Raw genomic sequence first — 144,179 nt, forward strand, 5'->3', positions numbered from 1 at the left:
AGGGGTTGCAAGTGGAAAAAGTGAAAGAAGCCCTTGGCTAAAGGATTCTGGAAGATGTGGCAATATTTCCGATTTCTGAGCATCATCCATCTGTACCTACCTAGCTTGTGGTGAAATGAAAATTATGCGTAGTTCACTTTTGACCAGTCCACACACTGTCTTGCCAGATAAAAGATATGCCATGCTGCCTTGCCAGAGAAAAGGTATGCCAGGTGATCAATAAAGAACAAGGGGTTTACTCTTTGTAATGCAGAGCAACATATGTACAGTTATGTGAACACTTCCATGGACTCACACAACGTCCTTTGAGAGAGAATTCAAATGGTCCTTAAGTGTCCATGTGGAAGACCTTCTTTCAGCAGCCCAGAAGCAAATCTGTCTCTACAAGTTCCTACACAGCTAAAGCCTGAATATGTAACTGTTGCCAAAAGTCCCAGGCTCAGCTAGCTTCTTGGGGAAGGCTCAATCAATCAGCTTTTTGCTTTGAATTTTCAGTTAAAACACACTAATTGATTTTTACATGCTCCAGCATAAGGTAATCCTCTGACATTAAGTGTAGCCGTGTCTGACTCTGGGGGGGTGGTCCTCATCTCCATTTCTAAGCCAAAGAGCCAGCGTTGTCCGTAGACACCTCCAAGGTCATGTGGCCAGCATGACTGCATGGAGTGCCGTTACCTTCTTGCAGAAGTGATACCTATTAATCTACTCATATTTGCATGTTTTTGAACTGCTAGGATGACAGAAGCTGGAGCTAACGGCTGGAGCTCACCTCGCTCCCTAGATTCGAACTGCCAACCTTTTGGTCAGCACGTTTAGCAGCTTAGCAGTTTAACCCGCTGCACCACTAGGGATATGAATTATTTATTTGTATGTAATTTTCTGAGTGCCACTCATTGTTTATTTTGTTATTCATTTTAAACCCTATCTTGTCAGGAAGAGGTTCCTGTCAGTGGAATATCTGCCATTATTGCCCTTAGCTTTACAACAACTGTTTTTATCCAAAAGCCTTCTAGAACGGAAAGGTTTAAGGAAAGTTCTGTTTTTAACTGCATTTTAAAATGGCTTTTAATCCTTTTTCAGCTTACACTATAAACACATGCTAATTTCAGTGTTCCCAAAGCGCTCTAATTTTGATACAGCCACTATTTTAGAATCCCAAATGCGTATCTCGAGAGAGCTAGCTAATTGAAACAAAATTATCAACCCAACTCATTTACGATCCCATCCTCATTTGGAACTGTATCTCAAGCAGAAAACAGAATATCGTGTGCCATATGGTTTTCCCTGAACCATCTAAACAGTCTTCTTGCACTTAGGTGTAGTTTGCTGTTGCTGTTATGTGCCTCTAAATAAACTCTGACTTATAAAGACCTTATCTGAGGGTTTATTTATTCAACCCCACTTTCCTAGTTTCCAACAGACCTCACTACCTCTGAGGATGCCTGCCATAGGTGCAGGCGAAACGTCAGGAGAGAATGCTTCTAGAATATGGCCAACAACCCACTATTCTGAGAAGGTTTGCCATTGTTTTCCTTGGAGGCTGAGGGAGGGGGGCTTCTCAAAGGTCACCCTGTGGGTTTCTATTGCAGAGAGCTGAGTGTTAAGTCCAACATTCAAACCACAACACCACACATCATTTAGAATATGAAACTCTCTTTGTCTTGATTTTTCTGATTTTCTTTTCACCTATATTTTTCTTATTCTTGTTCATTTTGGGTTGCATGACTCCTTCGTTTCCCCACACTGCCATGCATGCACATTTTTTAAATAGTTTTCTTAAGTCGCATGTTTATGGAATGGGTTAATTCCCCCATTGACTAAGGTATGTTTGGGGAACTACCTCCCCCACTTCGTGCCTTTTAGCCGTCCACATTTAAAACTGTGTGCATTGTGTGTGAGAGAGTGTGTATAGCATGACCCCCATATGCACAGAACCTAAACCTGAGATTTCATTTATCTATATCTATCTATCTATCTATCTATCTATCTATCTATCTATCTATCTATTTATTTATTTATTTATACCCTGCTCTTCTCACCCCAAAGGGGACTCAGAGCAGCTTACAAATTATGGCAAAAAATTTCATGCTGCATCATACACACAGCAATAACTATAAGATATCAAATTACAATGCTGTTGTTTGTAGATGTCTCCTAGGTCATGTGACCGGCATGACTGCATGGAGCGCCGTTATCTTCCTGCAGAAGTGGTACCTATTGATCTACTCATATTTGTACATTTTCGAACTGCTAGGTTGCCATAAGCTGGGGTGTGGTGAATCTTACCTGGTAGACCAGAAAGGGAGCCTGGATAACAGTAAGGCAGGCCTCCATTTTAGAAGGGAATGCCAGGGAGGCAGCCATCTTGAGTGAGGATGGTTGGAAGAGGGGAGGAATTTGAAGACTCCTAGGATTGGCCAGAGCAGTTGGGAGGAGCCAAGTCTGAGGAGGGAAAAAAGGTAGCTTCAGTGAGAGTTGAGAGCTGGGAGCTGGTGTGTGAAGGTGTAGAGTTGGAAACAGGGTGTGAGGGAGAGAGAGGGAGAGTGCCTGTGTTAGACAGTGCTGTGAGCTGACAGGAGAAAGGGCAGACAGCAGTCAGATCTCTTGTGAGAGTTAGCACAAGAGATTGGCTCTCTAGGCTGGGTTAGTTAACAGGAAGAACTCTAGGGTAGAGTTAGTTAATAACCCAGGGGCTACCTAGATAGGTTAGTCAGACTCATCACTATTCTCTGAAAGAGAGCGAGGGTTTTGTTACCAACAGTTCTGTTTGGTTAGCTCTGTTTGGAACAAAGTGAAGAGAACTGTTCAAGCAACCAATCAAGTTGAAGTACTTTTGTAACAAGTCACGCTTTTTGTACCTCTCAGGAGTGGTTAGTTGTCTGTTTTAAAAATAAAACTTATTCTATTTGACTTTCAACAAAGTCTCTACTGTACATCATTCCATCGTCAAGCCTTTGTGATAGTTCCAGCATTTTTAACACCCTGTTACTACAGAAAAGCCTCTCAACAAACAGTTGTTTGAGAGCCAGGGATAAAGGCAGGGTTGGCAGGAATGAGTAAAGTTCACCTCAAATAGTTTTTTTTTAAAAAAAAATCCTAGAACACCTTAGGTTGGTGGCAGCTTTAATTCAAAAGAAAGTTTAAAGATGAACAGTGTTCACTTCATCATAACACATATCCATCGTCTCGCTATCATATTGGAGGCACAGGGGTGGGATTTTTTTTTTATTTTTTTTTTTTAGGAAAGGAAAACCTCTGGGAAGATCCATCCTGCCCGGGCATAATATTAATAAGCCACCGGCCTTGCGTCTTTTGTTATATGGGGCTAACAGCGGGAGCTCACCCGGCTCCCCGGATTTGAACTACTGACCTTTCAGTCAGTGGTTTAACCTGTTTCACTACCAGGGGCTCCATGTAATTACTATTAAATGACAAATAGTCCTAGCTCTGTTTATCCTTAGAAGTTTATTTGAGATTCCTCAACTTTCAAATAAGTAAAATGTCAGATAAGGTACCCTTTGAATTCTGTTTGCTGATAATTCCCATGTTTTCTTCAAATATTTGATGGACAATATGGAATTTATCACATGAAGGAGGAAAACTGACGCTGAAGCTGTGTGCTTCTCATTGCTTATTTGCCTCTTCTCCATGATTGACTTGTCCCCCACTATTGATGGGAAAAACTTGTCAATAGCTGCAAATTGTGCCATGTTTCCATCATCTACCTGGTGTGTTGGGGCCATTTCATTTCTGTGCCAGAATGCTAAAGGTTATTTCTATGTACATAGGCACACATCTGTGTGCCAAAGAAGAAAGGCAAATCAAAAGAGCAAGTATCCTATTAGCAGACGCAAAAATATGTTAACGAATTGCTTTGCTGGTTCATCCACAGATGCTGCAGGTGTGCTTTGAACTGCTGTTTTGGATAATGTTGACATTAACATGTCTTTCTGAATCACTTTCTCCTCTAGCAAGCAGGTAGGCATCATCACAGGTGGTATACAGGTTAGAAAGAAATACTGGGTGAGCAGCAATTAATGTGATGCCCAACTTACAGAAGTTGCTGTTTAGGGTGGGAGAGGAACTATGGTTGGCACCCTGCCTGGGCTGTAGCTGCCTCTTATTCCCCGGGGTCTATGCAGCCCAGAAAATAACATTTAGTTGCCAGAAGCCAGTCAATTAGTTTAAACCTGATGTGAGTTCATTGGCTGGTGGGTTCCCACCTTGCACTGAGTGACCCGAATGGGAAGTTGTCATTCTGATCTAGGGGTCTGGGATTTATTTGGAAGTTTCTGCAGGGGGCATGGGTTATGGATCCAGGTTTGAGTGACCAGTGTCTATCAGCCATTGGAATTGTATGGGGACACCCTTAGAGGATATGAGTTATGTGACATGGAAACTTTGCTTACATTCCCGAAGTCAGCTAGTTCACAATGAATATCCACCGAACAGGACCATCTTGTGATATCTCAAGGGATCTGGCATCAGGTCAGTTCTGTGGACTTGTTGCTCATTGTTTGGGCTGATCACAAACTGGATCTACAGTGTTCCCTCGCTACTTCACGGTTTGCTTTTCGCATACTCACTGTTTCACGGAGGAGGAGGAGGAAGAGGGTTTGCTTCGCTTTCTTTCCTTCCTTCTTTTCTTCTCTGACAGCGTGCATGAGTGGGGGAGGAGGAGGGGAAGAGGAGGAGAGGAAGGGGAGCCAGGTGCACGAGGAGTCAGCGGGAAGTGTGGTGTGCAAGGAGAGGGGGGAAGGAGGGAGGATAGGGGAAAAAAAGAGGAGAATCCCTACTTCATGGATTTTCACTTATCCCAGGTGATCCTGGAACGTTAACACCCACAATAAGTGAGGGAACACTGTAGATCTATGTGTATGCCAACCCTATCTAAAGCTGTAGTTATTTCTTTTCATTTAATTGTGTCTGCCTGGTCTGTGATTTTCCAAGCAGAGTAAATCTCCCCCCTGAACATGTAAACAGGTTGTGGGTGCCTCATCTCCTAATCAAATAAACAGGGGCAATTCTTAAAGGGAGACACCACAATCCTAATGGCTGAAGTGAAGAACAAGATGACACATTCTTCTCATGTCATGTACCATAGGGATAATTAGGCTGGCAGTTGAATCTTCCATCAGCAGTGGTGGTGAGATCGCATCCTTTCAGGGTAACTTGCCAATATAGGGGAGCAGGAGCAGCAGTATGCTACACTAGCTCTGCCTTTCAACAGAGGAGATTAGCTGGGAGACTCAGAAGAAACAGTTAGGTAACTGCCATTGTTGTCCTCCAGCATCTGCCACCTGAGTCAATTTTTCACACTGCCTAATGATAAAATCAGTCGTGGCGCATGGTTCATTTTACTTTGCCTTTTTAAAGCTAGTCTTCCAACCGTGTCTATTTTTTGTATTAATCACAGAGAGATTTGAACAGTTTTTTTACCCCTTCTCTTGAAGCTGCACCAAGAAAGAGTTGGATGCCAGGTTGGTGTTTTAATCGGTTGCCACTTTTAGGACACTTGAAGTAGATCTATTGACACATCATTTGTTTCTGGCGAGTTATTTCGCCCAAGTGATCTGTGTGTGGTTTTCACTTCCATTTTCTACAGTTGGAGGTTTATCTTCATACGTCACATACCCACAATCCATCCACACTCCACACCAGGTTTTTGAAAGGAGGAGGAAACAATGGCCCATGATTCCACTCCCAAAGAGATGGTATGTTCTCTCTATTTGTCTGCATACATCTCCCTCTATGTAACTTGTGCATGTTTATGTCCTGCCCCATTTGTTTGTGGGGTTGGTCTGAGGCAGTGGTTCTCAACCTTCCTAATGCTGTAACCCCTTAATACTGTTCCTCATGTTGTGGTGAACCGCAACCATAACATTATTTTCATTGCTACTTCATAATTACTACAAAATTACTACAACTGTAATTTTGCTACTGTTACGAGGCATCATGTAAATATCTGATATGCAGAATATATTTTCATTCACTGGGCCAAATTTGGCACAAATACCCAATACGCCCAAATTTGAATACTGGTGGGGTTAGAGAGGTATTGATTTGGTCATTTGGGAGTTGTAGTTGCTGGGATTTATAGTTAACCTACAATCAGAGAGCATTCTGAACTCTACCAATGATGGAATTCAACCAAACTTGGCACACAAAACTCCCATTACCAACAGAAAATACTGGAAGGGTTTGGTGGGCATCGACCTTGAATTTTGGAGTTTTAATTCACCTACATCCGGAGAGCACTGTGGACTCAAATAGTAATGGATCTGGACCAAACTTGGCATGGATACTCAATATACCCAAATATGAACACTGATGGAGTCTGGGGAAAATAGACATTTGGGAATTGTAGTTATTGAGATTTATAGTTCACCTACAATCAAAGAGCATTCTGGACCTCACCAATGATAGAATTTGGTCAAACTTCCCACACAGAACCCTGATGACCAACAGAAAATACTCAGTTTTCTGATGGTCTTTGGTGTCCCCTCTGACACCTCCTTGTGACCCCCCCCCCAGGGGTCTCAACCCCCAGGTTGAGAAACGCTGGTCTGAGGATTCCAGTGGTTGGTGCTTCCAAATAATGGGAGATGCCTGAAAAGAACCGTAAAACTATATTGTTGCTAAGACCATCTGTATGCTATATGAACTTTTGAATTACCCAGAATTCAAATGATGTTACAAATGTAATGGGGGAAAGACTTATTTGCAGAAGAAAATATGGAGAAGGTAGATCTGCCTGCTTTTGACATTTTAATGTTTCTAGGCGAAAGCGTGGCCAAATCTCCCATTTTAGAGAGTGGAGAGTGAGCAAGGGTGAGGGGTTTGAAGGATGAATTTGCATAATCGGATTAACCGGGGATTATCCAATGGCTGCTAAACAGCCTCCATGTGCTTGAGCTAAAAATCTTTACTATTCATAGCTCTCACCATGCTGGAGAGAGACTGCACCTGCAGTGATGCCAGGCCCTTCAAGAAGGGATGGGGGGCAAAGCCAAAAGGAAGAGAAGGTGGCCATCGGGAGTCAGGCTATTTTGTGTGTACACAACATCAATTAATGGACGAGTTTGGATTATCCTTAAGGATAGCACAATAAAAGCTTGGGCAAGTTTAAATGATTGGGGAGAACACACCACGTTGTGATACCCTTGAGAGTCAGGCCTGGTTCAGACATTCATCCAGCTGGTGACTGGTTTAGCTCTCATCCCTTACCACTCACATAAAATAATACATGACATAGGGATTTCATTGGGAGTCTACTATGGCTAAATACATGTCCAACATTTTCTTTCTTCCTCTTTTTCTGGGGATGGCAAAACTGCAAATCAGGGATGAGTTTACAATGGCTCTGCATGACTTAGACTTAGGTGATCCTCATTGTCCGAGTAAGATTGTCCTCCAAGTGTAGTGTCCTGGCAGTGGGTACGTGACTGTGGAGCTCTATTCTTGACCTGTAGTGAGGGCATTGACTTCCAGGTGAAAGTCGGTCCCAGTTGGGGTTGGCTTGACGCGCCTTCCTCTTGGCACATTTCTCCCTTTCACCCTCCATTCGTGCTTCTTCGAATTCTACATCACTGCTGGTCACAGCTGACCTCCAGCTAGAGCACTCAAGGGCCAGGACTTCCCAGTTCTCAGTGTCTATGCCACGGTTTTTAAGGTTAACTTTGAGCCCATCTTTAAATCTCTTTTCCTGTCCTCCAACATTCCATTTTCCGTTCTTGAGTTCGGAGTAGAACAACTGCTTTGGGAGATGGTGATCAGGCATTCGGACAACATGGCCAGTCCAGCGGAGTTAATGGCGGAGGACCATCGCTTCAATGCAGGTGGTCTTTGCGTCTTCCAGCATGCTGACATTTGTCTGCCTGTCTTCCCAAGAAATTCACCAATGATGGCAACCAGACACACCTAGCCAAACCTGCTGTTTGGCATCAACACTGAGACTACATCAGCCCAGCTGGACCTTGTCATCTGTGTTGGTGCCATTATTCTCCTCCAGCCAATGAACTCCATGAAAGCACCTGGATCATTACCTATTACATTTGTGATGTCATAACAGACCACTGAGTCCAGCAAGAAAGGGGTAACTCGAGCCTCTTCTTCTTGCTGTTCATGTGGGTGCCCCATTCTGACATCACAGAACATGACAGTGACAGCCATGTGACCACATGGAGCTTCATGGCCCATGGGGAGCAGCAACAGTGACATGGAGACGATCTGTCCACTTCCCTTGCAGCGAAAGGGTGACGGTTCAGTGTACACCTGGACAGGGAAGTGGGCTGAATTGGACCTAGTCCAGCTATCTAGGCTGCCACAAATCCCTGGAATCCAGAATTTCCAGCCTAAAGGAAGGCAAAGTTAGGTTAAAGCAAGAAAACCCATAATACTCAGTGAAAGTTGTTGTACATCAAGCTGACAGTGAGTGCTGGATTTAACGTTAATTCTTCTTTTTTCTTGTTCATGTAGACCAGGCATGGGCAAACTTGGGCTGGCATGTGGCTCCCTTTTTTTAAAAGTTTGCCCATGCCTGATGTAGGCTCATCCCAAACAGCCATTTTTCTAGGCGACTAGCAGGTAAGTGTCGATCAAGGAAAGATTTGTGCCTAATTCACCACACAGTCTTTGTTATTGCCAGACATGAGCCAAAGTTTTGAGTTGGGTCTTCATTTTTTGGACATCCTGAGGCAAATACTAATTTCCCATTCCTGTAAGATGTGATTATGTTCATCTGCATAACTCTCAACTGTCTCAGTTTGCCAGGGCAACCCTAATTAATTCTCTGTTGTCCCACTTTTTCAGCCTCTTTGACAATAACAGCACTAGCAAACCAACCTTGATAGCTGAAGCCTTAAATATATGTCTAACTGAATTGTAGGAAATTACTTAACAAAAGGCACCCAGTTTCTCTGCAGTCCTACATGTACATGCAGGGAAGGAGAGAAAAAATGAATAAAAGTGTGTGAGTGTGGAGGAATTAATTGGAAATATGTAATATTCCAATTGCTTCCCTTGTTATCACTACTTTGACAGCTCACAAAAGAGAAAGAAATCTACGGAAGGAAGGGAGAAATAGTAGTACAATTGGGTTGTTGTAGGTTTTTCGAGCTGTATGACCATGTTCTAGAAGTTTCACCTGCATCTGTAGCAAGCATCCTCAGAGACTGTGAGGATGCTTGCCACAGATGCAGGCAAAACGTCAGGAGAGAATGCTTCTAGAACATTGCCATACAACCCAAAAAACCTACAACAACCCAGTGATTCCAGCCATGAAAGCCTTCGACGGTAGTACAATTGCCCTATCACATTTGCAATTTTGACATTTGCTGTATTGATAATTCACAGTAGTGACTAAAATATTATTTGTAGGGCTCTCTAGGTTCTCCAGTGTGACTATGGTCAACTTCCACCAGTCATTCTGGAGGACTGACAGAGAACACCTTTCTAGGAATCTCCAGGTCCTCCAGTCCAATCTATGATCAGGTCTTCCAGTCCTTCTATGATCAGGTCCTCCAGTCCTTCTATGATCAGGTCCTCCAGTCCTTCTATGATCTGGTCCTCCAGTCCTTCTATGATCAGGTCCTCCAGGTCCTCCTATGATCAGGTCCTCCAGTCCTTCTATGATCTGGTCCTCCAGTCCTTCTATGATCAGGTCCTCCAGGTCCTCCTATGATCAGGTCCTCCAGTTCTTCTATGATCAGGTCCTCCAGGTCCTCCTATGATCAGGTCCTCCAGGTCCTTCTATGATCAGGTCCTCCAGTCCTTCTATGATCAGGTCCTCCAGTCCTCCTATGATCAGGTCCTCCAGTTCTTCTATGATCAGGTCCTTCGGGTCCTTCTATGATCAAGTCATCCAGGTCCTTCTATGATCAATTCATCCAGGTCCTTCTATGATCAGGTCCTCCAAGTCCTTCTATGATCAGCATCCAGGAGAACTCAATCATAAGACCTGATTCCATATAAGTTTCTCTCCGTTTTATCTCCATTTTCACACGCTGGCAAAACAGAGTCCCATGGAGGCCATCCCATAACGCACAACCACTTCTGGTGGTAGCTTGTGGAAATCTGTCAATAGCTTGCGAAAATGGAGAGAAGACTTTCTTTTCAATAAAGAGGGGGAAGTGGAGAGAAAATGGGGAAAGGATGTGGAATGGCTGGCCATCCCTGGAAACAGACCTTGCTGGGGTCCAAACACTTTCCCCTACTTCTCTCTAGCTCATGGTACAACATCCATAGAGTCATGCTGGCTGTTATTAGTCATGCAATACTTGTATGTCCTTCTTTTTCTCTCCTCATTCCTTTCCTAACTTCCAGGATGAAGAAAATTATTATATTTGGTTATAATTTGGTTGTGAGGTTACATGCTTCTGTAAAATGTTATGCATTGCTACTGGTAGGGTTTCCCATGTCAGACAGGCTTTTGCTGAAGAGCCAGACTAAATATGCCAAACAGCCACAGGGCAGCAACAGTAGAGTGAGATGTGTGACACTGATGGAGGATCTCTCAGAGAAAACGGCAATAGCACCATAGCTAATTCTTGTTAGTACTGCTCAGAAGGAGGCATGGCAAACCTCATTTGAAGAGATTTTTGCACCAAATCGCCATGAGGAGATGCTCCAAAACGAAACAAGAGACAGTGCCAGAAGATGAAACTCCCAGATTGGAATGCACTCGTTAAGCTACTTGGGAAGAACTACAAATATCACTATGGCTAATGACACAACTGGATACAAACTGAAAAGAAATTCAGCTGTTGATATACTCAGAGGAGAAGGGAAAGTCCAAAGTACCATATGCATATTATATGAAAGATGGAATTGAAGAAGCATGAATCAGGGAAAGCTGTGGTTGCTGTTGTATGTCTTCAAGTTTTTTCCGATTCATAATAAGCCTAAGACAAAAATATAATCAGGGGTCTGGGTCACAGGGGAATTGCAAAGCTAATATCAAGAAGACTCTATGTAAAACCCATCAATTTACGACACGATAAAAATCTCCAGCAAGCATGCAAAGAACAAGGAAGTACTTCATCAGTGTCACAAATGGATGGTGAAACAACAGCTCCCCCGGTGGCCGGAATACTCTCATGAAAAAAGCTGGAATGTTAAATAGCCTCTGTGTGTCTGTCTATATATGTTGTGTGTCTATGGCATTGAATGTTTGCCAAGTATATATACATTGCAATCTGCCCTGAGTCCCCTGTGGGGTGAGAAGGGTGGAATATAAATACTGTTAATGATAAATAATAAATAAATAATCAAAGTTTATGCTCCAACTACAGAGATTGAGGTAGAATAAATTGAAAGATTCTGTGCTGGAGTCCAGGAGGAAGTTGATCACAACCAAAACAGGGTTTCTTGTTCATCATAGGTTATTAGACTGTCAAAGTAGGAATTGGAACAGAATTAAAGATAGTTGGAAAATTTGTCCTGATTCTGCAAGTGTTTGTCTTGCCCAGGCAAACATACTGGGCAAAACATGTGCCATGACGAGCTTCCAATTAGTATCACAATGTAACAACAATATAAAACCATAAATACACAATAGATTAAAAATAATAACATTAGTTATACAATCATATAGCCGTTTCCATTATTATAACAATCACATGGTCCAGTTCAATGTCCAAAGTGCCGTTATACCTGCTAGCCAAAGGCCTGGTTCCACAACCACAATTTCAGCTCTTTCCTAAAGGAAAGGAGGGAGGACGCCGATGTAATCTCGCTGGGGAATGAATTCCACAAATGGAGGGCCACCACAGAGAAGGCCCTGTCCCTCATCCCCACCAGACGTATTTGCGGGGCTGGTGGGACCAAGAGCAGGGCCTTCCCAGTGGATCTTAAACTACGAGGCGGAACATAGAGGGAGATATGTTCAGACAAGTAAGCTGGGCCGGAGCTGTATAGGGCTTTATAGGCCAGGACCAGCACTTTGAATTGTGCTTGGAAATGGACCAGCAGCCAGTGGAGTTGATATAGCAGGGGCATGGTGTGGTCCCTTTATGGTGCTCCGGTGAGCAATCTGGCAGAAGAAGAGATGGATGTGCTATATAAATTCAGAGGAAGACCATGTGCATGACTTTGCACTCTTGGGAAGAAAGGCAAGATTGATGACATGATGATGATATAATGTAATAATGGTAATAATAAAAGTAATCATAGTAATAGTAACAACAGCAAGGAGAAGAAGACATATCCAAAGAGTGGTTGGTACCCCTTCCTTTTTCTCCTTTCTCTCCTCTCTGTATAAGACCCCTGAGCAAATCCTCTCTCCCATATTAGATATTCCTGGCTAGAATATCTCTCTGTTTCAGGCTGGTGGATAAATAATGATCTGGAGGAGGTGACGCGGTGGAGGTGATTTTGGCAACCTTCCAATGTAAATTATATGGAAATGAGGCTTCTGCAGAGGCCAAAGGCCCCATTCGAATAGGGTGGGGAGGATTTAGTTAACATAACACTTGTGCTAAATGAAGCAGTTGACACGGTTTTCAGAGGGGAAGGGCCGGCTGCATTAATTTACCATGAGAAAGGGACCAGTCTCCAATTTAGTCTTGCAGGGAAAGGAACTTGCAATTACAAGAATGTGTGTGTGTTTTTCTCAAGCCAATGCAATTTTGAGTGTTGACATTCTAAGCTGTCTTTAAAAATTACACAAGATCGGTTCAATAGTCTAGGTAAATTAGATTTCCAAGTTTCCTACTATATATATTTTTTATTTGGGGGCAGGAAGACTGTCATGGGGGTCCCAATTTAAGATGAACAAACCAGAAAGAAGTATCCATAGGAGTTTTAAAGGGGTATTCTTATTAATGGAGGTAAAACTGATTTAATATTTGTTTTTATAACTCTCCTTCCTTTTGCAATTTCTCCAGAGAAACACAGTCCTTCTTAATTTGACCAGAAAAGAAAAAAAAATGGTTTCTGTTGAACAAGTTGTATAAGGAAGATCTTTTTAAGAAGAGACGAGGAAGCTTGAAATTTTGTTGTTGTTTATGCGTTCAGTCGCTTCCGACTCTTCGTGACCTCATGGACCAGCCCACACAAGAGCTCCCAGTCCACCGTGGCCACCCCTAGCTCCTTCAAGGTCAAGCCAGTCAATTCAAGGATAACATCCATCCATCTTGCCTTTGGTCACCCCCTTCTTCCTTTTTCCTTCCATTTTCCCCAGCATCATTATCTTCTCCAAATTTTCCTGTCTTCTCATGATGTGGCCAAAGTACTTCATCTTTGCCTCTAATATCCTTCTCTCCAGTAAGCAGTCAGGCTTTATTTCCTGGAGTATGGACTGGTTGGATCTTCTGGCGGTCCAAGGCACTCTCAGAACTTTCCTCCAACACCACAGTTCAAAAGCATCTATTTTCCTTCGCTCAGCCTTCCTGATGGTCCAGCTCTCACATCCATAGGTGACTGCGGGGAATACCATTGCTTTAACTATGTGGATCTTTGTTGCCAGTGTGATGACTCTATTCTTTACTATTTTATCAAGATTGGTCATTGCTCTCCACCTAACAAGTAAACGTCTTCAGATTTCCTGGCTGCAGTCTGCATCTGCAGTAAGCTTTGTGCCTAAAAATACAAAGTCTGTCACTGCCTCCACATTTTCTCCCTCTATTTGCCAGTCATCAATCAGTCTAGTTGTCATAATCTTGTTTTTTTTTTTAAATGTTTAACTGCAACCCAGCTTTTGAACTTTCTTCCTTCATCTTGGTTACAAGGCTTCTCAGCTCCTCCTCCCTTTCAGCCATCAAAGTCATATCATCTGCGTATCTAAGGTTGTTAATGTTTCTTCCAGCAATTTTAACTCCAGCTTTGGATTCGTCAAGCCCCACACATCAATTGATGTGTTCTGCATACAAGTTGAATAGGTTGGGTGAAAGTATACAGCCCTGCCGTACACCTTTCCCAATCTTAAACCAGTCTGTGGTTCCAAGGTCTAATCTTACTGTTGCTGCTTGGTCATCATAGATTCCCCAGGAGACAGACAAGGTGACTTGGTATCCCTATACCACCAAGAACTTGCCACAATTTATTATTATTCACACAGTCAAAGGCTTTAGAATAGTCAGTAAAACAGAAATATATGTTTTTCTGAAACTCCCTGCCTTTCTCCATTATCCAGTGGATAAAAGCTTGAAATGTCTTGGGCTATTTCCAAGAACATACAAAAAATCTCTGTTGTTGGTCCACGTGTGCAGTGGCATATTTTGAAATGTTTGAGCCCATGATGACAGTTCTTGTGGTTGCAACTGTAAGGCAAGTCGAAAAATGCCACCAGCTGATTTTAAGCATTCTATTTATTCCAAAGAATAGCAATACACAACACAATATTCAAATGATTAGGATTGTTTAACATTCATAGTGTGATCCAGTATGGTGTAGGACAGAGCTTTCCAAACATTTCATGTTGGTGACACACTTTTTAGACATGCCTCAATTTGCAACACAGTAATTCAGCTTTAACTAGCAAACTGGAGGTTAAACTAACTCCTTATTAAGGGGTAGAAGCATATAGATACATTGTAATAACAAAATGTATGGGGACACAACATGTCCCTTTAAAACCTTTCATTTATATGTTTTGGGATATATGATTTATTGCTTATGTCACGTAAGACCTCATTCCATGAGCGGGGGCAAAGCAGAGGAAAGCAGAGGGAACTGTCTTAATCCGTTCTCTCCCACTGAGACCTGTCTTCTGGGATGGCCAACTCTTTCCCTGTTGAGGTCTATGTTTTTTCTCTCTTCCATTTTCTCCCGCTTTCCTCCGTTTGGAGTCAAGTAACACCCAACTCCTCAAAATACATTCTGGGTTCCATTGATATGTGCTGTGATTGTCTTACATCATGTGATGTGCATGGGATGCAGTTCATAAACTGTGAGTTTTCTTGTTACATTCATGCAACACACTGTATGGGCAAAGTCTGAAGATCTTTTGTTATTTTGAGCAGATAGTGGCCTAAGGCGTAGTTATTCCTCCATATTGTCTCTGTTCCCCTGAGCTGTTTAGAGATTATGTGTGATTTTGCAAACTCATGTACTTTGTCTAGTTGCTAACTATGTACGATAACACAGGTGGTACATCGCAAGGAAGCACTAATAACCTTGAAGGGTATGGGAGGTTAACCTTGAAGAGACTGCAAGATAATAATGGCGAGATAGCCAAGTGTGGTATGATGTTCAGAATATCTCAAAATATAAACAAACTATATAAATAAAAATGTAATGCTTGTTTGTGGGATTAACATAACTCAAAAACCACTGGATAAATTGACACCAAATTTGGATACAAGACACCTATCAGGCCAACGAGTGACCATCACTCAAAAATTGATTTTGTCAATGATTAGTTGGGGGAGGGGGGGCAAAATACTGTTTGCTTACCATTCAAAATTACCTAGGGCCGCCTCTGGCCATGAGGTTCACTGGCAGAACATGGGCCTGCCACTATCTGAACCAAGCTTTCCTACCAATAGGATCATGTGCCAGGTGAGATCTTTCCTCCTGACTTACAACACTGTTGAATTCCTCTCCAGGCAATGAGGCCATCATTCCTGCTGTGGAAATAGTACTGGAATAGCAGTCCATCACAGTTCTGGTCTAATGCGCAACCGCCATTGACACATCTCTCCTGTTTCATCATGCCTAATTGAAGAAGTCCTTAATCTTTTGCATACCTCCGTTTTGAAACTCATAGGATTCACCTATCTAATGAAAAACACATCTCTTAAGCCTGCCTCCCTTTTCCTCCCCATTGTGACTCACTCAGTATATATAATCTCATTGACATTGTGTGCAGGAAAACACCATACTCAGAAGATGCAGTTAGATAACTGTCCCTCTAAATAAAATTATTGAAAATAAAGCTCACAGGGAGAAAGGGCATATACATAATAAACTAGGAAAATGCAGACTAAACTAGCAGGACTGGTCTACCTAAAATCTGTCCTGAGAAAACTGGGAGAGCAGCTGAACTTTGGTCCCTTCCTGGAGCTCTGTGGAGCTGGTCAAGATGGATGGGTGGAGAAGAAGAAAGACTCTGTGGAGCTGGTCAAGATGGATGGGTGGAGAAGAAAAATGACTCAAAACAAGCAGTATGCCACATTTATTTATTAATTTATGAAAACAGGGCCTTGACTGACAGCTGCCACAGTAAATGGGAGATTCACATGTACAAACACCTTGCTGGGTCAATGAGCCCTAGCACCACCTATGGATAGATGTTCAGGTTTAAAGTCCCCATTGTCATTCCCTTGCTTTACTTTTGTTTATTGTAATTCGCCAACCATGTGTACTAATCATGATGTGTAATGTATATGTATGTATTTTCCATTACCCTTTTCATGTATATAAGGCTCTGGGCCATATTAGTTTTTCATATATACTGTATTTTGGTGATTACTTTTCGAAAACAAGTAAATGTCAGTTGTCAAACATGTTCACAAGCTGCATCAACAAGCTATTTCCATTCTAACTCCCAAATATTTGAGCCTGGACTGAAATTATCTAGCGGTCAGCAACACTCTGTGTGTGGTCAGAGGGACTTCTCATGCTATTCTGACTTGTACCTTGGCTCTAAATCAGTGGTTCTCAACCTGTGGGTCCCCAAGTGTTTTTGCCTACAACTCCCATAAATCCCAGTTAGTTTACCAGTTGTTAGGATTTCTGGGAGTTGAAGGCCAAAACATCTGGGGACCCACAGGTTGAGAACCACTGCTCTAAATGCTCCAAACTTGAGCTAAGCTGGGATTGTCATATAAAAGAGGGGGCGAGCTTGGGCTGCTTCCTTCCACACAGCTGAATAAAATCCCACATTGTCTGCTTTGAACTGGGATATATGGCAGTGTGGACTTAGACAACACAGTTCAAAGCAGGTATTGTGGGATTTTCTGTCTTGATGTTCTGAGTTATATGACTTGTGTGGAAGGACCCTTGCTTGCTGCTGCTCTGGAGATTTAGGGCATGGAGCAATGGGTTCAAATTGCCAAAAAAAGAGTCCTGATGGTATTTGACAGTGGAATATGCTGCCTCGGAGGGTGACGGAATCTTCTTTTCTGGAGGTTTTTAAGCAGAAGCTGGATGGCCATCTTTTGGGTGCCTTGATTCTATATTCCTATATGTCAGGGGGTTGGACTGGATGGCCCTTGGGGTCTTTTCCAATTTTATGGTTCTATGAACTTTTCTGAGTTCTTTAGTAGTAAAACAGCTTTTCCAGTCTCCCACCCACACACCGTGGGTCTACAATAACACTTGGCATTTCAGAACAAAGCTCGGAACTGCCATTTCCACCTATTCCAGCCCAGACTAGGATTCGGGTAGGGAGGAAGATGGAGCATGAAACAAATCTCCCTGGAGATGCCGAATAAGCTTCCCGGATCGCTAACACTAGTGGTGACACGCGCCAGACAAAGGAGCTGGCATTCTATAAATGAGGCAGCAGGCAGGGATCAGCAATTGGCTGGATTGTCAGGAGAGAGGAGCGCCTGCATTTCGGAGCAGTCTGTGAGAGCAAAGTGCTCAGAGGGTCACAGCCTCACTTCTGCCGCATGCGAACACTTCTGCAGCGTCCACTTGCACCATCTTTGGAGAAAAGGTAGGTCGCAAGCCTTGCTCGATCCTTTTCTTTGAGCAGGTTCATCTTTCTGATAACTTTCCTTCAATGTGTGTGCATACATGTTCAGATTTGAAAAGCATGGTTGATGGCACTGCAGGGAATTTTATGGGCATCTGTTTCCCCAACACTGGGTTGTATGTGCAGGTGAAAAAGAAAATCAAGCTCTTTGGCATTCTGATTTTTGAGACCAAACTCCGACTTGTGTCAAAATGCCACTACTTGACAGGTAGCTAAATTCAGGAATGAAGTCGGACTCCATACCTTTTGCTGTTGCTTTTGACAGTCTGTAAGCACTGCAGTTGGAATCTGACTGTGGTATGATCCATTTTTTTTAATTTTTATTGGTCTGAGTGGCATTTCTTAGATGAATTTTACATGCTGTAAAATAAAATGAAATCTCAACGAGCCAATGCTTAAGCTTTGTAATAGTAAAGAAAACCTTTTTTAAAGCATTTGTTAACATTTAATGTCATGGAGAATTTCTGTGTTGTTATTATTCTTCCATCTCAAAATTAATGGAAAGAAAATTGTATTCATAGGATTTAAAGCATGTCACTATGTGAATACGATTGTCTTTTTCACACTCTACATGCCACTGCATGATTGATTACTATGCCACCTAAAAGCTTCACTCTCTTAAACCAGTTTTATAATTTGAATTTCGTATACACATGTTTTTCACGTCTTTAATAATAATAAAAACCCTCAAATGCACAGAATGTATTCCTTTGAATATTTCCCCAGGTTTTAAAATAATAGTTTTCCTATGTTACTACAAGAGGCATAGTTATAGATTTCTCACTTTGTATACCTGTAATTACTGTAAAGACACCCTCATCTCAGCTGAACACATTATATGAAAACAGCTATTGAGATCAGTGGGTGTATTTTCATATAAAGTATTTCAATGATTTTCATATAAAGTATTTCAATGAATGTTTCCAGATAATATATCTGGAAATAAAGGAAATTTAATTTATTCTTTGAACTACATGACAGTCGCAGTCCTGTATTCCCTTGTATACACTACAAGGTGCATAAACATTTCTGATTCATTTTCAGACAATGAAGTTTTGTTTTATTTTATTTTGTCCATTTTCCTATGTAATATTAAAAAGATAACAATAACAAAACAAGAGTATAGTCATTGGGTGGAAGATCACCAATGAATATTTATTTATTTATTTATTTAAAACATTTATATACTGCCGTCTCACCCCGCAGGGGACTCAGGGCAGAGCACAACATATATACGGTAAACATTCAATGCCTGGACATAAAACCATAAATATATACAAATATTTAAATCACTTATATTCACATTAAAAGTTGCTTATAAACCATCTCTCGACACCATTTTGCCTACTAGAGACTGTAGTCCAGAGAAAGCAGCTGGCAAAGCCACCTTTATGTTTTCTTTGCCAAGACAGTGGTTCCCAACCTGTGGTCCGTTGACCACCAGTGGTCCACAAGATTTAAAATGTGGTCCGCAGCCTCACCGTTACTACACTTGCAACAGTGTAGTACACCGTTACTACACTGTTGCAACGGGATTGATTTTGCAAAACCCTCTTATAGTGCCAAGGCTTATTAAATATGGTTTTCTGTGGGTGAGCAGATGGCGACTACTGGGTGGCATATGTTCTGTATCAGAAACTAGAGCTGATGTGGCCAATCCAATGCAATTTTCTGAATCAGCACCCCAAACAACCAAACCGAATCTAAAGTTGACCAAAAGCTGATTCATAACCCTTTTGGTACTAATGTTGGAGAGTAGTCCCTGGTCAAAGTAGTCCCTGGTCAAGTGGTTCCTGGTCAAAGTGGTCCCTGATCAAAGTGGTCCCTGGCCAATATTGTCCCTGGTCAAAGTGATCCCTAGCCAAGTGGTCCCTGGTCAAAGTGGTCTCTGGTCAAAAAAAGGTTGGGAACCAGTGACCTGAGAGAAGCTTATGAAACTCATAAGGTTACCATAACTTAACAAGAAACTTGAAGTAACATACAGATATAGGTAAGGAATAACCTACAGGCACCAGATCCCATCTGATCTTGGAAGCTAAGCAGAGTCAGTTTGGGTTAGTTCTTGATGGGAAAACAGCTAATGATATCAGATAGGCCAGTGGTTCTCAACCTGGATGTAAATATTTTGCAGGAAGCAACAGCACTGGAGTCCCTAGGCTGAACTGGGACTTGGGCATTTGGGGAGGAATCATTTAAGTCTTCCCATTTGTTTTATTTCTAATGAAAAATTCCCTCCCACAGCTGCTATTTCTCTTGCCAAGAAAACTCGCATTTTCCTAATACAACAAACTAGATAAAGAGCAGCAGCCATTTTTATGGGAGAGTGGCAAGGGGGGGGGGGTGAAGGAGAGAATAAAACTGACCCATGTCACCATCTCTGGATATGCTCTTTCACTGGTGATTTTTCTGCAATAGTTCAGAGGACAGAGGAGCTATTTCTTGAACCTCCATTGCTATATCATATTTGACCCTAAAAAAGGATGAAGCTTAATATAATGTGGACAGACCCTTTGGGAGCAGGAAAATTCAGTGCAACTCCCTGCAATTGAGATTGCATTTTCCAGAGCTTCTATTTCCTTTGGACCATTGTTTGTCTCATCCAAACCAAAGGGTGTGTCATAAAGAACAGGTTGGGTTGTTGTAAGTTTTTTCGGGCTATACGGCCATGTTCTAGAGGCATTCTCTCCTGACATTTCGCCTGCATCTATGGCAAGCATCCTCAGAGGTAGTGAGGAGAGAATGCCTCTAGAACATGGCCATATAGCCCGAAAAAAACTACAACAACCCAGTGATTCCGGCCATGAAAGCCTTCGACAATACAAAGAACAGGTTGTTTCAGGGGACCTGATTTGGGCATTTGGGGACCCCATAGAGACCCTTTTTTCCCATTCCAGAAGATTAAATCCCAAATCCAATCCCTCTTCTTATCTTCACTAGCTTCCTTCTTTCTTTCTTACTTGCACTCCCTCGTTTATCTATATTGTATGCTAATTTTGTCCCCATCCTTTATCTGGAATCGACATCACAATATTTTTTGAAAAACCTACTCGAATCAGCAGATAACTCTTCTTTGGATAAGAGGATTTCGACAGCAGTTCTTCCTTCCAGTCCTTTAAATAACAGCCTCGATAATTGGGGCGCTAATCTTAGGTTGTTTGTTTAATTCCATTTCTAATTGCTATGTAATTCTGACATAAAAGCGGGCTTCATTAGGAGACCTAAGTATTATTTAGGATGCAGCCCCATTAATTTCGGCGGCACTTAATTGCAGCCTAATCACCCTAATCCAAAATTCCACAAGGGTCCTTGCCTGCAACAGTCGGCAGCAAATGAAGGAAGTAATGCCGTTGTCATCACTGGGGTCTTTTTTGCCTCAAGCCCCGAAGCCTCTAGGTTGGGAGCCATGACTTTATATTCAGTCTTACTTAAAAATGTGCACCCAAACACACACATTTTCTCCTTTCAAATTAAAAGGAAAACCAGAGTAGGCCTATGTTGTTCTTTAGAAACATTTCCTGTAAAGCTTATTCTTACTTTTAAAACACATAAAACACATGAGTCTCCTTGTGGAGAGAAAAAGCAGGGTATAAATAAATATAATAAACATAACAAATATAATAATAATAATATCACACAGTCCTCGACGCTTGGGAAGTATTCGACTTGTGATTTTGTGATACAAAATTCAGCATATAGATCTCATTTGCTGTGACATACCGTGTTTTTGTATCAGTATAATAATAATAATTTTTGTGTCAGGAGAGACTTGAAAAACGGCAAGTCTCTTCTGGTGTGAGAAAACTGGCTGTCTGCAAGGACGTTGTCCAGGGGATGGCCGAATGTTTTACCATCCTGTGGGAGGCATCTCTCATGTACCCACACGGGAAGCTGGAGCTGACAGACAGGAGCTCACCTTGCTCCCCGGATTCGAACTGCTGACCTTTCAGTCAGCAGTCCTGCCAGCACAAGGGTTTAACCTATTGTGCTACTGGGGATTCCATAATAATAATAATAATAATAATAATAATAATAATAATAATATGCCCAAATCCCCATCTTCTTCATTGACACTAATAATTATATTGTAACATCATTGGGTTGCATTTGTTTCTTTGGCTTTCCAGGACAAATATTTGATCTCTTTGAAACGATATTACTAATTATATATATTTTTTCTTGCAAATATACACGGTACTTATTATAGATTTGTCATTGGAATACATTATAAGATAAATCTTTTTGGAAGAAGGGAGATGCTTTGGGTCTTCAGTCTGAGAAAAAGTGGAATAATAATAATAATAATAGGAAACAGTATTCCATTTCCTTAATAAGCTCCATTTTGCCAAATTATCGAAACTGGCATTCTAAGCATACATTATGTTGAGCTCCACTGCTCTCTTCTATTTTAACACACCTCTCTGCCTGTTAATTTTTCCATCTGATTGAAACAGTAGTGCTTATGGCACCGAGAAATTGCAAGTAGGTCTTAAACTGTGACAAGGTTCAGAATGAGGTATTTCCCCCATATAAATATATGATAGCATAACCCATAAACATATATTTGAACATGCTTAGGCTGCCTTAATTTCACACTTGGAAAATTACAGCCGGTTTACAAACCCCTGGAATTAGGACCTCTTTCACACAACTGAATAAAATCCCACATTATCTGCTGGAATATATGGCAGTGCCTCGGATAACCCAGTTCAAACAGATATTGTGGAATTTTCTGCCTTGGTATGCTGGGTTTTATGTCTGTGTGGAAGGTCCTGGAGGCAGGGTTTCCAAATCAGAAAGGGTGGTTCTATTTGAGTCCACAAGATATTGTAAGCCGTTTAATTTATCTGTGCCGACTCAAATTAATATTGGATCCATTGTTTGTGAGATCACAGAGCAGGGAATAACAGATTGGAGGCCTATGTTTGATTTCATTGTTTTACGTCGTAAAGTCCGTTCATCCTTTTTGTGTTGCCTGTCAACCTATGGTGAGCATATTAATTTTAGAGGGTTTTCTTAAGCAAGGAAAACTCAGGGTCAGGTTGCCAGTTCCTTCCTCTAAAATGTAGCCTACAGCGTATGGTGTCCATTGTGGTCTTCTATTTAAGTACTAACCAGGACAGACCCTGCTTGGCTTCCAAGATGAGATGGGATTTTTTAAGCGAGATAATAGATTGCAAATTATCAATGTTGAATGATTGGTGATTATAATGCAAAATGAACAGTATAATACATATATATGAAATACATAATATAGGTGTATCCCAGCTATATATCTGGATACCTCCAAGCAAATTTATATGTCATATACTAAGAGTGAATGAGCAGAAATCATTTTCTGCTTGGGTTCAATTCATGTCAGTAGGGTTGGTTTGAGTACCTAGAACAAAAGAAACAAGGCAGAACCCTTACAGGCTGCATAATGCAAAAACTTTGACGAAGAACCTTTGGCTAAGATTGAACCTTGATAACCATTACAATTGTATGCCACCTTGAGTGTACTGATGTTTTTTAGATCTAGATTCAGGGTGTTGGTCTTTCACAAAGTCTAGTGGGGAAACCCATAGCATACATTTGTTGAGTCCCTTCCACACTGAATAAAACCCCTGAATTAGGAAAAATATGGCAATGTGGACTTAGCTAACCCAGTTCAAAGCAGATATTGTGGGATTTTCTGCTTTGATTTTCTGGTTTATATGGCTGTGTGAAAGGCCCCTTGGGCCCCTTCCACACAGCTGAATAAAATCCCACATTATCTGATTTGATATATAGAAGTGTGGACTCAGATAACCCAGTTCAAAGCAGATATTGTGGGTTATTCTGCCTTGATGTTCTGGGTCATATGGTTGTATGGAAGGGCTCTTGGTCAGGGGACCAACCAACCTATTCTCCCCTATAAACCATCAAGGGCTTGAAGATCTTCTGGAGAGACCCTGCTCTCAGTCCCGCCACCTTCGCAGATGTGCTTGGTGAGGACGAGAGACAGGGCCTTCTCTGTGGTGACCCCCCCCCGGCTATGGAACTCTCTCCCAAATGAGGTTAGGTCTACCCCCTTCCTTTTGACCTTCAGGAAGCAAATGAAATCCTGGCTTTGGAATCAAGCATTTGCAGAGTGATGGTTGGTACCGGTAAAGACTAAGAGCTATTGGACCACAATGTGCATATTGAGTTGGATGATGTTTTTAATTTGAGATGGCAAATTGTTTTTATATGTATTTTAACTTATATGCATTTTGAACTTATTGTATTATGTGTGTTGTTTTAAATAGTTAATTATTGTCTAGCATTGAATTTTTGCTGTTAGCTGTTCTGAGTCTCTCCACGGAGGTAGAGAAGATTGGGATATAAAAGTCCTAAATACATAAATAAATAAATAAATAAATAACCTACAACCATGAGGGAACATCCACATCGTGCTTTCAATAAATCTCCAACCCAAGAATTTAATAATATTAAATAAAATAAATAAAACAAAATCTGTTGACAGTTGCAGGACTCTTAAAAATTATTTGCTGCTGTTGTTCTTTGTCCAGGCATCTCACTCAGTCCACACTCAGATAATGTGGGATTTTCTGCCTTGCTATGCTGGGATATAGGGCTGTGTGGAAGGGCCCTCAGATAACCCAGTTCAAAGCATATATTGCAGGATTTTCTCCCCTGATAATCTGGGATATAGGGTTGTGTGGAAGGGGCCTGGGTGGTCAAAACTGAAGCTGGCAGCACAGCTGCCTTGATTCCTTCTTATGAAAACACAAGCAAGCACATTTTAAGGCAGAGATGAGGTAGCTGGCTGGGAACAGATGGGATTACAGATGTTCATTCTGTTATTTTAATTTTCAAAACAAATTGACTGTGCTTCTACATGAAGCTGATGAAGTGTAAAGTCCTACTAGGGAACTCAGAGGTTTGGGAAAGTAAAGATGGCCAGCTTAATGGCTGTGTAAGAGTGTTCTCTGATCATGTTCTGATGAACAATCTAGTAGTCATTGGGACTGGTAGACAGAGACCCCTTCTACACTGCCATTTCATCCAGATTATCAAAGCAGATGATTCACATAACTGCTTTGCACTGGATTATATGAGTTTACACTGCCATATAATCCAGTTCAAAGCAGATAATCTGGATTTTATATGGCAGTGTAGAAGGGGCCATAGCTGCATCCAGGGGCTGTCTGGCAGAAATTGCCCAGCCTAGCAAACAGAAATACTACATATCTCATCAAAAAAGGAATTCCTCTAGCATACATCCCCAAAATATGCTTTCCCCTTTCTTTTATCAAAGATGATGATGATGATTCCTCCTCCTCCTCCTCCTCCTCTTCCTACTACTACTACTACTACTACTACTACTACAATATTGGTAAACAGACATAAGGATCTTGTTTGTTTGTTGAACATATCAGGAACATTTGAGTATCAAAGCTATTGCTAAGGATGGGATGGCAGTGGCCAATTGGGAGAAGTAAACATAGAGGTTGGCTGTATGCTTCACAGTTCAAATAATAAAATATGATCATCCAGAATTTTGAGTGGGTACGGCATAAAACCATTAAGTCAGTGATTCTCAACCTTCGTAATACTGTGACCCCTTAATAAAGTTCCTCATGTTGTGGTGACCCCCAGCCATAATATTATTTTTGTTGCTACTTCATAACTGTAATTTTGCTACTGTTATGAATTATAATGTAAATATCTGATATGAGGATTATTTCCATTCACTGGACCAAATTTGGCACAAATATCCAATATGCTCACATTTGAATACTGGTGGAGTTTGGGGAAAATAGACCTTGATATTTGGGAGTTGTAGTTGCTGGGATTTATAGTTCATCTAAAATCAAAGAGCATTCTGAACCCCACAAACATTAGAATTAGGCCAAATATCCCACATAGAACCCCCATAACCAAAAGAAAATACTGTTTTCCAATGGTCTTTGATGACCCCTCTGACATCTCCTCGTGACCACCCCCCAGGGGTCTCAGCCCTCAGGTTGAGAAACATTGCATTAAGTCCATAGTCTGAAATTACCCAATGCACAATTGCAAATTGATTCTTTCACTTGAAGCTGAAGGATGAAGAAGGGACTTATCACATGATGTCATTCCTGCTGCTCTCCCAGTAGCAGACCACTGAAAGATGTTTATGAAAGGAAGTTATTAATGAATTATTTGCATTTGTAAAATATATCTTTCTGGGTTGTTTCCCTCCGGGAGACCACCAGGAACGGATCATCATGTGAAAAGTCCAAGGATAACATGCTGTTGTTCTGCTGTAATTGCGGTTTGCTTGCCTCGTATAACATATTCCTAAGATTGGAGAAAGGTGGCCTAGGCCCTAGAGGAAGGTTGTCTTCCAGTACTGTCCCCTATGAAGCTTTAAAGTATAAAGTGGGTCTCTTTTTTCATGCTTAAAGAAGGGGGCCTTTAACTCCAACAAAGCCATCAAGTTCTTTACAGGTTGTCCAGCTGATGAAGGCATGATGGAAATACATAATACACATATTGGAAAATATATATTGGATGCAACCATATTAGAAATAGGAGTTAGAAAATATGAAATCACAAAGGGATATGTATGCATGAATATTCTCTTGGAAAGAGATGCTCTTCCTAAAAGCTGCAAATTAGATGCCACAAAGAGGCCAGAAAGAGGCCAGGGTCTATGGAAAGGATGTCTAAGGTTTCTGGTAAATATCAAGAGACCCTTCCATCTCGTAGCAAGCAGGGCTTATTGTAAGATTAATGATGTTTCCTTGTACCAGGAAAGGACTTATCTTAAGATGGATGGAAGTTCTTGCTATCAGTAGCCAGGGACACTCTGGTGCTATGAGGTACAGGATGGTCCACTAATAGCAGCTCTTTAGATAAACGTGCTTAATGGAAGATTACAGGTCAAAGTTAAAAATATGCTATTGAAAACAATGTAAAAGTGGAATTTTGTGACGCACATTGTGACTCTTGTATGATGTATGCATATTATTATAAAGGGTATATAAACCAAGGCAATTCCTTTGTTCATCACCCTGTTTCCTGGAATACCAGCAGGGTTTATATCCGGTTGGCGCCAACCGAGAATAAACTCGGTTTGACTCTCTTTTGTCTCTTTTCCTCAAACCTTCTCCCTGCCATTTCACAGCCAACTCAAGATCGAAGCTTATGTGATGCCGGCATCATGCTGGAGAGCAGGCATGTCCAACCTTCACCTCCTGCTAGATAGTATTTTGCCTCTGGTAAATGAGGCAATCATTCCAACCCACAGTGTTTGGAAAGTGATCCCAGTGTTTCGTTTTATGGGTGTGTTACATTATTGTGTTCATTGTTGTTCATCATATATTTTTTGTAACAAAAAAAATCTCCATATTTCTAATAATGTTTTTTCTGGTGAAATCCTCTTCATCCATTGCCACATATAATGCTATTGCATACAATTATAAACTGGTAAGGTCATGATTCATAATGGCCTTGTGCTGTTCCCTCTGTTTGGATGATAATGTGTACATCACTCACTTAAAAGAGTCTTATGCAATCTCTCTTGATGGCGGTGTCTTACTTCAAAATGCCCTACAGCATTAGGAAATCCACCATTCATTCTCTGGGTCCATTCTCGTTCCACAAAATTCTATCCTGATGAAACTACCATATTAGGGCTCGTATCATCTCTTAACTCTCATAGAAGATTAACAATAGAGGGAAGGCCAATATGCATACATACCTCCTTATTATAGTACAAGTGTACTATACATGTGTGTGTGTGTGTGTGTGTGCATCAATATTTGCAGTTTACTGGCATATCCAGGGGTTGACAAAGACATTTGAAGGGATCTACATCATACAATTATAGCACTCTGACATTACTTTAATGATCTTGGTTCCATCCTGGCATTTGCAGTATGGTGAGGTATGTAGTATTATCAGCTGGGGAGGCAAGGAGCCCCCAGTGGTGCAATGGGTTAAACTCTTGTGCCAGCAGGACTGCTGACCAAAAGGTTGGGGGTTCAAATCTGGGGAGCAAGGTGAGCTCCCATCTGTCAGCTCCAGCTTCCCATGTAGGCACATGAGAGAAGCCTTCCACAGGATGGTAACACATCCAGGCATCCCCTAGGCAACATCCTTGCAGACAGCCAATGCTCTCACACCAGAAGCGACTTGCAGTTTCTCAAGTTGCTCCTTACATGAAAAAAAAAAAGCTGGAGAGGTCTAACCTATTCCCTTAAATGCCACAAGATTTCCCTTAAAAAGAATTACAAGTTGGTCACAGAAATACAAATTCCAAGATTTCACAGATTGAGGGCATGATAAAATAGCTTATGGGACACATGGTAGGCTCTCTTTGGCGCGTATGGGGCCCTATTGTTACAACCCTTTCTCTACATTGTGTTGCCTCATGGCAGTCAACTGTAGCAGAAACTGTGACTCCATGTACGCATATCTGTGATGGGATTCCACATCTAATGTGTAATCTATGATGGCCGATTCGTATAAGTACAATTAAATACTATTGCCATAAAAACAGTTATTGAGCTGTTTATATATCCTCAAGATCTGAGGGCCCTTCCATACAGCCCTATATCCCAGAATATTATGGCAGAAAATTCCACAATGTCTGCTTTGAGCTGGGTTGTCTGAGTCCACACTCAGATAATATGGGATTTTCTGCCTTGATATTCTGGGATACAGGGATGTGCGGAAGGGCCCCTATTTTATTTTATTTGTAATTTTTTTACAACTCTTTGTTCCCACCAGGTGATGCAGAACTTCTTTGCAAGCCTATGAGTATTAATGTTGCTAGAACGGCCATTTACTGTGATATGCCCAGCAGAAATGTAGCTTTGAGCGAGGAACTGTTAGGGAAACTCTCTTTTTAAAACAGGCAGAATAGATTTCACCTACAGTTCCTGCTGCAGCCCCGGCCAGTTGAAAAAGAGAGAATCATAATCAAGCTTTCCTTGCATTGGGCAATCTTACCTTTTATAGGATGTATATATAGCTCCCTCCCCACTCTTTATCATATTGAGAAATGTGGGTTTGGAGGAACACTTGTTTCTGAGTTGTAGTTTTTAAGAGTTGAAGGTAGTAAGATGGAAATATTTCACAATGTGCAGACAGACATCATGTTGCTTTGCACAAAGAGGTTTTATAGGTTTTTTAAAAATGAAATAATGTGAGCAACTCATGTTTTGGCAATGGGCAATAGAAGGTATGTGTGTACACAAAGCAATGCCTTCACCATTTTCAGTTTTTGCAGAAGCGGGGAGAATTTTTGTTCTCTAGATTTTAACTCCTTTGTACTACAAGCCCTGTTGGTTGAGGGTGTAACTGTATTGTATACAGTCGGATCTCTACAACAAAGAGATTCTATCTCTGCAAGCTCATACTGGGCCAGTTTTGTGACACAGGCTATGGAGTCGCAGTGACGCAATAGGTTAAACCCTTGTGCCGCTGAACTGCTGACCTGAAGGTTAGCGGTTCAAATCTGCAAGACGCAGTGAGCTCCCGTCTGTCAGGCCCAGCTTCTCATGTGGGGACATGAGAGAAGCCTCCCACAGGATGGTAACACATTCAGGCATCTCTGGACAACGTCCCTGCAGACAGCCAATTCTCTCACCCCAGAAGCGATTTGCAGTATATTCTCAATTAGCTTCTGATTTAAAAAATGGCACAGGTTTATGTTCTCAGAAAGGCTTTGTCCTGGAGCAATTCTTTCGTACAAAAGCGTAACGTGCAAAAATGTAGCCTAAAACTCCACATTTTCATGTAGTTTGGTGATTTAAAAGAGAGTGGTGTAAAGTGCTAGTATGCCTCACCATCAGATACAGATAAGCAAACATTTTTGAACATGGGATGTAATTCAAGATTTATTGCACCACTGTGAAATATTCACTCAAGTGATTTCTGTTCGGAAGGCAGAATTAGGCAGTGGGAACTTAAATAACACAGATGGCAAACATCCTGATTGTAAGTAGTAAAAATATATTTTAAAAGGAAGCAAATGGACTCCTGTGGCACTTATATGTAAATAAACCCAGCTAGACACAGTGTGTTTTAGGGGAAAACATGCTAAGGGCTGAACTCCATGTTGCATTGCTATGAACGTTGTCCCTCCCACCCCATGAAACTGGAGACATCATCCCTTTCAAAAAGGTTTCCTAGGATATATAGGGTACCACTGTTTACCGATCTTGTACAAATGTCAGGACACAAAGATACACTTTTTAAACATAGCCCTACTCACAAAGCCTGCTATTTGCTTACAGGGCTTCTGTTGACAAAAGGAGAGAGCCGAAGAAAGACAGCTCTGGCTGTCCTTTCATAAATAATGTAGTCATACTGTTTAAAGACACCAGATCCAGTCTGGTCTTGGAAGCCAAGCAGGACCAACCCTGGTTAATACTTGGATGAGAGACTGCCAATGAATACTAGGTGCTGTAGGCTATATTTCAGAGGAAGGAATTGGCAGAACCATCTCTGAGTGTCCCTTGCTTAAGAAAACTTGATGACATTTATCAGGTCACCATAAGATGACAGATGACTTAAAAGCACATACACAGATCCATACTGAAGAAAACTGTTCATGAAAGTCCAGTGACCTTCCATCTAATGAAATATTTCATCTAATTCTGAAACTGATGCTTTCCATATAAGGTTCAGGCTCTTGGTTGCATTTTAAAAGAGCTCTCCAAGGTGCAGAACCACGACAAATTGCTCATTTAAAGTTCGGACTCTGGGCCCTTCCACACAACCCTATATCCCAGAATATCAAGGCAGGACATCCCAGTTCAAAGCAGATATTGTGGGATTTTCTGCCTTGATATTCTGGGATATAGGGATGTGTGGAAGGGTCCTCAAACAGGTATGGGCAAACCCAGGTCCGGGGCCCGGATGCGGCCCCCTGGGCTCTGTTATCTTCCCTCTTCTCTCTCACTATCCTATCCTTCCTTCCTTCTCTCTTCCCTTCCTCCTTCCCTCCCTCTTCCTCCTTCCCTTCCACCCTTTCATCCTTGCTTCATTCCTTCTTTCTTCCCTCATTCCCTCTTTCTCCCTCCTCCTTCCCTTCCATTCTTTCATCCTTCCTTCTCTCTGTCCTCCTTTCTCCTTCTCTTCTACCCTTCCTTCCTTACTTCTTCCCACCCTTCCTCCCTCTTTCTTCCTCCCTCCTTCCCTTCCACCCTTTTGCCCTTCCTTCTTTCCTTCCTTCTCTCCCTCTTTCTACTTCCTTCCTTTTCATCTTTCCTTCCCTCACTCTTCCCCTCCCTCCATTCCCTTCCACCCTTTTCTTCCCTTCTCTTCTTCCTTCCTTTCATTCCTTCTATTCTTTCCTCCCTTTTATTTCTTTCCTCCTTACCTCCCTCTTTCTCCTTTCAGTGGTCCCATCCATCTTTTCTTCCTTCCCTCTCTCCCTTTCTCCTTCCTTCCCTTGTGTCATTCCTTCCTTCTCTCTTTCCTTTATCCTTCCCTTCATTCTATCCATCCTTCTCTTCCTTCCCTTTCATCCTTCCTTCCTTCCCTTTCATCTTTCATTCCTTTTCTCTTTCCTTTTTCCTTCTATCCCTGGGCAGCCAGTCCGCCTAGCAGGTAGTGCTAGCATGTGGCCCCAAGTTAGAAAGGTTGCCCATGCCTGGACTAGAACCTAGAAAAGGTTATTACCTCAATGATATAGAAACCAGCAACTGCTATTGGGTGCATTTTTGTAATTTTTTGTTGTTCCTTTATTTGAGTGCTTTTTTTAGATTGTACACAAAGAGCGCATTAAGAAAAAAAAATATAGAGCTTGGAAAGGTGAATGGCCATACTGACTGAGGGATCCTGGGACTTGTGGCCCCAAAAGGACCTTTTCCAAGCTCTTAATAAATATATGGGATCTTTGTTGAGAAGTCCTGGGAAAATAATCAGAATTACTACTTCCCCAAAGGTACCATATGGCTACCATTTATCTTGGCATACAATGCTTTTCAGTGAATGTTTACATGTCCAGCTGCAAGTTTTGAATGAATAGATGAAACTTTATTTAATAAACATTTTCCATGTTTTTATAATAAAATCAATTAGGAAATTGCATTTATAACCCAGGAACAAAAATTGTGTTACATCGTGTAAGTATTTGGTTCTTCTATTTTTGTCAAAACCACCAGCATTCAGAACTATAAAGAGAACTTATCAGGGTGTGTGAAAAGAGTTATTCTGTAACTTTGATCCAATTCATCCTTTCTCTGGGTTCTTTATCATTTTCTCTTTGTCGTCTTCTTCTTCTCCCTCCAGTTCTGCTGCCAGTCTTCAGAATGACCAGAAAGATCTTCACCAACAGCAGGGAGAGATGGAGGCAGCAGAACGTCAACAGTGCATTTGCTAAGCTTCGAAAGCTTATTCCCACCCACCCACCAGACAAAAAACTCAGCAAAAACGAGACCCTCCGTTTGGCCATGAGGTACATCAACTTCCTTGTCAAGGTCCTTGGAGAGCAAGGCCTGCAGCAGACAGGGATGCCTCCGCGAGGAAGGATACTTGGGCTTTTCCAGCAGAATCCAAGTTTGGAAAGCATGGATGAACTGACTCTCATGGAAGACTCTGAGGTCCCTTCTCCAAGCACAAGCAGCAACATCCCAGAGTGCTGGTCAGAAACATCTTCTCCGTGATGAGCCACCAAATTGGGCCGGTCATCTTGGTGGTAGTCATATGATAGTCCCCCCTTTGTATAAGTCGTGGGTTGTTTGCCTATGTAAAATATTTATTTATTTATTTATTTATTTGCTTTTTTTCTCAAGTGCATTCGGTGTAATGTTCCCCCCTCCCCCAGAGAAGATAGTCATTTTCAGTAATTAGAAGAGAAATATTCCATTTCTGGAAGATAAGTAGCACTCCAAAGCTGCAACTTGCCTCCATATCTTTGATATGTGTCACAGAAAACCGTTGGTGGCAAGAACCCTATTGCCCACTGCTTGCCTTTATCACAAGGATAAAGAAAATGTGGGCCGGATGTATTCTTTCAAAAACTACCCAAAGCGACTACAATTCTCTCCAATTTATTTTTTTTCAAGTATTTTCCCCTGAAAATGCATCCACAAATGTAACAGTTTCACTTGCCTACTTCTCCCAATCCACCCCGCACCAACAATGCTGAAAAAATAAGCCAAATTTGGCCCAAATTGTATTTGGAAATGGCATTGTGTTGCTTCCAAGTTGACCAAATGGTAACTTGTAGACTCCAGTCATACATTTTTTGTGCTGGTCAGACCTTTCATGTAGACCAGTGGTTCTCAACCTGTGGGTCCCCAGATGTTTTGGCTTTCAACTCCTAGAAATCCTAACAGTTGGTAAACTAGCTGGGATTTCTGGGAGTTGTAGGCCAAAATACCTGGGGACCCACAGATTGAGAATCACTGATGTAGACGAATGAATCCATCCCTCCTGTAATATATGACATCTTAAATGATCCTCCCTTTTCTGATAAAGAAGAAACACACTAATTAGATCATCTGTTCTAGAAAGTAGCTATAGGAATTAGGCCCTCACATTCCATCTGTGAGGACCCATGTAATAGAAGAAAGGGCTGTGTACTCCCCCCATTAGTAACCAGTCATGTATTAACTGGACCATGGGAGAGGGGAACCACAGTATGTGGGTGAGATGAGCAACACAAATAAAGAACCCTTAAGGAGCACTGGTAAGTTTGTGTTCTGGATGCAAACATCAGTCTAGAGTAGAGCTACAATAGCATTCAGTGGACAGCTCCTGGCTTCTATGTCAGGGATCTGGAGAATCCACTCTGGCGTTTAGTCTAACCTTTAAAAGAGCTATTTAGTACAGACTATTGAAATAGGTTTCATGATTTCAACTCCTCCTTTAAAACTCAGAAACCCAACAAAGACCTCACTGATGCAGGACTTTTTTCACACCAAACAATGATGACCATGGAGTTCTGGGGTTTGAAATGTACTGAGGTATTAGAACCTCAGTTTTGGACTTCAACTCCCATAATTCCTAACAGCCTACAATCTGTTAGGAATCATGGGACTTGAACTCCATAACACCCGGAGAGCCAGTTTGCTCATGCCTGCTTTAGTGTGTGCCTCCTTTGAGAAGAATCCATTCCCACCCACAGCATGGCCACAATGGGATATAATGCCCCTAGAGAAGGTTGTTTTCTCAGTTCCTCACAGCATATTTATGTGTGCTCTAAAATATAATTTTGAAACTACTGACCTAAAGCAGTGGTGGGCAATCTGTGTGCAACTTTCATGGTCCACTGTGTTGTCTAGAGTTAGTGGAATTGGTAATCCAGTAATATGGAGGGGCAGATTTATTTTACATTTAAGGCATTAAACATCAGTTGACGTCAGCAAGGGATTGGTTTAGCATTTTGAATCATTTATTTCACTTTTAAAATATGAAGGACTTGATCTTTGACTCCTCAATCAGGAGTTGCAACGTGAAATAGAAAAATACCCCCTCATATTATATTATCAATTTTTAAAGAAATGTGTTTTGTTGACGCTAACTCTGTGGCCTGGATATTTCTAGATGTGTTAATGATTCAGTATACCCCCCCCCCCTTTCTTTCACTGGCTCCTATAACTCCTAGATTATTATTACCTGTGTTGTTGACATTTGTTGTATACCTCATGTAATTTTAAAAGCTCTTTGCACCTTGCAAAGTGATGTAGAGAATACTGACGATAAATGTGGTTGTAGTCAAGCATTTTTGTTTCACCTATGTATATGTATATGTATATTTGCTCAGCTTTGGGGGACAATTTGTAGATTAAAGGTTAAAAGCTTATTGGGATGAAAAACCTGAATGGCATCATAACAACATCATGTATATAGCTGAGCCATTTGAAGAAGCTTTCAGCTAGGCTTGTGCATTTCGAGTGAATCGCTATCCATTTCTGATTGCCAGATACCTGAAGCCTTCCATATTCATAGGTCCCCAATTCCCAGCCAGGCCCACTAAATAAAAAGATTCATAGAGGATGTTTATGAAAATAAAGGAAAATAAAAAAAGATTCAACTGTGATGCAGAGTAGGGAGGAGGAGCCAAGATTGGCTTCCTCTTGCTTTCATGTTGGGTGGGTTTTTGTACCGGGAGGGCCCTTATCATTACGAACTCCCGAAGTATCGAAGGAAACAAGGGAAACCAAATCTACGCACAACCCTACTTTCAGCCTCATTTCATTGCACCTACACAGAGAGGTTGGACATTGTGTTAAGGGTTCAATGGGATATCTATAACTTTAATTAACAAAAACAAATCAGATACATCACATACATTTTGCAGGCTTATATGTAGCCCTGCCAAGATCCTAGGAAGTCCTTTGAATTTAGAAATCCCGCAAGACGTTGCATGGGATCCAGCCCATGAACCTTGTTAGATCTTGCTCCAAAGTCCTGGTTTGGTATCACCATCAGAAGGCTCAAGGTCTATTCCGATCATGCATCGAGGGCGCACTTTCTTCAAGATAACAAATAAGTGACAGCATCCAATAATCTTTTGGTCATCTGAATGTTGAGAAATCATTGAGTCCTATCATACACAAGTTTTCTTGAACCTTAGAAGTAAGTCTTGTTGAATTCATTGGAGTTAGATCTTAAAATGTGTACCTAGCGAGTAAAAATTGGACCCTTGGGGAATGAATTGTGCCATGCTTGAAAAAGTCACTGTATTGTGAGAGATGGCACAGTACTTTAGTCATATTTTCATATTATGATTATAAACGTTATATATGAAAATATTCCATGAGATTTCCATATCTTCAGCGAAAATCTACTTGAGATATGAAGAATTTCAAAGTACTTCTAAGCACTTGATAAATCTGCCCTTGGTACAACTTCACTGGTATTTCTTTTTTCAAAAATTAGGTACTAAAGTCCCTACCCACTTTCGTTTTGGGTTTATATGTTCTTTGTTTCTTATGGTTTAAAGCTATTGCAAATACACCAAACTAATAAAAATTGATTCACTTTTCAAATACAATGTTGTTCTAATGAAAAAAATGGGGCAGGTACTATTTACTATTTTTGTGGAGAAAGTAATCCTTCACTTAACAATTTGTGTCAAATGTCTTGCTAAGTTTTACAGGAAAAGGGGAAAATAATTGCAGCTTTCTACTGTTAATGTACAACTTGCATTTTTAACTAGACTACTCTACCAAAGATTTATTTTGTCAGCACTTTTTTATGTTTGTGATTCCTCTCTATAGCTATGAACAAATACCGTGTAACTGATATCTTTTCCTGTATGCAATAGTATTTAATGCCTAATATATTAAGAAATAAATTATTTACAAAGACATGCTATTTCAGTTCTTCTTTTAATAATGCCAAACCTGGGTTGAGATTTGTCATTTTGTGCAATTCAACAAATGTATTCATCTTCTTAACTCTCTTGGTACGAGAAGTAATAAGAACAGGAATTACACAGAAAATGCTGTTTAATTAAAAGTCTACTTTTTTGTGTCAGGAGCCACTTGAGAAACTGCATGTTGCTTCTGGTGTGAGAGAATTGGCTGTCTGCAAGGACGTTGCCCAGGGGATGCCCAGATGTTTGATGTTTTACCAACCTTATAGAAGGCTTCTCTCATGGGGAGCTGCTGAGTATTCATGCCCAGTGTGGAACACATCTCACCACGCTAAAACAGTAGATGTGGCTCTTAATGAGACATGCCACATTATCACAGGGTGTCTGCGCCCTACACCACTGGAGAAATTACACTGCTTAGCCGGTATTGCACCACCTGACATCCACTGGGAAGTAGCAGCCAATAGTAAAAGGACCAAGGCAGAGACATCTCCAGCTCATCCCCTGTTTGGGTATCAGCCAGCATGTCAACGACTTAAATCTAGAAATAGTTTTCTAAGATCTACAGAGACACTCGCTCGAACACCTCAGCAAGTGAGAGTCCAAAAGTGGAAGGCTCAAACCCAGAACCTCAACCAATGGCTGATACCAAATGAGAGACTCCCCCCTGGGCCAACAGAAGACTGGGCGATTTGGAAGGCGCTGAACAGACTGTGCTCTGGCACCACGAGATGCAGAGCCAACCTCAAGAAATGGGGCTACAAAGTGGAATCCACGACATGTGAGTGTGGAGAAGAGCAAACTACAGACCACCTGCTGTAATGCACCCTGAGCCCTGCCACATGAACAATGGAGGATCTCCTTGCAGCAACACCAGAAACACTCCAAGTGGCCAGATACTGGTCAAAGGACAGTTAATCAACTACCAAACTCACAAATTTTGTATTTTGTCTGTTTGTTTGTTCTGTTGTGTTAGAAATGTAATACAATTGACTGGTTGCCCTGACATGACAAATAACTAAAATGGGGAGCCAAAGCTGACAGAGGATGCTCATCATGCTCTCCCCAGATTCAAACCTCTGACAAGTCAATCACCAGTCTTGGTGGCACAAGGGTTTAACCCACTGTGCCATCGGGGGCTCCTAAAAGTCTAGTAAATCAAGCACACAGACATGTATTTCTAGATAGCACTCTCATCCTGAATTTCTTCCTGGAAAAGTAGGATCAAGCTCTGAAACTCAGGGCAAAACTGTAGGAATGTTTGTAGCACACACAATTTACAAATGTACAGAATGTTGGGAATGGGATGTTAATTCAACAGCAGTATCAGCGCTGCACCCCAATTTCTAAGGAGTTGCTTCCACAAGCCAAAAACAAACAAACAAAAAACCAAGAAAAGATAGGACCTATGTAATTTAGCTTTCTTAATCTCAGCCCAATGAAAGACATGTAAAATTGTTCCTCTCTGTTTTACCTCGGGCTATAAATAAGAACATAATTAAAGAAGGCAAATAAACATAATGGTCTCTCAGTAGGCAGCAGCTATTCAAGTCCATTAATATGGCCATATGAGGAAGATGGAGAGAGAGCAAATTTGCATCACCATAGAGGATGTTTATGAAAAATTATTCGGATGATCAATGCTTAAATTTCTGACTTTGTACTCAACTGTATTTCCCAGTAATTCAAATAAATTGTAGGACATAGAAAGGAATCGCTGAGTCTGATGGAGTGTGCCAACGTGTGGTCAAAGCAATCCAACCACACAAACAAAAAACTATATTGGCTTGTGAGCATCCTTTAATATGCAAGAACACAGAAAGGGAGTGGGAATCTCTGAATGAAAATCAAAATCCTGCCCAAACAGCTAAAAGAAAATTCTGCATTCCTGCACTGCATGCCTGGCCTAACCTACATGAAGCTAAAATGCAACTTAATCCCAGTTCTAACTCTTACATTCCCCAGTGTGTATCTATACTGTAGAATAATGCAATTTGACGCCACTGTGATTCCTCGATCCACACACACAGAGGATGAATATCCCTTATCCAAACTGTTTGGTACCAGAAGTATTTGGGAGCTTGAATTTTTTCAGATTTTGGAATACCTGTATTAGCGTCTAGATACATAATGAGATATCTTGGCAATAGGATCCACGTATAAACATGACATTCTTTTACATTTTTTACATTTTCTACACATACCCTGAAGGCAAGTTTATACACAATATTTTTTTCAAAAAATTGTTCATGAAACAAAGTTTGTGTAACTGAACCATCAAAAAGCAAAGGTGTCCCTATCTCAGCCATTTTTTGTGTATTTTGGAAATCAAGATAAAGGATGCTCTCTCGCTCTGTATTTGTTATAATTTTAGAATGGAAGAGGTTAGAATGTAAGTAGCCAATTTCAACCATGTGTACAACTAGTATAAGTAAGCCAATGTCTGATGTTGCTTAAGAAAAATCTGCAAAACCAAAATATCTTTAGACAATTGTAAAAAAAAAAATCACATCCTCAGAAGAAACCAAATGCAAGACTCTCTGAACAAATCTTTCCAACCAAACCCTGTGATAGGATTACGATAAGTCAAAAACGACCTGAAGGCACACAACACCAACAAAAATACAGTTCTACAGACACCTGCTTGCTGTCAACTAGGAAAGCATTCTAGAAGTCAGCTGAAAAATCTGACTTGTTGTGGAAACAAGGATGGTTGACAAAGCTTCAATGGAGACCCCCTTTCCTCGTGGTAACTCTTCCAGGAGTGAATTTTCCTTCCAAGGGGTCGATTTCTCTCACTTCCTGTTGTCTCACCCCCGTTCTTAACTAGGCGTCGTTTGTAAGTCAGATGTTTGTAACCCGGAGACTGCCTGTACTCTTCCACCGATTTCATTTTTGCGAGAAAGGAATTGTCTGCTTTGACCAAGTGAAGATGGGGTAGCCATCTGACATCTGACAAGTGCTTTCATGCTTTAAGCGAAAAAAGGGGAATGAGAGAATGGGCAGCTTAACTGTTGACCTGTGAGGCCAGAGGTCATTTCAGAGTCACGTCGTTCAGTCCAAAAATCCAGAGAGATAAAATGAATCTAAAGCCATCCTTTTTTCATAGCCACGATTGTACTTTTAAAACAGCAGGTGCTAAAAAGGAAACTAAAAGAGAGAAAGGTAAGGAAAAATAAAAGGGACTTACAAGGGACACAAATGCATGTTGATGCACTGGGCACATCCACAGTTTTCTGATGGGGGTCCAACTTTTTCACATTGCTTCATGGCAAGAAACGGCTAGAATTCACATTTTCTGAACTATGAAAGGAAATAATGATTGAAGGGATTAAAGGGATATCTTCCTTTACAATTTAAGATTCACAAAGGTTAGCAATTCAAGGTTTGAGAAAACTGTTTGTGCCTAACATACTATTATATTAGTTGGATTTGTGCCTCACCAGGCAAGTTGATGGAGAGCAACAAGCCTAAGACCACCAAGTAAGTTTCAGGGACATGAACCTGGATTTCCCAAATCTGCCCTAGACCAACATTTTGGCTGCTAAGACCCATTGCCTCCTCTTTTTGCCCATGATTGCAGTGCAGGGAGAGGTCATGGCCTGCGACCTTCACAGTACTGAATATGTATTTTGTCATTGTCATCCATCAGCCTTTTCTACAGTTTATGCCAGAATTAGTGAATAATTGTTCTGCCAGATGTTTTGGACTTCAATTTCTAAAGCCAGAGCTTGCTGAACATTTTATGTTGGTGACACACCTTTTTAGACATGCATAATTTCATGACACAGTAATTCAGTTTACTAGAAAACCAGAAGTTATACCAACCCTTTATGAGAGCTACAGACACATGCATAAATTGTAATGACCAAATGTATGGGGACACAACAGATCTCATAAAACTTTTCCTTTTTATTTTTTCTCATAGACTCAAGAGGTTTCGGTTTCATTCACACGACACGTCTACAAACTGCAGCCAACACATTACCATGATGTGATACTGTTTGGAAAGCTCTGCCCATGTCATAATCAATATGGTCAATCAAAGAAGATTGTGAGTATTGTAGGGTTTGTCTACACTGGCCACCCCCCCTCCAAAAAAACCCCTAGGCTCACCTTCAGCTAGCATTTATCCAGTTACAAAGCCATGCTAAAGCTGAAGAGAGATTCTAAGCACTCAAAGCTTATCCATCCAAAATACTCCTCATGATCTTGACCCACTGAGCATCTTCCTGTGGAATCGGTTTAAGGACAGTGTTCTCTTCCTTGATGGTCGGTGGTTTTGATGAGAAATTTCAAACCAGAGTCTTTGGGGAGGGCTTTCCATTACTCTCCCACTCTATAGAACAGGGGTCCCAAACTAAGGCCCATGGACTAGAAGTGGCCCTCTGAGGTCATTTACCCAGTCCCTGCCCTATCATTAGACCTAGGGTTGTCCTAAGTCTGGAACGATTTGACAGCACATAACAACAACAATCCTAATTAACTTGACCATCTCATCTGCCAAAACAACAACAATCCTAATTAACTTGACTATCTCATCATTATAGTTAAAGTTCCTGTGCCTCAGGCTACTGAGGGTGTCCTAACAAGTTGAAACATTAAACTAACTGACTCAGAGCTCCAAGGCGTTGGCTATGTGAGTCTTAGCTGGCTGAGATGGCTGTTATTGTGTTGTCAGAGAAGGCTTGCTTCCATAAAAAAGGTCTTCACTTGGGAGCGGAAGGCCAATAGCGAGGGGGTCAAATGTACCTCTTTGAGGAAGGACTCCCAGAGCCACGGGGCCATCATTGAAAAGGCCCTCTCTCACTCCCATCAATTGTACTTGTGGTGGTGGTGGGACCGAGAGGAAGGACTCTCCTGATGATCTCAGGGCTCGTGCAGGCTGGTAGGAGGAGATGCGGTCTCTCAAATAGGCTGGGCCTGAACCATAAAGGTTTGAGGACCCCTGCTATAGAAGAATGAAAGAAAAGGGAAGTTAACCTGCAAAATCTTATAATAGTCGTGCAGATCAGCTTTTCAGTACCAGCCAAAACCAGAAAATCTCACAAGTGAATGAAGCAAAATTATTGTAAATCAAATTCCCCACACAAGCCTTTCTTAAAAAGATTTGAACCTGACCTTTTGTGGTACAGGTTGAGAGCATTCCTTATCTGGAATTCTGAAAACTGAAACACTCCATGTTGAAATATGGAATATTTCTTATCCCATGCATTTTGGAAAAGGTTTACTTAAACTGTATATACTTACTCATGTATAAGTCAACCTCACATATAAACTGATGGCAGGTTTGGGGGCCAAAATTAGGGCTGGGGCTCAGCATGAGCTCCACACGTCCAACCTACTCATAAAAAGGGATGGTTTTTTATTTTATAAGAGTTACAGCGCTTACTGGCACCTCAGTGGTGCAGCAGATTAAAGCGCTGAGCTGCTGAACTTTCTGACTGAAAGACTGGCAGTTTGAATCCAGGGAGCGGGGTGAGCTCCTGCTGTTAACTCCAGATCCTGCCAACCTAGCAGTTCGAAAACATGCAAATGTGAACGGATCAACAGGTACCGCCATGGCGGGAAGGAAATGGCGTTCCATGCAGTCATGCTAGCCACATGACTTTGAAGGAGTCTATGGACAACGCCAGCTCTTCAGCTTCAAAATGGAGATGAGCACCACCTCCCAGAATCGGACACGACTAGACTTAAAATCACGCGGAAACCTTTATCTTACAGGGTTTACAGGACTCATAAGTCGACCCTGGTTTATGGGTAAAATGTTACTAAAATTTCTAGATTTATACATAAGTATATATAGCATGCATTTACTTTCAAAAAAGTCAGTCTGTCCTTATGAGCCACTAACTATTCCTCTTCTTCAGATGAGGCCCAAGTCATTTTGGCACCTGAGGCAGAAAAAACAAAACATACAAACATACAAGCAAACAAATAAACAAACAGATAGATAAAACTAAATAATTAGAATTTTCCTGCTCTTCCATGGCATCCTAAAATTTGCTGCCTAAAGCAGGGCAAATTACCCTGAAGGTCTGCCTCCCCCGCTTAATTCTTTCTATTCTATTTTTTGGATTTTAAATTTACAAAAGAAAAGAAAAGGCAAAGAAAGAAAGCTGCATATTTGGAAATGTAATTTAACGCTCTTCCTTCCCGCCCCCCTGCTAGAATTCCAGCAGGATTTGAAAAGCAAAGCCAAAAACACAACCCAAGCCACCAATGGGATTTGGGCATTTCTTATCACTCTCTTGCAGAGGGTCTAAAACTCTTTATCTCGATAGACCAGATTACTTGGCTGATCTCCTCCTCTCCATGCTGAGTAGAAATCAAACGGCCGTTTTACCCGCTGTCAGCAATTTGCACATTCCCTATCCCGATAAATCAATTAATGGGATGCAGGCTGGTTCATTCAGCCCCTCTTTCATTCAGTCGGCCATTCTTCTTCCCTCCCTCCCATGTTTTAATACCATCTAAGAGTCCTTAGTGAGAAGAGGACTTGTCCGCCATGCAGGTGCAAAGCCTTCAGCTCCATGGCCCAACAGCAATAAACCCTTTCTGCCCTCCTCAGGGCGCCCCTTTGTTGGGAAACTTCTTCCTTTTTCTTCCTTCTCCCCCTCCTTCCCACGTCCTTTTCAAATGTACAGCCCCATGCAGTTAATCTGATTATGCTAATTTGTACTTCATGATCCCAAACACTGCGAAGGGAGCTGCGGAGGGTGCCCCACACCTAGGGCTGATGGGGGGTGGGAACATGGGTAGGGTGGTGGCGATGGAGAACAATGCGGATGCGAGTCACAATAAAACATCTCCTGTCTCCTAAGACAAAGCTCCCTCTGGGAAGCCCACGGCGCTCTTGAAAATGGAGAGTGTTGCAAATGGGCTGGTGCGGAATTGGGTAAGAAAGGCACTAATGCACAATCCTGGTGCAAACATTGCATGTTGTTGCAAGCTCCCTTCCTTCCTTAAAAAAATGGGAAAGGGTCTCGTATTTGCCAGGATACATAGTGCTAGGGACTCAACTGTTAGTTTTCTAAGTGCCCACTGGGGAAATGGGCCAACGCACCACGTTTCATTGATTCTCAGATGCCACCCATTGCACTATGTAACAAAATTTGAAAAATGTTCCACTCCTGGTTTGAAAGTGTTAGTTCCTGTTTAATAGTGCAGTATGCATTTTGAAAGTAGTTGTTCTCCTCCAGAAACTTCATTTTTGTGGCTGCCACAAACTATGATGAATTGGTGGAGACTCTACGAGATACTTATTAAAAAACTACAGCAAAATGTGCAACAGGATGTCCTTTTTCTACATTTTTATGGTAGAACCAATTAGGAAATGACATTTATATCCCAGGAACAAAAACTGTGTTACATAGTACATGAATTATTGTGTTACACGATAATTTCAAAATGCTCCTATATGCTGATGACATCTTCTGTACGCATTCAGAAGACCTACAAGCCACTCAGGGGCGGCTCAACCCGTTACGCAAAGTAAGCATTTGCAGTATAGTTGATTTTGCCCAGGGGCGTTCTTGAGGCACTCTTGGGGGAAAATAGACCTTGACATATGCGAGTTGTACTTACTGGGATGTATAGTTCACCTACAATCAAAGAGCATTCTGAACACCAGTGATGGAATTGAACCAAATATGGCACACAAACTCCCACGACGAACAGAAAATATATACCAGTGATTGGTTGGAGGGTGGGGGTGGGGGCACCAAAATACTGTTTGCTTACGTTGAAAATTACCTAGGGCCGCCTCTGAAGCGACTCTAAACACCTTCATAGAAGCATATGTGAAGCTCGGCCTGTCATTGAACATTGAGAAAACCAAAGTGCTCTTCCAGCAGTCACCAGCCAATCCCTTTCCAATGCCAGAAATACAGCTTAATGGTGTAACATTAGAAAATGTTGACCATTTCCGCTACCTTGGCAGCCACCTCTCCCCCAAAGTCAACATTGACACTGAAATACAACACCGCCTGAGCTCTACGAGTGCAGCATTTTTCCGAATGAAGCACAGAGTGTCTGAGGACTGGGACATCCGAAGGGATACCAAGGTGCTTGTTTATAAAGCTATTGTCCTCCCAACCCTGCTATATGCCTGCGAAACTTGGACTATCTACAGATGTCACATGCAACTCCTGGAACGATTCCATCAGTATTACCTCTGAAAAATCCTGCAAATCTCTTGGGAAGACAGGCCGGGTGTAAATCTGCACCATATTCACCAGGTTGGTGCTCAAAAGCAGGAGGACATCTCCCCTTTTTCTTGTTCAAGTGCCCTGTCCTGAAATCTACAGAGCACTGTATTGAAAAATGTGTGTTGAAATATATATTTACCTAACTTGTTGGATTTGGAGGTTTTTATTTAAATAGCACATCTTGTGGAACGGCAATAAACACCTTAAGCTTAGTAGCATCATCAGGAGTTGCCTCTTGTAAGGCCACTCTTTAAGCATCACCAGAGCCTGCTTCTTGTGACATCACAAAGACAAGTCCCTAGGTCTCAGATTTTAAGCCTAAAAAGCAAAGGCTTGGGATAATAATATGATATTATACAGTAATTTTACATTTATACCACATGTAATATTACTAATAATATTTATTTATTTATTTGCTACATTTTTATACTGCCCTTCTCAGCCCGCAGGTGACTCGAGGCGGTTCACAAGGCAACAATTCAATGCCAACAATATCATAAAAACATTTAAAACATTTAAAAGCATTTACATATCAATTAAGACCATGACACATTAATAAAAGCAATTCATTTCGTCTCCAAGATAAAAACATAATCCGATCTCATAGTCTGATTGTTCCATATTCCTATGTCCGTTACATTGCTTTTTCAAACACCTGCTGAGTTTTTTTTTCCAGAAAGTCAAAATGGAGGGAGCTGATCTAATGTCCCTAGGAAGGGCGTTCCATAGCCAAGGGGCCACTACTGAGAAGGCCCTGTCTCTCATCCCCGCCAAACGTATTTGTGATGCAGACGGAGTCGAGAGCAGGGCCTCCCCAGACAATCTTAACATCCTAGATGGTTCATAAGTGGAGATGCGTTCGGACAGGTAAGTTGGGCCAAAACCAAAATAATATTACAATATAATGTTATAGTACAACCTACGGACCGACCGCCAGTACACTGATCTTGGAAGACAATCCTACTTGGACAATGAGGGCTCACCTAATTGAATATAGTATTTTTTAATACTGATATTGTACTATGCTAATAATATAATATATGGTATGTATGTATATCTTGTAAGCTACTCTGAGTCCCCTTTGGGGTGAGAAGGGTGGCATATAAATGTTGTAAAGAAATACATAAATTAATAATTAATTAATAGATAATTTTTATCTGTTTGGGCAATGCATAGCATGAAAGTTGCATTGTATTTCACTCCAGGTCCCTTCTACACTGCCATGTAAAATCCAGGGCCCTTCCACACAGCCATATAACCCTGAATATCCAGGCAGATAATTCACAATATTTGCTTTGAACTTTTGTGTATCTTGCTAAATACTGTATTATCAGATAAATTATCTTATAGGAGATGCAAACCATCAAAGTAATTTTTGAAAGTATTGTCGAAGGCTTTCATGGCCGGAATCACTCAGTTCTTGTGGGTTTTTTCGGGCTATATGGCCATGTTTTAGAGGCATTTCTCCTGACGTTTCGCCTGCATCTATGGCAAGCTTCCTCAGAGGTGAGGTCTCTGAGGAAGCTTGCCATAGATGCAGGCGAAACGTCAGGAGAAATGCCTCTAGAACATGGCCATATAGCCCGAAAAAACCCACAAGAACTGAATTTTTGAAAGCTTTGCTTTAGAGTCCAAAGAACTTGTGTTTTATGGTTTCTATTGTTCTACTGTTTTTAATATGATGTATATTATATCTTAAAGTTTTAAACTACATTTTATGTTGTGGAGGGGCATTGATTCCCGACTGTAAACCACCTCGAGTCACCTTCGGGTTGAGAGAGGCGGTATATAAATATGGTAAATAAATAAATGAATAAATAAATATTGCTTCAGCTTCCTCACCATTGTTTTCCCCTGATTTGTCCCCCTCTGCTGTCCAAATCAGACTGAATTTCCTAGCTGTTTCCTTGGCATGGGCCTGATGCCACTCAGTGGCTGAAAAGCAGTATTGCAAAGGAAAGAGTGATGTGCTTCTAAACCAGCCATGGGCAAACTTGAGCCTTCCAGGTGTTTTGGACTTCAACTCCCACAATTCCTAACAGTCTCAGGCCCCTTCCTCCCCCCCCCCAGCTTCTTTTGAAGTCCAAAACACCTGGAGGGCCAAAGTTTGCTTAAGCAGCTGAGGGGGAAATGGAAAGGGCCTGAGGCTGTTAGGAATAGTGGGAGTTGAAGTCCAAAACACCTGGAGGGCCCAAGCTGGCCCATGCATGAGCGATCTCCTCCTACTAATTTGCATATGGGTTCTGATTGGCCAGCCCCAACATTCTAACCTTCTTAAGTGGCTGAGAGCCTGAGGCTGTTAGGAATGGTGGGAGTTGAAGTCCAAAACACATGGAGGGCCCAAGTTGGCCTATGCCTGCTCTTAACCTGTTCCACTCATGATCTCTTTCTACTTGAAATTTTTTAAGTGACCTTAGGTATATAAATAGATATAAAAATCCAAACATTTACTGGCAATAAATCAGCATTAGTGTGGTATGCTTAAGCAGGCGATTTTCCCTTTTTATGAAGCACAGTTGAAGCATTTTCTGCAGAGTCCACTGCACACACTGCATGTGTTACTCACAGGTTTGTGTACATGGGTGGCTTTCAGAAACATTTTAGTATTGCTAAATTTACTGCGATCTCAACACTGAACTAAGGCCCCTTCTACACTGCCATATAAAATCCAGATTATCTGCTTTGAACTGGATTATATGACAGTGTAGAAGGGGCGTAAGATAAAAAAAATATTAATGGTCCCATACAACTGGAAACAATTTAATTGATTATATAACAGACATGTTGCAAGTTGCTTTTGGTGTGAGAGAATCAGCTGTCTAAAAAGACATTGCCCAGGGGACGCCCCGATGTGTTACGATCCTGTGGGGAGGCTTCTCTCATGTCCTCATTTGTGTTTTTAAATACATGTTAACTGTACTCTCAACTTGCTTCTGACACGATAAAACATAAAATATACATACATGAAGAAGGAAGGATTTTTTGGGTTAGAATAAGGGTTAGGATTAGGGTTACGGTTCGGGTATGGTTTAGGGTTAGAGTAAGGTTTAGGGTTTGGATTAGTGTAAGGGTTAGAGTGAGGGTAAGGTTTAGGGCTTGGGTTTTGGTTAGAGTTACAGTTAGGGTAAGGTTTAGGGCTTATGGTTAGGGTACAGTTCAGAGTTGGGCTAAAGTTTAGGGTTGGGGTTAGGGGTTACGGATAGGGTACGGTTTAGGATTAGGGTAAGGTTTAGGGTTTGGATAGGGGGTTAGGGTACAGTTCAGGTTAGGGTTTCACTGTTAAAGAACTCTTATATTCCTCCTATATTATCTCTCTCCAGGAGCCCCTGGTGGTGGCGCAGTGGGTTCGAATCCGGGGAGAGTGGGATGAGCTCCCTCTATCAGCTCCAGCTCCTCATGCCGGGACATGAGAGAAGCCTCCCACAAGGATGATAAAACATAAAAAAAATCATCCGGGCGTCCCCTGGGCAACGTCCTTGCAGACGGCCAATTCTCTCACACCAGAAGCGACTTGCAGTTTCTCAAATCGCTCCTGACACAAAAAAAAATCTCTCTCTCCGGCCTGGCTTACATTATCTAAGCCTCTCTTGCGCAAACAGTGCTCCCGAAGGAGCGATGCGGCATATCCGTAAGGCTCGAAGCTTCCGGACCCAGCTGTCAAACACCGGAAGCGCTGCCAACCTGCCTGCATCCTACAAGACATTCACAACAAAGTCTTCCCTCTGGCCCCGCCCCCAATGGCAAAAGCCCAGCCAATCAGCTTCGGCCCCATGTGACGCAAGAGATGGGCGGAGCCACCGCCGCGCGTAACGCCAGAACTCCCGGCGCGCCCTGCCTGTGCCTACTAACGGGAGAAGAACAGCCGGCGGGGAGATGTTTAACCCCTTGTTTGCCTCAGACGATGGCCTGAAGAGAAGGGGGCGGGGACTCCCCTGAGGCCCCGCCCTCTTCCTACTCGGCTCGGCTCGAGAAGGGGGCGGGGACTCCCTTGAGGTAGGCCCCGCCTTCTTCAGGCTCGGCTCGCTCTCTGGCTTCGAGCGCTCATCCGCGGCCGGGCGCATGCGCGCCAGGTCCGTCCGCGATGGAGTCCCTCCTGGGGCAGGTGCCGCTGCGCTTCTCCCGGGTGCCCATGTTCCCCTTCTTCGACCTGGCACACTATGCCGCCTCCGTCATGTCGCTGAAGGAGCAGCGCGGTGAGTCAAGCGAGAGAGCCAGAGAGCAGTCCTGGATACCTATAGAGCCCATAGGTCCAGTTCTGGGGATTGAAAGGAGCAGCACAGCAGCCCCCGAGCATGTGCAGAGTGCTTTTCTGCATTCCTGCCACTTTGAATCAGATTCCTGGCCTGTCAGCCTGTTTCCCGCCACCTAGATTGTTTTAGAGTGCATCTACACCAGGCATGGGCAAACCTGGGCCCTCCAGGTGTTTTGGACTTCAACTCCCACAATTCCTAACAGCCGGTAGGCTGTTAGGAATTGTGGGAGTTGAAGTCCAAAACACCTGGAGGGCCCAAGTTTGCCTATGCCTGGTCTACACTCTTCAGAAACTAAACACCTTACACAATGCTACTCAGAATGGGGAAGCATTGCCCACTGGCAAGTTTTCAGGAACTATAAAGATTATATTTATTTACTATTTATTTATTTACAGTATTTATATTCTGCCTTTCTCACCCCGCAGGGGACTCAGGGAGGATTACTATGCACATATACATGGCAAACATTCAATGCCAATTAGACATACAACATATATAGACAGACACAGGAGCGATTTATCATTAATAATAATAATAATACTAATAATAAAAACTTTATTTATACCCCGCCACCATCTCCCCAAGGGACTCGGAGCGGCTTACATGAGGCCAAGCCCAACAGCACATCAAAAGCAACAAGCAATAATAAAATAACAAGCAATAAACAAAATAACTTGGGACTATGTCTGTTCTTGTTTTATTGTATTTTAAAGTTAATTGTATTGTTTTAATCTACTGCTGTAAACCGCTCCGAGCCAAATTGGGAGTAGCAGTATACAAATAAAATAAATAAAATAATAAAATAAAAATAAACAATACAGTTAATATAACTCATAAGTAGACAAAAACACGCAAGAGTTTAAAAACCTATGGCTGGGCCAAATGTAATAGTTAAAACTTTAAAATTAAATGCTAGACATGAGCAGAGGATGCTTTTCCGGCTTCATGAGGGTATGCTCGATTCCGGTCACAGGGGGAGTTGCCACTTCACTTGTGACACCGAGTCCTATGGTGGAGTACTTCCTCGTTCTTCTGCACATAAATTAGTTAAATTAGCCTCCCTGCATAAAGCGGTACCTAAATTTCCTACTTGACAGAGGCAACTGTCTTTCAGGCTGCATAGGTCAACAGCAAGCTGGACTATTAATGGTTGGGAACTTACTCCAACCCAGGCTGGCTTCGAAATCATGATTTAATAATAATAATAAAAGAAAAAAAAAACTTTATTTATACCCTGCCACCATCTCCCCAGAGGGGACTCAGAGCGGCTTACATGAGGCCAAGCCCGGTGATACATTACAGCAAAATAAATACAGAAGAGCAAAAAATAACATCACAATAAAATAAGTAAAACATACAGATAAAATAAAACAGCGCAAAATAACAAAGTGAAAAATCAAACACAGTGGGAGGGCTAAATGTACAGCTGGCTGCTAACTAGCTGCGCCACGGCCCGGGATTATTATTATGATAATAATATAGCACAAATATAGTAACACCCCTTGGTTAGTCTACCACCCTAGTTACCTTGGGAGGCATTCTCTACCATAGAGCATGCCACATGAATGCTGATCTTCTCCTTACCCCAGTGGTTCTCAACCTGTGGGTCCCCAGATGTTTTGGCCTTCAACTACCAGGAATCCTAACAGCTGGTAAACTGGCTGGGATTTCTAGGAGTTGTAGGCCAAAACACCTGGGGACCCACAGGTTGGGAACCACTGCTTAGCCCAATACCGCTAGACCTCTCTGCCTTACACTGTTATTTTGGACTTGCATAGCTCTCCTGTCTTATGGGCTTTTCCTAGACATCCGATTGGCCATTGTGTAAACATGATGCAAATTAGGTCTTTGGTCTGACATACTAATGTTTTAAAAGGCTAGAAAGAGGCATCTAAAAGTGGCTCTCTTTTGCAGCATGGTATTTTTTTTTTTAAAATATGTGTGATCCATGTATGACACTTATCACCTCGTTTTTATTATTTTTTGTTTGGTGACTTCAAAAGCAGGAAAACTAAAGTACCACCAACTTTTGGAGACTTTTGGCGTTGACAATATGGACAGTGAATTTATGATGCTCTCGCTTGATTTTTATTTTTATTATTTTTATTATTTTGTTTGCTTGGTGCTTTTAAAGGCAAAGAGGAGCTTGAAATCAACCTCTCTCTCTCTCTCTTTCTCTCTCTCTCTATAGAGAGAGGTTGATTTCAATTATATATAAAGAGAGAGTTGAGGCAAAGTGCGTCTGTCTGTCTTTTTGTTTGTTTACTTAAATCCTTTCTCTACTTCAAGGGGGACTCAGGTGGCTTTACAAATAGCAACTATTTGACACCTTTAGACTACAAACAATTAAATACCTTAAGTTAAAATTTAAAATTAGAGTTGCCTTCGGGCTGAGAAAGGCGGGATATAAATACCGTAAATAAATAAATAAAAACACCCATTAAAACGTATAAACATTATAATCACTATTAAAATCACGTCAGTGATTCCCAAACTTAGGTGCTTAGTCCAGATGTTTGGACTTTATCTACCAGAGTTCCTGGCCATAGTAGAAGCTGGCAGGGGCTTCTGGGAATTGAAGTCCAAAACACCTGGAGGGCCAACATTTGGGAACCACTGTCAGGTGCAAGTGCTATTTGTTTCCATTTGAAGGGCTTGTGGGAAATAGGGTCAGGAACTGGGTTGTTGTAGGTTTTTTTGGGCTATGTGGCCATGGTCTAGAGGCATTCTCTCCTGACGTTTCACCTGCATTTATGGCAAGCATCCTCGGAGGTAGTGAGGTCTGTTGGAACTAGGAAAAGGGGTTTATATATCTGTGGAATGACCAGGGTGGGACAAAGGACTCTTGTCTGCTGGAGCTAGGTGTGAATGTTTCAACTGACCACCTTGATTAGCATTTGATGGCCTGACAGTGCCTGGAGCAATCTTATGTTGGGGGGTGATTATATGTCCTTGTTTGTTTCCTCTCTGTTGTGCTGTTGTAATTTTAGAGTTTTTAAATACTGGTAGCCAGATTTTGTTCATTTTCCTGGTTTCCTCCTTTCTGTTGAAATTGTCCACATGCTTGTGGATTTCAATGGCTTCTCTGTGTAGTCTGACATGGTGGTTGTGGGAGTGGTCCAGCATTTCTGTGTTCTCAAATAAAATGCTGTGTCAGGAACTATAGCACTGTCCCATACAGTGCTATACACATTTTGGGTGCCTAAAATGTTAGCCCTGTCTGGGTATATTTAACCAGTTGATTCCCAAAAACGGCACCAATTTTCCCCATCATTTCTAGTTTTTGAGATACAGAACATATGCCATATATCAGTCTGTATCTGCTTGCCCATAGAAAACCATGGTAACCATAAGAAACTAGCTGATATGGTCTAGCCAATGCAATGTAAATAACACCGGGAACACGCCTAAAAAGCAAGGCACCAAGATAAAAATGTGGTTTTCTTTGTTGGGATGTTTAATTTATTTGCTTTCTAATGGGTTCCCATGCTGGCTTAGAAACATACACGTAAATATATTCTGATAGGAATCCAAACTCCATAATAGAAAAGCAGGTGGCAGAATTAAAGCGAACACCAAGGGTATGCAGAAATTTTAAGTGGAGTCACAGTATCATGAAGTTCAAAGAGGCTTTATAGGACATCTTGTCCAACTTCTTGCTCAGTGCAAGATCTCCAGCTAAAAGATCTTTAGCAGCCTATTATCTTTCTAAAGACGTCAAGAGAAGGAGACCCCACCACTTTGCAGGGTACTTTGTTCCAATGCTGAACCACTCTCACTGTCAAGAAGTTCCTTCTGATGTTCGACCAAAATCTGCTCTCCTGACATTCAAAGCCACGAGAGCTGGCCCTACTCGCTGTGGTAGGGCTTTGAGGTGTTTAAAGAGTGCAGTCATGTCACCCCATAATCTTCTCTTCACCAAGCTGAACATGCCCAGCTCCTTCCATCTCTTCATATGTTTGTTCTTCATGTCCCTTATCACCCCCAATGCCCTTCTCTGAACTTGCTCCATCTTTTCTGTATGCTTCTTAAAATGAGGTGTCCCAGAGTTGAATGCAATACTCCAGATGAGGCATGACTAATGCAGAATATAATGGGACTATTACTTCCTTGAACTGCTTCTATTAATGCAAACTAGAGCCCCTTCCACACAGCTGTAGAAAATCCATATTGAACCGGATTATATGGCAGTATGGACTCAGATAATCCAGTTCAGAGCAGATATTGTGGATTGATATTCTGGGTTATATGGCTCTGTGGAAGGACCCTAAAAGGGCATTTGCATTTTTTGCTGTAGCGTGACACTGTGCTTCTTATGTTCAGTTCATGATCAATACTAATCTCAGTTCCTGTTCTCATGTATCCCCTATCCTATATCTGCGTGCTTGGTTTTTCTGGCTTAAATATAGAATTTTGCATTTGTTTCTATTGAATTTCATTTTACTTATATTTGCCCAATGTTCTTGTTTATTTAGCCCCTTTTTGCCACATGTGTTCTTTTTATTGTTATTATTTATTTATTTTAATCCCACTTTTCTCCCACGGGTGAGTCTCTGGGCCCTTCCACACAGCCCTATATCCCAGGATATCAAGGCAGAAAATCCCACAATATCTGCTTTGAACTGGGTTATCTGTGTCCACACTCAGATAATGTGAGATTTTCTGCCTTGGTATTCTGGGATATAGGGCTGTGTGGAAGGACCCTCAAAGCTGCATACAAATCATTACAGAAATGTCATAATACAGAAACACAACATCACACACACCCCCAACCCAAGCAAATAAACAATAAACTGACACATTGTATAAACACATTACATAAACCATATCAAATAGCATAATAAATAACAATTAACATTAAAAAATCCCTGAGTCTTAGGCCACTGAGGTAATCCTTAAAGCATTATATTGAAAATCTCATAGCTCCAACTATTTGGCTGTATGAGCCTTGCCAGATCAAAAAAGCCTGCTTTTTAAGGGTTGTCTGGGAAGGCCTGCTTCGAAAGAAAGGTTTTAACCTGGGAGCAAAAGGCCAGTAATGAGGGGGGGGGGGGGGGTGAATGCACTTCTTAGAGGAAGGAGTTCCTGAGCCACTGAGCTACCACCGAGAAGACCCTCTCTTTCATTTCCACCAGCTGTGCTTGTGACAGTGGTGGGGCCGAGAGAAGGGTCTCTCCTGATTATCTCAGGGCTCGTGTGGGCTGATAGGAGGAGATGTGGTCCCTCAAGTAGGCTAGGTGTATACTCTTTAATTGTGATATTCCAACTGTGGGAAATTGAAAGACTTTTGCCTGGTGCTGAAATAATGTTGATAATAACTATTTGGATTAATGGGGCACCTTATCCATCAATGGACAAGAGTGGAAGTCTCTTATTTCATTACATCATGTTTTCTTCATTGATGGGACCCCAAGCTTAAGATCGTCTGGGACCCAGTTTTTGAGCATATTCAGAACTACTTAGTTTGTAGCATCAGGTGGATTGTGGCACATACAAGTTGTGAAATCTCATAGTGATTGAAATCTAGAACTAAACTCCTTATACAATACTACTCAGAATGGGAAAGCATTGATCGGTGCTGGTTCACTGATGATCTAGAACAAGTTTTCAGGAACGATGAAGATGATAATAAAATAACACAAATATAGTATCAACCTCCGGCTAATCTACCACGCCAGTTACCTTGAGAGGCATGCTTTATGATAGGGTATGCCACATGAATGCTCCTTAGCCCAATACTTCTGGACCTCTCTGTCTTACGCTGATATTTTGGACTTGCATAGCTCTTGGCCTATGGGCATTTCCTAGACATCTGATTGGCTGCTGTGTAAACATAATGTAAAATAGGTCTTTGGTTTGATCCAGTAGTGTTCCTGTGTTCCTTAAGTGTTGTCTTTGCTTCACCATAGTACTTTGAAGGAACCATAGTTCCAAGACTGGTTTTTTGATTTGCCTCATTGGGCAAATGACACTTTTACTCAGAAAGTGACAATTGACCCCCAGACTCAATCACATAACTGAACCCCAATGGCCAGTTGCTAGTATTTATTTATTTATTTACCGTATTTATATACTGCCTTACTCAGCCTGAAGGCCACTCAAGGCGGTTTACATCTATGATATGGACATCTAGTAGCATTTTGCTAAATGTGATTCGTGTTTAACTGAAATCCATATTAGATAACTGACATAGGTGGCAAAAAAGGAGGTCCTAATTCTTCGCCATCACTTTGCTTGTTGCTAAATTATTGACGGCTGCTAATTTGAACAATTTTTCTGAAAGGTTGAAAAGAAAGGAGAGGCTTACAGCTATGTCCATGATCGCTAACAAACCCTTTCCGTGCTCTGTATGGGCTTTTTTGCAGAGTTTCCAAAGGTATTCATGCTGCAACTATTGGATGCTGAACAGTGGATGAGATTCAAGCCAGTTGGATCTTTGAATGGCATCTGCCAGGAAACCTTCTCATGGGATATGTGCTCATGCTTATTTATTCTCCATACTTCTTTTTGTCCTAGACAAAGTGCCTTGGTTGAGGGATTGAGCGGAAACATAAACAATAGAATCTATTTGATTTCTCTAATGGCATAACTATAGGTGAATTGGAGAATGAGCCAATTCTCCCCATGAATCAAGGCATGACTTTTATATCCTGTTTTTCTCCCATCACTGGAATCAAGGCCACGCTCAACTGAAAACATTGCATTCAAAGAACACAATTGAAGCAAACCTCTTCTGGACCTCTCTGTCTTACGCTGGACAAGTTTAAACAAAAGAGTTAAATGCAGTTTATATAATGTAGAATTCTTCTTACTGTTTCACATTAGAGGAGCCCTGGATTGTTAGAGAAGGAAAGCAAACCAAAGAAGGGCAAAATGTCACCATAAAGTATTCAATTAAAAACAAAAACTCATCCTACTCTTTCAGTATGTATGGAATGAACAGGTTGGATATTTGGTCGTTCCCGGATGCCATTCAAATCCAGTTTTGCTGCTCTTAGGACCCTTCCAGACAGGCCCTATATCCCAGGATCTGATCCCAGGTTTTCTGCTTTGACCTGGACTGTATGAGTCCCCACTACCAGATAATTTGGGATAAACAGAAAACCTGGGATCCTATCCTGAGATATGGGGCTTGTCTGGAAGGGCTCTTAGTTGCTGGATGTGCTTATATATCTATCTGATCTCATCTCCTGCCACTGCCACCCCACACACTTGTCAGGAAAACTCTGAACTTTAATGACCCACTGTTCCTGTGCCATAATGGACTGGAGCCCGAGAGCAAGCTGTACAAATCAGGTTATGAGAGTATTTTGGGATTTGGGTGTCCTGCCACACCCTGCTGTTTCTGTAAGGGTGGCAATGACAGGGGGATGCTTGCAAGTGGGAAAAGCTGTATACATTTAGAGTCATGTCTCAAGGAAAAGGCTAACACTGCCGCCTACTGGATAGGCAGTCCCCAAGTTACAAACATCTGACTTACAAATGATTCATAGTTAAGAACAGGAGTGAGACAAGAAGTGAGAGAAATTGACCTCTTGAAAGGGAAATTCACTCCTGGAAGAGTTATCATGTGGGAAAGATGTCTCCACTGAAACTTTCTCACCAATCCTTGTTTCTATAACAAGCCACATTTTTCAAAATCCAATTATAACAAGGATAGACAGTGAGGTGAAATCTTTTGAACATGGGCACAGAGAAGCAAAGCAAACACCACAGTTAACTCTTCCCTATGCTATCCAAAGCTGAAAAAAGAGTTGCTTCTTAACTGCCCTGGAGTTTTTGACTTAGTGAGATTTTTGAATCAGAACAGCAGATTGCCATGCCTATCAGAAAGTCCTCTGGGAGAGCACACTATTTCAAGAGTGGTTTTCCATATGGCCGGGCAGGCAGAAGCAGGAAGCTCTTTTGAGGAACTCGAGATCAAAGGAGTCCTGGACATGGAATTACACCATTTTTGGGTCCCATGCTTTCATCCTGCTAGGAGTAATTTTTATACAGTGGGACTTCGCTATCCACTGGGGTTTGGTTCCAGGACCCCTTGTGGATGCCAGAATCCATGGATGCTCAAGCTCCTTTATATACAGTGCTGTAGTAAAATATTGTCTCTTTTACAAAATGGAAGTATCATATTATAAATATAAAATGGTTGATTCTGTGGATACAGAATCTGGAAATTGAGGACTCACTGTACAATGGCTGCAGCTGTTATACCTAAGCTTTTATTCTGTGCTTTTAGGAGCGTGTATATTTCTGCGTGCATGCATGTGTGCATGCATGTTTTAATTCACCGTAATCTGTCCTGAAATTGAGAAATAAAGGGTGGCATATATTTAGAGTACCGGAGCTTCACTCTTTTGCCTTAAGCCATTAGGAGATAATTATGATACTCTTATAGTCTCATGTGAGTTTTCTGTATTTAATCCTAATACATTAAGTAATAAACATTTGTGATAATTTGAAGCAATTATGTACACACTTTAAAAAAACAATTTATGTGTTTTCCCCCCCTAAACTTTTTGAAAACGTCTTTACATTGCACTTTGTATGTGACTTTGTTATTGCAATTTTTATGAAATCATAGGAGTCATACAAACATACATACAGTAGAGCAGGGGTCTTAAAACTTTTTAAACATAGGGCCAGGTCACAATCCCTCAAACTGTTGGGGGGCCGGATTATAATTTGAAAAAAAAAATGAATTAATTCCTATGCACACTGCACATATCTTATTTGTAGTGCAAAAACACTTAAAACAATACAGTAATAAAAACGAAGAACAATTTTAGCAAATATAAACTTATTAGTATTTCATTGGGGAGTGTGGGCCTGCTTTTGGCTGATGAGATAGAATTGTTGTTGTTGTGTGCTTTCAAGTCGTTTCAGACTTAGGTTGACTCTGAGTGAGGGCTGGGTAAATGACCTTGGAGGGCCGTATCCGGCCCCTGGGCCTTAGTTTGAGGACTCCTGCAGTAGAGTCTTCCTTATCTGACATAAATGGGCTGACAGAATGTCGGATAAATGAAAATGTTGGATAATATGGAGTCTTCTACTGTTATCTGTCTGACGTGATGCTAGACACCTAGAATACTAACAACAGGGACTCAAAGGGTTAAGGCAAGGCAACGCCTCGGGGCTGGAGCGGCCCAGCAGGAAATACCCGGATGCAAAAGAGGAGTGTGGAAATCACAGAGGGAAGGAGGGAGGGTGCTTCTACTTCTGGTCCTGCCTCTTTTCCCCCTTTCTTCCCTCCTCCTCCTCCTCCTTGTCTTGTCTTTTTGATTAATTGGGAATGGGAGAGAGAGTTGGTGAGCACTCCTTTAATTGAAGGGGAAATGCTCGAGGAAAAGTGGGGCGTCGGATAAGAGTGTCGGATAAGACGGAATGTTGGATAAGCGAAGGTCAGATAAGCGAGACTCTACTATACTTTATTTTATAGTGCCTGTACTCAGGAGTGAACTGCATCTTAATATGTGTTTTTATATAATAATTATATATGATGTCTTTAAATAGGAAAAAAAGAACTGAGATGCATGTTTGAGAGGAAAAGTTTTGGTGTGTGGACAGTTCATTCTCTGTCTGGTACTTCTTCACTTCTTTCACCGTAGAAGCAAAGAAGAACTGGAAATGCAAACTTCTCTGAAGTTTGCAAAAGAGGAGCCACTGTGGGAAGTTTGAAGTGGAAGAATCGTGGGAAAGGGAGTACTTCTTATTCCCTCCTTTTTAAAATTCCAAGAACTTCATTGCCTGTATCCTTTTGTATTATGTAATTAGGCCCTTTTAGCACTCTTGTCATTGCCGCTTATCCAGTATATGGGAAGATAACTTTACAGTGATCCCATGCTGTGTGCTTTCATGATGCCTGCTCATTATTAAGTCTTGCAGAGTAAACATACCTGAAAAGACAGGGCTCAAACTGGTGAAATATTAAACTTTGAATTAAGGTCTTCTAGCCCACGCTATAGCTATCAACATCACGTTAAATGGGGACAAGTTGAAGCCACAGACTTTAGTCCCATCTTAGCAAAGGATCAAAAGCCTGTGTTCTAATTATTAACTTGTTTTTTGGATCCAACTGTATCTGTTGTGTCACTTTCTTCCATAGAGGAACAAACACATAGTTGGGTTCCTGTGAGTTTTCTGGGCTGTATGGCCATGTTCCCGAAGCATTCTATCCTGATGTTTCACCCACATGTATGGCAGGCATCCTCAGAGGTTGTGAGGTCTGTTGGAAACAAGGCAAGTGAGGTTTATATATCTGTGGAATGTCCAGGGTGGGAGAAAGAACTCTTGTCTGCTTGAGGCAAGTGGGAATGTTGCAGTTGGCCAGCTTGATGGAGTATTTAATGGCCTTGCAGCTTCAAAGCTGCACCCTGGACATTCCACAGATATATAAACCTCATTTGCCTGGTTTCCAACAGACCTCACAACCTCTAAGGATGCCTGCCATAGATGTGGGCGAAATGTCAGGAGAAAATGCTTCTGGAACATGGCCACACAGCCCGGAAAACTCACAGCAACCCAATGATTTCAGCCATGCAAGCCTTCGACAACACAAACTACATAGTTGCAGCTACTGCAGAAGACAATAAGGATAGAGGAATGCTCACTAGATTGGAAAAATACTGAAGTTTATATATCTATGTAAGTATATTGGGAAGGTTTAGCCTAGGTAGGGACGTGAAATGTGTGTGAATGTTTAAGGATGTATATATGTGGTAAGTGTAATTTTCAGAAACAAGTCTCAGAATACACAGTCCTTAGTTTCATGTTTTGAAATGGAAATTATTACTATTATTCCCTTTTGAAATTGGGATAATAGATGTTTCCATATCGACTGCCTACAAACCGTAAAGAGCATTGCCAATTTAAATGTAATAATGTATATTTGTTATAGATAAGACCTGGGTCAATATGTTATAAGGTGTGTGGCAGTTTGCAAACAGCTGGGGTGTGGGCCATATGTTACAAATTTTCCACTCTATTCCTTTCTTCCCTTTGTGAAATTTCTGATTTCCCCCCTCCCACCATTCGTTTTTCTATTTCTTAGTTCTTTGAAGCTAGTTTTAAGGATCTCTTGTCCTTGTGAATTTTTCCTAACTTTTTCTTTACTTCCACAAATTAATTTTCTCCTGTCTGTGGGAGTGGTGCTATTTTTATTCCATGAGCAATGGCATTCAAATACCGAACATGCTGGAAATAGAAGCATTGGAAGAAACTGGGAATGACTCACAAGAGCAAGGGGTGTGAATCAGGTATGATGTTGGACTGAGAGTCCCAGAAGCCCAACATGTCTGCCTGTCTTCATTTTCTAATCCCTTGTTATTGTCCCCCGTTGCATAAATAAATAAACGTTATTTATATCCAGCCACCATTTCCACAAAGGGACTCAGGGCAGCTTTAAAGGCGCTCCAGAGTGCACATATAACATACAACAGGTAAAAACGGTACAAAAGTATAAAAATTATAACAACTTCTATTAACACATGTAGCATAAAATCAAAATAATACAATTTTAAAACAACAGTAGATAAAACTAACTGATGTCAATTCACAAGGTGTCAAGTGTCAGCTTCATCTGGGCCCATTCAGCCTACTCAAGGTCAAAGGCCTGTCTGAACATCCATGTTTTCAGGTTGGAATAGAAGGATTGAAGGGTGGGGTCTAATCAAATCTCTTTTGGGAGGGTTTTACAGAGCGGGGGGGGGGGGGGCACCACAGAGAAGGCCCTCTCTCTCATCCCCTCCAACTGTGCTTGAGATGGTGGTGGGACTGAGAGAAAGGCCTCCCCTGTCGATCTCGAAAGCCTGCACCGATTCATAGAAAGAGATGCAGTTGGACCCAAAGCAGCCCCGAATAATTCCACACGTCTCCTGTTTTTCGAGTGGAAATGGAAGAAGTGTACCCTGGGATATGACCCATGTTTCCGAAGCCCTACCCTAACATTTATAAACTACCCAAACAATTAGATTTCTTAAGAAAGGGAAAGGAGGACACAGGGGGAATAGATAGAGAAATAATAATAATAATAATAATCATCATCATCATCTTTATTTATACCCCACCACCATCCCCAAAGGGCACTCGGGGAGGCTAACATGTGGTCAAGCCCAAAATTACAGCAAAATAAAATACAAAGAAGCAATAATACCATCAAAATAAATACATAAAACAACAAAATAAAATAATTTCAAAATGATATGATAGAGAAATGGAACAAAGTTTGACAATGCCAAAATAAACTGGTTAGCAGCATACAGTCAAGTGGATCATTTCGTTACTGTTTTTTTCACTAGGGGTGAAGTTTTTCATCTACCTGGTAGGCCTTCTTCCTTTCCCTGGAGGGATCAGTCACAGTATCCTTTCCTTGAATAGACAAGAATATATTTTGGTTACATTTTATAATACAAATCAAATGTATGAAAAGAGTGTTTGCTTGTCTCTTGACCTTCTCGCAAATATATGGATATATATTTCATGAGAAATATGTGCATATATACACTTGCGATACAAGGTGCCTGGATTTAGCGCCACTCTTGTGCTCCTTACCTGCCACTTGGTAAACCTGATACTTCATCTAGATAATTACCTCCCTTGTTAACCTTGTCAAACACACAATTACGCTTAATTAATGGCACTGTATATGCTAGAAGAAATATTGATGAGCTTCACGTGAACAGAGCAGTGATCCTGTAATCCTGAATGTGAACCATCAGAAGTGACGTGCAATTCATATATTAATGCTTGAGAATATATATTTTGTGCTTGCTGAGACGTAGACAATGGTTAATTTAGCCCTTGCAAAAGGGTTTCCATAGAATTGAGGTTGTGCGAATGCCTAAAGATATAAGTGGATCCTGTTTTGCAGATTATACTTGACTTTCATCTGTCTTCCTTGATATGGATAAAAAGCAGCTTAGAGGAAATCAAGGCTCATTAATGGCTACTTCTAATGTCTTATGAATTACTAAAAGCAAATTACTAGAAATAATTGCTGTTTCTCTATTAAACATGTCAGATAGAGGCGAGAAACGTGTGACCTCTGGATGATGTTGAACTGCAGCTTTATCAGTCTTACCTACATAGTCAAGGATGAGGCGTATGGGATATGCAGTCCAGCATCTGTCCTGGTGCTGGTGGTTCTTGCCATAGGGAATTGGTTGTAGTAGTTCTTTCTGACTTGTTGTTGTTCATTTGTTCAGTCGCTTCCAACTCTTTGTGACCTCATGGAGCAGCCCATGCCAGAGCCAGCCCATGCCACCCCCAGCTCCTTCAAGCCAGTCACTTCAAGGATACCAACCATTCATCTTGCCCTTGGTCGGCCCCTCTTCCTTTTTTCCTTCCATTTTCCCCAGCATCATTGTCTTCTCTAAGCTTTTCTGTCTGCTCATGATGTGGCCAAAGTACTTCATCTTTGTCTCTAATATCCTTCCCTCCAATGAGCAGTCGGGCTTTATTTCCTGAAGTATGGACTGGTTCTCACAGTCCAAGGCACTCCCAGAACTTTCCTCCAACACCACAGTTCAAAAGCATCTATCTTCCTTCGCCCTATGGTCCAGCTCTCACATCCGTAGCTGACTACAGGGAATGCCATTGCTTTAACTATGTGGATCTTTGTTGCCAGTTTGATGTCTCTACTCTTCACTATTTTATTGAGATTGGTAATTGTTCTCCTCCTTTCCAACTTACAGCAACCCTAAGTCAAAGGTTTTGTGACATGATTTGTTTTAAGGGGTTCAGCTACAGCTGGTGGCACCCTAATGTGGTCACACATGGTGCCACCAGGCAAGCAGCACCCCTCAGCACTAGTGAATGGGAGCTCCTGGTGGAATGAGTGATCTAGTTTGGGTTGTTGTCCCCATTTGACCAAAGATTGTGCCTGCCTCTCTCCCCCCCCCCCCCCCCCACTATTCCAACCTGGCAGTCTGGAACACTACTTCTTTCGTTGTCCTTCCTTTCTTCTGCTACTTGCCCTGTGCTTCCTTCTGGAGACGCAGAGGAGCCCCACAGACAACACTGCCTCCAGCTTTCTCAGCCTGGTCCTCAGTCCTGCCAGACTTGGAAGAGGCCATTGAGTGGTAGTAGCAACCAGCACTACCAGTGACCACAGCAGATTATACCCTGATTGGTAGAGGAGGGTAGCTGGGAGCTCTTGAGATGGACAGTGCGCTATGCCCCCACCACAAATCATTTCCTTCTAACGGTGTCACCCAGTGTGGTCTGCACCCAAAGCTCCCCCAGCCCCATTGCTTCTATCTCAGGCTGACGTAGTGTGCCTTACCCAAAATCACCCATCATCCATCGTGAGCAGGGATTTGAACCCTCTTCTTCTTGTCCTGATCCGACATCAAACACGACACCACTCTGACTTTTACACAAGGGTGTATTTATACTCCTGACATACAGCCCTACACATAGCACAGTTAAGGGAAAATGTTAAATGAAATAAGTTGGGTTGATAGTTCATTTTTGGATAAAACAGAGAAGAAACTTAAAATCCTAGGAATTGTATCCTCTCACACCAGTTCTTGAGAAATAAAATGGTTTTGGATGGCTCCAGTTCATGATGAATGTCTTTTTTCCAGACATTCTTATGCTTAAATAGGTCCTTTGACATTGAGTAAACTTATATTTTGATAAGGTTTTTTTTTTCATGTGAGGGGCGACTTGAAAAACTGCAAGTCACTTCTGGTATGAGAAAATTGGCCATCTGCAAGGATGTTGCCCAGGGGATGCCGGGATGTTTTGATGTTTTACCATCCTTGTGGAAGGCTTCTGTCATGTCCCCGCATGGGGAGCTGGAGCTGACAGAGGGAGCTCATTTGCGCTCTCCCCAGATTTGAACCTCTGACCTGACGGTCTTTAGTCCTGCCGGCACAAGGGTTTAACCCATTGCGCCACCGGCGGCTCCGATTTTGATAGGTGGGGTCTAAGATTGTAGCCTGGGTCAGTTTGTTCTGTATGCTCTAGAGGACATGTGTCAAACACAAGACCTGCGGGCTGGATCTGGCCCACCACGGGATTTTATGTGACTCACAAGACTTTCAATGCCAGGGTATTGAAATAGTTACATTTATACAGTCTTATAATTACAAATGGCTCTTTGAAGGCTGATGTGGCCCTTGGTGAAAATAAATTTGACACCCCTGTTCTAGATTCAGCAGGACTGTAGATTTGTTATATTTTAATTTGTATCCTATCTTTTCCATGGGAAAATCCACAAGACGGGTGAATTTTTCCTAATTGCCAGAGCGGTTTGGTGGGCATAGTAGCAGTGATGTGAGAGAATTTTTCTCAAGTTATTTAAAGAACGCTTTTGTAGTTTGGAATGTGACATTTAAGAACATATATGATCAGACCAAAGGTTTATCTTGACCAGTGTTTTGTTCTCACAATGGCTAGCCGGATGTGTTTATTATCATCTTCCTACTTGTTTTTCCTGTGGCTGGTTATCACAGGCATGCTTCCTTTGGCATTTGTACAATTTAACTATAACAGCCTGCCCTCTATACATTTGTTTAAATTTCCTTTTAGAGTGATCCTAATTATATACAGCAATCATATATATCATGTGGCAAATTTTATTGTGCTGTATGAAGAGCTACTTCCATTTCTTTGTTCACCATAACTCTGGGATTAGATAAAGGAAATGGAAACTTTTTCTTATTTTCTCTACATAATGTTAAATTTTATGCACTTAATATGCAAAGGCTCTGGCATAAACCAGTACAGGTGGTCCCAGGGGTAATCGGCACACTGGGTGCCATGCCAAAAGATCTCAGCCGACATTTGGAAACAATAAATATTGACAAAATCACGATCTGTCAGCTGCAAAAGGCCATCTTACTTGGATCTGCACGCATCATTCAAAAATACATCACACAGCCCTAGACACTTGGGAAGTGTTTGACTTGTGATTTTGTATGATACGAAATCCAGCATATATCTCTCGTTTATTGTGTCAGTAAAATAATAATAATAATAATAATAATAATAATAATAACAACAACAACTGTATTTTGTACTCTGCCTTCATCTCCCCGAAGGGACTCTGGGTGGCTTACATATGGCACAAAGTGACGAGACAAAGCATAAAATAAACACACAGTAGAATACAAAATAAGAACTGTAGCATATAAAAACAGTAATTTAAAACTCAGAACAATGCCCAATGACCTATGGTGACAATTACCATAAGACATGGCCAAACTGTAAACAAGAAAAGGGAATAGGATTGTGCAAATTGTAGCTAAGGATCAGGGCATGGGATGAAAGTGCAGTGCTATGTCGTTGATTGGGGACCATTAGGGCTAGACATTCTCAAAGACTTGTTTAAACATCCAAGTCTTCAGATCCCTATAGAAGGAGGACTGTGTAGGGGCCTGCCTAATCTCCCTGGAGAGAGCATTCCAAAGCCGGGGGGTCACCACCAAGGGGGCCCTCTCCCTCATCCCCACCAACCGCGCTTATGATGGTGGTGGGACTGAGAGGAGGCCCTCCTCGCAGATCTCAACGCAGGTTCATGGGGGGAGGGGGGGTGGTGGTCATGAAAATAGGCAGGGCCCGAACTGTTCAAGGCTTTGTAGGTGATGACCTGCACTTTGAATTGAGACCAGAAACTTATCAGCAGCCAATGGAGCTGCTTTAATAGGGACATTGTAATCTTTCCTCATGGATATCCCAGTCCCCTGATCATTTGATTTGTCCTATTTTTACCCCTTCTCCGGCTCTATAGCATTACTTTTGAAGTATGATGGACTAGAGTTGTACAGAGAATTTCAGTCTTAGTTGTACTGTTTTTTGGTTGTGGGGTCATTAGACTTTGTAGATATTTATTTGCATTATTGATATGTCATCTTCTAGTGCACAGATTCTTCCAAAGTTGCTGCTAAGAAGGAACCATATAATAATATAATATTTAATTGTAAATGAAAACATTAAGAATTAAATAGTAATCAGAATCGTATCCACATAGTAGTTGTTGATAGATGATCTTTGAGAGGAGAGGAGGAGAGACTCCAGATGAAACCTGGTCCTGGTGCTATACTTATCTACCTCCCACTCGTTCCTGGAATTATTTTGTAAGGGGAAGGCAATGCTGATAGAAAGCCATGCAATTGAGTGTGCATCATGTTGAGTCTAAAAAGAGCAGGTCTTATTAAGGTGTCCTTTCTCTTTTTTAGCCTTCTTCACTTACCCTCTCTCCTTGCATCCAGTTATGGTTCTCACTCCACTATTTTTTTTAATAGCAATAACTAGTAAATATATATTCTATATATTAATATATATTCTATGTATTAAGATATTCTTAAGATAAAATACCAGAAGAAACCAGAATTTTACTTATTAGGCATAACAGATTCTGACATAACATTAGATCCCAATGACAACATTTTATTCACATATTTGACTACAGCTGTCAGGATTGGCTATGCTAAACATTGGAAGTAAAAGGAAGTACCAGACTTAGATGAATGGATACAAAAAGGAAGAGAAATCAGGGACATGGATAAACTAACTTTTTTATTAAAGAAAAATTTAGGAAACCCGATTAGACACACAGACTGGTCCAAGCTTGAAGAATATGAAAAAAGGACAATAAACAAAATATTAAAAGGCATTATTTCTATTCTTTCTTTCTCATTTTGCTGAACATTTAATTCACTTATTTTTACTTTTTTACCCTCAACTTAGAACATTTTTGCACAAACCTAACCTCAAATGACTACATGGAAGTCACCAAGATTTAATTAATTAATTAATTAAATATTGATAAATCTTGAATCTTTTTTTCTTTTCTTTTTCTTTTTCTATCTTATTATCTTACTTTTCTATCATATCGTTGTTCTCCCTCTTTACTTGTAGAAGATAACCTCCCCCCTCTTATCCCCATATCCCCACATCCTCTTATTTTCCCCTTTCTATCCCTAATTAAAATAAAATATATATACAAAAAAAGATATTCCATACATAAATAAACAGTGAGCAGTGTTATGAGTTTAGTCGACATCCGGAGTGCTGATGCAGTATAAGATACTCTTTGACTTAAATATCACCTACTTGCACAGAGAATTTTTTAAAGTTCAGATGAGTGGAAAAAAATTCTCCTGCTACTTTTCTTGAAGTGATCTTTGACCTTATTTGAAAAGCTGCTGTGAAATTCTGTACATGATGGCATTTCTACTTCCTTCCTATAATGTTTTCCAGTGTGATAATAGCTGCCAAGCTTTCCCCCTTGAAATCAGGGAATGAATCAAAGAGATGTACGACATACACTGACCTATGGTGGCCACCAGGGTTGTTTTGTCCTTTCGAATGAGATTAAAGTTGAGAAGTGGATAGCACGATTCTTTATAAATTTGTTTTCATTTTGTACTGTTTTCAGGAGTTGTGGACGTAGCATACCGCAGCCCAATTGCGTGTTGGTTTAGCGCTATGCTCTACTGCTTCGGTGGATCCATTTTATCTTCACTGATGTTAGCAGAACCACCAGTTGCATTTCTTGCCAATACCACAAGTGTCCTCTTAGCCTCATCCGTCTGGTAAGCACTTTCTAAAATACGTTGCCTAAAGCTAAAGCTGTCCTCAGTATTCCATGGAGTTCGTACTACAGTGTAGATCAGTGGTTCTCAACTTTCCTAATGCCGCGACCCCTTAATACAGTTCATCATGTTGTGGTGACACCCAATCATAATATTATTTTTGTTGCTTCTTCATAATTGTAATTTTGCTACTGTTACAAGTTGTAATGTAAATATCTGATATGCAGGATATATTTTCATCCACTGGACCAAATTTGGGAGTTGTACTTTGTTTTTGTCATTTGGGAGTTGTAGTTGCTGGGATTTATAGTTCACCTACAACCAAAGAGCATTCTGAACTCCACCAGTGACGGAATTGAAACAATCTTAGCACACTCCCATGACTAACAGAAAATACTAGAAGAGTTTGGTGGGCATTGACCTTGAGTTTTAGAGTTGTAGTTCACCTACATCCAGAGAGCAGTGTAGATTCAATGATCTGGACCAAACTTGGCACGAATACTCAATATGCCTAATTGTGAACACTGGTGGAGTTTGGGGAAAATAGACCTTGACATTTGGGCATTGTAGTTGCTGGGATTTATAGTTCACCTACAATCAAAGAACATTCTGAACCTCATCAACAATAGTAGTGGGCCAAACTTCCCACACAGAACCCCCATGACCAACAGAAAATACTGTGTTTTCTGATGGTCTTTGGTGACCCCTCTGACACTCCCTCACAACCCCTCCAGGGGTCCCAACCCCCAGGTTGAGAAATGCTGGTGTAGATGTGTACAAAAGCTCATGCTTGTTCTCTCAGTTGTTATCTAAGGTGCTAAAAGTTCCCCTTGCTTTCTTGATATATTTGTTTACAAAATCCGATTTTTCTAGAAAAAGTCACATAATATCTGTTAAATTGAATAAAAAAAGTAGCTGCAGTGCTTAAAAATCAGTACGCACCAGACCTCCCCAGCATATGAACCAGGAAGACTGACTAATCAGTGTTTATATAACTGTTTTGGTGTTGTTGTTGTTCATTCGTTCAGTCGTCTCCGACTCTTCGTGACCTCATGGACCAGCCCACGCCAGAGCTCCCTGTCGGCCGTCACCACCCCCAGCTCCTTCAAGGTCAGTCCAGTCACTTCAAGGATGCCATCCATCCATCTTGCCCTTGGTCGGCCAATCTTCCTTTTACCTTCCACTTTCCCCAGCATAATTGTCTTCTCTAGGCTTTGCTGTCTCCTCATGATGTGGCCAAAGTTTTGGTGTAGGTGAGATGAAAAGGATATTGCCCTGTAATGGAAGAAAAATACCATCTTGACTCCTTTTTAAAGGTTTATTTTGTTCATCAATGCCTTCACTCTCAGGCTGCAGAACTGCACACAATTACACCGGAGTAAATCCTGATTAAATCTGTTGAGGAACAGAGGAGCTGTAGTTCACATTAGTTCTTAAAATGTAAATGGAAGCCAGCACCATTGCCCCCCCCCCCCCCCCATCTTCACAGGTTCTGCACCCACAGATTGCACCAGCAATGGCTTGGAGATATTAACAGAAAATTCAAAAAGCAAATAATTGATTTTGCCATTTTATATAAGAGATACCATGTTACCATGCTATTGAATATAATGAGACTTGAGCATCCATGGGTTTTGGAGATCCTGGAATCAAAGCCTAATGGATACCAGTTTTGGAAATAGCAACCTTCTCAAGCCTCCACTAGTTATTTGTTATGCATATAATTCGGATTTCTTACTGTATTGTATATGTGTGTATTAGTATGCAATTTTATCTTAACTCCTTGTTGTGGGAGGAGCTGCAGACCATGTGATCAGGTCTGGGCTTGTTCAGGACTCAGACTCAATTGCAGATAATAATAATAATAATAATAATAATAATAATAATAATAATAATAATAATATAATAATAATAATAATAATATTTATCTGTACCCCACCACCACCTCCCTGAAGGGACTCAGGTTGGCTAACAAAGCACGCAAGGTGCCACACATAAAATGTAATTACATATCATCCAAACAATACATAGTTTGACTGAATACAAATAATGGACGTCAATCAATAAAATAAAAAAATAAAAATTCTAAAACACAGTCATATCTGTGGGTCATTGAATTTCTTGAAACACGAACTAAAGTTCCAAATAACAATGGTCGACGTCATCATATGACCATAGTACGTTACTCCAGGTCAAAGGTCTGTGTAAATAGCCATGTTTTTAGGCTCGAACTGAAGGTTTGGAGATTTGGGGCTAATCTGAGATTTGGGGCTAATCTGAGAGAAGGACCTCCCCAGCAGATCTCAAGGCCTGTACCGGAGATGCAGCCTCGAAGATACTCAAAGATTTATTTATTTATTTATTTATTATTTCATATACTTGTACCCCGCCCTTCTCACCCCCGAGGGGGAAACTCAGGGCGGCTCACAGCAAACACCCTTCAGTACCATCATGATAAAAACAATAAAAAAGTCACTAAAACAAAACATTAAAGAAACAGTTGTTAAAACATGCCCTATAAGACTTCAGCTTATAGACTTCCACTGAAACCGTATGCTTTAGACTTCACTAGGAACAGTATGCTTAAAGACTCCATTGAACTTTCAGACTAGACAAAGACTCTGTTAGACTCTCAGAACAGAAAGATGCTTTGGACTGTTGATTATAAGAAATGATGCCCTGTGTTACCTACACAGAGAAACTACTTCAAATCTATTTGTTTTGATTGATAAGTAAAGTACCTATATGCTGAATACATGAAGTTTGTGAGTAAACCAACAATCTTACTTTTAAAGAAGTCTACTTATTTTTGGTCTCTTGAGAACATGATTTAAAGGCAAATATATTTTAAGGGAGAGTAGATGTTTTTGAGCAACTAAAAAGAACACTTCTGAAACTCTGTTGAACACACACACACATATATGTTTGCGCATTGGCATATCTTTGTCCTTAACAGTTCAAAGGCATATCTAGGTACATCACTTTAACAGCTGAGAAACCTAATTGCCTTGCAAGAATGCCATTTTCCCTAAAGCTTATGACTCTAACAGGTCATACTTTTACCAAGAGGTTATGGCATCATTTTTCAAAAGGTTATGACTTCTAACAAGGTCATGCCTTTCCAAAGGTCATATAATCTCCAAAAGGTTCTGGAGATTTCTATTTTCCAAAAACTAGGGGCCCACTGTAATCTCATTACTTTATAAAGAATGTCCTATCTCTGGTGGCTTTTATGTCAACTTATGGAAAATATGAAAATATATTCTCAGACAAGCAAGTGATCACTGTGAGCAATGCTATTCTCAGACAAGCAAGTGATAACTGTGAGCTATGCTATATACTCAAGTATAAGTCTAGAACGTTTTAGCCAAAAAATAAACTTAAAAAAACTGGGTCAACTTACTTAGGGGTCAGTACCAAAACTCTTATCAAAGTAATAGTAATAATAAAACTTTATTTATATCCTGCCACCATCTCCCCAATGGGGACCTGGGGCGGCTAACATGAGGCCAATCCCGAACAAATACAACAAATCAAAATAAAATACCTACAGCAAATAATAACATTAAATGACATGTAAACAAAACAAGTTAATGCAAAATCAAATACAAGAAATGAAATGAAAAAACAAAAATGATCCATCCACATCACTAACTAGAGCGGGGAGGGGAAAATGCATAGTCCATCCTGGGAGAACTTTTTAAAAAGACTGATCCTCTCTAATCTGTCCATCATGATGCTGTTTCTGGCCTTTTTGAATGCCTATGTTGGAAAATGGTGGTATTGAACAGAAGCGATATGCCCCCTGAGTTAACATTGGTGCTTTGCCCTCTCCATGGCACAATCCTCAACTTTTCCATGTGTCATATCAAAATGCATCATTTTGGCCCCAAAACCTGTCCTTGACTTTTACATGAGTAGATACTGTAAGTTTGTAAGCCCTCCATGCGAATTTTCCACAGGCTGGAAGACTCTGCTAATGAGACTTAGATCTAGCACAAAAGAGCCCTTTTATTCCGTCCCAAAAGTGCACATTGTTCCCTTTCAGGGCATCTCACTAATTAGTGAAGCTCATTAACAAACAGTTTTGAATGAGGCTGGAACTGCTGAAGCTGGGCTCTTTGTTGAGAGCCCTTGTGACGAGAGCTGCGGAATTAACCTCTCGCTCTCTGTAACTCGCATTTGCCATCCTTTACTTAGTCCTTCAGATTGAGGGACACGATGAATCTGTTGTTATTGTTCCAAGATGCTCTATCTTCGTTACAGCAGCTTCTCCGTCCAAGCATTACTAACATCATCTCATTGGTATTTCACGGATGAAATAATACACTTCAGTTTAAATCATTCTACTCATTGCCTGAAGAACAGGGCCTGCAGATTTGGTAAACTGTGGCTTTGGTCTTTCTTCCCTAACTGTAAACAGTCAGTGTTCAATACAAATAGGTTTCTCTGGCTCTCCCTTCCCCTCACAATCCATTGCACCCTTGATCAGTCTGTTTCTTTGGGATTTTTGTGCAAAGAGTGTGAGAAATAGGCATGGGATGCAGATAGAAGAGAGCTGCCAAAATCCCCCCCCCCCTTTACATGAATTGAGGATCAACTTAAAATCTTAACCCTATTGCTCCTATTTTGACAAAATTGTGTGAGAATGCACAGAGCTCAAAACTACAGGATTGGTTGCAACTCATTGCTCAATGTGGAAAGAAATCACAGGCTGAGTATTATTATATATTCAAGGAGACATACATGGTGTCTCCTCATTGCAAACATTCACAGTGCATAATCTCGTCACTCAGGAAAATTAAAAATAATCGAAATATAAACTCGCTGTCTTCTTTCCTGCTAGGAAGCATGAGAATAATACCCATAGAGTATCATACTTTACAATTTCCTAGAGTGAGATATATCTGTGATGCAAATATATTTTTCTTAGTAATGCAAAGCAGCTGTTTTGGCTACCTGATTGATGTACATGGGTTTTAAAGAAACCTGATTCTGTACTGTACTCATCATGGGAAATTTGCATGTGACTGAGAACCTGTGCCCCCATGTTAATTCCACTCAACCCCATAATTGGGAATGGAAACTGTACTCAGTGTTTGGAGGGAAGTATGTTCTCAATCTAATAAATATTCTTTGACTGTAGAAAAGTTGCATTTCTACATGTAGACTGTGAGACTGCCCCAGTTTGCATTTATGTAGTATTTTAAGCTACTCTGAGTGATTCCGTTTTTGGAGAAGGAAAGGAAAGCACAATAATAATACACTTTATTTATATTCCACCTTTCTCCCCTAGGGAGAGCAGATGACAGTATTTACATATGTAGGCAAACATTCAATGCCTTTACAACAGGTAAGGGCAAACTTCCTAACTTGGGGGCCGCATGGCGGGTCAGAGTAGGGAGGGTGGGCCTGGAGGGAGGGGGTTCTCCCCAAGTCCCCGACCTGCCCTTTCCTCCCCTTCCTCTTCTCTTTCGAAGGCATAAAGTGAAGGAAAGACGGGAAACCTTTGGATCCTGAAAAGATTGGTCTTGGTCAGGATGAGATGGTGGATGGGAGAGAAGTAGTGTATCCATGAGACCTTGTATTGCCAACTCCTGATATAGAATCCTAGAGTTGGAAGAGACCTCCAAAGACCATCCAGACCAACCCTCTGCCATGCAGGAAGGCACAGTCAAAGCACTCCTGATAGACAGCCTCTGGAAAAGCCTCCAGAGAAGGGGACGCCACCATACTTGGAGACAGCCTATGCCATTCTCTAGGAAGTTCTTCCTAATCTTTTCAGTTGAATCTCTTTCCCTGCCATTTGAAACCACTGTTCCCTTGTACCTTGGTCTCAAGAGCAGCAGAAAAACAGTTTCCCCCCCTCCTCTTCCTCAATGGGATACCCTTTTAAATCCAGAAACATGGTTCTCATGTTCCTTCTCAACCTTCTCTTCTCTCAGCTAAATATCACCCAGGAGGAAAGGAGCAAGGAAAAAGAGAAGGAAGGAAGGAAGGAAGGAAGGAAGGAAGGAAGGAAGGAAGGAAGGGAAGGATGGATGGAAGGAAGAAAGGGTGGAAGGGAATGGAGGGAGGGAGGAAAGAGAGAAGAAGGAAAGACAAAAGGGAAGGAAAGAAGGAGAAAGAGGGAAGGAGGGAGGAAAGAGGAAAAGAGAGAAGGACGAAAGGGTGGAAGGGAAGGAAGGAGGGAAGGAGAAATAAGGAGGTAAGAAAGGGAGGAAGGGAAGGAGGAAGGAAAGAGAGAAGGAAGAAAGGATAGGATGGTGAGAGAGAGGAGGGGCTGAGAAAAGAGCCCTAAGGGCCCCCTGGCCTGGGTTTGCCCATACCTGCTTTACAATAATATACAATGAGACATACAAACACAAATGAAGGCAAGACTTCTCATTTGATTTCCGGCATCTGGAGGCTCTGGGAGGTGCTTTTCTCCATTTTCAAGCCGAGGAGCCTGCGTTGTCACCTCCTGGCCGGCAAGATTGCTTGGAGTGTCTCTTTGCCTTTCCCCGCTGAAGTGGTACCTATTTATCTACTTACATTTGCATGTTTTCAAACTGCAATGTTGGCAGGAACTAGAGCAGACAGATGAGAGCTCACTCTGTCTCATGGATTCGAACTTCCAACCTTCAGGTCAGCAGTTCAGCCAATCTCCAGGTCAACAGTTCAGCAGCACATTAACCCATTGTGCCACCGCAGTCCCACAAAACATTTCTTAAGTGTTTGAGCAGCAGACTCAATTCAGAGGCCATCAATTCAGACTCTGCTCTAGAAATACAATGTGTAGTAAATCCATACCTTTGTACCAGCTTTGAACTGAATAACTCTTCAAATAGAAACATGTCCCTTGTAAAGTATGTCCCATGTTTACCTCTTCAGTTCTACTTTTCAATCAATTGAGGATGACAATTGGTATGTGAAATGATGACTGAGATGGGTTAAATTGTTATGTAGGAGAGGCAGGTCAGAGTGTTATTTAATTTGTATGTCATGTACAGTTTACAAGCCATTCTTCTTAAAGAGACCTTATATTTTGGTGTATCAGTTATTCTAAACCTCTACCAGATTGTGTAAAGCGGCATCAGGAGCTGTGTGGCCTTCCAAATGTTGAAGGGACTCCATCTCGCAGCAGTTCTTACAAGCATAGCCAAGCACAGCCTCATTCTAACTTACTGTTTGAAAAACAAACTTTTCCTTTAAGGTAATGAGCCATTGCCATGAATGCATTTATTCTTTAATGCTTGCCAGCTAGTGACATCTACTGGTGTCCTTTGGAAATATCAATCGAAACTTAAAAGAAATAATCTTCTAATCAACTGTGTAATGCTGTAGATTCAAAGAAACACGTGCTTCTTCCAAATTCAGGCGAAAAGAGGAAATAATTTATTTGATGTCAAAAGATTAAGCATTCCTTATCTGGAATTCCCAAATCCAGAAACGTTCACATGGGTGGCTAAGATAAGGACACTCTCCCTATCAGATGGTTCAATGTAGACAAATTTTGCTTCCTGAACAAAATTATTAGAAATATTGTATATAAAACTGGTTTAAGGCTGTGTGTATAAGATGTACATGAAACATCAATGAATTTTGTGTTTAGATTTAGGTCCCTTCTCCAAGATATCTTAAGGTACTCAAAATATAGGTTCTGGGGTAAAATTTATCTGAAAAGCACTTTTGCTAAAGACAAGTGAAAATGGAAACAAAATCTCAAAAACTTTATTGGGCAGTCTCATATTTTATTGCCAATCTTTGGCCAACAGTTACAAGCTGCTTTGAGGAAGGGATGGGCCATTATATCCTGTTGTTAAATCAGCAGTTTCCAAACTTGGGTCCCCAGGTATTGTTCTGCTATAGCTCTCATAGTCCTAGTTGCGTTGTTGTTGGGGAGTCCCAGGACTTGATCTTCAGCAACATCTAAGAAGCCAAGGATTGAAAGCACTGGTTCAAACTGGACATTCTTTTTAGTCAACACTTCTTCCACATACTCCTCTTGCTTCGGGATTGTCACCTAGGGCATTTTGCATTGTTCAGAGCCTCCAACTGCTGATATCTGTTGTAGATGTTAGATACACCCCCTTCATCATTAAGTATGACATGTTTCTGTTCTATTGCTTTGCCTTAAAAAATACTGACACAGACTTTTTAAGCACAAAGCACCCAGAAGAATTCACCCCAACACAGATGTCAGGAGATATAGTATTATATCCTAAATTTAGAAGTTAAATTGAAGGCCTGACGGTTTAATCTTTCTCTACTCTACCTATTTAAACAATATGCAGTCTTTGTAAAAGGAGTCAGAGAAAATTGCACACAGTGACTTTGTTGCTGCTGACTTCTAAGAAGAAACCAAAACACCTCTAAAGACGGAGGCCCCATACACCCACATTATCTGCTTTGAACTAGATTATATAAGTCTAGACTGCCATATAATCCAGTTCAAGGGGTGATTTGGTTTCATTCATTGAATCACCATCATTTGAAGTTGACTCAAAGGCTGTTAACAACCACAGCATTTAGCACTCCCGTGGAAAGAGAAAGTTGCTACCATTTGTCTCTGGGAACAGTGAGAGCGAATAGTTCTCCAGAATGTTGGATAAGCGAAAATGTTGGATAATAAGGAGGGATTAAGGGAACGGCTATTGAACATCAAAGTACATTATAATTTTACAAATTAAGCACGAAAACACCATGTTTTACAACAAATCAACAGAAAAAGCAGTTCAATACACGGTGACATGCCGTAATTACTGTATTTACGAATTTAGCACCAAAACATCGCAATGTATTGAAACAGCTGTGGATCTGGGCGGGAAGCAGTCTGTGTTAGATAATACAGAACGTTGGATGAGCAAAGGTTGGATAAGCGAAACTACTGTACTTCATTTACATCCAGTATGCACACACCCCGAATAATAATAATAATAATAATAATAATAATGCTTCTCTGTTACATTTTCCTTCAGTTTCCAATTTTCTAGCATCAGAAAAAAGTGAAATGTTAAAAATCATTCATTCCTAGAATAACTTATGTTGTGTTCACATTCTCTTGATATCTTTACCCACCTCATGTCTTTGAATGCAGTTGTTCCAAATGCTCAGTTGAGTTTTAAACCTGCCTCAAGTTATGATGAGAGGTGGGTAACAAATATTGATGATGATTATGTTCCTGCAATGGTAGCAATAGAGAGATTGAAAGGATTTCATGGGAGAAGGAGTTCTTATGAGGAGAACCATGTATTTTTTGCATAGTTACACTGTTTGGAGCCAATCGTCTATTTTACTTCTATTTTATTTTTACTTTATTTTGTTTATACGTTTATTTTACTTCTACTGGTGAGAAGCCAGTGAATAAAGAACTTTTTTGTGGAGCAATTCCTCTCCTGTGTTGAGAGGAGGCAGTCTGGGGAATGTGTAACTTTCAGGAAATGTATAAAAGCTAGAGAAAAGAGCGATAAAATTTAGCTATGAGGAGAGAATTACTACTAGGGGTATCAGAATGAGAACTGAAGAGGGCACTTTTACCATTAATGGTTGTACAGAAGAGGGAACGTTAGCATTTGAGTGCTTGTGATATGCTTGTGTGGTATAGCAACCCCTGTTACGTTTTCCTCTTCTATGCCACTGCTTCTTGAATTGTGGATCCCAGCCACAAATGGAGTCTCCTTAGCTCAATGTTCAGGTCACAAAAAATTTGGCAACAGTAAAAGGTTTCTGAATGCCACCTATTTGTGCATATCTGTTAGCAACAGTGTGCTGTCTTTACAGTGGACTCTGCAGAACATGCTTCAGCTGTACTCCTCAAAAAAGAAAATCAGCTTGTTTATCAAGCCTTGCAAATGCTGATTTATTCTTTAGTAAATGTTTGCTTTTTATTTCTATTTTATATGCCTATATATCCAGGGTCAGATAAAAAATTCAGCAAGAAAAGGGTCTAGAGAAGTGATTCTCAACTTGCGGGTCCCCAGGCATTTTGGCCTGCAACTCCCAGAAATCCCAGCCAATTTAGCAAATTTTAGGATTCCTGGGAGTTGAAGGCCAGAACATCTGGGGACCCACAGGTTGAGAACCACTGCTCTATAGTAGGAAAAGTTTAAGAAGTCGTGTTCTATGCAACCATTAAAGGTGCAGGAATTCTCTCCAGTTTTCTTCAGACGAGCAACTTCAGGTAATACCCATGCAAGCATGGCTTCAATATACTGTATTTCAGCATTCATTTTAAGAGAAATTTTGCCCTTTTATGCATATTCAGTTCTGTATTTTTTCTATACAGTATAGCTTTATCTGGAATTCGAAAATGTAATAGCTTCCTAAATCTGAAATTGTGCATTAGTGGCTGAGATAGTGATACCTGTGCTTTCGATGGTTCAGTGTACACAAACTGTGTTTCATGCATGAAGTTATTAAAAATACTGTATAAAATTATCATCAGACATTGTGTGTAAGGTATAAATGAAACATAAATACATTTCTTGTTTGAGTCTTTATTATTACTATTACTATTATTATTATTACGTGGGGTTGCCCTTGAAGACAGCCCGGAAGCTTCAGATGGTCCAGCGCTCAGCAGCCAGGTTGCTAACAGGAGCGGCACTCAGGGAGCACACCACTCCCCTGCTGAGCCAGCTCCACTGGCTGCCAATCCGCTACCGGGCTCAATTCAAGGTGCTGGCCTTGGCCTATAAAGCCCTAAACGGTTCTGGCCCCGCTTACCTCTCCGAACGCATTTCCGCCTACGAACCGACTAGAACGTTAAGATCGTCTGGGGAGGCCCTGCTCTCGATCCCGCCTGCGTCACAGGTGCGCTTGGCGGGGACGAGAGACAGGGCCTTCTCAGTGGTGGCCCCTCGGCTATGGAATGCCTTGCCAGCAGACATCAGACAGGCACCTTCGTTGCTGGCGTTTCGGAGAATGGTCAAGACCTGGCTTTACGAACAAGCGTTTGGCTAAGCAATGCAACTAACTAAGGAAGACGGTAACTGAACATAGGAACGGCACAATGGCTATGAGAATGGATCTGACTTTAACGGAGGCGTTATATATGTTGTTTGTTGATTTGTCTGTCTGATGTTAATTGTTGTGGAGCGACGTTGTCGTCCCGGTTGTTGTATTGCTGTGTTTTAATTACACTGTAAACCGCATTGAGTCGCCTGTCAAGGGCTGAAATATGCGGTATAAAAGTGAAGCAAATAAATATTATTATTATTATTATTATTATTATTATTATTATTATTATTATTAGAAACACACAAGATGAGTCCACAGCAGATACTCTGCTGGCTGTTGTATTGGATCACACGTCGGGCAGTTCCCAAGTGTCTAGGACTGTGTGATGTATCGGCGAATAATGCGTGCAGATCCCAGTAAGGTGGCCTTTTGCAGCAGCAGATGGTAATCTTGTCAGCGCCAATTGTGTTTAAGTGCAGGCCAAGGTCTTTAGGCACTGCACCCAGTGAGCTGATGACCACTGGGACCACCTTGACTGGCTTGTGCCAAAGTCTTTGCAGTTCAATCTTTAAATCCTCATATTTTGTCAGCTTTTCCAGTTGTTTCTCTTCAATCCTGCTGTGCCTGGGATTGCAACATCAACGATCCATACTTCTTCGTATTATTATTATTATTATTATTATTATTATTATTATTATTACATTTATTTATACCCTGCTTCTTCTCTCCACAAGAAGACTCATTTCCAAGATATCTCATTATATACACATATACAAATTCCAAAATCTGAAAAAAACCCTCTGAAATCCAAAATGTATTTATTTATTTAATTTACTACATTTCTATCCTGCTTTTCTCACCCTTGCAGGGGACTCAGAGCGGCATACAAATAGCAATAAACACCTCTAGTTCCAAGCATTTCGGAAAAAGGATACTGTATTTTTAGAAATTGTTTTTTTTCAGGCCAAGCTCTCAGAGGAAGGCTTTTTTCACATCAAGATAGAATCACAACCCTTAATAAAAACAAAAGCATCATAAAAGCTAAAACATACGGCAGCAGCAATACTTATTTAATACAAATATGTTAATTCATCTGCCACCCTGACATAGCAGCTGCAAATGTATTGGCAGTCAGTTAAAATTCTAATTGACTCTTCCTCCCATGTTTATATATTACGCATAATTATAACCAATTGATAGTTCCAGTACTGTTGTAGTGACTTCTTAACATTTATATTTAAGAAAAAAATCTGTGTCTGTTTTATTTTATTAGCATGCTTTTTGTGACAAATATCTTGAAATAATTGAGGTTGAAATTTCTTTCTTCCCTTTTTTTTAAAGGTATCTTCTATTTTACTGTCCACACGATCTAGCCTACCGCTGTGTCTCTTTTCCACCTATACGACTGATGGTTGCAGGGATGAAGGAAGTGACCAGAACGTGGAAAATAACAGGCGGAGTTGCACATGCGCATAGCCATTACAAGAACGCCTGGATTGTCATGATAGTCATTGGCTGGGCCAGAGGTAATGTGCAGAACTTCCTTTCTTTTTTAGGAATGAATAATTCGAAATCAACTCTTTCTAATAGGGAATCACTTAGCAATAGGACTGTGGATATTCTCAGAGGAAAGATAGATTTAAGTCTGGTGTCTACCATCTTTCTTAGTTGGTCCTTAGAGCTATAAAGTTCAATCATACCTACATTTTATCATAAGTAAATCCCATTGATTTCTGTGGCAGGGCAAGCAAGATGTCAATCTTACTCCTGTGATCTTATTTCTGTGGCTTTTGAACCAAGGAAATTGGTTTAGCTAGTGTTGTGATTTGAAGTCACTTCAATGGCAAACCACCATCTTTGCTACAATCATGCAAGTTTTGTCAGATTAACTAGTCCCTTCTATGTTGCCCAAGGTATAAATGCAACAGGGTTCTCTTGCCTTTTTCTGTCAATTTTGCTTGAGTTGCTCATTTTCCTTTTCTTTACCTGTTCTAAATCCTTTTCCCTAGTTGCTAACCCTTCCTCTTTGAAAGTTACTCACAGTAGGTTAGGTAAAGGTTTTCCCCTGACATTAAGTCCAGTCGTGTCCGACTCTGGGGGTTGGTGCTCATCTCCATTTCTAAGCCAAAGAGCCAGCTTTGTCCATAGACTACTCCAAGGTCATGTGACTGGCATGACTGCATGGAGCGCCATTACCTTCCCGCCGGAGTGGTACTTATTGATCTACTCACATTTGCATGTTTTTGAACTACTAGGTTGGCAGAAGCTGGGGCTGACAGCGGGAGCTCATGCCACTCCCTGGATTCGAACCTGCAACCTTTTGGTTAGCAAGTTCAGCAGCTCAGTGGTTTAACCCACTGCACCACCAGGGGCTTTTGGTAGACTCTTGGTTTCCAGAACACTCATAGATTACAAAATCATGGATACTCAAGTTCCATTATATGGAATAGCGTAGTAAAAGAGCATTTATTATATAAAATTGCAAACAACTCAGTGTTGATGAGAGTCTGTGTATCTGTGAAATGGTGAGAGGCTACCGCAGGGTATGATCAGTGTAGTACTTGGCAGGTGGCAAAATCGAGGTTTGCTTTTGGGAAATTCCTTTTTTCTGAGCATTTTTTGATCCATCGTGGGTTGAATCCAGGACTTGTGTGTATCAAGGGCTCACTGTACATTACTATTTTGTAGGCAATCTGCACTAATACTTTTGGAACACTTCTCAAACTAGTAAGATGTAGGTAGTATGAGGACCAAGAACAGAATCCTCTGGGAGGTGGCTCTTGCCCCATCTGTGTTTGACTCTTGCCTTTTCACCCTCGCACAAGTGTCTGTAGGGGACTGCCCACACTGGTTGGAGGTGAAGTGAGACCGGGTCCCAATGGGCCTAAGAGGCAGGGGTAAGATTGTTGCTGTAAATGTCTTCCCAAACCTTCACTGAATTGTGTCCAGCTAATCTTCTTTCTCGGACAAAGTAGGTAGCAGCACTACAAGGATTATTGGATAAGTTGGGCTCTCTGGATGCATTTCAGCCTAGCTTCAGGACTGCATATTGGATAGAGATGGTTTTGGTTACTTTAATGGATCATCTTAATGAATAGAGAAGTTGAGTGTGTCTTATGGTATTGCTAGCTCTTTTGTCAATTTCCCAAGCTTCCTAAGATGGGGCTCACAGATAGATTACACAGATGACATACAACTCTATTACTCCTTTCCACCTGCTTTAAGAAAGCTGCTCAGGTCCTGAACCAGTGCTTGGCAGCTGTGACGGTCTGTATGAGGTCAAATTGAAACTGAATCAGACAACACAGAGATACTCCTGGTTAGTCGTAAGGCCGAACAGGGTATAGGGTTACATCCTGTGCTAGATAGGGTTACATTCCCCCTGAAGACACAGGTTCGCAGGTTGGGAGTGATCCTGGACTCATCGCTAAGTCTGGAACTCCAGGTTTCAGCGGTGGCCAGGGAAGCTTTTGCACAATAAAACTTGTGTGCCAGTTGCGTGTGTACCTTGCGAAGCCAGACTTGGCTACAATGTTCCATGCTCTTATTACATACCAAATAGATTACTGTAATATGCTCTACGTAGGGTTGCCTTCAGAAGCTTCAAGTAGTCCAATAGCGGCAGCCAGGCCACTCACCAGAGGGGCATACAGAGAGAGGACATGCCTCCTGTTACATCAGCTCCATTGGCTGCCAGTCTGCTACTGAGCACAATTCAAAGTGCTGGCTTTGGCCTATAAAGCTCTAAATAGTTCTGACCCAGTTTCCCTATCCAAACGTGTCTCCCTCTATAAGCCAGCAAGGAGATGAAGATCTTTGGGGAAGTTCTTGCTCTCAATCCTACCTCCTTTGCACACTTGGCAGGGAGAAGAGACGGGGCCTTCTCAGTGGTGGCCCCTCAGCTATGGAACTCCCTTCCGAGAGAAACTAAATCAGCTCCTTCCCCCCTGACCTTTAGGAAAAGACTAAAAACGTGGATGTCCGATCAAGCATTCAATGAGAAATCTAGGAGTGAAATAAGAAAAGATGAAATAATTCAACAAATTTGAACCATCACGGACTACAATATTGGATTGTGTGACTTTAAATAATTGGTTTTAAGCTTTTATTATACTTTAATTATTGTTTTAATGCTTATGTTTTTAGTATATTTGCACTTAGCTTAAAATTGCGGTATAGCATTCGTGTCCATCTGGTCTACTTCTGAATGCCAATAAAGGCCTATTTGATTGGGCGTATGTATTTATTACGTGTGTTTTTTGGCATCTTGCTTATATATGTAAGCCACCTTGAATCCCCCGAATGGCGGGGTATAAATACAGTAAATAAATACATAGAGTTCAGTATATAAATAGAGTCCAGTGAATAAAGACTCAGCTGTACTGGATGGGGAGGAAGATTCAGGTTTACAGTTGGGTATCCTTCTGGATTCAATCCTGAATCCGAATGTTCAGGTTTTGACTGTCCAGAATGCATATGCCCAGCTGAAACTAGTATATCTATTCCTGGAGATATTTGATCTGGTCAGAATGACACATGTGTCTTAGATACAGCTCATTTGGACAACTGTAACCCACTCTCTTTGTAAGGGTCCTGCAATGTTAACTAGTTCAAAATCCTGCTGACTATAGGGAGCAGGTGAACTTCTTATCTGGCTCTCCTGGTGAAAGTGTGGAGTGTTGATTGTAACATTTAAAGTCCTATACAATTTGGATCCAGCATATCCAAAGGACTATATTTTCCCATAACAATCCTGTTTTGGCTTTGAGAAATGGATGGGGTGGGTTGGAGGCAAAGGGAGTCTTCTTCCAGCCTTGCCATCTTTAGAGGCATGTGTGTAGGATATAAGAAAGAGCTTCTAGAAAACTGTGTAAAGGGAATCCCTGTATTTTTAAAATTGTTGCTGCTTGAATTTTATTCATTTCATTGTTAACTACCTAGACTGGCATTTTATGGGTGGGCGGTGGGGCTGAGAAAGATGGAATAGAAATAAAATAACCAAATGCAGAAGTGCCTCCAATTCCAGGGAGCCAAATGACGTAGGATGCTGCCCTCGTTTCTTTTCTCTCTCCCGGCTTTGACAGAATTTGAGATTATTCTGGTTGAATTATTTTTGAGAAATATTAGGCCTTGCCCTCTGCGAATAAGATGCTTCTAAAGAGTCTCAGACTGAGTATCCAATTTCAATAACTGTAAAGTAGGTCATCCCATTCATGTCTATAACTTGAGGGCCCTATCTTGCTCCTGTTGAAAGGAATGTGACGGTTTTGAGGTTGTCCTAACTAGAGGCAGAATTGAGTGTCTAAGAACCTTTGAACCAATTTACGCATGTAATAATATATTTTTTTTGGGATTGTAGGAGCTGGTGGCGGCCTAATATCCAACTTTGAACAGCTGGTTAGAGGTGTGTGGAAGCCTGAAACTAATGAACTGCTGAAGATGTCCTAGTAAGTCAGTGAAAAGCACAGAACAATTGTCACAGTTCTGGGAATGTTCTTCTTTTCTTTATTGAAAAGATGTATGCGAGTAGCTCTTCAGTGGCCTGGCTCTTTAAAAGGAATGCTATAAAACACTGTGTTTCAAATATCCTACTTTGAGGGAAGACTTTTTGTGTCAACTTATTTGCAGAGGACCCACTACACTCCTTTTGCTCATTGCAAAGCATTCTGGGACTTGTGGGGTGTCCTCCTTTTTCTGCAGAAATTGAGTAGCGCTGGACTGAATATCCTTTATCCCCTATAAAAGAAGCATTTCTCTCTTTATAGACAAATTATATTACTTTTTTTTGGTGGAAGTGGGTGAGAGGCAGACCACCATTGTCAGACCAACTGACAGAAGGGTTTCCAGTTTGGTTTTTTTTTTACCAAAACAAAATGTATGCTCTTTGAAGGCAACAGTGGAACTTCAACCAACAACCAGGGTCAGGCCTCATTTGTGACAAATGATCAAATTTCCTACTCTATTCCTATTTCCCCCCTCCAGATTTGGTTTTGCCTCAGTTTAGTGGGAAATTATCACTAGGACTACCCTGGAACTAAGTCCGTTCTCTGAGCATACATTTGAGCTGCAAGTCAATTGATGTTTTTAATTGATGTTTTACGAATTAATGTTTTAATTGTTTGGTTTTAATTGTAATTGTGTATTGCTACATGTATGTTTGGCATCAAATTGCTGCCTGTTATAAGACCACCTTGAGTCGCCTCCAGGGTGAGAAAGGCGGGATACAAATAGAGTACATAAATAAATAAACTTGTATACATTTGGAAACAATGTGAGCAAGCACTGATCCATTTCCTACCCTTTTCCAGTTCCCCAAGGAAGTTATTATTAGCTGGGTGAAGGAAATTACATCCTTTTTTGTAGGAGATGCTGGTTGTTGTCGGTTTTGAGGGAAGAGCTAATGTGGATATTGAGGGTATTATTGCTCCATCCCCATGGAAGATGCTAGAGCAGTGGTCCCCAACCTTTTTTTGGCCAGGGACCACTTGACCAGGGACCACTTTTACCATGGACCACTCTCCAACATTAGTACTAAATGGGTTACAAATCAGTTTTTGTTCAACTTTTTATTCATTTTGGTTATTTGGGGTGCTGATTCAGAAAATTGTATTGGATAGACCACATCAGCTCTAGTTTCTGATGCAGAACATATGCTATCCATAGTAGTCATCTGCTTGCCCACAGAAAACCATATTTAATAAGCCTCAGCACTATAAGAGGGTTTTGCGAGACCAGTTGCTCTTGTTGCAACAATGTAGTAACAGTGAGGTTGCAGACCATATTTTAGTTCTTGAGGACCACTGGTGGTCCATAGATCACAGGTTGGGAACACTGTGTTATAGACATTGCTATGAATTTCCATCTTTTTCAACATGCCTTATGTGGTTGGATTGCAACACCCAGCACACATTACTACTAACTATGCTAGGTTTGAGGGGAGTTATAATCCAAGAGCTTCTGAAGATGTGTTGCTTTGTTGTCATTGGTTGCTGGGAGAGATTCTTTGAAGATCTGTCAATCTTATTGCATCAGTAGAATGCAATACGTCGATGTGGAGTAATAAAAGATGCTCAGTCCAGCCAAGATAGAAGAGCTGATTATGATATTGGATAATCTTGATCTAGGAATGGTAGATGACTTGTATTCAGAGGAGTCTGAGGAGGAGAACTTCCTTTGTACTTGGGCACTCTGAGTGATGGATGCCTAAAAACGTGACAGGACAAGATCCCCATCACACCTTTAGGGGAAGTTCCATAATTCCAACACATTGCTCTCACTGTGAGAAAAGAGGTTGAAGCAAAGATTGCACACTCCCCTCTTGATGTGTTGATGTACCATAGCCAAATGTGAGTTGTGCATTAGATTCGATAGCCTCATTCATAAGTCCTTCAAAGCACATTTGCCTGCTCATTACATTCAGCAGTAAATATATATTTTTGTAATGCACACCTTGAAATACATTTGATGATGCATTACACTTGAGTAAATATGGTAATACCCGTAATGAGAGAATTGTGTTAAATAATGGCTGTCAGTTACTACTGTGGACCAAAATAAACTGCACCGTAGGACAAAATTGTGAGATTTTACCTGTATCTTCCAGTCTGGAGCCTGGGCAGCCCCCTCTGTGCTGATCGGATTTTTAATAAGAGTCCTTGCAATATTCTTTAGTAGGGGACCTTGCTTTTATGTTCTCAGTCATAAGCACCCTGCCTGTCATATTGATGGATGTTTCTCTACTTTGTGACTTATGTCAACTTCAAAGCATTAGCTAAAATTAAGTGGGAATAATAGTTCAGGTTTTGCGAGGATGCGGGAACCTACTACGAAGGAAGCTGCATTAGCATGCTGTTAGAGCTGTACCTGCTGGCAGGCCCAGGAAGAATACCGCTTGAGTTACAGCTTTCAGCTCAGGCTCGCCGCCGAAGCTAAATTGGGAACGTTAAATCGCTCCCAATTTAAGTTCTGCCGTGGGAAGTGAGAGCTGTAGCTGGCTGGCAGGCTGCAGCCCTGTCGCTGTAAAGGGGAAATAAGCGCACGGTGGGCATTTTCAAGTCCCTTTGCCCTTCCGCTGGGACTTCCTGACAGGCTTTTTTGTGGAAACGATTATTTTGAAAACAGGGTTGTGACTTCTGGTGTGATAAAAGCAGCGGGGGCGCCAAAGCACTTAGGCACCCTGCTTCCATGCCACTATCTTGGGTAATAAAGAATGACAGAAGAGAAACAGAGAAATGCAAGCTGAGCTGTTGCCAAAAGTGTGTTTTGTCTTTTCAATTCTTCCTGACCCCCTCCCAGCTTTTATTGTGGCACCAACAATATTTTTTCTTGCATTGTGTGTGTGTGTGTGTGTGTGTGTGTGTGTAGGGGTGATAGAGCAGGGAGTGTGACATAAATCTTTGGTTATGATCTAAACATATTTTCTGTCAGCTTCATTCACTATGAATGCCTCCTTTTTCCTTTAAAATATATGCTGGGTGAAGAGAAGCAGATTTTTAAATGTGAAAAAGCTGTAAATTCAATTTATTGATTCATTTATTTACCACGTTTGTACCCCACCCTTCTCACCCCAAAGGGGACTCAGAGTGGCCTTACAAAGGCAACAGTTCGATGCCATATATATATATATATATATATATATATATATATATACACACACACACACACACACACACACACACACAAATGCATTAAAATCCAAAACAATTAAAACATCAAACATTAAAATGTCAATTAAAATCACATAATCCAAATCATTTTTGAAAGTTTAATACAGCCTGGGGAACAAAAACATGGCAGACAAAAACTGACCAAAGGACCTCATTTTTGTAATAATATTGTGTTAAGAAAGTGGAAGGATTCAAAACAGGTTTGTGCTAGAATCAGATATTTTGAACTTCAGTCCCAAATCTTCCAGCTAATAGTGAATGGTAAGGGATTATGGTTCTTGTACTCTAGAGGACCTGAAAGGCCAATGGTCTTATGTCAATGGATAATCACGATGCAATGGGGAGACACATCTTCAAACAGTCAAAAAATTACTTTAGATAGATCCTGAAAATGTCAGAAACACCTGTTTGCGAAGTCGTGGTGTATGATGCGCCTAGGCTTCTGCTCCCTTCTGCCTTCCTTGAATGTCACATAGTTCACCTTACAACCTTCTTCAAGGGAGACCAGGGTATGAGTCTATATTATTGGCAAACCATGGTTTGTGAGAATCTGAAAGTAAGCCCAGAAATCTGGGTACATGAGAGGAGGCAGGAACATGTGAGCCATCTGTTGGGGGTGCTTTGAATGTGATTTTCCTGCTTCTCGGCAGGGGGTTGGACTGGATGGCCCACGAGGTCTCTTCCAACTCTATGATTCTATGAGGAGTGATCCATAAAATAACATGGACTGTCCATGAGGTGTGTAGAAGACAGTCTTCCATGTTTGAAATATTTGGAAAATTTTTTTTTCTGTGTCAGGAGGGATTTGAGAAACTGCAAGTCACTTCTGATGTGAGAGAATTGGCCATCTGCAAGGACGTTACCCAGGGGGTGCCAGGATGTTTTGATGTTTTACCATCTTTGTGAGAGGCTTCTCTCATGTCCCCGAATGGAGAGCTGGAGCTGACAGAGGGAGCTCATCTGCACTCTCCCCGGATATGAACCTCCGACCTGTTGGTCTTCAGTCCTGCCAGCATAAGAGTTTAACCTACCAGGGGCTCCAGAAAAAAAAAAGAAAATAAATAAAGGGATGTCTTAGATTTCACCATATAACACGGTTTTTGTTCCTGGTTTATAAATATCATTTCCTAATTGGTTCTATCATAAAAACATGGAAAAAGTTTATTAAACTGCAAAAACTTGGTTTTGGTGGGATATCCTGCAGCACATTTTGCGATAGTTTTTCAATGAGTATCTCATAATAGTCTCAACCAATTCAGCAAAGTTGTGGCAGCTACAAAACAAAGTTTCTGGGGTATAACAACTACCACACAAATAAAGAAGTAATAACACATTCAAATCAGGAACAGATTTTTTTTTTCAAATTTCGTTATATACTGTTATGGGTGTCTTGCACCACCTATAACCTGAGTGTTGGATAAAGAACGCAACACAACACAGTTTTCTTTCATCCATATCATACTATGGACTGGGTAAAGTTAAAAGAGTAGGTTGTGTGGATTTAATGTAGTAGCTATGGCTGAGAGCTCTCTAGATTTAATCTTCATCCAGGAATAACTAGTTGATCTTGGGAAGGCATTATTGGTTCAGCACACTTATTTGCAATACTGGTATAATAAGCCAACTTTGTAATGGATTACACACCTGACAAATCCGCTATGTTTTTGTCCCCCAGGCTGTATTAAATTTTTGAAAAACGAAGTGAATGGAAATCTTTTTCCTATGATAAGAAGACATCCTCACCCTAAAACAATCTAGGGCAGTGGTTCTAAACCTGTGGGTCCTCAGATATTTTGGCCTTCAATTCCCAGAAATCCTAGCAGCTGGTAAACTGGTTGAGATTTCTGGGAGTTGTAGATCAAAACACCTGGGGACTGACAGGTTGAGAACCACTGATCTAGGGGGTAGAAAGTTCTCAGGAATGCCCCCCCCCCCCAATGTCTCCTACTTGGGAATTACTTTCTGGTCCTGATGACAGTTCTTCAGCAGTTCTAGAGACTTACAAAACACTTCTGCATTTCTTTTTCCAGCCCTGTGAAAATCAGCTTGGTGGGGGCCGTATTTTTCACGATGCAGCAAATCCATTTCCTTCCAGTAGAAAAGCATGACCTTATGTTCTATTATACCATATTCTTGGTGGGCATGAAGGTAAGACTCTTGGAGTTGATTATTCTTGCGAATAATATACAGTCTATCCCTTGTATCCACAGAGTTTGAATCCATAGATTCAACCATTCCTGGCTTTAAAATGTTTTTTTTAAAATCCTAAAAGCAAATCTCAATTTTGCTACTTTATATAAGGGACACCATTGCATTTAATGGAACTTGATCATCCATAGATTTTGGTATCTAGGCGGTTCCTGGAACCAAATCCTATTAAATATCTAGGGCTTACTGCGAGTATAAATTCTCAGAACTACTATGAATAGCTGTAATGGAGTTGGAAGCATGCTGCCCTTCAGATGTTGTACTGGAGGTCCCATTGCCTGAGCCAGCACAACCAATGGGGGAAAAAGGCTTGGAGGTGCAGTCCAGCAGTATCTGGAGCTCCCACATGCTTTAATGATATGGACCAAATTTGGCACATATACCCTTCATTGTTGTTGTTATTTGTTCAGTCACTTCCAACTCTTCATGACCTTATGGACCAGCCCACGCCAGAGTTCCCTTCATTATCCAACTTAAAATAATTGTGGGGTTTAAACTGAACCTCACCCCTTTCAGGCCCTGAGCAGAGGGGGAAAAAAGGAACAAAGCAGATTGACAGTGGTTAGGTGAAGTGGCCCCCTGTGATATGACTGGGAAAGAAAGAGAGTGAAGCAGTTTGGCCACTGCTAGGGGATCTGTATGAGGGAAAGGAAAGAAGAAAGGGAAAAAAAGAGGAAGGGAGGGAAGGCGAAGAAAGAAAAAAGGAAGTGAAAGGGAAAAACGTATGAGGGGAGGGCCTGAAGGAGAAAGAAGGGAAGAGAAAGTAATGGAAGAAAGAAGGGATGAAAAAAGAAAGAGAGGAAGAAGGTGTATAAGAGAAACATGAAGGATAAAAGAGAAAAAGTAGGGAAAGGGAGGGAGGGGAAAAGGGAAGGAAGAAAGGAAGGGAGGGAAAGGGGAAAAGGTATGAGGGGAGGGAATGAAAGAAAGAGAAAGAAGGAAAGTGAAAGGAATTGAAGAAAGGAAGGACAAAGTAAAGAAAGAAAAAAACAGACAGACAGGCAGAAGATATATGAAGGAGAAAGAGGAAGGAAAGAAAGAGCCAGGAAGAGACTGCCCAAAGAGACTGGCCAGAGCGATGACATACAGACATTGTGAGGTTGGCCTTCTCAGAGCTGGAGAAGGGAGAAGCGGGGGCAGCAGCCCCTCCAACATATGGGCAGTGCTGGATATATACGCTAGTAGTGATGTAGGTGGATCCCCCGGTGCAATAGCGGGTTAAACTGCTAAGCTGCTGAACTTGGTGACTGAAAGGTTGGCGGTTTGAATCCGGGAGTGAGGAGAGCTCCCGTTGTTAGCCTCAGCTTCTGCCAACCTAGCAGTTTGAAAACATGCAAATATGAATAGATCAATAGGTACTGATTCAGTGGGAAGGTAGCAGCATTCCATGCAGTCATGCCGGTCACATCACCTAGGAGACCTATGGATAACGCTGGCTCTTTGGCTTAGAAATGGAGATGAGCACCTTCTCCTACAGTTGGATGCGACTAGACTTAATGTCAAGGGAAAACCTTTACCTTTAGTGATGTGTGTAGTGTGATAGCACTTCGGTTTTAGTTGCAGAAGTGATGCCTTCTGTATACCTTTCTTACAGATTACTATGATGCTGACAGATCATCCTCCTTCACCATTTGCTCCATTTGAGAACTTATTGGGTCCCCTCCTCTTCGGTTGGCGGCCTCCTCCTTCGAGAGCGAGAGGTGAGGCCAGGATACCTCAAAATGGCATCTCCTCAGCCTGGAGCTGCACTACGGGTGGAGAAACCGACGAGAGTTCAAAGACGAAGCACTCAAAGAAATCTGACTGAGACCATTGAAAAGGGGGGCTAAATGAAGGTGGCAAACCCAGCGTCTCGTCTGTGCTCCCAAATATTTAATATTTTGTTTTCCTCAGTGATGTGAAACAACAATTGTGTTTAAGGAGATTTGTTTAGCATGAGGCTAACTATGATAGCGTTTGAGCTCAGGCCATGGTAAGCATATCCTGCGCATGTTCCAGTCCCAGTGGTGCTCTTGCAAGCAACACTGTCTGTGAACTTGTTTTGCAGTTTATGTGCACCACCAAACTACTGCCATGTGGCTACTTGTAGCCTCTAAAATGTGCTTTTTTGTAAACTAGAATCCCTATTTGGACAAGATGCATCATGTTAGACTACTTTTTCCTAATGTAAATGATAAAATAAGAGTTTATATTGTGATGAGAAATTTGTACAATAGTTTTATATGTTTTCTGTGTAAGAAAACAAAATGTTTTAAAACAAACCCCTTTGCAAAATATTGCCTGGCACGAGCCATAGCCAGACTTGATGATTCTTGTTGGTTGTAACTTATTTGGGAGATGATCCAGTCAGATATAGGTGTTTTTAAAATTGATATAATTTTAAGCATTTTGTGGTCACAAATCCTACTTTTCACATTGGCTGAATTGTACTGTGATGTTTCTGTTCTTTATATCTTAACATACATATCTTTCATCTAACTGAGCAATGTGAATTTTTGTGATATTCTGTGACTGAAAGGAACAATTAATATGAACTATCAAATATAAGAAGCCAGTTTAATTTTCTCACACAGCTTCTTCTTGATACACTGCTACTGAATTGTTTTGGAGGCACAATTTTTGTAACTGTTTTCACACTTGACTAGAGTGACAAGGTATCTCATGCATAGTTTTTTCACACAAACCTTTTATATTAGATTTTCGAATTTTTCTACGTACATCCACTTGGAAGCTAAATTACTTGTAAATGCGAGCTTCACCCATCTTCGTTGGGTTTTGAAAATGGAGAAACAAAATTAGTTGAAACGAAAGTTCATATAGGTTAATCTTTTGAGTATGCCCCCCCCCCCCCTACTTGTGCATCTGTAATGTAGACTTGACGTAGTTTGACACCAGTTGAACTGCCACGGCTTAATAGGATCCTGGAAGTTGATAGCATTGAGCCATGGTGGTAAAAGTGACGCAAAACTGCATTTTCTGCAGTGTAGATACACCCATGGTCCCATTTCTAAAACAGGCAGGGATTTTCAGTAGAGTTGTCCAAAACAGTTAGAAAGGCTTCCCTTTGTATTTTGCCCCAAATAATTTGGTATTTCTAGGGTCTGTGGCAGAACTTGCAAAATGTTAATTTGATAGACTGCACTTCCCATTATTTGCTTGTCAGAATGATCAGTAGGTATGTTTACTGTGGAATAGTGAGAAGTATTTTCCGCCCCAAATTCTAAGCCAATGTTATTTAACTAGCTGTAGACAAGACTCACACAGCTTGTGTTGCTCTCTCTAGCTCTGGTTCTCAACCTGTGGGTCCCCAGGCGTTTTGGCCTACAACTCCCAGAAATCCCAGCCAGTTTACCAACTGTTAGGATTTCTGGGAGTTGAAGGCCAAAACATCTGGTGACCCACAGATTGGGAACCACTTCTAGCTGAACATAGCACTTTGGATTGGTATGAGCTGCTAGGCAGCAGCTTGATAAACCACTTGTTTAACAACCTATATGCTAAAATAGTGTATAGGTTGTTATTATTGCTGAAAAATACATTAGAAAGACACCAATTGCAAGGGGATTTCCTTTCTTCCTCTTTGGTTCATGGTCAGTGCTTAGCTTAGTAGAGTTGTGCAATGCTGCTTAGATTTTTTTCTGTTCTTTGGATATGCATTTCAGGAAATAGTGACTTTATAAGTACACTATAGTTTGGTCATTAATAATGGGGGATTTTTAAAAAAATCTTTGATACATAGTTTTTGGCCTTATGATGTTGGGGCTCATCACTAATTCAATGGGTCTGTTCCAGGAGCTTATAACTGCAGTATACAAAGAAATATATTATGGTCCGAATGTGTCTATGTAGCATTGTGCTGAACTTTGGTAGTTTGAGAGTGGAAAGAAACGTGAGCCAATCACCAGCAAACAATGTGCTTCCAACTTCTGTGATTTCTCTGTGTGCACAAATAAAGTCACTGATGTCTTTGTGTGACTTGGCCGAACAATGCGTTTTGGTACTATATATATTTTTGTACTGCATTTGGTGCTCTTGTCCACAATTTCACAGTAATTGCACTGTAGTCTTTAGCACAAATGGGTGTGAAAATGTATTTAAAATTACTGTTAAAGATATTTACTGTTGTTAGGCAGAAAATGGTCTGTTTTCTGTTTGGATGGACTGCGTTTTAAAATCTGATATTAAAAAAGAAGAACCAGCTTATGTTTCAATGCTATTTTGGCTGTATGATTGACAAACATGTAGGCATCACAAATTGACTAGTTACCAACATTTGTAGAACCAGATGTTTTGGGCTTCAACTCCCAGAAATCCTAACAGCTGGTAAACTGGCTAGGATTTCTGGGAGTTGTAGGCCAAAACACCTGCGGACCCACAGGTTGAGAACCACTGCATGATGCTTTGGACAACAATTCCCACATTGGGTTGCTGTGAGTTTTCCGGACTATATGGTCATGTTCCAGAAGCATTGTCTCCTGATGTTTCGTCCACATCTATGGCAGGCATCCCTAGAGGTTGAGGGAGTCTGTTGAAAGCTAGGCAAGAGAGGTTTATATATCTGTGGAATGTCCAGGGTGGGAGAAAGGAATTATCTGAGACAAGTGTGAATGTTGCAGCTGGCCACCTTGATTAGCACTGAATAGCCTTACAGCTTCAAAGCTTGACTGCTTCCTGCCTTGGGGAATCCTTTGTTCCCACATTCCCTTACAATGGGTTATGTTGGGCAAGCCTGATGGGAACAGTATGCCAAGATTATTTGGAAAGCTGAATCCCCCCCCCCCCCCATGTGAACAATTAAGTCAGGCTAACACATGACTAGTGAGATAGGTCAGTGGCCCTCAAATTTTGTTACTTTAAATATTTTGTACTTTCACTCCCAAAAGTCTCAACCAGCATGACTAATGGGTCCCCAGATGTTTTGGCCTTCAACTCCTAGAAATCCTAACAGCTGGTAAATGGGAGTTGTAGGCCAAAACACCTGGGGACCCACAGGTTGAGAATCACTGCTCTAAAGGCACTAGACAACACTGGATCTTGGAAACTAAGCAGGGCCAACTCTGGTTAGTACTCTAATGGAAAACTGCCAAGGAATACCAAGTATTACAGGCTATATTTCAGAGGAAGGGGTTGCCAAAACTGTTGCGCAGCAAGCGGATCTTAGTCACGTCCCATGCACAAGACTCACAGACAAGAGTAGAAATGAACCAAAAAACCCCTCAAACTTTACTCTTAAAAGCAGAGATGAAATACAAACTTGCAATGTTGCATACAAAAAACAAACAGTGCAAGAAACTTGTAGCCTTTGTAAGTTACACAAAAGGAGGTATCTTCATCTTAAGTCAAATGAGAAAGCATAACATAAACCTTGAGCAAACAACTATTCCACCATAGCCTCCTTTAGAGCAGCATAACGTCTTCTCTCCAACCTGCTCCTCAGAGCAGAGCCTTTGAGTATAGATCTCCTCAGAGGAAAAAGCTCTCCAGAACTGTATTCTAAAAACCCATACAGTTATACCCTATCCGGTGTGGTCCAAGATTGCTGGTTGACCTACATTACCAGCTGCACATAACTACCATCATAAGGTTTTTCTTCAACACACACACATCCTGCTACAACTTACTGTAACAAAAACCATATCTGGAGATTAAATACCTTAGAAACCCCCTGAAATTCATGGGGTCACCACCATAGATCAACAGCCAGCTTGAAATCACACATAATTGCCACTGTATCATACATTTATTTCCCCCTGTTTCCATGACAAGATACCACCTTATAACTCCTTAGAGACCTGCTTTCTAATCTATCCCTTAGGGACTTCTGAGAAGGTTGTGGGCCAGTATTAACCAGTACATTACGTAGGAAATGCTGTGCTAGCTGAACGAAAGAAGACAGTTCTGCACCGATGCTGTCCTGATCATTCATTTCTTCTTGGAAAGCGATTTCGCAGACTTTACATCTGGCTGTTTCCACAGCCTTGCATTCTGCCCTTCCAACGCTTTCCTGTCTGGAGGCAATTGCATTTTTCTCTCTCCAGTGAATCGCAGCTGGGACGAGAGATCATGTTCTTGGGAGCGAGCAGCGGTCGCTTTGATTGGTAGAACCGGTCTCATGGAGAGCTTTGAACGTCGGGGCAGAACCTTTGAGCCGAGGCGCTGTGTTCTGAGGTGAGCAGAGAAGAGAGGATTTCTGCGGGGTTATGTTCGCACCATCCTGTCACACTGTGCAGCTCGGTTGCGGTGTTTTGTACTGGAGGCTGCGGAGCTCCTTTCCGAGTAGAAAAGGATTTCAAGTCGGCTTTTTTAGTTCTCTTCAGTTGCAACTGAAGCTTGGGTGGCCTGCCCCACTAATGGGATCTTGCTCTCTCCAGATTCCCCTCCCCGCACACTGCAAGGATATTACCAGTCTGAAGGTGTTTCCACAAGCCATGCTAAGAATGCTTTTAAAATACTTTTTCAGTGCATGCATGGTTTATAAGCATTTAACATATCACAAAAGTGGAAAAGAGCAATTTATGACATTCTGCTCGTAAAAACCCAAGCTACCTCTGCTAGGTGGCTGCCCAATTTTAGAAACAAGACTTTGAGTAACATCAAAGAGAATATCATTGTAAATTCTTAAAATGAAAACGTATTGCAATCAGAAGTTCCATTTGCATAAACATTAAGTCTAGCTGAGTCTGACTGGGTGGTGGTGCTCACCTCCATTTCTAAGTTGAAGAACCAGCATTGTCCATAGATGCCTCCAAGGTAATGTGGCCAGCATGATGGCATGGAGTGCCGTTATCTTCATACTGGAATGGTACTTATTGATTTACTCACATTTGTGTGTTTTCGAACTGGATTCGAACCGCGACCTTTCGGTCAGCAAGTTCAACAGTTTAATCTGCTGCACCACTGGGGGCTCCTGTAAATGTTTTAAAATAATTATTTTTAGCACTCATAAAATAATCCCTCTGTATTTGCAGTATAAAAAGCAAATACAAGACGTAAAAGGACTAGATTCAATAGGTCTGGTCCTTCAGGCATTCCCTTTTGTGATACAACTGTTGAAAGAAAGGGCTATCAGAAAAGAAGTGAGTTCACAGGATGCCCCAAAACCATGCAGTGTTTGTCCCAGCCCAATATCCAAGGAAGATTATTCCACACCTGGGGTGTCCCTACTAACAAAGCCCTGTTATAATTTCTAGAAGCCTGTTTTTTTTTGCATGTGAAGTTTTGTATTCCTATTTCTATTAAGTCTTTTAAGGGCGGCTCTCAGCTTGGTGTAACCGGAGCCATGGTGGCGCAATGGGTTAAATCAGGCATGGGGAACCTTCGGCTCTCCAGGTGTGGTGGACTTCAACTCCCACAATTCCTTGAGGCCAAGGTAAGCCTTTGGGGTGAATGCCGAGCCTCAAGGAATTGTGGGAGTTGAAGTCCACCACACCTGGAGAGCCGAAGGTTCCTGACCCCTGGGTTAAATCCTTGTGCCAGCTGAACTGCTGACCTGAAGGTCAGCAGTTCAAATCTGTGAGGTGGGGTGAGCTCTCATCTGTTAGCCCCAGCTTCCCATGCGGGAACATAAAAGAAGCCTCCTGCAGGATGGTAACATCCAGATGTCCTCTGGGCAATGTCCTTGCAGATGGTCAATTCTCTCACACAAGAAGTGACTTGCAGTATATTCCCAATTCGCTTCTGTCACAATATTTTAAAAAAACTTGGTGTAGTTTGAGCACTGGGCTATGACTCTGGAAACCATGTTTTGAATCCCTAGGACATGGTAACTCACTTGGTAACCTTGAGTAAGTCATGCATTCTAGCTACGGCAAACCCACTGTAATAACTTTTCCAAGAAACCCCATGATAGGATCACTTTAGATTTGCCCTAAGTCAGAAAGGCAGACAACAACACCGCTTAGGGGACTTCACAACAGTCTAATTCAGTGTTCTCAATCTGTGGGTCCCCAGATGTTTTGGCCCTCAACTTCCAGAAATCCTAACAGCTGGTAAATTGGCTGGGATTTCTGGGAGTTGTAGGCCAAAACACCTGGGGACCCACAGGTTGTGATCCAATACTCTAATTTATACATAACACTTTCCTATAGATTCAATACTAATTCTTGGGGTCTCCCCTCCAAGTACTCACCAGTACTGCCTTCAACATACTGCCTCCTTTGATTCATATTGGTTGGGAGATTTTGGGAGTTGCAGTTCAAAAAAGGGACATTCCCAAGCTTTCGGCTGAGCCCTTGTCTACTTCCCACTTGCTGCTTGCTTCCAGAAACTGGCAGTGCCAGCCTCTGGCATTGGCATTTGACAGCATGCCTGCTTTTTAATGTCCCGCTCTAACAGGTGAGAGGGCAGCTTGAGAATGCCTTTACAGTCTATTGTGTTAAAAGCCTGTCTTAAGGCGCCTTTTATTTCTCAATTCACGCGGCTGCTGTGGCGCTTTCAGTGTTTAGCCTCATAAGCAAACTATTTAGAGTGTTTCCTTTTCTTTCCAGCCTGTATTTATAAGCCCATATGGGCCTGCTGAGGATCCAGCTGGAGGGGATGGCCTTCCCTGTGCCATAGCAGCTCCTGGCTCACTCCCTTCCAGATTATCTCGACCAAGAAAGCTGCCGAGCGAGGAGGGAGACGTGTGTGGGTGGATTAGCCAGCAAATTCTCCCAGTCAAAACGTGCTTCCAAAAATTTCACACTGAAAGGCAAATTGATACTGGCAATTTCAATTTGTAGTGGATAAAGATGGATTTAGCATTTAGGAAAGCAAACCAATCTATCCAACAATTGGTGGCTGAGCTATCACTAGAGAGAGAGAGACAGAGAAGGGAAAGCAGCGTGGTGTGATGGTTCGGGTGGACGGCATTAGGGAGACCAGGGTTCAAATCCCCACTCGCCTTTGGAAATCCATTGGGTGATTGGGCAAGTCACATTCTTTCAGCCTTAGAAGGCAATAGAAAACCTCATATGATTAAAAAGAGATGAATAAAATTGGAATTTATTTGAGGGCAATCTATTATTTATTTATATATTTATTTACTTCTATCCTGCTTTTCTCACAGCAGCAAATAAAATACAAAAAAGAAAAAACATAACATACATTAAAAATGAACAGCAACCATCATAAACAATCATCTATATAAATAAAAAGGTAATGCCGAAGGCTTTCATGGCCGGAATCACTGGGTTGATGTAAGTTTTTTTGGGCTATATGGTCATGTTCTAGAGGCATTCTCTCCTGATGTTTCGCCTGCATCTATGGCAAGCATCCTCAGAGGTAGTGAGGATGCTTGCCATAGATGCAGGTGAAACATCAGGAGAGAATGCCTCTAGAACATGGCCATATAGCCCGAAAAAACCTACAACAACCCAAAAATGTAATGTTTGTTTGTGGGATTAACATAATTCAAAAACCACTGGACAAATTGACACCAAATTTGGACACAGTATCAGGCCAACAAGTGACCATCACTCATAAAAACACTGAAAAACATAGTGGAAGAGACTTAAAAAGCCAAAAAACAAACAAAACCCCCCACAACGCATATATACACAAACAAACATATATACACATATACACAAATATATTCACACACATATTCACACACACAAAACACATATACACACATTGGGCCACAGCAACGCGTGGCAGGGGATGGCTAGTATCTAATAAAAAATATTAAAATCCCACATTGACGCAATTAGCATTTAAACAAAGAACACAATTAAATATTCAATAAATTAAAAACCCATCTAGAATCAGTCCATTTAGGCCTTAGTCAGATCCATTGCCAGAGGTCCATTTCAGGACAAACATTGCACCCGATAGATCTGTATTTATTCTCCACCAGGGAAGGCCTGTTTCCACAGGAAAGTTTTCACTTGGTTCCTGAATGGTAGCAGGGAGGGAGGCATTCTAACTTATTTAGGGAGCTCCAGAGCCGCAGGGCAACCACCGAAAAGGCCCCCTCTCTCGTTCCCACCAATTGCACTTGGGATGATGGTGGGACCAAGAGTAGGGCCTCTCCTCGTGTTGGTTCATAGAAGATCCGGTCAGTTAGGTAGGCTGGCCCAAACTGTTTAGGGTTTTATAGGATAAGGCCAGCACCTTGAATTGTGCCTGGAAACCAACTGGTAGCCAGTGCCATTGTTTTAATGGGGGTGGTTAATTCCCTATACCCAGGTCCTGTAAGTGATCTGGCTGCGGATCTTTGAATCAGTTGGGCAGTTTTCGAGCACTTTTCTGGGGTAGCCGTACGTAGAGCGCATTACAATAGTGTAATCTGGATCTATCATCTATGTCTGTCCATCCATCCACACATCTATTTATCACATCATATGTCTGTCTGTCCATCCATCCATACACCATCTATCCATCCATCTGCCACATCACCTTTCTCTATCTATCTATCTATCTATCTATCTATCTATCTATCTATCCTTCTCTCTCTCTCTCTCTTCCACACCAGCCTTCTGTGGGGCGCAAAGAGAGTCCTTTGCAGGCTGCATCTGGCCCATGGGCTGTATGTTGTGAAGGCCTGGTCTACAACAAACATGGTTGTGAGGGCATATATAATTTCCCAACAGAGACACATCCTCTGAAAGGAAGTGGTTTCCAGCAGGGGAATCGGGAGGGAGAAATCCTCCTTTCTCCCTCCATTTTTCCTCCAGCTCTACACCCGTGCACCCTAAAAATTAGCACAGTGGATACCTGCATGGGCAAGGATGCCCTGGCCCAACCATTAGTGCAGCGTCGTGTTTAGTCTTTGAAACATAAAGCAGCAGTAAAACAATCATGAAACAATTTCGATAAAAATATAATCACAAGCAGATCATAATCACCATCATATGGTTGGGCTGCTAATCCCGTCATCCCCCTCACCATTGGCTATGCTGGTGAGGCTGGACTGGTTATAATTCCCAGTCTGATACCTGCAATGGAGCCATGGCAAGAAAGCAAGTGGAAGTTAATGGAGCAGGAGACTAAAAAAGGATGGCTTTAGTTGAACAATTTGTTACACTGGCATTCAAATGGCACTTTTATCCATAACAAATATTATTTTAGACTTTCTGGATAAACAGTGAAATTGGCCCTCTTGACAGACTAAACTATGAAACCTCTAGTTCAAAGGAAGTCTATCTGTCTAATAATAATTTAAACTATTTTGGTAATATTAAAAACAAATAAAAGTTGCACAGGGATCAGGAAACTGTGACAGGGAAGAAACCTGAAGGAAATTATTTCCTTTTCTGAAATTTTGCTGTCAAGAGGGATTGTTTGTTCTTTGGATTACAACCTTGAAACTATCTCTCCCAAGTGTCAGGAACACCCAGTAAAGGGTGAAACTTGTGTATGTATATGTGTGTGTGTGTATGTATATATGTGGTAAAGGTTTTCCCTTGACATTAAGTCTAGTCATGTCTGACTGGGGCTTGGTGCTCATCTCCATTTCTAAGCCGAAGCGCTGGCATTGTCCGAAGACATCTCCAAGATCATGTGGCCGGAATGACTGCATGGAGCACTGTTACCTTCCCATCAGAACGGTACCTATTCATCTACTCACATTTGCATGTTTTTGAACTGCTAGGTTGGCAGAAGCTAGGGCTAACAGTGGGAACTCACCCCACTCCCTAGATTCCTTTCAGTCAGCAGGTTCAGCAACTCAGCAGTTCAACCCACTGTTCCATCAGGTGCTCCCTAGATAGGTAGATAGATAGATAGATAGATAGATAGATAGATAGATAGATAGATAGACAGAATTAGAAAAAAAAAGCAATTGAGATCACCTGTTGCAAAGGTCAGGCTTAGTTCTGCACAGATTCAACCTGGAATTGCATTATACAAATAGGTTTGTTCCTGTGGTGTGCCTTTAAGCTGTTTTGGACTTATGGCAATCCTAAGGCAAATGGAACCTATTATGAGGTTTAATGGATTAATGAATGTGGATATGCACACAAGGCAAGGATACATAGGGCTGGGAAGGGATTAATTGTCCTTCCTTCTCAAGCTCCCCCCCCTCCCCAAGTAACACAAACACACATAAAGGAGATAACAATTTTTGGGTGCGTTCTAGCAGGATTTATCTGGAGCTTAAAAGCTCCTGTCAGATGAAAATCTCATTTCAGCACTAACTTGACCAGCTCTGTGCGGGTATTAAAAAAAAAAAACCCTAACAGAATGTTTTATCAGCTCTCCTTCTTGAGTGAAAATGTGTCCTTATAGAAGGATTCTCTCTCTACTCCCAACTTGGGAACTGCCAAGAAGTTTTCCTTTCCATCTACTTGAATTAAGAAACTGGACTCTTTTTTTCACTTCACGTCTGACCCAAATGTGCTGGAAAAGTAGCGGCTGAAAGATCTGAGACAGTTTAAGGCTTTCTTTGGTCTTCAGAGATTTTGGTCTATTTAAGGGGAGCATTGTGAATATGAGAGAAATCATGGAGGTTGTAAAAATCTACTTTATAGGATTGGTGAATCGATGCTGTGTTCAAACAGAGTTCTTCCCACACTCATGTTGCCAGCTGAAATAAAAGACAGGACTCGTATCCTGTTCATTATTGTGTCGCTTTGAGTCTCCTACAGAGAAAAAAGGATGATATAAATAAATATAATAATAAAGTTATAATAATAATAGTGTTGGAGAGGGGATTTTAGCGGGTGTTTCTGTCTTGCATCCTGGATATGCTCAGATTAGTGGCTTGAGCTGAGATACTAAAATCTCTCCTACCAGTGTCCATATAAGAAGAAAAGCCTCACCACCAAGTCAGAATTGTATGCTTGAGATGAATGACACAGTCTTTCTTTTTCTAAATGAAGTAAAAGCCAGATTTGAAGATCACAATGTAATTGTTAAAACTTCCAGTTTCTGCAGTGCCTACAAACTATCTACAGACCCACTAAGAAAATCCAACAAATGCTATGTTTAGCAAAGGACAAGAGGGATCCTCTCACCACCGCACGGGTCTACGGGTATCCCATGCAGCTGTGGACAAGTCTACATAGGGACCACCAAGCACAGCTTTGCCCAAACATGAATCAAGAAACATGAAAGTCACTGCAGACTCATTCAACCAGAGAAGTCAGCCATAGCAGAGCACTTGCTGAACCAATCTGGACACAGGATATTATTTGAGAACACAGAAATGCTTGACCATGAATCAAGAAACATGAATCAAGAAACATGAAAATCACTGTGGACAAGTCTACATAAGGACCACCAAGCACAGCTTTGCCCAAACATGAATCAAGAAACATGAAAGTCACTGCAGACTCATTCAACCAGAGAAGTCAGCCATAGCAGAGCACTTGCTGAACCAATCTGGACACAGGATATTATTTGAGAACACAGAAATGCTTGACCACTCTAACAACCACAGCATCAATGGACAAGTTATGCTTTGGGATTTTTGGAATGGATACAGGATTGGAATATAAAACAAAAATAAAACTGAGATGGTATTACATTAACCTGCTAATACAATTGGGACTACAACTCCCAGGGTTTGTCACTTTTAGATAAGCTGTCTAGGACTACAGTTGAAGAAAATCCACCCTCAAAATAAAGGAACAGTACTTGTGATGTGACAACAAGAGTTCAGCAGATGTAGCCTTTTTTCAGGTCAGTGGTTACAGTGTGTTCACACAACTTGCCATTCATTCAACCCAAACACCACCCACTCGGCACAAAAGAGGCACGATCAACCCTTCTGTTGTGTCAGCCTCGGCTTTTTCCCAGCTCTGTCAGGCTGTTACGCATGAGCATAGTAAACCCTGTTTAGCCTTATGGATGGATCACAAGGGAGTTGGCATCTGATGGGTTAGTCTCCCTGCCACACAGAACTCTCCAGGAATCAGAAGCATTTCAGGTGAAGAAGCTTGTGGGAGGAAACACATTCTTCCTGTTCTGGGAAAGCAAAAGAGCCTTTAATTACATTTACATCTGCCAAAAGTACTTTTCAGATCTGAGTGTTTTTCTCTTGGGGCTTAGATGGCGAAGACAAGCGAGAACAACTCACATCTTGGGAGGGCTTATGTTTCCAAAAAGGCCATCCCTGCCTTTTTGTTTAAACAATCCTGCCATTGCTTCTTTCTGTTGGGGGGAAATTCAGCCTAATTGAAGTGCAACAGGAGTTCATATGATGTCTCCTTGTGTTGAGAAAAGTGGGGTATAAATACACATTAACATAATAATAATAATAATAATAATAATAATAATAATAGGGGTATTTTTTAAGTAAGGTCCATTGGAACATAAGTACACAATGAAAGTTTATTTCAAAAAAGTAAATTTATTTTCAGAAAGTACATACTTCACTCTATTTTTCGACATAGTTGCCAAGTTTGTTCAAACACTTATCATACCTCTGAACCAATTTTAAAATACCCTCTTCATAAAAACTTGCCACCTGCTCCGATAACCAAATCGTCTGCAATCAAAGAAGGGCGACCGGAGCGGTCCTCATCATGGACGTTGTCACGGCCATCTTTGAATTGTCATACCCACTTACGCACTTTGCTTTCACTCATAACAGTATCACCATACACTTCACAAATCTGTCGATGAATTTCTGCAGCAGGCAGGTTCCTTGCTGACAAAAACCGTATCACGGAGCGAACCTCACATGCGGCGGGTGAGTTGATAGTCTTAAACATTTTTAAAGCACTGAACAGAACCGTACAGGTTAGCTACAGAGCGGAAACTGAGCACAGTTGTTCCCGAGGCATGCCGGTACACGACGCACGTGCTCGTTGCGGTATGCGTGCGAACTACTAGTGTCTACAACAAAACGGACCTTACTTAAAAAATACCCCTCGTAATTACTAGTGTACATTTTACTCTATGGTAAGGGAGGGAATTGCAACTGGGCTGCTGTTCCCAACAGCTGTAGCTAACACAACCAATGGAGAGAAGAAATGCTGGGAACTACAGCTTAACTTCATTAAGAATGCGGCAGGAATCCCATCCCTTCTGGTAGGAAACAAAATATGCAAAAGTAGCTGTGTTTGGAAAACCAGTGTGGCATAGCTGTTTGAGTATTGGACATGGTCTGCTCTAGATTTAATGCAGTTTGATGCCACTGTAATTGCTATGGCTCAATGCAATAGAATCCCGAGGGTTGTTTGATGGAGCACCAACACTCTTTGGCAGGGGCCTCTTCCACACAGCTGAATAAAATCCCACACGATCTGCTTTGAACTGGAATAAATGGCAGTGTGGACTCAAGCCAGTTCAAAGCGGAGAGTGTGGGATTTTCTCCCTTGATATTGAAGGGGCACCGACGGAGGGGCACGGGCTCACCAGCACTCCAAATGCACATGCTTAGGAGTCCCCTAACAGCCCAAGTAGCTGTGCAAGGAGGAAGCCATAAGTTGGATTCTTACTACAAAGGCTTTATTGTGGGCCTAGTAATAATGACAAACATGCCTACAGGAATGCAATCAAAGGTTTTGTTGCACCCCCAATGGGGCTGCAAAGCTTTTATCACTTTGACAGTAAATTGAAAACACATTCTCATTGGTGTTCAAAGATCAATCATTTCATTGGTCTAAGCTGGCTATACAGATGCTCATTGGCTCTTTATGATTTTGACAGGCATGAAGGCACACATGGGACTCTAACAATGGCACAACCATAGTCTATTGTTCTCTGGCCTTGACTGTCTTAATGAATCAGTCTTATCTGTTTTTCTGTTGCAAGCATAACTCCAAATGACCAGGAAACTTAGGGAGTACTAAGTTGCCACTAGCTAGCCAGTTTTGTACAGATGTACTTTTTATCATTGAGAAGTAACATCCTTTCTGCAGCAACGTTTTCTCAAACCATCAGCGTTTTCTGCAGACAAAGGCCCTCTGCAGAAACAGGCCAATGTGGCAGTAAATCAAGACATATTGGCATTGGGAACATCCCTGAACATTCCCTTTTAAAACTACATCTCCCTCAATATTCAGAGTTATATGGTTGTGTGGAAGGGCCCAGGGATGGCTAATAATAATAATAATAATAATAATAATAATAATAATAGAAAAGGAACACTGAAGAAGGAGACAGAAGGCCTGATTCTTGCAGCCCAGGAGCAAGCCATCAGAACAAATGCAATTAAGGCCAGGATTGAAAAATCTGCTGATGACCCAAAATGCAGACTGTGCAAGGAAGCTGATGAAACCATGGACCATATCCTCAGCTGTTGCAAGAAAATCGCACAGACCGACTACAAACAAAGGCACAATTCTGTGGCCCAGATGATTCACTGAAACTTACTTGTGGTACTTGTGAAACTTATGTCACAAGTACCACCTGCCAGCAGTAAAGAATTGGTGGATCATAAACCCACAAAGTTTGTGGAAAGTGAACATTTTAAAATACTGTGTGACTTCCGAATCCAGACTGACAAAGTTTTGGAACACAATACACCAGACATCATGATTATGCAAAAGAAAAAAGTCTGGATTATTGATGTCACCATACCAGGTGACAGCCGCATTGAGGAAAAACAATAGGAAAAACTCAGCTGCTATCAAGACCTCAAAATCAAGCTGTAAAGGCTCTGGCATAAACCAGTACAGGTGGTCCCAGTGGTCATTGGCACACTGGGTGCCATGTCAAAAGATCTCAGCCAGCATTTGGAAATAATAAACATCGACAAAATCACGATCTGTCAACTGCAAACGACCACCTTACTTGGATCTGTGCACATCATTCGAAAATACATCACAGTCCTAGATGCTTGGGAAGTGTCTGACTTGTGATTTTGTGATACAAAATCCAGCATATAGATCTTGTTTGCTGTGACATATTGTGCTTTTGTATCAGTAAAATAATAATAATGATGATAATAAATTAACTACAACGCACAGGATCCCATAGCATGGAACCATGGCAGTTATGTGTGGCATCAAACTGTGTTAATTCAGCAGTGTAGATGCAGCTATAACTCTTGAGAGACCAGGGTTCAAATCTCCATTCAGGCCTAAAACCCACTTAGGGAAGTCACACTCTCTCAGCCTCAGAAAAAGGGAAGGACAAGCCTTCTCTGGACCAATCATGCCAAGGGAACCGTGTTAGCTTTGTCTTGAGTTCACAGTGGGGCAAAACCAACTTGGATTCAGGGCCCTTCAATGCAGCCCTATATCCCAAAATATCAAGGCAGAAAATCCCACAATATCTGTTTTGAACTGCGTTATCCGAATCCACACTGATATTGTGGGATTTTTTGAATTTATATTCTGGGATATAGGGCTGCGTGGATGGACTCTCAGAGGAACAACATGCAGCAAAATATAACAATCTGTTGTGTACCATCCCTACCATCTAAGGCCCCTTCCACACAGCTGAATACATTCCCAGATTATCTGCTTTGAACTGGAATATATAGCAGTGTGGACTCAGATAACCAAGGGTCCTTCCACACAGCCATATAACCCAGAATATCAAGGCAGAAAATCCCACAATATCTGCTTTGAACTGGTTTATCTGAGTCCACACTGCCATATATTCCAGTTCAAAGAAGATAATCTGGGATTTTATTTGGAAGTGTAGAAGGGCCCCCAGTTTGAAGCAGATATTGTGGGCTTTTCTGCCTTGATATTCTGGGATATATGGCTGTGTGCAGGCATGTAGCCAGGGGGGGGGGGGGGGCTCGGGGGGCTTCAGCCCCCCCCGAAATTCTCATGGTGGTTCGCGAAAAGCCCTTACTGGTGCATTATTTAAACTGTTATGTTTATTAATATCATGATTTGATCACCATTCTCAATATATCCCATATGTATGGGGGTATTGGGGTAATGATACAAAAGATTTGCTAGGTTAGACCCTCTTTCACTCAGACTCACCCCCCCCCCGAAACTCAGCCCCCCCCCGAAACCCCCCCTGAAAATTTTTTAGCCCCCCCCGAAACGAAATCCTGGCTACGGGCCTGGCTGTGTGGAAAGGCCCCCAGTTGCAAAGTTTACTGGGAGTGAGTTTACTGGGAAATCCCTCCCATTGAAACTGGACCACGCGCAAGAGAAGCATTTATTTTCTTTTTGACCGTGGAAAAACGTCGCCAACAGCCAAGAAGTGCTCTTTCCTGGCTCCTGATCCCTTCTTTTTCATTTGCAGCCACCTCCAGGGTAAGAGGGCGGCCTCGGGGAAAGTCGCCTAGCCAGTTGGCAGACAGGGCAGGCTCTCTCTCTCTCTTCTTTAAGGGGGGGGGGGGGAAGGAGTTATTTTGCATGGCAGGCAATTGAAGAGGATTTGCATTTTAAAATGTGGAATAAATAAAAAAAAGAGTTGGCAGCAAGACAAGAAGAGCAACGGCTGCTCTTGCGTCCCGCGTCAAAGCGGCGCTTTTTATTTTTATTTATTTTCTTTTTGCAAAAAGAGGCGCGTGCCAGAGGTTGCAAACGCGGGGTTGCCCGGGTCTGGCGCGCGCCCTCCTTCCCGGGGCCTCCCTCGCGCCGGACCACGTGACCTTCCCCTTTTCCACCCCTCCCCTTTCTTGGCTCTTCCTCAAGGCTGCAATCTTTGCTCTCTCCAGCAGGTGGAGCCCTCGGACCGCTTCGCCTCTCCAGGCCTGCCTGGTCGGAGAACGCCTTGGAAATGCAAATAAGTTACCGTACTTCTTTTTTTCCCCTTCTCTTCTTCTTTCTCTTTTCTTCCTAGCAGCCATGCAAATACAATTGCGGTCGGATTGCAAACAACCCGCGCCCGGTGGCCTCCGCCTTGCCGGCTTTCGCTTGGAAGGGAAGGGAAAAAGGCCGGGCTGGCTTCTTGGCTGGCGGCGCTGCAGGGCAGCAATTGCGCCGCGTGAACCTTGGCGACCCTTTGTTCTCCCGCTGCCCTCGCGCCACAGCGCCACCTGCAGGCCGTGGAGTGAACCCGCGCCCATTTACAGTATTGTCCAAACATACAAAGTAAAATACATTTATTTATTACTAGCCGTCCCTTGCCACGCGTTGCTGTGGCCCAGCCTGGTGATCTGGAAAATAAAGTATTGAGAAAGTGTTGGTTTCTAATATATGTATTTTATTTATGCTTGTGGGTAGCAGTATTTCTTGCTGTTTCTTTGTCAGTGTTGATGTCAAGAGTGTCTGGTTTGCCTACTCTGGAACATGGAACATATAATTTTCCTTCTTTAGGGGGCCCTTTCAAATCTATAATACTATATATGTGTGTGAATCATATCTATCTATATCTATGGCTGGATGGCTCTTTGTGGGGAGGGCTTTGATTACGTTTTCTTGCCCTGGTGAAGGGAGTTGGACTGGATGGCCTTAAGTATTTTCTGTCAGTCATGGGGGTTCTGTGTGGGAGGTTTGCCCCAATTCTGTCATTGGTGGGGTTCAGAATGCTCTTTGATTGTAGGTGAACTATAAATTCCAGCAACTACAACTCCCAAATATCAAGGTCTATGTTCCCCAAACTCCACCAGTGTTCACATTTGGGCATTTGGAATATCTGTGCCTAGTTTGGTCCAGAACCATCATTGTTTGAATCCACAGTGCTCTCTAGATGTAAGTGAACTACAACTCTAAAACTCAAAGTCAATGCCCACCAAACGCTTCCACCAAACGTTGGTTATGGGAGTTCTGTGTGCCAAGTTCGGTTCAGTTCCATCATCAGTGGAGTTCAGAATGCTCTTTGATTGTAGGCTAACTATAAATCTCAGCAACTACAACTCCCAAATGACAAAATCAATTTTTTTGAGTGATGGTCACTTCTTGGGTTAGTACAGTGTTTCTCAATCTTCCTAATGCCACGACCCCTTGATACAGTTCCTCATGTGGTGACCCCCAACCATAAAATTATTTTCATTGTTACTTCATAAATGTAATTTTGCTACTTTTATGAATTGTAATGTAAGTATCCGATATGCAGGATTCACTGAACCAAATTTGGCACAAATACCTAATATGCCCACATTTGAATACTAGTGGGCTTGGGGGAAGGGACTGGTTTTATCATTTGAGAGTTGTACTTGCTGGGATTTATAGTTCATCTACAATCAAAGAATATTCTGATCTCCACCAATGATGGAACTGAACCAATCTTGGCACACAGGACTCCCATGACCATCAGAAAACACTATCAGGGTTTGGTGGATCTTGAGTTTGGGAGTTGTAGTTCATCTACATCTGTGGACTCGAACAATGATGGATCAGGACCAAATTTGGCACAAATACTCAATATGCCCAAATGTGAACACTAGTGGAGTTTGGGGGAAATAGACCATGGCCTTTGGGAGTTGTAGTTGCTGGGATTTATAGTTCACCTACAATCAAAGAGAATTCTGAATCCCACCAACAATAGAATTGGACCTAACTTTCCACACGTAACCCAGATGACCAAGAGAAAATACTGTGTTTTCTGATGGTCTTCGGCGACCCCTCGGACACCCTCTCGCGACTCCCCCCAGGGGTCCCGACCCCCAGGTTGAGAAACATTGGGTTAGTAGGTGTCTTGTGGCCAAATTTGGCGGCAGTTCGTCCACTGGTTTTTGAGTTATGTTAATCCCACAAACGAACATTACATTTTATTTATATAGATAAGATATTTAGGGCATTTTTTTATCCCATCCTATCTCACCTCCGCAGAGGGACTCAGGGCGGCTAACAACCAACACAGTACAGTGCCCACAATAAGAAAAGTATAAATATACATAATATAAAAAAGTCCTCAGTGGGTGCATCTACACTAAGAGTATCATACGTTTGTGCTCTTTAGTGGTTTGTGCTCTTTAGTTTTAGTTTGTTCTCTTTAGTTTTTACCTAGTTTGGGTCTCCAGATGTTACTGAATGACAACTCCCATCACTTTTGACTATCTGGCAGGAATAATGGGAATTGCAACCCCACCTCAGAGCGCTTGCTTATATTATAATGTAATATAATTTTATAATGTATTATATTATAATTATAATGCAATATAATACTAATAATAATACGATAGTATAATAATATATCTATATTACATGTAATATTACTAATAATATTACAATATAATGGTATAGTACAATATAATAATATTTAATACTGATATTGTACTATGCTAATAATATAGTATATTGTATGGATATATATATCTTGCAAGCCACTCTGAGTCCCCTTCGGGATGAGAAGGGCAGCATATAAATGTCGTAAATAAATAAATCTATATAAATAAAAATGTAATGTTCGTCTGTGGGATTAACATAACTCAAAAACCACTGGGCAAATTGACATCAAATTTGGACACAAGACACTTATCAGGCCAATGAGTGACCATCACTCATAAAACACTGAAAAACACTGCAGAAGCAACTTTTAAAGCAAAATAAACACAAAACCACATATATACACAAATATATATATATATATATATATACATACACACACAAAACACATAGACACAGACTGGGCCACAGAAATGCATGTCAGGGGACGGCTGGTAATAAATAAAATGTTAAAGGACATTTTAAAATCGGACATCATATCCACAAGCCTTGTATCTAAATTCAAACCCAGCTCTCCTGACTAAACAACAAATTGATGCCTTCTTGATGTTACTGTATTACAGCTCCCATTGGCTCTAATCCTGATGTCTAATGATGAGGAAGACAGGAGTTGTAGTCCAGCATCTGGAGCGCCACATACATTGACACGACGTTATGGATTCATTCCGTGAGTGTTGAGTTTAACATATGTAATCTATACTGTAGAATTAGTACAGTTTGCCATGGCTCTATGCTAAGGAACATTGGGATTTGTTGTTTGCTGAGAGAAGGCCAAAGACTGTGTAAAACTACGACTCCCATGATTCCATAAGCAGTCGTATCAAATTGCATTAATTCTGCAGTGGGGATACAGCTTGAGAGTATTATTCAAGAAAGGGGGAAAAACCATGATAGAGCAAACAAGTAAATTTGAGGGATATGTACCACTAAAAAAGGACAAAACTACATTCTCTTTCCTTCTGCAGCGTTACCACTAAATACCTATTAAAATAACAGCAATAGAACACCAATGGTCTTACAAACAAGCAAAGTGTTGTGCTACCTGATACACAAACTACACAGACACATTCCACCTTCTACTACTAACTGCACAACTACATCAAAATGCAAACACAAAAGCAAAACACCTACACATACACAAAAACAAAAACAACTAACAGAAAGACGGAACTACGAACCTCCCACTCTCAATCTGATTGCTTTTATCCCCTGCTAGTGTACTCTTTTTACTTGAAATTATATAATCATACTTGTAGTTTTGGTAGCACTCAACTAATTCATTAATCCTATAGCTGACAAATGCCCCCGTTGTTGTTGTGGAAAGGTAATGAATGAACTTCACACTAACTGTTTGCTTTTATCCCTTTTCAATCCACTCCCTTTAAATTATGTCATACATGTGAGGGGTTGTAGATGTTAATAAATAGAAGCTTTACCACTGTTTCTGAAGCAAAAATACCCTGCAGTATAATAATGTTCAGCTTCTGAATAAAATTCCATGTTTTGTCTCCAGACTACTAGGAACCGTCTTTTCAGGATATTTCCTTTTGGTTCTATACAGGGGCGGCTCAACCCATTACGCAAAGTAAGCATTTGCAGTATAGTTGATTTTGCCCAGGGGCGCTCTTGAGGCGCTCTTGGGGGAAAATAGACCTTGACATATGCGAGTTGTAGTTACTGGGATGTATAGTTCACTTACAATCAAAGAGCATTCTGAACTCCAACAATGATGGAATTGAACCAAATATGGCACACAGAACTCCCACAACGAACAGGAAATATATATCAGTGATTGGTTGGGGGGGGGGGGGGGGCACCAAAATACTGTTTGCTTACCATTGAAAATTACCTGGGGCCGCCTCTGGTTCTATAATGTACAATGGCTCAAGGATAGTATCCGTTGATTTTCAGTTTATTTTTTAAACGTGAGGGTAAACCTATCTTAGCTTGCCCCATTCAATCCTTTACTAATTTCCCAATGTCTGGGCTTGTAGTCTGTAAACTGGGTCCTCCCTCCCTTTGCCCATTAATGCTTTTTGTATATGGAGAGGAATAGGGAGGATCCATCTCAGCAAAAGCGTTTCGTGTGGAGCATTTTATCTGCCAGTGTAAGATGGCATACGTTTGTCCATATATACTGTTTGCTGCATACAAAGATGGCTAATGAATTATTTCACAGGAAAAAAGAAAACTATTTATAAATATATACTACCTGTACCCACTAAGCGTTCCTGTGGCCAAACTTCTCTCCCTGTTTCTCTCTCTCTCTCTCTCCTTCCTTCCTTCCTTCCTTCCTTCCTTCCTTCCTTCCTTCCTTCCTTCCTTCCTTCCTTCCTTCCTTCCTCCCTTCCTTCCTTCTCTCCCTCCCTCCCTCCCTCCCTCCCTCCCTTTCTCCTTCCTTCCTTCCTTCCTTCCTTCCTTCCTTCCTTCCTTCCTTCCTTCCTTCCTTCCTTCCTTCCCTACCTCTTTCCTTCCTTCTCCTCCCTTTTTCTTTCTCTCCTTTCTTCCTTCTCTACCTATTCTTGGACTGCAACTCCCAGCAATCCTCCTGATTGATCTATCTACCTGCTATCTATCTCTATCTAATCTGCATATCCTATCTCTCTGGAGGATTGCTGGGAGTTGCAGCCCCAGAATAGGAAATAGGAAATATATACGGACTGGGATGCTCTCAAATCCAAGGAGAAGCAAGCTTGCAGCTTGGAAGCAGTGCACTGGATCATCCTCCTCCTCTAAAGGGCCTGGTCTAGGGGATCCTGGGAGCTGTAATTTTTGTGCATACTCTGTATCATCATTTAGCTTTTTTGGGTTTTAAGTCCTTTCCACTGTTTTTTTGGGAGGGGTTTGTGTGTGATGGTCACTCGTTGGTCTGTTAGGAGTGTAGTGTCTAAATTTTGTATCAATTCATCCAGTGGTTTTTGAGTTATGTTAATTTTTATTAATGTAGCTATGTGTGCATGAAGACTAAGTCTGCCATATTGCCATACTTCCATGTAAGAAATGGGAAAAGAAATGTTTTCTTCTCTGTCTTCTCAGCCCAATGTTTTGCACAAATTAATAGCATGGAGTTGTATTTTCAGAACCACTGAAAGTGATTACTTTGCAGAGATTATGCAGATGGTACCTCTAAGAAGCTCAGAGTTGTGGCTTGAATTGTTATTGAGATGCAGAAAATTAGAAAATACAAAACGAGTAATTCAGAAAATCTAGGTATCTTCAGCCATAATATATATCAAAAAACTTTTCAAGTTAGCAATCTTATAAGAATTATATACAGTCAGAATACAGATGCTTGGATCCTTCTAGAAGCCCTTTAAGCATATAAATGGAAACACTGAGCATCAGTAGAGAGATAGAATAATGGAGAAATAAATTGACAGTTGCATCATCATTGCTCATTCCAATACTGTCACCCCGTCTTTTATCACAAAGATATGATTTCAGCCATCAAAGATTAAGAACAATCAGGATTATATTGCGCAATGGATTTCTGCATAAAGAAACAAGGATTCACCTTGAGGATCGGTTATCATTGACTAACATCTCTTGGCTTTAAGAACATCAAATATTATGATTTACCTCGAGGAAAGAGATTAAAACTTTGTCACTTCATCCATTAAAGTGGATATGAAACTCTGATCTAAAACTCACCAGATAATATCAAAAATATAGTCTCTGAAACTATATAACATTATGACTGGCACAGTGTTTTCAGAGTTTACAGATATTTGATAAGTGTAGCCTATTGATCTGATGCTGGACATAAATGAACCAGAATGGAATGCATTATGGAAATGGCCATCCACCAAAACTGCGCAGCACATACTAAAAATGCACCATTATAGGTAGTATCTTGGATCACTGTGGGACAGACACAATTTTGAGCAATACATATTGGAGAAATTGTGAGAAGAACATACCTACACATGTGGTGGAGTTTTTTTCCAATTAAAATGTTTTAGAAAAAAAATCAACATATCGATAGTATTACGAGTGGAAACATTTTCCCTCCTCAAAAATGGATGGACTATTGTTCTCTGCTAGGGTTTGGTTCCAGGACGCCCCCATGGATACCAAAATCTGTGAATGCTCAAGATCCATGATATGTGACAGTGCTGTAAAATGGTTTCCCTTATATAAAATCACCAATTTGGATTATAAAAATAATTTCAAGCTATGGATGGTTTTATCTCTGGAAACAGACTCCTTAGATACAGAGAGCTGACTGTACTCTTTTTATAGGCAACTTCAAAAGCTTGAATCTCAAAAACCTATTCGTCTTATTATATTCAATTGCCAGGATAGAAATAGCCCAGTTTCCGTATTGAAGGATGGTTTAATAGTACTAATGGAAAAATTATGGGAAATGGTAGTCATAGAAAAATTATATTCATGCATCCATACCATGAAGAAAGAACAAAGTCAGAATTTATACTGTGTGGCATCTTTTTTATTGATTACATAAATCACACATCACACTTTATATCATCACCGGGATCCCATTTGAATATCTGAAAAATATTAATTGATGGACATAATTTACAATCAGCATCAACAGCTTGAAGGAAATATATTCTCGCTCTTACACACCCAGAGAATGTACTTGTGAATGAACTCACAAAAGTGGCCTAGAAGATCAATAACTGACTGGTTCAACTGGTGACAAATTTTACTATTAGATACCTGGAAATTAATTTGAGTACAGGTCAGAAACAGGAGGGATGAATTTGGAGAGAAAGGAGAAGACAGTGATGTAAACATGGACACACTGAAGCGAGTACTTCACCTATATTTAATCATACAGGGCACTATTGTCCGTGTTTTTTTTTTTTTTGTTTTTTTTTTTTGGCTCTGTAGTGAGACCTGGAACCGAACCCCTGTGGATATGGCAGACCCAGTGTACTTCATTTCCAAGTTCTGACTCTTAACAATCCTGTAAAATTCTTGGATTCAAAAGCCAGGTCAATGATTGGCAATCCACAGGACTCTGATCAGACTATAATTTTATACACTTCCACTTTCTGGTTAATTGTCTATCATTGTTAATCAATCCTCAATGTTCTCAGTATGAAACGATGCTCTGACATTTCACTTCTTCAGCTGCTTTTAAAAGGTCCCTGTTTCTCTCCCCTTCTCCCACTTTCTTTCATAGTCCTCATCTTACTTCTGTTGCTGTAAAAGGGGTTTAAAATGTAAGAACTTTGAATTCAATTAACTAAGCAGACTGAAGAAGAGAGAAGAGGATTGAATGGTGCCCTTCTTGTAGACCAGGATTCTCAAACTTTTTCAGCTGCAGAGCCCTTTTTGAAGCAAACATTTCTCATGAAACCCTAAGAAATGTTTATATATTATATAATAGTTTCTACATTATGTATTTGTGTGTGTGTGTGTGTGTATATGGCATGGGCAAACATTTTTGACATTGTATTTTAAAATCTGACACATGGGTCAGGCCAGTGGTAGATGGATGTGAACTAATTGAAAAAAATATATAAACAAATTCCTATGCACACTGCACATATCTCATTTGTAGTGGGGGGAAAAGAAAATAAAGAAAGAACAATACAATATTTAAAATTAAGAACAATTTTAATCAACATAAACTTAACAGTATTTCAGTGGAAGACCCCAGGGGCCATCCAGTCCAACCCGCTTCTGCCATACAGGAAAAGTACAAAAGTACACCCTCAAAAGATGGCCACCAAGGGTTTGCAGTAGTAGTAGAAGTAGTAGTAGAAGCAGCAGCAACAGTAGTAGTAATACAATAGAGTCTCGCTCATCCAACCTTCGCTCATCCATTGTTCTGTATTATCCAATGCAGTCTGCCTCCCACCCGGATCCACAGCTGTTTCAATACATTGTGATGTTTTCATGCTAAATTCGTAAATACTGTAATTACTACATATCGTTACCATGTATTGAAGTGCCCTTTGTGTCGATTTGTTGTAAAACATGATGTTTTGGTGCTTAATTTGTAAAATCGTAATGTAATTTGACATTTAATATCTTTCTTAATCCCTCCTTATTATCCAACATTTTCGCTTATCCAACGTTCTGCCAGCCCGTGTAAGTTGGATAAGCGAGACTCTACTGTAATAGAAACCCCAAGGGTCATCTATTCCCTGCATTTCTCAGGAGGAGGAAAGAGGAGGATGCGGGACACAGCATGGTGCTGCGGAGTCCCTCATTATCACTCACTGAGTCCCAAGGGCTCAGTGGAGCACAATTTGAGAACCTCTGCTAGACTCCTGTAGACTCAGGAAAATCAAATTGCAGTGGTCTCTGTTAGCTTTTTTGTTCATCTTGATATATCCTTTGCCATATTGATTACATTCTGATATTGCTTGACCGCATATCCTGGTTTTCCCTTGTGGCATTTTGGAGTTTCTGCAATTCCAACAATTCTCTGGGAGTCAAGAAGTATAGTTCAACGGCTACAAATGACATATGAGTTTATAATGCTGGGAAGTCCTCAAAGTTCTATATTCCAAAAGCGATTAATTTATTGAGTGCAGCAGTTGAAAGAAAAACTTGAATTTGAATCAAGTTACTTAGAGTGGACTACAAAGTAAGCTGTTGGGTATTAATTGATTTCAGATATCTGTCTGTTGATTATGTGTAAAGCTTGATTATTTCATTGAGTGAGCAACTTTAGGAGTTTTTGCAAGAAATACACTGCTTCTATTGCCATACTAATAATCTGTTGCATCATATGTTTTTCAACTGCAGAAGCTCATTAATTTGTTTTTTGATAGGAAATCTTTTTCTCCCTTTCATTACACAATAAAACATGGTGGCACACCAGATTGTACACTAAAGCTTTAAATGAACTCAAGTGGTCCATTAACATACAAATTTTTTTGGACAGTCAGAGGGAAGTTGGCATCATTAAGGAAGTGTTCCTTGAGAGGACAAGGCATCAAATGCACATCAGAGAAAATGTGAGAGGAGTATATAACTAACATATAATTTGAATGTGCCTTTTGGTAAATTATTGCATCCTGTGAATCAGTCTGCTTTAAACAAAGTCAAAATATCAGGTCTGTCACAGCCACAAAGTGAGTTGCGGATTCCCCGCCCTTCTCCTGTTGCATATCACATACTCTACTTACTTCCATTGCCTTTTAGACAGAGGTTGCTGGGTATTTATGTGCCAGGAAAAAGAATTTACATAAATGTAGCAGGAAAGGTGCCACTAATTTTCTTTACATTTTCATTCACCTAACTATGACTTTCTTTATTTCTTATTTTTAAACTAACTGCATAGACCTTAACTTTCTTCCAATCAGATCAAGTTATGGCTGGACTGCATTTCTCAGCATTTCCCACCTAGTTAGGGCTGACGGGAATTATAGTCATACAACATCCATAGCTGCCTGCCTGTGTTTTTAGTATCAGCATGCCAAAGGGACTTTGTAGTACCTTATTTAATTTATTTTTTATTTATCATATTATGAGCAAACCAAGAGTTCAGCTATAATGTGTTAAAACAAACCCACAAAGTTTAAAAAACTTGGTATTATATTAAATGTTTTTTGACTAGTAGCTGGCCACTTGGAGTGCCTCTGGTGTTCCTATAAGAAGGTCTGACTGCATTGCAGCAGGTGGTCTCTGGTTTGCTCTTCTCCACACTCGCATGTCGTGGACTCCACTTTGTAGCTCCATTTCTTAAGGTTGGCTTTGCATCTCGTTGTGCCAAAGCACAGCCTATTCAGCGACTTCCAAGTTGCCCAGTCTTCTGTGTGCCCAGGGGAAATCTCTCATTCGGTATCAGCCATGAGTTGAGGTTCCGGGTTTTAGCCTGCCGCTTTTGGGGTGTTCCTGCGAATAGCTCTGTAGACCTTAGAAACCTATTTCTTGATTTAAGGCATTGGCGTGCTGGTTGATATCCAAACAGAGGATGGGCTAGAGATGTCACTGCCTTGGTCCTTTCATTATTGGCTGCTACTTCCCAGCGGATGTCAGGTGCTGCAGTACCGGCTAAACAGTATAATTACTTTAGAGATTACCTGAGAGAAGAAAATCAGTAGCATAAGCTTTTATAAGCAACTGGCTTTCTCATCCAGAAGGGATGAGAAATCCCTTCTGGAAGTCCACATAATGTCCAGGGACTTCAGGCCTTAATGCAGGACAAATCAGGGTGAACTGGTTTAGGCACTTATTAAGGAAATTTTGCTGAAACTCCTAAGCAATCCTCCACTTCAGGCAGAATGTAGACAACAGGCTGGCTCCAAAGTGAACCGATCTGCTGTCCACATGGGGCAATGCCCCCATCCCCTTAGCAATGTGGGAAAATGAGATGGGACAGTCTGGCCGAGCTCCTGACTGTTGCAAGTTGCCTTTGCTGACACCAGCAAAGATAACTGCATGATCAGGGAGAAGGAGGGGAGGAATTCTCACCCGGCTGTGATGACAGGAAAAGTACATTTGGCAGTCCATCCAAACCAAATTGGTTTCAACATGACGACTGTGTAGAATCCACTCTGCTGCTCTCATGGGTGAGGGAGAGAATGTCTGAACATTTCCACAGTCTTCAAGGTCAGTGTGGAGCATTTCTGCTCTAGACTGCTCCTAGAATATTTGATAGGTGTAGAGGAGCCCTACTTTCTTAATTTATGAAAGCATGTGCTACCGTACCAGTTTCATTCTCTCTCTAAGATGCTGCAAGATCTTTTTGCATACAGATATTCCAGACTAAGATGGCTATATCTTTGTATTCTTAATAGTAACAGGTGAATTGTTGGGTGATTCTTGGCCATCTCAAACTGGGCAACAACCATAACCAAGAAAAGGGATTTTTAAACATTAATTCCTAGAATCCCTTCTGTCATATAGCAGGAGGTATTTGGGGAGTTGCTGTCCTCTCTCGCCTTGCAGCGCATTTCCAAAGTATTATATTATGTAACATGATTTTTGTTTTTGCAGGGCATCCTACAGCACACTTTGCTATAGTTTTTCAATGATTCATTCATCAAGTCTCAACCAATTCAACATAGTTTGTGGTAGCTACTAAAACGAAGTTTCTGGAGTATAACTACTACTTTCAAAGTACTGTATATACCTACTGATGTCTCAGTTAATGGAATTTTATTGGTCTCTTTTTTATTTTGAAAATTTCCAGTAGCTGCTGCATTTCCCACCCTCGGCTTATACTTGAGTCAATAAGTTGCCCCAGTTTTTTGTGGTCGGCTCATACTCAAGTATATACGATAAGTACTGCACAATTAAAAAGGAATAACATTTTCAAATCAGGAGCGGAAATGTTTCGAATTTTGTTCCAGTGTTATAACTCTACAAATAAGGAATGAAAGCTGAGTGCTTTTTCTGCCTGTTTGCTCTGAGCATCTGTTCTTGACACCGGCGACCCATCCTTCCCCAAGTTGGACCTCTGGAAAATGCCTGTGAGTCCTATTTGGAGAGGCTTATTTGATGTTGTTGCTTGTAATGGCAGTCACAGTCACAGCGGCCTTGAAACAAAGACTATCGGGCATCCTTATGCCAAAGCAAGTCCTAGGAACTGGGTTTTGGGTAAATGAAAGCTGCGTTGCCTTCCATCAGAGGCGACTTGAAAGTAAAGTGCTTTGACGGTAATACTGCAGATGTCTGCAGGAAACCTGAGGGAAGAAAAAAAAGCCTTGAACACTGTAGTTAGATAGCTGGGCGAAAAAGTGCGCAAAGGGAAGAGCTAATGTGCAAGACTTCTATTTAAGATAGGGGGAAGGAAATAGAAATTGTGATAGCATGCTATTTCAGGTAATAATAGAAAGTACTTGATGTTTACATGGTGAATGGATCGATACTAATTCTGTAGTCGGGGCACATATACAGCAGTTTGGATTATACAAGTGATAGATGCACTCAGTACAGCAGAAATTTCCACCCGGCAACATTTTATTTCTCGCTGCGTACTGAGATGGAATTTTTCCACCCAACTATCTGGAAGGATTTGCATAAGAATGGTGATAGAGTAGCATTCTTTAATGATGTGCTTTTCTTTGTTAAACTTCAAAAAAATAGTCTGCGATGCATGATGAAGTTTGGATGAATTGCCGAGCTAATGCTTTTATATTTTCTTCTAAAGAGCTTATCTTTCTCGGTGTTGTGGAAGTTCCTTTATATTGTTGTCATAAAGGTTGCGGCAATACAGTCGATTTGGTTCCAACCTCTGTAGGTGTCCCCATCATCTTCCACACTATGCCATTTTTGAGAAAGGTATTAAGGTGGACCTGGACAATTTGTAAACCTTCAGCTGTTGCTGGATTGTAAATCCCTACCCCAGCATCTGGAGAGCTATTTGTTGCCCATGGTTGGATTAACGCAATGGAGACATGTAGCCCTTAAATTAAAGATAGGCAGTGTGTGTTTAACCTAGAATGGCTATCAGCCTCCTCCCAGTAGACTCAAATCAAGAAAAAGTTTCCTGAGGACCATCACTCCTCTTAATGTTCCCTCAGCAACAGCAAGAATATCTCTTTGGGCAGCTAAATCAGGAAATCCCAACTGGATGGCCCCCCATGAAGTTCTGCCTCCAGGGGCAAACCAAGAATGGGCAACATGGAAGTCCCTGAACAGATGAAGAAGTGGAGTGGGCAGATCAAAAGACAACCTGGCTAAATGACACTACCTAGAAGAATCCTCCGCCTTGTGTGACTGGCGCAGAACAAACAACTCAGCATTTGTATGCTTGCCCTCAATGCGCTGCCTCATGCACAGAGGAAGAACTGTTCAAAGCTACAGACAATATGGTTACTGTTGCCTGTTTTTGGTCTAATTTTATCAGTTTTATACTAATTTATTTATGCAATGCTTTTGATACGAAATAAATAAACCTAGAATGGTTGTACATTTCAGCAGTGCTTTCTTATCCTGAGATTCTTCATTCTCAGTTTTCACATCATGAACAATAACAATGATTGTATTAGAATTCTCTTCCTTGTCCGTCTTCATTTCAGAGCTAGGAAAAGTTTGGAGTTAAACATATTGGAAATGCAACAACATCTAGCACTGAAGAGTGGGATATGGCCCACAGTGGACAGTGGTAATAGGTTTAGATATCTGAGTGACCTGTAGTGTCCTCCCTCAATGTCCACCTATCCCGACCCTTCTGTGATGTAAACTAATACTCTTAGGGATATTCTTCCATTGAATCCTTTCTTGATTTTCTAAGATGTAGTTAGGTTAGATGAGCACCCCGAGTTATTATCTTATCTTAGAATGGAGGCTCTACAACAGTGGTTTTCAACCTTTGGGTCCTCAGGTGTTTTGGCCTACAACTCTGAGACATCCCAGTCAGTTTACCAGCTGTTAGGATGACCAAACTTTGCACAAAATGACCTCAGAAGCACTTTATTTTATGGTTCGTGCAATTAAATCCCTTCCTCATCCCTGGATCCTCCTCTCGATGCTTTATCTCCCAGTGTTTTAAAATTTTATCCTTGAATTTGGCCCTGCCCAGTGAAATCTTTTGTGTTTTAATGTTTGATTTTATATTGTTGTGTCGCTTATTATATTGGTTTTGCATTTTATGTATTTTAGTTTTTGGATTTGTTATGTTTTGTGTTATATTGTTGTGTACTGTACTGATGGGTGTGGCCTGATGAAAGCTGCACTGAGTCCCCCTGGGGGAGATGGAGCGGGGTATAAATAAAGTATTATTATTATTATTATTATTATTATTATTATTAGGATTTCTGGAAGTTGAAGGCCAAGATATCTGGAGGCCCACAGGTTGAGAACCACTGATCTATAATAAAGCTTAGTTTCTTTCTCCAAGCCATTGGCTTGTGTGTGCCTTAAATCAAGATCTCTAAGCACAACATGCACGCTAAGAAAACCTCCAGGATCTAAAAGCCATCATGGTTTCATATTGACAGGCGTCCAAGAAACCACAGTTTATAAAAGAAAAATTTCAAGTTGACTTTGTTAGGACTTCAGCAAATGGGAGTAAACAGCAGACAGAAGAGAAGACTTATGGGGATCTTTGTTGAATTTTATTGGGAAGAAGACAACCCCATGCCACAGTGGTAACACCCTTTACTTGTGGTCCTTGAGCATTTGTGAATATGTAGATTATGCTCGCTACTTTCCAGGTGCTCTATGTGGCCTTGTTACATTAGGTGATTTGCATTTAAAATAATAACCTCTAGTTCTTTTAACCCCAACGGTTACAGGGTGTTGAAATGTTTTTAGAACATGGGTCAGTTTCATTTTTTTTTCTTTTAGCAAAATGACTCCCTTGGATGAAAAGAACTAGAGGATTAGCATGATTTTGGAAATGCTTTGGCAGCTTTAGGATTACTGCAAAAATTATTATAAATTTGTACAGTAGGCCTCAGGGGTCAACAGATTTTGACTGGCTTTTGATAAACAAGGCATAACACATGAACACCAGCACTCTGCGCTTACCTCTCCAGAACTTGACCTTGCACTTTTAAAAAATGTTTACTTTTAAAACAGTAGCAGATACAACAGTTATACATTCACTGTCTGCCAGTACAACTGGCAGCCACACACAATTATCAGTTTGTATTTGGAATAATAATAATAATAATAATAATAACAACAACAACAACAACAATCTTTATTTATACCCCGCCACCAGCTCCCCCAATGGGGACTCGGGGCGGCTTACATGAGGCCAATCCAAAATTACACTAAAATAAAAACCAAAACACAAGCAACAACACAATAAAATACATAAAACATATGAATACAATAAGCAATATACATAAAACATATGAATGCAATGAACAATCACAATGACAATGAGCGGGCCGCATGTGCAAGATAAAATATTAAAACTCAGGGTGAGATAAAGGAGCAGATTATTTGCGGGGGAGAACTCATAAAGAAACGGGGCTGTTTCTTTATGAGGCCTTCATACAAGGGGGGGGGGGGAGGGAAGTGTACTCCAAGGACAAAAACTGTGAGGGGAGCAATAGTGTAAGGTTGTGTGGCTACTCTCCAAAGGTGCAAAGGAAAAGCCAGGTTTTGAGATTCTTTTTAAAGGTTTCTAATGTGGGGGCTTTCCTAATCTCTCCGGCAATAAGTTCCAGAGTCGGGGGGGGGGGGGGGGCACAGAGTGAATTTCTCTTTGAACTCTCTATTTATTTATTTGGAACATTTGTACCACGTCCTATCTTGACCTCCGAAGAGGAACTCAAGGCAGCTACCAACAGGCAGCAATTTGATGCCAAAACAATAAAACCCATAATAAAATACAATCCATACATAAAACAATATAAATATAAATATAGATTAAATCAGTTCACCAGGTTAAAAACATCATCCAAATCCATCCAAATTGCGGTTCAGTAAAATCTCATCATTGCCAATAAAAACACTTGATCCCACAGTCAGAGTTTAAGCTTCTTTCGGAAGGTCAAGAGGGAGGGGGCTGATCTAACCTCCTTAGGGAGGGAGTTCCACAGCTGAGGGGCTACCTCAGAGAAGGCCCTGTCTCTCATCCCCACCAAACATGATTGCGATGGTGGTGGGACCGAGAGTAGGGTCTCCCCAGATGATCTTAAAGTCCTTGATAGTTTGTAGGGGGAGATCCGTTCTGACAGGTAAACTGGGCCAGAATCGTTTAGGGCAGTGGTTCTCAACCTGGGGTCCCCAGATGTTTTTGGCCTACAACTCCCAGAAATCCTAATAGTTGGTAAACTGGCTGGGATTTCTGGGAGTTGTAGGCCAAAAACATCTGGGGACCCCAGGTTGAGAACCACTGGTTTAGGGCGTTATAGGATAAAACCAGCACTTTGAATTGTGCCCAGAAGCTAATAGGTAGCCAGTGGAGCTGGGGCAACAGGGGGATTGTCCGGTCCCTGTACCCCGTATCGTATGGATCCATCATGTCTCTTGTAAATTTATATGAATTCCCTGCTAACACCTTTAGCTCCGAGGACATGCCTAATGACAGTCTCTCTACCCATACTTCCATGTCAAGGTATTCAGTAACCCAAAGCCACCCAATTTATTTTGGCACACACGGGAGAAAACCTGCAAGAAAACCAATATAACAATACATTGATAATTAAGTTATCTGAGATAGTGGCCTCCCTCTGGTGCCGTTTGCACCAAGGGTGCTGCTTTAGGAGAGTTAGAGATCTCTTTTACAGCATCAGAAGAAAAAGTAGTCAAGGGCAACTGAAGGAATTAAACATACCCATCTTCAGATCCAGGCTTGGAGCCTGAAGGGATGTGAGAGGTTTCTTTGGTCCTGGACTGCTGAAACGCTTGAAATATCTAAATACGCCAGCACCAGACTGACATGTTGCAGTTCTCCACTCTTAGCTGGAGTTGGGCAGGGTAATAGGGATTTCCCTCCAGGTGCAACTCTGCTTTGAAACATACTGGGCTGATTATTCCTGAAAGACAAATCGCCCATTGTTCGTAATGTTTAATAAAGTTTTGTATTAATTTCCATGTCATTCAATTTGTGGCCTTCCAGATGTGATTGAGACCACTCTTGACAACGTTACAAGGGACAAGCCCAAAATTACAAGTAAAACACAACCGATTAAAAACATCGGATAAAATATAAAAACAAACACAATTGAAAAAAACATCAAAACAATATGGCATCGTATGTATATTTCTAACATTCAAAGCATTGTTATTGATCAGTTCTGATACAACCACTGGGAGGCTGGCCATTTCCACTGGCTTTAATGTGCTGGCTGCACTTCAGGTTGCAAAAGTTGACCTCAAGGATCATGACCAAAGCTATGTCTTCAGGGGTAAAAAAAAAAAAAAAAAGCAGACATATCTTGCAACTGCTGTGGGATGTTAACATGATATAGGATTGGATTTGTAGCAGAAGTGTTGCCTCCTTCCATTGATCTAGGGGCCCTTCCAGACAGGCCCTATATCCCAGGATCTGATCTCAGATTTTCTGTATATCCCAGATTATCTGGCAGTGTGGACTCATATAATCCAGTTTAAAGCAGAAAACCTGGGATCAGATCCTGGGATATAAGGCCTGTCTGGAAGGGCCCTGGAATAGGTGAAACATGATTTACTATGCCCTGATTCAGCTTTCACATGTCCAGTAGACCCACTTCAGCGCAGCCAGCAATCTGGACACCAAAAGGGCTTCAAGAATGCTGTTGTGCTGCATTGGAACAGTTCTGGAGCACAGTATTCTGGATTATTTGGATAAGTATAGATTCAGTCTATGAGACCAGTTCAAAAAATGAGCGTCTCTTGTTAGTAGCCAGATGCTGACAATTCTGTTTCATTTTCAAATGTGCTGCCCTTGTGTAATGTTTTTCCTTCCATTTTCCCCGTCTGCAGATCTTGCATTCAATGAACCTGTTTGGATTCTCGGGAAGAAAATTGTAGTTGTCTTCCTGCGTCTAGAATGATTTGGGCATTTATAAAATGGCTGAACAGCAAAGAAGGAACTTTATAGTTCACATAAAGCCAGCCAAATGGTTTAAGAAGACCTGCCACCCAAGACAATTATTGCAAGAAACATTAATCATCCCAATAGACATTCTAGTGAGGAATTTAAAATGCAGCTACTGAATGAGAAGATAGCAAAAATATAGAATCATATTTCAGAGAAGTGAAAAACTAGAGATTGGGAAAAGTATTGGTTTTAGACTGCATCTCCCAGAATCCACTAGCCAGCAGGGCTGTAAGGACACTAGAGAAACCTTAATGAGGGCAAAGGCTTCCCAAATTTATGACCTGTCTTTTAGCATGCGAGGATTATAATAAATTGACTCAATCTTGGTAGATAGCATTTGTTGTCTTGTTTATTTAGTACAGTGTTTCTCAACCTGGGGATCGGGACTCCTGGGGGGGGGGGAGGGTCGCAAGGGGATGTCAGAGGGGTTGCCAAAGACCATCACAAAACACAGTCTTTTCTGTTGACCATCAGGATTCTGTGTGGGAAGTTTGGCCCAATTCTATCATTGATGGGGTTCAGAATGCTTATTGGTTGTCAGTGAACTATACATCATGGACTCTCTATCTTGCTGCTGGTTTTCATTTGAGTTTTATATGCTGCAATGCTTTATTCATTGCCGCAGGCGGTGCCTTGGCTTTACATTTTGCTCCTTCCATGTCTGTATTACTGTATTGTATTTTATGCTTTTAACAAGCCCTGCTACTTTGATTAGTGGACAGTTTAAATATGCAATAAATAAATGAAATAAACCCAGTGTGCACTTAGCTATGCAAGTGGGGCTGAATTCATATTGAGCCTGAACATTCCTCTTATTTCAGGAACCATATCCTGAAGTTTATCTGCAGCTGTCATACCTTATGCCTAGATGCTGTTCACACTCTGATTTTCAAGATCCTTAATGTGGTCACTTGGCAAGTGTTTAGCAGGCTTGGCAATTATTGGGTCAAAGAGTTTGGACTGGTGACATTAATTACTCACTGGGTCCAAGCCTTTGGTAAAGGCAGGAAGAGTAACTCTGCAGAAATCGTAGAGTCAGCTTTGATGAGCCAAGCAGTCCTCTCGATGACAGTTTTTGCTGCATTTTGATCATTTAGCAATTCAGAGTTTAGCCCATCCATCTTGTTTATCTGCCCTTGGGGAAAGTAATCCCTGCATCCCAGGCTTCTCAGCAAGTTTGAAATTCAAACATATATTTTTTGGTACTGTCAGTATGTGATCAAGTAGGCACATTTTGATGTAGAGCGCCGACAGATACAACCATGCTGGTGAATTCTGTAATGTGCAGTTATTAGGAAAACAAATCTTTATTCTCCCACCTGTTCGACTGTTTGAAATGTCCTAGTAGCTCTTATGCCTGGCTCGTACTAACAGGAAAGTTAAAGATCTCTGGTGAGCAAATGCTATCATTAAATCATTGTTAACCGTAAAACTGGCTAATCATTCCCAGAAGCAATCCCAAGGCAAAAACCTCTCCGTCACAACTCCGCATTCTTTGTGGGACAAGTGTAAGAACACATATTTCTAGAGGCTTAGAAAAAAATTGGCTTGAAGTTATTTATCCTTCTTGGAATCGCTGCTTCGTGTAAAAATCCAGCATACCTTATCCATATGGTACATTTCAACAAGATAAAGATACTTGAAAAAAATATCTTCCAGAGAAACTGGTGGCATTTTTCAGGCATACGGATGAGCTGCATTTGTGTTATCTGTGGAAATCTCCAAACCGTAGTCATGATGTGATTGTCAGATATCCATAGGGATGAATGAATTTACAGGTCTTGTCCTCCTCCAACCCTGGATTTTTCTTTTACCCCACTGCACATTTGTTCCAGTCTGCATTCATTTCAGTTTGCAAATAAAGCAACATTTCCTTTTTAAAAACTCTATATGAAAAATTGTAAGCATTTCTCTGAATACCCATTTTGCAAGCTCTTTTCCTAGTGTGTTCATTTTTTTTTGCAGCTTTCTCCCCAAATGCAATGTCCTTCTTTTCCTGTGTTTGTTTGCATTTTAGTAGTTGCCTGCTTGGATTGCTGTGAGTTTTTGAGGCTGGATGACCATGTTCCAGAAGCATTTTCTCCTGACGTTTCACCCACAACTATAGCAGGCATCCTCAGAGGTCTGTGAGTTTTCTGGGCTGTATGGCTATGTTCCAGAAGCATTATTTCCTGACGTTTCACCCACATCTATGGCAGGCATCCTCAGAGGTTGTGAGGTGTCCAGGACATGAGTTCTTTCTATTCTTCTTCAGCTCATCTGCTTTTGGAAACAAACATCTCCAGGCTGTCCCAGATGGGCTGTCCAAGGAACATGATGTGTGTTTGTGTGTGAAACTTTAGGTCAGACCAAAGAGTGAAGTTAGTGCTGATTGTTGGTGGCAGTGAACATATATCTGGCCCCTCCCCACTATAAAGACTTAAGAGAATGATTGCCTTTCTAGAGGGCCTGAAAAAAATCAGAAGGACTATCAAGAGCCAGCGCCGCTCTTGGTAGTCCTGCATGGCATATGAAGAGCTTGTGTACATGTTTTGTTTTGTTTTTAAACTGTTTCCTTTGCTGTAACTTTAGATAGCATCATTGTCTTAGATTGAGGCAAGCTCTTTGGAATACTAGGAAGATTTAGGTAGAGAAAGCAGATCCAACAAAACAGAATAACTTGGGACAGGCCCGTAGCCAGGATTTTGATTCGGGGGGGGGGGGGGGGGTTGGCCTGAGTGAAAGAGGGTGTATCCTAGCAAACCTTTTGTATCGTTACCCCAATACCCCCATGCATATGGGATATATTGAGTATGGTGATCAGATCATGATATGAATAAACATAACAGTTTAAATAATGCACCAGTAAGGCCTTCTCGCGGACCACCCTGAGAATTTCGGGGGGGGGGGGGCTGAAGCCCCCCAAGCCCCCCCCCCCCCCCGGCTACATGCCTGACTTGGGATGCAATAAACTGTGTTCTTTATATGCAGATACACAGTTATACTATCCATGATGCTTCCCCTTTTCCATATGGGGAATTTTTTAATTGATTTACATCAGGCACTTGAGAGGCGTGTACTGTTTCCATCATGGATCTTCCAATGTAATTACACACACACACACACATTTAGGATTACAATTAATATAAAAGGTCCCCTTTTATGAGCTCTTGAACCCTAGTCTCAGCTGGGATGACTTATGAAATCTATTTTGGACTTGGGGGTGAAGAGAAGTGAGATTAGGATAGGAGAAAGGATTTGCCTTGCTGCAGTGCTCATCTGTGCAGAGCCCTATAGCAAAGCTGGGCTATTGTGTTTCCCTTGCATCCTTCTGCTGCCCCTGCTGCAATGATTAATATTCATGTGGGTGGGTGAATATTCTCCTGTCGCAATTGCTCCCTTTTTATTTCTCACTGGTGACAATTGTGCTTCATACATACAGTAGATGACCCTTCTAGAGCTTGCTCCAGGAAATGAAGAAATGCGTCTATGAATGTACATAAACACATCCATGGTTTTGCAATGAGCATCCAAGCACATTTTTATTTTGCTTTTCACACGCACCATTAAGCCTCATTCTTATCTTATTGATGGTAATTCCTCAGTAGGGAATGACCCACTAAAGACTGTAGGTTGCACCGAAAGACATAAGGGGTGAGAATTGTCTGACCTAGAACATGCATGTGGCTCACAAAGTATATCAAAATCCCTGCATTGCTTGTCCATCTGTTTTTATAACTATCTAGCTATGTCATTATTTGGAAAATCTCAATTCTCCATTTTAAGGCTGCTCTGACTCCCACAAACCATTTATGGTCTTAATGCCCTTATTACTTTTGATTTTGGAGGGAAAAGAAGTGTGCATTCCCTGCTGCCATCCAGGATTTATATGTGAAATACGAAGGGTGTGAAGCTTTGGACTCTTCATGACTGCTCACCATAGATGCTTTGGTGTTTATACAGAGTGGAGCACAATCTCAACAGGGCAGCACATTTAGATTTCAGTATAAGGAATCCAGTGGGTTTAACTCCATGTGATATTAAATGCATGTAAGGGTTTACGGAGCATAATTTTCGTTGTTTAGAGATCAGCTGCTGGAATGGGAAGTGTCAGGTAGTGTCAGGACTGCAAAGTATGGAGAGTTGTGTTTAATTATTTGTCTGTACAATGCTTTGCCCGGACTATCCTCTATTCAAGCTTCTATTAGCTCAGAGAGGGGCACAGTTATTGGCAGAACCACTTGCAATAACATTGGAGAACATGAGAAGTTCCAACAGAAAGGAGAAGGGCAAATGCTGTTTCCATCTTGAAAAAGGGAAAAAATAAGACCAAAATAAATACTGCTTAGGACAGAGGTCCTCATACATTTTAAGCACTGTTGTGGGGCTGGACTATAGTTTGAAAAAAACATGATCAAAGTCCTATGCACACTGCACATATCTTATTTGTAATGCAAAAAAGAAAAGAAACCACAACACAGTATTTAAAATAAAGAACAATATTAACCAAGATAAAAGTAAAGGTAAAGGTTTCCCCTGACATTAAGTCTAGTCGTATCTGACTCTGGGAAGTTGTGGTCATCTCCCTTTCTAAGTTGAAGAGCTGGTGTTGTCCATAGACACCTCCAAAGTCAAATGACCAGCATGACTGCATGGAGTGCTATTACCTTCCCACGGAAGTGGTACCTATTGATCTACTCACACTTGCATGTGTTCAAACTGCTAGGTTGGCAGAAGCTGGACCTAACAGTGGGAACTCACCCCACTCTCTGGATTCAAATCACCAACCTTTCAGTCAGCAAGTTCAACAGGTCAGTGGTTTGACCTGCTGCGCCGTCAGGGGGTGCATAAACTTACACATCAACTTATTAGTATTTTAATGGGAAGTGTGGACCTACTGTTGGCTGATGAGATAGTCAAATAATAACAACAATAAGAACAAGCCATTAGAACAAATGCCATCAAAGCCAGAATTAAAAAGTCGGTGACAGATCCCAAACGTAGACTCTGCAAAGAAGCAGATGAAACAATAGATCACATCCTCAGCTGCTGCAAGAAGATTGCGCAGACAAACTACAAGCATAGTCATAACACCATTGCTCCGATAATTCACTGGAACTTGTGCCACAAATACCATATGCCTGCGACAAAGAACTGGTGGGATCATAATCCGGAAAAAGTTACAGAGAATGGACACGCCAAACTCCTCTGGGACTTCCGAATTCAGACTGACAGAATTTTGGAGTACAAACTCCTGACCTCACGATCATGTTAAAAACCAAAGTGTAGGTCGTCGACGTTGCAATCCCAGGTGACAGCAGGACTGAAGAGAAACAACTGCAAAAGTTGGCATGATTTAAAGCTCGAACTGCAAAGATTCTGGCACAAGCCAGTCAAGGTGGTCCCAGTGGTGATCGGCACATTGGGTGCAGTGCCTAAAGACTTTGGCCTGCATTTAAAGACAATTGGCGGTGACATGATTACCATCTGTCAGCTGCAGAAGACCACTTTACTGGGATCTGCATGCATTATTTGCTGATACATCACATAGTCCTAAACACTTGGGAAGTGTCCGACGTGTGATTCAATACAACAGCCAGCAGAGCGATCTTGTTTACTGTGGATTCATCATGTTGCATTTCAAATAATAATAATAATAATAATAATAATCATCATCATCATCATCGTTATCATCATCATCATCATCATCATCATCATCATATTTATTTATATTCCACCCTATCTTCCCAAGGGGACTCAGGATTGTTGTCAATTAGGATTGTTGTTGTTGTGTGCCTTCAAGTTGTTTCAGATTCAGGGTGACCCTAAGTCTAAAGTTTAGGGTGGAGGCCGGGTAAATGACCTGAGAAGGCCATATCTGGACCGCTGGGCTTAGTATGCACCCCCCTCGGCTTAGGATATCCCTCTCTGGACCCCTTTGCCATTTAAAAAAAGGAAGAAGTGTCCATACTGAGGCTGGAGGCTTCTTCTGGTTCTGTGGACATCTCAATGACGTATGAGAGCTCTGGAGAAGGGAGGCAACAGAAGCCCCCAGCCTGGATAAGAACTGATTTCTTTCTTTTACAAAAATAGTAAAACAGTGTACAGGAAAAGGAGGATGACAGTTCCATCCTACTTCCATGGGTTGCCTAAGCTTGCAGAGGTGGAATGGCTATGGGGACTGCCCCCGGGATTGGGGATGGTGATCACTAGAGACAGCCTTCACAGGCCTGATATCTAGGATGATGTGGACCTTCCTGTATTAAACCTGGGGTTCCAGGTTTTTCCCCCAAATTATCCTGAAGAGTCATTTGGACCCGTCAGGATCATTTACCCCCTATGTTGCATTAAATGGCAGTGTGGATGGGAACTTAGTAACTTGTAGGAAAAGCATCCAAACTACTGCCACTGTGTCCCAGAGGACACAGTAGTTTGTGTACTGCTGGTGGAGAATCACTGGCTTGGTCAAAGCTTTTGTCAAAATATTAGAACTTGTGGTGCAGCAGATCAAACTGCTGAGCTGCTGAACTTGCTGACCAAAAGGTTGGTGGTTTGAATCAGGGAACAGGGTGAGCTCCCACTGGTATCCCCAGCTTCTGCCAACATAGCAGTTTGAAAACATGCAAATGTGAGTACATCAATGGGTACCACTCTGGCGGGAAGGTAATGGCACTCCATGCAGTCATGCTGATCAGATGACTTTGGAGGTGTCTATGGACAATGTCAGCTTTTCAGCTTAGAAATGGAGGTTTCCCAGTGTTGGACATGACTAGACTTAATGTCAGGGAAAACCTTTACCTATTGCTTGATGAGTTTACATTTCCCTCTCTGAAAGCTTCGCAGTTTGCCTCTTCATGGAGAAATACCTTTCATTGTAAAATAAATCTCCATTGCTCTCCTGTGAACAGAAAGAGGCAAGACTGGCCTGAAGCTACAACAAGGAAACCCAGGTGGTTCTCTCCACAGAGAGCTGTTGTAGTGAGTTATTTCTAGTATTTCCACATATGTATGTATATAACTATGGCTCATTTTGCTTCAAAAGAGCAGCTTATTTTATTCTATAATAAATATGTTGAGTTGGTTCTTTTTGTCAAAGGCAACCTTCACCCTGAGCTGGACTTATTCATTTATCGTGTCAGGGGCAACCAGACCATTGTATTACATTTCTAACAGAACAAAACAAACAAACAGATTAAAAATAAACCACAAAGTTTGCAAGCTTGGTTGTTGTTGTTCATTCATTCAGTCATCTCCGACTCTTCGTGACCTCATGGACCAGTCCACGCCAGAGCTCCCTGTTGGCTGTCACCACCCCCAGCTCCTTCAAGGTCAGTCCAGTCACTTCAAGGATGCCATCCATCCATCTTGCCCTTGGTCGGCCCCTCTTCCTTTTGCCTTCCACTTTCCCCAGCATTTCCCCAGCAAGCTTGGTTGTTGATTAAATTTCCTTTGACCAGTATCTGGCCACTTGGAGTGCCTCTGCTGTTGCCACAAGAAGGTCCTCCATTGTGCATGTAGCAGGGCTCAAGTTGCATTGCAGCAGGTGGTCTGTGGTTTGCTCTTCTCCACACTCGCATGTCGTGGATTCCACTTTGTAGCCCCATTTCTTAAGGTTGGCTCTGCATCTCGTGGTGCCAGAGCACAGTCTGTTCAGCGTCTTCCAAGTTGCCCAGTTTTCTGTGTGCCCAGGAGGGAGTCTCTCATTTGGTATCAGCCATTGGTTAAGGTTCTGGGTTTGAGCCTGCCACTTTTGGATTTGGTCCTTCAAAATCTGGATTAAACAGTTGAGTGGATTTACCATTTCACTGACTAGGACCCCATCTGCACTGCCATAATACAGTTTCAGAATGCAATTTAACTGGATCACTTGAGTCTACGCTCCCATACAATCCGCTTCAATGCAGTTCATCTCCATTCTGACACTGCATTATAAAGCAGTAGAAATGGGGCCTGAGAATAATAATAATAATAATAATAATAATAATAATAATAATAATAATAATATTTATTTATATTCTGCTCTATCTCCCCAAAGGGACTCAGAGCAGATTCCAAACATAAAAGGCAAACATTCAATGCCTGAATACAAAAACAATACATCCATACTAACAAATTTATACAACCCAACATATAAACACAAATTATAACTTAACAAACTAAAATTAAGTAAAAAGCACAGCCTGTTATAACAGACATAAGACAAAACATCAAAACATCATCATCAGGCATGTCTAGAAGGGCAGATATAGTGGTTGGTCACTCGTGGGGTGCATCTGCACTGGAGAATTAATGCAGCTTAACACTACTTTAACTCCCATGGAATCTTGAGAGCAATAGATAAAGTTATGTCAGATTTCATTAATTTTACAGTGTAAATACATCCGTGGCCACCCTCATCACACTGATCAGTTGCCCTGAATACCCATGATAGCACATATCACAACCACAACCACCAACACCTCCTCCTCCTCCTCCCACAAAATAAAAAACCACAACCCTTTTGGAATGAGTGAGAAGGCAAGGAAGACATTTGTTGGAGGCAGAATTTCTATTCACATTTTTTAAAAAGGGCAATAAACTTAAGTGGGCAAAGTGTCCCTTGTTTCACACCAGTGCAGTATTAACGTACTTATTGATTCACATACGTTATCCAGGCAGGAAGCAGGTCAGTGGCAGGTCAAAGTTATGCTAGAGATGCTTCAAATAGGCACTGACCTATGATAAACACCTGAGGCATACCTGCCCTTGGTCAAAATGATCAGGCATCAGTGAGATGACTTCCAAACGTGCTGAGCAGGCAGCACTCCTGGCAAGCTTCAACATCCACAGCACTTTTGAAAGCCAAGCTATTTATTTAGATGGACACGTTTTGATTTAGGAACCCATTGTAATGCACTTTAAAAGAAAAAGAAATTGGAGGCATGACTTGTGCTGACTTTGGGACCATGAGGCTGCTGTGTAAGGATTGTCTTGCTGGATCATAGCAAAGGTCCATCTCTATCTCTCTTTCACACAAACATGCTCTCTCCAGTACTTTCCAAACTAGCTGATTTCAAACCTGCTGATTCTGCACTTTTGCATCGGTTTTCCCCAGCACTAAAAGACCATTATATATATTAAGTAGCATTGGGAACATCATCAACTGAAGGCCAAGGTGTTCAGTAAGAGTGCCACCGTCTATATAGTAATGATTGAAAAATAGTGCCAACTCAACAGACAAAGCAGAATGACACCATTTCCAATGGCAATGGAATCTATTGATAATTTCGACAGAACCACCTCCATGACAGCATTCAGAGATCTCTGTGCAGATTCCTCACCACCAAAGGTGGGTGAGCACAAAGTGATCTGTCTCCGGTTATGGGATAGAATTGAGATACAACTGCTGTCTTTGTTCACCTTTACCAAGAACTGAACATTGAGACCTGGTCACAAATCTGTCATGGCAGGATTTTGAAAGTCCCACCTTATCAAATTCACTATCTTTCCAGTGACGATACTCATAAAGGGTTACTCAAACCAGTGGTTCTCAGCCTTCATTAATGCCGCAACCCCTTACTACAGTTCCTCTAAGAAAGATAATACTTTACAAAAAGGTTATGATTTTCCAAATGGTCTGAATGTCAATTAATTTCCAAAAGGTCATGCTTCCAAAAGGTCATGCTTCCAAAAGGCTGTGGAGATTCTGGTTTTCCAAAAGGTTATAATCTCACAGATCATCCTTTTCCGCCCCAAAAATAAAATAAATAAAAATAATAATCATATTTTTTCTGGTTTCTAATCAAGCATTTCCTCATTTCATTCCCTTCCCTGCTATCAAGATAATTCAGTTACATGTATCATGTGTGCTTAAAAACTCTTTATGCAATATTGTAGAGGCGATTTATTGGGGAAGGTGACACAATTGAACAGCTCTCATTGTCTGTGTATCCAATCACCTTTTGACAGTTTTTACAAGCCAAGAATTGAGTTATGGGTCAACCATACTCAAGACGGGACTTGAAGACACTGGCAAGGAAATAGGATCATAATGAATCGTCACGCTTTCAGGTTTTTCAATGCTTGTTGGATTCTGTAGGGTTTTATTTTTATACAGTGTTCCATCACTTATCGCGGGTGTTACGTTCCAGGACAACCCGCAAAAAGTGAAAAGTAGGGATGCTGCATTTATTTTAATATTTATAAATTATTTTAATAGTTATACACTATTTTTATAAACCCTCCCCATACACTTATACACTACATAACCCTCCTTGAATGTGTTGTTCACATAATCCTCGGCTCCGGCTTTAGCCTCTCCATGCAAACGTTCTTAAGTCCATAGCGCTTCTGAAATTTATCAAACCAGCAGTGAATTTGCCTCATTTGGTGGGAGAACCAGTCAATGTCGATGGTCGTGCTTCATCATCATCGTCCTCTTCTTGTTCACCGCCATCTTGGTTTCTCCATTTTATTGAAAAACCACGAAACAGCAAGTCCACAAAAATCGAACCGCGAAGTAGCGAGGGCCCACTGTAGGTGATACTACCGTCTTATTTAAATGTACTCTAACAAAACCTCTAATGATTAAGGTTTAACATGGGTTAGGATCCCAGCTGACCAGACATTAAGATCCTAGCACAGTATGGCTTGTTCTTTGAGTGTAAAAATAAGAGATTTTTTTGGCTCCTTTTCCATCACAGAGCCTGCAGGTAGCTCAGACAGATAATACTGAGAGATGTGAAACAATAACATTCTGATCAATGATGAATCAATAAAGAACTCCTGAAATGAAAAACGATAAGGAAAAAGATGCTGAACACTGACTACAAAAAAAACCAAGGTTCTTCTTTCTGGAAATAGTAAACAGGCTTTCTGCATTGCATCATGTCAGAGGAAAAATACAAAGCAGAGGGGAAATTCTGTCCTTTTGTTTAAGTTACCAATGAAATCTCAATAGGCCTGTGCCAGATGTGGACCTGCTCTTTGTTTGACAATTATTAGTATAATTTGAAACAAGTGCATTGGTGTGAAGATGATCCAGAGCACTATGGATTCTGTGAAAAAAAGGAAGTACGTTGGGTAATCCCAACCCTTTTGATGCTACCTTATGTCTTGGCACATGAGCCAAGTATAACCAGTCTGAAGGGGGCCAACTCTACATCAATTAGCCAAAGTGGGCAAAGAGTAGCCCACTCTATTTTTTTTTACCCTTGGTACTCTTCAGGAAGTTAGGTGATCCCTCGTAGCTCGAGGATGATTGTCTTCCAGATGTGATGTCTTGGTGATGGGTCCATAGGTGACTGTGGAGCCCTATTCTTGATCTGCATGTTCTCCCGCAGTGAGGGCATCGGTTTCCAGATGGAAAGTGGTCCTGCTCAGGGTTGGCTTGATGTGCCTTCCTCTTGGCACATTTCTCTCTTTCGCCCTCCAATCATGCCTCTTCCATTCTACAGCACTGCTGGTCACAGCTGACCTCCAGCTAGAGTGCTCAAGGGCCAGGGTTTTCCAGTTCTCGGTGTCTGTGCCACAGTTTTTGAGGCTTTAAATCTCTTTTCCTGTCCACCAACATTCTGCTTTCCACTCTTGAGTTCTGAGTAGAGTAACTGCTTTGGGAGACGGTGATCAGGCATTCGGACAACTCTTCAGGACACTCCCTCAAGCTGCAAGACTTTGACTACAGAAAACAAAACAAAAAGCAGAGGTCAGGGCAAAATGTATTTGAACAAAGAAATGATAAAGAGATTCTACCTTGGCAGGATTTTGGATTGTGGGGTACATCCACACTGTAGAATTGGTGCAGCTGGACACCACTTTAACTGCCATGGCTCAATACTATAGAATCCTGTGATTTGTAGTTTGGTGTGGCACTATTACCTTGGCAGAGAAGGTTAAAGGCCTTGTAAAGCAATAAATCCCATGATTCCATAGCATTGAGCCATGGCAATTGAAATAGTGTCAAGCTATATTAATTCTGGGTTGCTGTGAGTTTTCCAGGCTGTATGGCCATGTTCTAGAAGCATTCTCTCCTGCCTTTTTGCCCACATCTATGGCAGGCATCCTAAGAGGTTTGTTGGGAGGTATGAATTGGCCCTGATTAATTCTACTGTTAGATGCACCCTTAGTAGAGTCACACAAATATTTACAGGTCAATATCAGATTTTCCTTGACAAAAAGGAAAGGTTGGAAATGTAGGCGACCAGGCTGAAATATGCATTGTTGGCTCCTTTTACTCACATAGAAAAATGTGACTAAAGCCCAAATACAGTTTGTGACGAAATGGTAGTCTGTTTCAGTCTCTTCTACTTGCATGTGGAAATGAGGAATGGGAGGGAGCACATTTTATGAATCCTGAATTTAACGGCCTTGGTATTTTATGAACAGTGCTTTTTGCAGTATTTGCAGTCAGAACACTTTCCCAGAACTCCTGTCGTCTATTCCCAAATATATATCATTGTGTTGATTCCCTTTTAACAATAGCCAATCTTGTCTAAATTGGATGACTTTTAAATTATATAATTAAAACACCATCAAAGAAGTGGGAACAATCTTTAAATAAGATCTTTATAGTACATAGGTGGCAAATCAGCATAGAGGCAGAACCATCACCTTTAGTGATGGTCCCAATCACTTGATGCTGGACTGCCACCTCCCTACAACACACCATCTTCTCCTATTGACAGACAAAATCTGTCAAATAACCCATAATTGCACCATGGTGCCACATGTCACTTACCAGCTGTGATGATCCCCAGCTTCTTCTGTACCTGCATGCGAGCACAGAGTGACATCAGGGAATAGGGTTGTCCTCTTCTCTCACTTGTCCCTTGCAGCAATTCATGATTTAGAGAGGGGTGTTGTTGTTGTTGTTTTTACTATACTTTACTGAAAATTCAAAGTTGCTTTAATGAAGTTGGTAAAGGTAACATTAATCTAGTCATGTCCGACTCTGCGGGGTGGTGCTCATCTCCATTTCTAAGCCGAAGAGCTGGAGTTGTCCATAGACACCTCCAAGGTCATGTGGCCAGTATGACTGCATTGAGTGCCATTACCTTCCCTCAGAAGCAATTCCTATTGATCTACTCACGTTTACATGTTTTTGAACTGCTAGATTGGCAGAAGCTGGGGCTAACAATGGGAGCTCACCCCACTCCCCAGATTCAAACCAGCAACCTTTTGGTCAGCAAGTTCAGCAGCTCAGCAGTTTAATCCACTGTGCCACCAGAGTCCCCAATGAATGCTTTAATGAAATAAGTGAAAAAAAATACTGAGGTGGCAATACTGTGTGTGAAGGTGGAATTATGTCCATCCTAGAAAGCATGACACTGGAAGACGAATCTCTGAAGTGTCACAGTTGTGTGATTCTTGGAAGTGCAGTAAGGATAGTCAGTGTGCCAGTAAGTTTCCACTATCGTGATCACATGAATGGTGTGAGATAGTGGAATATGTGATAAAATCCTCAGTGTCTGATTGGCCACTCATAACAATTGATATCACAGTTGCCTAGAGGTATAGCTACTCTTTCCACTGCAGAAAAACATCTCTTGTGGGGGAGACTCTCAAGAGCCAATTTCTGCTAAAGGGACGGCATTTACTAATTTGAAATTCCCTGAGACAAATGAAACCCCTCTTGGAACCACCCATCTAGGACTCCAAAGATGCTGGATCTACACTGCCATATAATCCATATTATCAAGTCAGATCATCAGGATTATCTACTTTGAACTGGATTATATGTGTCTACACTGCCATATAATCCCATACAAAGCACATAATCAATGGCAGTGCAGATGAAGCCTCAGATATCCTTTCTGCTATATACAGTGGTTATATTCTGAAATATCAGATCTATCTAACTCAAGTCTCATAATCTCATCTTGGATTACTCGTTACTCGTGGAGTTGGATTACTCGTTACTTGTAATGATTTCATTAAAGTTAACTTTTTGAAGCGATTTCGAAGCATTTAAAAAACCCGAAGTTTTCTCCGCCATTTTTGTTCCAACTCAGGAAGTAAGTCGAAAATGGTTCAGTGTATTTTCAGCCCTCTAGCATACTGGGAGGCTGGGAGGCTCCTTGCCTCCCCTCCCAGCCAATCAGGGGAGAAGTTTGGGGGAGGGGAGGGGTTTTGGCACTGGCTGCCATTGCTGTATATAAAGGGGAGCACTTGGCTCAGAGGCTCATTCGGAGCCAGGAAGGGAAGGGGGAAGGGAGAAGGGAGAATAGGGAAGGGGAAAGGGGAAAGGGGAAAGGGGAAAGGGAAAGGGAAAGAGAAAGAGAAAGAGAAAGACAAAGACAAAGAGAAAGACAAAGACAAAGTCTAAGGGAAGGGAGGCTGGAAGAAGAGCAGGGTGGGCAAGCAAGCAAGCAGAAAGGAAGAAGGGCTGGGAGAAGGGCTGTTGCCAGCTGTAATTGGCTGCCTGCCTATTTCTTTTTTTCTTTGTTTGTTTGTTCTGAGTTGCCTAAGAAGACACTAGAAATCTCATAGTTTCCTGCCTAGTGCCTATACTTTCCTAACTGGGGTAATCTGCTCAAAAGCTCCATAAAACTCTCAGGGCTGTTTCTTTTTTTCTTTGTTTGTTTGCTCTGAGTTACCTAAGAAGACACTAGAAATCCCATAGTTTCCTGCCTAGTGCCTTTACTTCCCTAACTGCCATTAATGAAGCAATTTGGAAATTTCATAATTTTTTTTTCAGAGAAATTCAGAATTCAATTCGTAATCGAACCACCAACATCCAGTTTTGAACCTTTTTAAAAAAATCAACCAAGCCTAATGGGTACCAATCGCATTGTATAGGCGTGATTGTTGCACTTTGGCATTGAAACACCTTTTCACCCCAGCACCACATATGAGACCAATAGTTATATCTACGAAAGTTTATTGAAGAAAACAGGTAAAAAGGCAAAAAAGGCAATTCCAAAAGGATCAGGAGAATTGCAAATACAAAAGTAGCAATTAATCCAAAAATGACAAGGTACATACATTCGAGAGCGCCAAAATCCAGTGTTACTGAAATCATAAATCCATAAGCAAGGCAACAGGAACTTTTCCAAGGCAAACCCTTCAAGGAAACATAGGCATCAACTTGAACATAAACTCTGGCATAGACACTGAGAACTAGAAGCCCTGGCCCTTTACCGCTCCAGCTGGAGGTCAGCTGTGACCAGCAGTGCTGCAGAATTCGAGGAGGCACGAGTGGAGGGTGAAAGAGAGAAACGTGCCAGGAGGAAGGCGCGTGAAGCCAACCCCGACCGAGACCGCCTTCCACCAGGAAACCAATGCCTTCACTGTGGGAGAAGATGTGGGTCAAGAATAGGGCTCCACAGCCACCTACAAACCCACAAAAATAGTCATCAGGGAAGACCATCTTACTCATCCAACGAGGGATCGCCTAAGTAAGGAAACTTGAAACTTGAGGATACTGGAAACATGAACTTGAGGGCAGAGACAACCATCCTTTGGCAATGTTATCTCCTCTGAGAGGCACAAAGTAAACACTTAATTTAAGCCCAACCAAGAAGCTACGAAATCATGCCGAACACACCTGGGCTTCAAGAACTTCTTATGGATTCTCTCAGAATGTCTAACTAGCCTATTTTACACTCCCTCTGTTCTCAAATCTAATTTGGCTTCTTGGGAAAACACCTCTTTGGCCAAAGACTGTTTCCCAAGACAACAGGTTTTACTGTCACTGGTTGCTTGGAAATTATCACAGGACATCCTCTCTCCTTGCACTGACAGACACATCACTTTGAAACTAATCAGGCCCCTTGTCCTATGACATGTCAGAAAAGTCAGGACAATACTCAGTTGCTTTCTGAGCTAAAAAAGTGATATTGTAATTTCACCATATTTTTGTGGGCATTTGGACCACTGCATTTCAGAGGAACACTTTAAAAAAGTGAGTATGATTCCATTGCCTCCATCTTCAAATCCATTAGCCTTGAAGATGACACCTGCTTATGGCAAGGGTGGCTGATGGATCCACTGCTGTGGGGACATTAAATGTGCTATTGATTTTACTGCCACTTCTGCAGTTCCCGTGAGTTATGCAGGAGCAGTCCCTTTCCTGGCTTACACAGGAGCCCTGTCTCTTTAGAGGCTCAGCACTGTGAAAGCTCCCATAGTACTCAGCTGTTGTAGGAAGAGAATGGCTAAAATTAGGAGTGGATTTGCTGTTCACGTTGTGGGTGATCCATGGCCTGCCTCTGGCTTATTCTCATGTCAGCAAACCATGGTTTGTTATTTTGGAATCAGACCTAAGTGTGAAGGTTATGACTTTTGCCTATAGGTCATAGCCTTTTGCCTATAGGTTGCCATTATTTTCTTAGGGGGCGGCCCCTTCCCTCCTCACCACATGGAAATAATACTATCATACATTCTAGGGTGATTGTAAGAATTGCTTGAATTATACAAACCACTCAGGTGGTAAAAGTTGTAGAAGGATTCCTGTTTATCAGTAATAGACTTGGAAGAGACCTCATGGACCATCCAGTCCAACCCCTTGCCAAGAAGCAGGAAAATCACTTTCAAGGCACCCCCGAGAGATGGCCATCCAGCCTCTGTTTAAAAGCCTCCAATGAAGGAGCCTCCACCACACTGCAGGGCAGAGAGTTCCACTGCTGAACAGCTCTCACAATTAGGAAGTTCTTCCTCGTGTTCAGGTGGAATCTCCTTTCCTGTAGTTTGAAGCCATTGTTCTGCATCCTAATGTCCAGGGAAGCCCCCTTCCTCCTCTGTATGATGTCTCCTCACATATTTATTCATGGCCATCATACCTCCTCTCAGCCTTTTCTTCTGCAGGCTAAACATGCCCAGCTGTTTAAGCCACTCCTCATAGGGCTTGTTCTCCAGACCCTTGATCATTTTAGTTGCCCTCTGCTGGACACATTATAGCTTGTCAATGTCTCCCTTCAATTGCAGTGCCCAGAATTGGACACAGTATCACATTCCTTGCAAGTTTAGGGGTGGTGGCAGATGCAAGAGCCTTCTTTGTGAAGCTGCCCAAAGTTGTGTGATTTCCCCTCCTCTGCTGTACAACCAATGCCTTCACTGTATGGTTTTTCCCCCCTTAACAAATCAGAAGTCACTTTTTAAATTCAAGCTTTTGGAAGTGAATGGAGGATGAAAATGTATTTCCCCCCTGTGGTGAAACTGTACTCTGTTTTATTGTTCTTATCTTCCAGGTATGGTTTTAATTTGTTTTATATTGTTTTAATAGCATTCATATACACTTTCTTGGGGTTCTAAGCTGAAAGGTAGGCTTTCCATTTTAATAATAAAAAATAAATATGTTTAATGTTTTCATTAGGTACAATTCAATTAAGCGTATTTAAGTCATATTGATTTAAATAAAAGAATGTTAAACATGCGTTTAAATGTCTCCTAGAAATTAAGACCATTTTAAATTTGTTTTAGTCTTCTCTGAATCGCACCTATAATTCTTTACTTTCAGCATGAATGGTGACTTTTGAAGTAGAAAAGGGGGCTGTAATAATAACAGAGGAGAGTGGCCTTTCTTTAGTCTGTAACAGAAAGGTTTCGTTTTTGAGAGCATTGTTTATATTGTTCCATAAGACACATACTGCATCAAAATAATCTTGTTGCTTGCCTTCATACATTGTTTTCCTAGACTTGATGTGTGAAGTCATGTTTGGTCAGCAAATGATGTCTATTACCTGAAAGAGTGTCATGGATACCACTAAAGAAAAAAACAAAACAAACACCTGCTGCTATAAATGCGACCATGGAAGTAAATCTTTAGCAAACAAAGATTTGCCAAGGAAACGGATCTATTATGTGACACTGAGTACATTTCACAGAAAGAATCAAAATAATGAATATGACTATGCTTATTATTTCAAACATATTATAAGTATATTGCTTTTTCCCTTGATGCATAGTTTAAAGCTTTGCTACCTATCATCATCATCATCATCATCATCATCATCTTCCTCCTCATAGAATTATAGAATCATAGAATCAAAGAGTTGGAAGAGACCTCATGGGCCATCCAGTCCAACCCCCTGCCAAGAAGCTCCTCCTCCTCCCCACATGAGAAATCAATACTTCAACTCAATGTTGAGGATCTTTGGCTGGTTTCACTACTTTAATACAATACTTGTGCCTGGAACAGTTATTAGTCGGTCCCTTCAGCCAATCCATCTCTTTCAGTTAGTTCGAGTGCCTGTAACAAAAACGGCCCTCCCATCCAGGGACCATGTCACAGCCAATCATGACTCCTCCTCTCCTATTCGGCATCACAGTTGAATCTTCTTGATTTTCCTGATTCTTTTTATTTAGTGGGACTGACTGGGAGTTGGGGGCCCAAGGGACAGAGGGTGGGGTGTACATGTGCATGTTTGGGTCCTTGGAGAGTCACCCTTTTAGCTTCTTTTTCTCCTTCCCTTCCTCTCCTTCAGAATATACTTAATAATAATTATTAATAATAGTAATCCAGTCCCAGCAAACAAAAAAAGAAGCCTACCTCTCATCTAGAGTAGAAAGTAGAAACAGCTTTAAGGAAACAAAACTCCGAGCAGAAAGGAGATTGAAGGCAGGCAGTAGAGACAGAGGGGATTTTAAAGGTAATCCAAGGAAGATAGCTCCACTGAGCTCCAGGTCATCGCTCTTCCTTCCCTGGACCTCCTTAAAATACCTTAGCTGTGTGATGTTCTGCTGCTGGTGCTGAGAGAGAAAGCACATGCGCCTGCCTCTCCTCTAGAGAAGAAACAGATTTAAGAAGCATTAAACCCGCTCTCCTCTACATACAGAAGGTAAAGGATTCAGAAAGAGTGGCATCTTAACTCTGATGCTTTTAAAATCCAGGATATGAAGGATATGGAAGGGGAGCCTGTGGGAAGTCCCCCCCCCCATAATGGGCTGGATGAGGGGCTTTGTTAACCCCGTTGCTGACACCTAGGCTCCCTTGAAGGGAAGAAAGGAGAGACTTTAAGGGGAACCTCGTAAGTTCCCCATTGCAGCCAATGCCCCAAAAATAGCCGCTTTTTTCAGATGCAGAATGAAAATGCCCATTCGACAGCGTGCTCATTTTCGGGAGGCACTGGAAAATGGAAATGGGGCGCTTCTTGTATCCGGCAAGCAGAAA

At 41.4% G+C, this 144,179-nt stretch overlaps 2 protein-coding genes and 1 long non-coding RNA gene across 4 annotated transcripts; 2 read left to right on the forward strand and 1 right to left on the reverse strand.

Annotated features, from left to right (window-relative positions):
• Positions 1–17,278: 17,278 nt before the first annotated feature.
• TAL2 (TAL bHLH transcription factor 2) lies at positions 17,279–32,669 on the forward strand. The gene is made up of 2 exons (XM_060762562.2): positions 17,279–17,602; positions 31,895–32,669. The coding sequence occupies exons 1-2, from the start codon at positions 17,344–17,346 to the stop codon at positions 32,266–32,268; spliced, it is 633 nt and encodes a 210-aa protein (XP_060618545.1). The 5' UTR covers positions 17,279–17,343; the 3' UTR covers positions 32,269–32,669.
• Positions 32,214–43,140, reverse strand: LOC137096123 (uncharacterized). The gene is made up of 5 exons (XR_010909298.1): positions 42,401–43,140; positions 41,748–41,824; positions 40,683–40,881; positions 39,121–39,233; positions 32,214–32,347 (listed from the first exon to the last, which is right to left on the reverse strand). It is a non-coding gene; the product is annotated as an uncharacterized lncRNA (long non-coding RNA).
• Positions 43,141–47,935: 4,795 nt separating this feature from the next.
• TMEM38B (transmembrane protein 38B) lies at positions 47,936–92,946 on the forward strand. Of its 2 annotated transcripts, none has more exons than XM_060762559.2 (6): positions 47,936–48,333; positions 66,776–66,932; positions 79,215–79,399; positions 83,233–83,320; positions 88,570–88,687; positions 90,342–92,946. In XM_060762559.2, the coding sequence occupies exons 1-6, from the start codon at positions 48,222–48,224 to the stop codon at positions 90,552–90,554; spliced, it is 873 nt and encodes a 290-aa protein (XP_060618542.2). In that variant the 5' UTR covers positions 47,936–48,221; the 3' UTR covers positions 90,555–92,946. The 2 variants fall into 2 exon arrangements, with proteins under 2 accessions (XP_060618542.2, XP_067320446.1); XM_067464345.1 differs by lacking the exon at positions 47,936–48,333 and adding an exon at positions 57,701–57,791.
• The last annotated feature ends 51,233 nt before the right edge of the window (positions 92,947–144,179 follow it).

This window comes from Anolis sagrei, chromosome 2 (assembly GCF_037176765.1).
Source record: "Anolis sagrei isolate rAnoSag1 chromosome 2, rAnoSag1.mat, whole genome shotgun sequence".
Taxonomy (NCBI): domain Eukaryota; kingdom Metazoa; phylum Chordata; class Lepidosauria; order Squamata; family Dactyloidae; genus Anolis; species Anolis sagrei.

Excerpts from the sequence above, each read along its gene's own strand:
- TAL2 (XM_060762562.2), top strand. The coding sequence starts at position 17,344 with ATGAAACAAATCTCCCTGGAGATGCCGAATAAGCTTCCCGGATCGCTA. Across the intron at positions 17,603-31,894 it reads GCACCATCTTTGGAGAAAAG|TTCTGCTGCCAGTCTTCAGA; the intron begins GTAGGTCGCAAG and ends TTCTCCCTCCAG.
- TMEM38B (XM_060762559.2), top strand. The coding sequence starts at position 48,222 with ATGGAGTCCCTCCTGGGGCAGGTGCCGCTGCGCTTCTCCCGGGTGCCC. Across the intron at positions 79,400-83,232 it reads AGTCATTGGCTGGGCCAGAG|GAGCTGGTGGCGGCCTAATA; the intron begins GTAATGTGCAGA and ends TTGGGATTGTAG. Across the intron at positions 83,321-88,569 it reads GAACTGCTGAAGATGTCCTA|CCCTGTGAAAATCAGCTTGG; the intron begins GTAAGTCAGTGA and ends TTCTTTTTCCAG.